We start from the raw sequence: 121896 nt of genomic DNA, 5'->3' as shown, positions 1-121896 counted from the left end.
AAGCTTTCTTTTCCTCCTTTCTCTTCTTCAGTTTTCAAACTCAGGGCTTTGTTGCTAAGAAAATGTCCTACCACTTAGTAACTACTCACCGTGCGTGCGTTGTGTGTGTGCGTGTGTGTGTGTGTGTGTGTTGCTTAGAGAGCCAGAGATGTCAGATCCCTCCAGAGCTGGAGTTACACATGATTGTGAGCCACCCAGCATGTGTACCAAACTTGGGTCTCCTGGAAGAGCCTCCTTCAGTCTGCACTACTGAACCATCTCTCCGGCCCTGGAGGCGGGTGGGGCGGGGTTTTGCTCTGGTTTTGCTCTGGTTTTGTAGTCCAGGCTGGCTTAGAGCTCTCTGTCTTCTCGCCTCAGTCCCCCGAGTGTTATCTGGTGTCGTCGTCGTCGTCGTTTTGAGCGTGCTCTAGAGCCAGCGTGTCTGGGCTGGAATCACGACTGTGTACAGACGCACACAGGTTTTAACCTTTCCAATGTTCCATCTCTCCGCGCCCTGTCAAACCCGGGTAACAGGGTCACCCACATGAAGAGGTTGTATAGAGGATTAGCTGAGTATACACAACACCCCCCCACACACCCACACACACACGGCTGAGGTAGTAGTGCTGCTGTATGGTAAAAGGTGAGCTCTTGTGTAAGCTCTCTGAAGCTAGAGCTCACCTCACTGACCCTCCATTCGCCACCGCAGTTTCCTCATGAGCAATGCTTCCCTTGGATCAAGTCCACAGTCTTCCTTTTCTAGACCTGAAACCAGGGTGTGCACCTGCTATACTTTCTCACAAAAACCTTGACTTCCCCAAAGCCTGGTGTCAGAGACGCCTAGCTTCCGTCTTCCACTGGCTCCAGCCCCCTGAAGATGGGATGGAAGTATTCCCAAATCTCCATCTTTGGTGGCCCCTCCACATCTCCTACCTGCAAGGTATGAAATCAAAGGCTTAAAGTGTCCGCTGGGCAAACTATAAACATGGCTGCCCGTGTCGTGACTTGTGACGGCTCGCATGGCCCACACGCTAGTCCGCATCTTCCTCGGTCTGCTGTTCCTGAGCTGCTGTTGCCTAGTGCTCAGGTCGCGCTCAGGTCGCGCTCCGGTCCTTTATCATCTTGACTCTCAGTGACTAACCTCTGCTCTGAAGTGGGCTTGTATCCTGAGGCCCACTCTGCTGTCCCGAGGCTTTCCCTCCTTCCTGCTGGGTTCCCCCTCATTCCTCACGCAGATGCTGTTCTCTAAACTCCCTGAGCACTGGGTCTCAAGTCCCTGGGCTGCACCACCCACTAGGCATCCCTTCCCACTCATCTACTTCCTTGAATTTCTTATGGTTTTTTTTAATGGTTTTTTAAAAGATTTATTATATGTATATGAATACACTGTTGCTCTCTTCAGAAACCCCAGAAGAGGGCATCGAATCCTGTTACAGGTGGTTGCAAGCCACCATGTGGTTGCTGGGAATTGAACTCAGGACCTCTGGAAGAGCAGTTGCTGCTCTCAGCCTCTGAGCCATCTATCTCTCCAGCCAGGATTTTTTTTTTCTTTTTTTCTTTTCCTTTGGGGAGAGGGTATGAGGGTGGACGGTAGATGTGGAAGGACTGGGACATGAGTGAGACTGGGGCATGATGTAAAATCACAAAGAATCAGTAAAAATTATGAAAAGATATGTCACTATTACACTCATTAGTATAGAAGCCAGAGATAATTTGCAGGAGTCAGTCTCCTGCTCCCGTATGGGTCCCAGGGACTGAACTCAGGTCACCGGGCTTGGTGGCTCTTGCCTTTGCTCATGAGCTGCGGCCTTGACGGCTGGCTGTCTACACTGGTCTAGCTACGTTGCTCACGAGCTGCGGCCTTGACGGCTGGCTGTCTACACTGGTCTAGCTATGTTGCCCATGAGCTGCGGCCTTGACGGCTGGCTGTCTACACTGGTCTAGCTACGTTGCTCGTGAGCTGCGGCCTTGACGGCTGGCTGTCTACACTGGTCTAGCTAAGTTACTTAGGCTGGCTTCAGACCCCTAGGCTCAAGTGATCTTCCTGCTTTAGCCTCCCAGCCGGCTAAGACAGCAGGTGTGTGCCCAAGAGCCAGGCCTGGGGGAGTTCTGTTCAGTATTAACTCCTGGGTTTGATGGGTTATCACCAAAGTCCTTGTAGGAAGGAAACACTGTAGCATTTGAGGTGGCAGAGTAACAAGATGGTATCACACTGGAAACATTGATACAAACCATCCCTTCAGAAACACAACTTATTAGTGATAACACACCTGTGAGCCTCACACTGGTGAGGCAGAAGCAGGAGGATCGCAAGTCTGAGTCAGGCCAGAGCTACAGAGCAGGCCTGTGTCTCAGAAACTAATAATCATCCACGTTAAAGCCTTAAAAACACTAAGAGAACATTTCTTTCTTTTCTCTTTTGAGACAGGGTCTCACCATGTAGCCCTGACTGTTCTGGAACTTGCATTGTACCAGACTGGACCAGGCTGGCTTTGAACTCAAGAGATTCGCCTGCTTCTGCATCCTAGGTGCTGGGATTAAAGGTGTAGACCACCACTGCCCAGTTTTTAAACAAATATTTATATATATTTCTTATAAATGTATTATATTTCCTTTTTATGTAAATATTTATTTAATGTATATGAGTACACTGTAGCTGTCTTCAGATACACCAGAAGAGGGCATCAGATCCCATTATAGATGGTTGTGAGCCACCATGTGGCTGACAATTGAACTCAGGACTTCTGGAAGAGCAGTCAGTGCTCTTAACCACTGAGCCATCCATCTCTCCAGTCCCATATATTTTCATAAAATATATATACTTTTATATTTTATTTTTATTAACTATATTTCTGTGTGAATAAGCATGTAGCAAAGAAGTCCCAGGACAACCGATAGGAGTCTGTTCTCTCCTTCCACCAAGTGAACTCAGGTGGTCAGGCTTGGTGGCAAGGGCCTTTACTCTTGAGTCACAGGGGTCACAGGGTTTTTAAAACAGGGTCTTCTGTAGCTGAGGCTATACTCTGTAGCTCAGGAAGGCCCCTCCCTCCCAGGTGCTGAGGTCACAGGTGTTGACACCTCACACCTGGCTTCCCAAAGACTCCTCCCCCCCCCTTTTTTTTTTGGTTTCTTTTAAACAGGGTTTCTCTGTGTAGGTCTGGATGTCCTAGAACTCACTCTGTAGACCAGGCTGGCCTCAAACTCAGAGATCCACCTGTCTCTGCCTCCCAAGTGCTGGGATCAAGAGTGTGACCCACCACACTGGGCCTTGCTTTCTTATTAAGACAGTCGATTATTGAACCTACAACTTACCATGTGGCTTGACTGGCTACTTACTAGGCCCTGGTATCCACCTGGTTTTGCCTCCCCTCCCCCTCCCCAAGTACTGAGGTCACAGATACACACCTTCAAGTCTGGCTTTTATGTAGGTGCTAGCTATTTGAAACTAGGGTTCATGTTCTCACAGCAAGAACGGTACTCTGAAACTGGTCAGATGGTTGTGAACCAGCCTAAATTTGTAGGTCTTTAATAATTAAAACCTTTTTAAAAATCTCATCCCCTACCCTAAAATCACAGACAACCCCAAAAGTACTTACCATGAACTTGTGGCTTTAAGAGATTTATTTATGCACTTGAATTACCTCAGAGAATAAGGGTGGAGATCTAGAGTTTGCTGCAGAGCATGTTTTCTTTTTTTAAACCTTTTTTTTAAAAAAAGGAAACAAAACATACTATTTGTAGAAAAGAGGGAGGGGGAAGTAGAAAAAAGGAAAGAAAAGGAAAGAAAATAAAACCCTGGCAGCCTAGAGAGGCTAGTTTCTTTTTTTCTTTTCTTTCTTTCTTTCTTTGTGTGTATGTGTGCGCGCACAGGGGGTAGGGGTGGGGTGTCCTGCAAAAGGAGAGATGCCAGTGCGGAGCCGCCTCTTTCCTGCCTTTTGGCTTTGGCCTTTGGTGGGGAGGGCAGCTGTCTGGCAGTCTGAACTTCCTGTGTTTGGGAAACCCAGCTGAGGTCTTACATGAACATTTGTCCATTGTTCTTGAGGAGAGTGAGATCACATAACTTTACAAGCAGCTGCTGCAAACGGAGACACCAAGTGCTCTGCCCAAGCCGGGGGCAAGGGGGTGTGCAGAGAGCTTCCCTAGACCACCGAGAAACTGGGTGGGGGCAGGGAGGCTTGCAGAGACCTTCCCTTGACCACCAAGAAACTGGGTTCGGAGCACCAAACTCACTCACATGCTCCCTACTCCAAATCCTGCCAGTTGGAACCCAGTCCTGTGTGTGTGTGTGTGTGTGTGTGTGGGAGGGGGGACATTGTCACGTGGGCTACGGCTGACTGGGAGCAGGCAGGAGAACCAATGGCGGACAGGGCTGCCTCCAGGGTCCATTATGGCTTGTGCAGCCTATCCTGCCCTGGGACAATTCTCCAGTCAACTCATAGTGACCCAGGGACCGAGGTGGCACCTGGTATTTTCAAATTCCCAGCATCCTGAGCAGATCCTGGTGAGAACATGGATGCACCCTTTGGTCTTAGCTTTGAAGGGAAGGAGATGAAAGTCAGGCCCGTCAGGCCAAACTCCTCTCCAGGAAGAGAGGGAGGGATCCAGAAGGCCAAAGCAGTTCTAACAGGAAATGACGTAATGCATTAGGCTTAAGCCAATAATTGGGTAAGGAACCAGTGGAGGATGCAGGCTTCCTTTAGCCCACACAGGAAGAGCTGGGGACAAGAAGGCTGAGACCTTACACAAAACTGCACCGCCAGACCCTATGAGGTCACCTAAGGGAAGAAGGCAGATGTGGGACGGAGCACAGAGCACGGAGGAGAAGGCCTAGGGCCACCTGGTGGTTTCTTCACTCAGATGAAGAAAACCGAGGTTTGCAGCGATACAGTTTTTTTTGGAATGTCAGCTCTGGTGATAAATATCCTTGGCTTCTAGTGTCCCCCCCAAGCCATGCAGAGATGGCTTATAAGACTTGAGGACGCGGGGAAGGCTGCATGGCGTGCCCTGTGAGGGTGTTCCTACTGGGTTCCACCCCTCTCCGCCTGGGTAGTCACGGATTGCTCCATGTCTCCACCAAAGTCAGTGAGCCTACTCTGAACTGGCCTGTCCCCGACCGGCAACACGGAGGGGCTTGAGTGCATGACCACAGGCCTCTTCCCCATCTTTCTCTCCGAGAGGCCATCCGGCCTGTGCCCCACCCGGCCAGGGACACCCTCCCAGCCTCGATCTAAGCAGGTCCCTGCAGGTCATGTCCTAGGGGACTCTTGCCAGCTCCCCCAGGAGAAGGGCACACAGCCTCCTGAGAACACCTGAAGTTCCCTGGACCTGCCCGCCTGTCCGCCTGAAGGGTTACAGAGAAGCCAGCACAGAGGGGCGTGCTGCCAAACAACAGTCTCGGTGGGGAGAGGCCGCCATGTTTTATTAGGGATATCGCAGGAGCAGAGGCCGCAAGCAGGGCAGCTGCTTTTCAACAACAGATAAATTAACCGCAGTGCGGGCTGGGTGTGGGGACTGGGCCGGGCGCTTTTATATATATATATAAAAACAAAGATGAAGACAGACAAACAGACCCCACGGTGTGGGGGAGGGAGGCAGCACCATTCAGACAGCAGGGAGGACCAGGGCAGAGAGAGAAGGCAACTTGTCCCCCTCACCCCCAAAATCCATAAGCCTGGGGCTTCCGAAATCAGCCCCATGGGGGCTTTGGGTCAGGGTTGCAGCCAGGTTGGGCAGAGGTGGCACAGCTGGCGGGCAGGAAGCCCAGCACCGCAGGATGGCTCAGCCTGAAGTGGCAGCAGGGACAGAGCAGCCTGGAGCCCCCGGTCCCTTAGAGCAGAGCCTTACTCTGGGGAGTCAAGGGACTAGGAGTGAGGTCTCTCCCTGAGCTGAGCATGGTTGTCCCATCCACAGCAGTGGTGGCCAGGGACCCCTGTCGCCACCTTATCCACCTTCTCCTTGGTCCCTTCAGATCAAGACTCACTGGCCCCAAGACGTGGAGCATGGAGCACGGAAGCAGGTGGTCTGGGGTCCCTAGCTCCAGAGGAACTGTGGTGGGTACAGTCCCTCAACCCTGACTCCCACAGGAGGACAGCGAGTCATAGAGGGAGTCACTTAGGGATTCTGAGGTCTCCAGCCCAGGAGCGCCCCCACTGGCCACTCTGCCTTCCTCGCCCATGTCGGAGGTGCTGGGGGTTCGACTGCCTCCAAAGGCCTGGCCCTGAGGTGTAGATGTGCGGCTGGGATCCAGGCTCTGTTTTCGGTCCACAGGCAGGGCCTAGAGAAGAGGCACTGCTCAGAGGGGAATCGAACCCACCTGGACTGCTAAGGGGGCGCACAGAGGCAGGGTTTTGAGGAGTGAGGGAAGCCTTCTCCCACAATGGCATGGGTGGGCGAGCTTGTCCTCATCTCCTCTGGAGGTGTCGGTTGTATGCATCTCACAGAGACAGCCATCTCCCAGTCTCTCCCTCCAGGCACCCAGGCCTTTCTCCTCCCTTCTGTAGCCTTACCATAGGGGTCCCAGGCAGTCCCTCCAGTTGTCGGGGTGGGCACAGGAAGGGGTCGCTGGCGCTGCCAGCTGTCCTGGTGCTGGGGAAGGTCCAGTTCTTGGCCAGCTGGACAGGCGGGGGAGGGCCTGGGTCTTCACAGGGATCTGTGTAGGAAGAAGGGGAAAGTGGACTTGTCTGTTTAGCTCCAAGGATCCTCTGAAGGTCGTCCTACCACCTGCTGGGAAACTCACCATCAGGACAGGTCTGATGGCTTCGGCGGCCTGGAGGCGCAGTGAGCAGTCCAGGGAAGGCTGGCATGCTGGGGTGCCGCCCACTCACCAGCAGCTCCTCTATGCCCGGCACCTCCCGCTCTAGCGTGTGGGCACGGCGAGGGACTTTGGTGAGGCCTGGAGGCCGAGCCGGGGGTGCCCCTGGCGGGGGATCCAGACGCAGTGACTTAGTCTTGGGGAGATTCTTGCTGGGGGTTCCACTGCTGCTGTGATCTGGGGGTGGGAAGGTCCCGATGCCACTGTCCAGGGTTCGAGTCAAGGAACCGCAGGCTGTGGAGGAGAGGGTACACAGAGTATGAGGCCCAGGCCCGCTGTTCCCTCTTCCAGTTTCGGGCCATCCCCCTCAGGGTTTCCCTGGCCCAAAAGTCTGCTCCTGCAGAACCTGCCCCACCCCTGCGACTCCCCCTCAGCTCCGCACAGGTGCCCCTTGGGGCAGGGAGAATCATTCCTTTGCCACCACTGAGATCCACCTCCCCCACAGTCAGGGCTGAGTGCCGAGATGCCACCCAGGACTTGGCACTGCAGCAGCGACAGGGAGTGAGGTGAGAAGGGACCCTGCTGACCTGTGAAGTGTGCGGAGGACACTGGCTCCGATAGGGTGTCTTCTGAGGGCATCTCTTCCCGCCTGCCTGGCTCACTGCTGGGCTGCATGGGTACAGATCTGAGTGTCTGTTCCGGTGCCTCCCCAAGGCCCCCACCTCGCCTCCGGGGGTATGGGAGGCCAAGCGCAGGGACAGTGTAGACTAACAGCTTCCTGGTGCCCTAGGAAGACTAGAGCCAGGCCCTCAGTGCAGGCCCTGATCAAGAACTTACCTTCCCGGGTTTTTCGCAGGCCTGAAGTGGGCCTACCAGGCCATTTCGAGGCCCGCAGGCAGGCCAGGGGCTCTTGGGGTCGGTGGACACCGGCTGGAAATCCCCGTACTGAGGCTTGGGCTCCCGCCAACTCTTGGGGGGCAGCTCCTTGCCATCCACCCTAGGACGAGAGTGCAGCGGATGTTGGCGAGTTGGTGCTGAGCTAAGGTGCAGGCTCAGCTGGAGTGTCTGTCAAGGCTCTGGGTGTGGTAATGTACACCTAGTGAGGCATTGGGATGGAAATGCTGTGGGCAGCACCAGGCAGAGGCAGGTGGGGCTCTGAATTTGAGGCCAGCCTGGTCTATGCAGAGTGTTCCAGGCTAGCCTACATATTTAGATCCTGTCTCAAACAAACACAGAAGATGGAAATGCTTTCAGAGGTAGAGCCTCTCAGGAAGCAACCAGGCTTGGTCATGGTCATGAGGGAGGCCGTAGACCCCTGTGACGGGTGGCAAGCACCACACTCTGTGCCTCATCTGGTGACACTCGGGGTTGCCACAGGACTCTGGAAGCAGAAGGTAATCTCCAGATGTGCCCTTAGCTCTCTAGAACCATGGGCCACAGTGACCCTCTATTTATGTAGTTTGTCTTAGAAACACATTAATTAGTGATACAAACCAGACTACCACACCAGGCACAAACCCTCCCGCACTGCTGGCCCCAGAGGTGGGCACTGCTGTCCATCCTGGGGAGAGGGACTTACAGATGCTCTCTTCAACACCTCCTGAAGCTTTCAACAGGCAGGGTGGGTGGAGGGGCAGAGAGACAGGAGGGGTAGGAAAGAACACGGGAGCCCACCTTCAACGCTTCCCAGGGTCACTGTGCCTAGCATACTGACAGACCAGTTCACACCCAGGACTACGTACAACAGCCCTGGCCTGGTGCCCTGGGACTTCTGAGAACACGGTAGGCCAAAATCAATGCCTATCTCAGGGCCTGAGTCCATTAGCCTTTTTTACCCAGTTGGCCGAGACGCAGTAGACATCATTGTAAATGGTGGCCTTCCCTAAACCGCGGCTCTGTAGTGGCAGGAGTCAAAGGGGAGCTTTCTTGCCCCTTCTCCAAGGTGGACTGTCATTGGACTGGCTAGGAAGCAGCATTTGCTTTCTTAGTGCATACAGGTACCTGAGGGGCCGCAGGGGCAAGGATCTGGGAAAGGTAATACAGCAGATGAGAGCTAGTTCACCGACACCAGCCAGCCAGTGAAGAGGATGGGTGTGTGTGTGTGTGACCCATTTTCTGAGCCCTAACTTCCATCTTGGCCAGGTCATCAGCTCATAGGTGTCTCGCTGGCACTTTATTCCCCTTGACCCCGGGGAAGCTCAAACTCCCAGGGTGGCCCCAGCCCACTGAGTATCTGACCCCTGGTCCCAGGCTCTCACCGGTTCAGTAACTGCTGCATGAAGGTGTCCGCACCCTGATACATGCCGGCCAGCTGGCCCTGTGCCTGCCCCAGACCGGGGCTGGGCACTGTGGCTGGGCCCCCGGGCCGTGGGCGGGCCCTACTCAGATAGGCCTTCTCTTCCTCTAGGGCTCGGCGCAGGTCTTCCGCCTTGGCCATGAGCTTGGAGATGTTGAGGCTCTCAGTCTCCAGCTTCGGGGCTTCTGTCTTGACTTCTTTCCGGAGCGGGGAGCCCCCGCCAGCCCCTTCCTTGTTTTTGGTAGCCTCTGTGCGGCGGTTCAGGGCTGGCAGCTTGCTCTTTTTAAGGCCAAACCAGCTGGCAATGCTGCTGGTGTTGCGGTGCTTGGCTTCAGAGCCTGGAGCCCGGTCCTGACCTTGAAGGCGCAGCACGTTCTCCTCAATGCCCTTCATCACCTTCTCCTCGATGGCTGAGTGCGGGGCCGGCCCTTCCGAGCCCTGGCTTGGATGGGCGGGGCCAGGTACTGGAGATGTAGGCTGGCTGCAGTCTGCCCAGGGCGGGCCCTTCACTTTGTCAGGCTTGGGGGCCTCCTTGGTGCCTAAGGGTGCCACAGGACGGGGCACCACCTTGGTGGGGGACTTGGAGGGGAGCTTTGTCGGGCTGCTGTGAGGGCTTTTGGGTTTGCCCAGGCTAGGGGCTGAGGTTGGCACTTTTGCAGGTGTGCGGGGCACCTGGGGACACAGAGCCCCTGCTAGCCGGCTCTTGGCCAGCTCCACTTTGGTGAGGCAGCTCCGTGGTGAGATAGGCTCCAGGTCCACTCGCGCTCCCATCGAGTGGGAGGAGTAGACTCTGGCGCTGGGATCTGCAAGTCCAGGTTCCTGCTGCTTCAGGCTGCTTGTGCCCAAGGCCACTGCTCCCCGAAAGATACCCTTAGCTTCTGGCTGTTCGAGAGGTCTGGTGCCAGGAGGCATGTCTCCAGCACACTCACCTGACCTCACTAGTGCCCTGGTCTTCTCAGTGCTAGACCTGGCTGGCACTCCGTTCTTTTCTGGACCCAGAGGCCCCTCAGGGCCCGTCTTCAGTTTTCCAAGTGCTGCCAATCTGTCTCGCAGGGGTGTGTGGCTAGGATCGCCAGGTCGTCGCCCTGATCCCTGGCCAGGCTTCTTGGATGAGCCTCCCGGGGTCCTGCGGCTGGCATGGGGAGACTCAGAGCCTGCCCTGTCCCTGCTCTTCTCCTGGGGGCTGCTGTAGGGGCAGGATTCTGGGAGGCCAGGGCTGGGGGCCCCGGGGCTCCTGAGGACCTCGGAGGTCTGGGGCACCTCCAGAGTCAGTTGTGGGTAGGTGGGCACCTGCAGCGGGGATGGAGGTGGTTCTGGGGAAGAACCCCTAAAGGCGCTCCGCGAAAGGTCCAGGATGTTCTCAAAGCAGGGAGATACTACTGGTCCTGGGGACAGTGTAGTAGACAGAACCGACTGGGAAGGTCTGAGCTGCACAGAGTCTGGCATTGCGGAGCAGGGTAAAGGGCTGCTGGGCAGGCCCTGTGCCCCCTCTGGGGACAGCTCTCCTCCACCCAGACCCCTTCGAGCCAGCAGCGGGGAGGGGCTACCATCTGAGCCACTGTTGCGGCAAGGGATTCGAGAACTCCGGGGAAGCTGAGGACTGAGTTGGGGGCCTCCTGGGCTGGGGACCTTCTCTGAGGCTGGAGGCAGCTTGAGAAACTTGAGACCCCTGGCTGGAGAGGGCAGAAGGGGTCCCTGGGCATCCCCGGGGGAAGGAGGCCCAAGCTGGAGCCTGCTTTTCACCTGAGATGAGGAATGGGGATGGCCAGGCCGGGAGCCCGGCGGGGCGTCCCCTGCACCCACGAACATGCTGAGGAAGGGAAGGGGCCCCTGGCCCTCTGAGGTAGCACCAAAGCCCAGCCTGGTGGCCTCTGGGGTACTTCCACCCCAAGCTGACTTTGGGAGGCCTTTGGACTTGGACACCTGTGCGGGTCCTGGATCTGGTGAGGATGGCTTCCCAGCACCCGGGTGGTCGCTATTGAGGGGGCCTGTAGCTCCAGCCAGAAAAGCTTGGAGGTAAGTCTCTGTGTCTCCGAGGAGTTGGCCCAGATTTAACTGCTTGCGGGCCAGGGCACCGAGAAGGGTGTCGGGGCTGGGGGCCTCATTGGGGTCTCCTGCTTCATCGGAGGAGGACGAGGAGCTGCTTCCCGGAGCACAGTGTGGGCCGGAGCTGGGGCCCTGGGCTGGCGGCGGGGCCCTGCTAGAAGCCCAGGGTTGCCGGCTGCCTTCTTCCCCAGGGCCCCCTAGGACACGCTCCCAGTGCAGCAGTGCCCCAAGGCTCCCAGGACCGAGCAGCAGGTAGGGTGCCCAGGGTGAGGCGTCAGGCTGCGGTGGGCCACAGAGCTCACCGTTGATGGGCTCTGGGGAGCCGGGGCCTTGGCCTGTGGGTCTCCAGGGCGTGGCAGGCGAGCACAGAAGCAAAGGGTCAGTCTCCTCCAAGGCTCGCAGCACCTCTAAAATCTGAGCTTTCTTCCGAAGAAATGGAGACAGGGCATCGAGCGCTGGGGGTGGAGTGGCCGGGGGCCCCGGGCCGCCTGGCCGCAACTGCTGCTCCCAGCACACCTGGGAGGAGACAAGGCGTGAGGAGGAGGAGACTGTGTGGCCGGTACCTGAGGCCCAGGCCTGGAGATAAACATTTCATAAGCGTATTCTAGAAACAAGCCATCATGTCTGCGTCTGTCCCACAAACAAATCCACAGCTTTTGGGATGTGATGCCCTGGCTTCCTCAAGGATCACTGCGCTCTGCCTAGCCGGGCTGCTGTCCCTCACACTTGGGGTACACTGGGTACCCCATGGCCAGTCTTCTAGTCCCACTAGGCTTTTTACATTGCCAGTCTGACCAGTTACAGTGCTGGCCTGTGCTTGTTTAGGATGGAGGGAGGCCTGCCTGTGCTCTGTTCCAGACTCTACAGAGATTCAGGAAGAGGGTGTGTCATAGCTAAGACCTCAGTCACATGGCAGGCAAGCCTGGGCCCTGCCCAGTCAGAGAGCAGACGGGCAGGAGTGCCAGCAGGCCTGGGACTGCCCCATGCAAACCTCTGTTACCCAGCCCTGTTCTGCCCAGTGCTTAACTACATGTGCACTGGAGTCAGTATATCAAGCCCAGTTAACATCGATCACATGACCTCCAGCAAGTCGTTTGACCTTTAAGTGTCACTGTGTCAGCTGTGAAATGAGAAGGTGATTGTTTAGCCCCATAAAGTAGGAGCCCGGAGGTGTCCTGCACAGTCGGTGCCCAGCATGGGATGAGTCTGCATGGGTGTGCTGAGACTCCTGCTGCCTGACTTCATACGTCTGCTTGCAGGCCGTGACGGGGGAAGGGGCAGGCTTGCTTTTGTTGGCTGCTGAGGGCTCACAGGAGTCCGCCTAGGAAGCAGCGTTTCCTGAGACTTGTTACGAACCTGCAGTGGAGCCTCCAGCTAGTAAGACACAAACCGCAGTGCCCTCTGCTCCTACCTCTCTTTGCCCAGCACACTGTCCTAAAGGCAGTGAGGTGGCTGGTCCCTCAGCGGCGTTTGGGGACGGGGAGGCTGGTCGTTCTGACAGCGGCTGGAGTGGGGTGAGTGGAATCTGCAGAGAGAACACAGTGTCAGTGGCTCCTCAAAATGGACACTACCATGAAAGTCCCTTGTTCTGACCACCTAGGATCTAAGAGAATGGAGCCATGCCAGGCGGTAGTGGCACTTGGAAGGCAGAGGCTGGTGGATCTCTGTGAGTTCAAGGTTAGCCTGGTCTACAGCACAAATTCCAGGATAGCCAGGGCCACACAGAGAAAACCTATCTCGAAAAAACTAACACCCCCCCCCCCCAAAAAAAAGCCAGGCACAGTGGCACACACAGTTCACTCCAGCTTGTGGCTAGCACGAAGTCGGCAACGGGCGCGCTTCCTTTCCTGTGTCTCTCCAGGACAAGGTGAACAGCATCTGAAGGATGTCACACCAAGGCTGACCTCTGTCGTGCATGCTCTCACATGCTCTCTCTCTCTCTCTCTCTCTCTCTCTCACACACACACACACACACACACACACACACACACACACACACGGCAGAGAACTGTCATTCAGTGTCGCCCGGTCTCATGGGAGATCTCTACTGTCCAGATTGTACAAGGAGCGTATAACCCAGGCTTCCTATTTTGCTGACTCTCTTGGTCCTCGAGAGTTCTTGTTGGATGGGGATGAATCAGCTTTCAGTCTTCACTCACCTCGTCGTCCTCCACAGCCTGGCCCTCCTGTAGCATCTAGGCCTTGCCTTTGCAGCCCAGAGCTGCACTTCAGGCCTGACGGTGCTTGGTACTCCAATCTCCTTGACCTCATTCAGTGACTTTTAGTCTTGCACGAGGAAGCTGACACGACCTTTTCCTAAAGTGCCTCTGCTGGGAACACAGCCTCTGTCCCTGGCCTACAGCTGGCTGCTGTTTGTCCTCTCCCCCCGGCTGTGGACCCTTCAAGCAGCAATCACTCTCCTCCTCACTTCCTCTCACACATCCTTCATCTACCGAGCCGAAAGCGTGCCACCCTCTGGGTGTTCCTTCCATGGGGAATTCCTCCTCCGCTGCCATCTACAGACTCTTTGTCAGGCTCTGTTCTACCTGGCACACAGGTCCAATGCCATTTCCTTACAGGAACTTTCTTAAGTCTGTGTGTATGGTGTGTATGGTGTGCATGCATGTGCATGCGTGCACACATGCATGCACACACGCTTGCTTGCTTGAGGGCGCTATTCCTTAGGAGTCACTTGACTTGTTTCTTAGAAATAGGGCTCATCACTGGGACCTGGGGCTCAGAGCAGGCTCAGCTGGCTGGCCAGTGGACCATTGGGATCCTCCTGTCTCCACCTCAGAGCCTGGATTGTAAGCGCATAGTATCACATCCAGCCTTTTACACAGGGCGCTGGGGATTACACATGAGCTCTAATGTTTGCACGACAAGTCCCTTACCACTGAGCACACCCCCCACCTCCCAGGCCTTGTAGTCCTCCAAGGGCTAGCTACTCCTGTCGCGTACCCTGGGGCAAGTAGAGGTGCCACACTTGACTCTGTAGCACGACTGTCCATAGACTGCCTCTTAGCAGTCCCAGCTGTCCTGGGACACACTCACCCTGCACAGGATGTGACACCCAGGCCTTCGGATCAGTTCAGTTCCTCGGGCCTAGGTAAAGGCACGGCTCCCAAGGACAGCTCAGGTAGTGTCTGCTCGATGGAGCTTTCAACCCAGGGGAGCACACCCGGGAGTCACGCTGACATTACTAAACTGCTACCATTTACCGGCTTCCTGTGAACTAAGCACTATGTATTACCTCATCTAATCCTTGCAAGGATGTGTAATGGGAGTGGTTTTGTGTCATTTGTTAGGGAAAAAAACTATAGTTTATATAGTTTGATATTTTGTCCAAGGTCACACTTAGCTAAAAAGCAGTTTGGTTAGAAATCCAACACCAGTTTATTTGAGGCCAACATTTAACACTTCTAATTTTCCATTGCATCATGGTAACTTGGGCTAGAGTCCTGCTGGGCTGACCCTTAGTGATCCCAGAGTTCATTCAGGTTTTTTAAAAAGTGACTTTAGGTTGTTCTGTGTTTGGTTAGCAGTTACTGGAATGGGGGATGCCTGGTGACAGTAGGCCTCAGGGGTTCTTGCAGAGACCCAACAGTGGCAGGGGCAACTTCTGACTGTCCTCTGCTGCCTGGGATCCAGTTCACAGGGAATCAGATACCAGGTGGGATCCTTTGGACAGACAAGGCTCATCTCCGCCCTGACAAAGAGCTGCTTTCCTTGTCAAAATGGGGGCAGGGGCTGTCTGTCCCTGGCAGCGACCTGCTTTTCTCACTGACTTCCAGACCGCCCTTCTCTCTGCGTCTTATTCCATGGTTGGGGCTCCTGAGAGAGTGACATCTGTGACAACTGATCCCAGGACTCATTCCTAGAGCCAGCCCCACCCCCCATGGATCCCAGGGTGGGCAGGGTCCAGGCTGCGTGTGAGCGCAAGCCAGTATGTGCAGCCGCCCACATCCAGTTAATGGGTGAAGTGCTGCTCTTGTCCTCTCTGTGACACGCAGCCCTGGGCTCCTTATGCTCAGCCCTGCCCTGGCCCTGGCCAGGAAGAAGCCACGTCAGTGGCCACAGCGCCTCTAGGGAGTCGGAAATAACTGCATTTGCAGCCTCCACCCAGCTCCCCACACAGGGCAGGAGCAAAACCAAACTTTCTCTGTTATAAGAAGGGACATACTACGAGTGAGGGCCATGATTCTCAATGTAGTACTTGGGTAGCTGAGACAGGAGGATTGTCTGAGTGTGAGTCCAGCTAGGGATGCAGAGTGAGACCCTATCCTTCCCCTCTTCCTCCTCCTCCAACAACAACAACTAAAGATACTGTCTGGCTGGGTAGGGAGAACCTGGGAACAGGGCGACACATGAGTCTGTAGGGACTCAGGAAGCTTTCCTTCAGCTAAAATGCAAGTCTGCCAGTCCGAGTCTGCCTCCCTGCAAGGCCTCGGGCCCTGTGCTGGGGACAGCTGACACCTTGCTCCTATGAGGTGAACAGAAGAGCCACTGGGCCCACATGAGAAGCGTTCTTCCCACCTGCGGGAGCGAGCTGGCCGTGAGCTGGAGCTTCTGCTGCAGCAGTGCACTCAGCATCTGGTTCTGCCGCTCCAGGTCAAACACCCTCTTCTTCAGCTTGATACACTCCTCCCGCAGGTCCTGTCCGCCCAGGAAGGACAGGAAGCACAGGTGAGGAGGCAGAAGAGGAGCAGCGACTTCCCGCCCCAGCCAGCTGTCCTCACAGCTACAGCCTCGGGGATGCACTCGTCCTCTAGGTCTCCCATCCTAACAGATGGGAGAGGCCAGCCTCTGCCATTTCCACCACTTCTGCAGCTAGCTTCCTCCCTCCTAGAAGCCATGTCGAAAGGGAGGGGCATCTAAGACATGGAAGACCCTGAAGTCAAAGTGGCCCGTGGCCCACGTCACAGCGATCTGAAGAAAACACTTCAAGGTCGCTGAGGCTCACAGTGTCAGCAGTGTTTTGAAGGTGATAGAGAAATCAGCGGGGTTCTGGGTAATGGAGGTACTCTAGTCCAAATCAAAGTTCCCATGGTCCAGAGACCTGACCTTACCAAGCCATTCTGTTTCCTGGTAGAGAATAATGGGGCAATCAGAGGCTGTGGCACAGGCCAAGTGGGCAACAGGGAGCTCCTCCTAGGCCACTCTGGTGGTGGTGGTGGTGTGGCAGTAGAGGCTTGGCTGAGAAGGTCTCTGGAGTCCCAGGGCAGGACCTCCTGACTATACCCTGGGTCTATCCTGCAGCAGTTGGGTGGGGGTGGGAAATTCCTGAATCCACTCACCTTCTGGTTCAGCAGTGCCTGCACCACGTGGTTGGCAACCTGGGGATACAAAGCCCGGGAGCTGAGCTGGCATGCCCACCCACTCGGTCCCCAGCCCTGTCCGTCGGCAAACCCCACAGACCTCATCCAGACAGCGTTCGTAAGTCTCCCGTTGGTTCTCGTTGGCCTGCGCAAGCGCCGAGTTCTCTGCCTACAGGGGCGAGGTGGAAAAGGGAAACGCCGAGGCTCATTTGCACCTTGGGAGTGAGGGAGGTAGAGTGGACAAGCTTTGCTCTGTCCATCAGACTCCTGGACCAGGGTTATCTGACGGTTTACCCAACAGCCTCCGTGCCCACCACTGTCCTTGGAGCCACAGGGCCATAAAGGTGGGGGTGGGGGGACATACCCTTTGCCGCCCTCTGAGCTGGACAGTGAAAAGGAACCAGGGGCTTCCTAGGGGAGCTCTAGTAAAGACACGTCCAGCCTCTCCCGCCCTGGCCAGCCTTCCCCCCCGCCGAGCTCAGAGTGGGCAGCCCCGACTCCCTGCACCCCGACCCTGTCTTCGACCACATACCTCCAGCTCCCGGAGTCGGTGCAGAAGCTCCTGGCAGGTGCCGAGCTCCATGCCGCTGTCTTCACCAGCCGCCGGCCTCGGGTTTCCAGTGCCTCCGGCCGGCTGGTCCATGGCCTTGGGAGTCAGGTTCTGCGAACAAGGCCTGGCAGGCTACTCCAGGCAAGAGGAGAAATAGTCAAGAAGAGAAGGCAGGAGGAGGATGGCAAAGCTCTCCAGTGACCTCTGCTACACTTGTGATAACGCAACAGCTCAAGGTCAGGCTGGGTGACTCTTGTTGACTTCCCGTCCAAGACAGAGGCTGTGCCTATAGAAACCCCAGTTCCCACACACCCCACACAGGGCCCAGACCCCGAATTCTCTGCGGGTGAATCAGCTGCCCTGCCACACAATGTCCCTGTTTAGAAAGTAACACCAACTGCAACTAATGTAACTCACTGTTGACATATAAAACTTAAGTCTGCCAAGGGATTTTATCTATCTATCTATCTATCTATCTATCTATCTATCTATCTATCTATCTATCTTTTTATTTGGTTTTACGAGACCGAGACGGGGTTCCTCTGTGTAATGAGGCCTGGCTGTCCTGGACTCACTCTGTAGATCAGTCTGGCCTTGAACTCAGAGATCCATCTACCTCCGTCTTCTGAGGACTAAAGGTATGCACCACCACGCCCAGCACCAAGGGGATTTGAAAAGTAAAGATGTGCTGAGTCTCAGCTCAGCAGCTGAGTGGGCTGCCTGCTCTTCCTGAGGACCCGGGTTCAATTCGCGTCACCCACGCCGCTGCAGCTACGCTTTCTCCTCTTGAACACACCACGAAGCATCCTTGAGCCTCTGACAGCTCCTCTTCTGGCTCCGAATGATCCAGGCTCCGAGAGAGCTTAAAACACTGCCTTGGAGGCCCACTGGCAGCTTTGCACACGCTGACCTCTCTGCGGCAGCTCTTGACGCCACCTGCCTCGCAGCCTGGCCGGGTCTGTCTATTGTTCCTCAGGCTCCCAAGTTCCATTTGTGCTTGATGCAGTTCTCAGCGGTTCTATGCTGGTCCCCCTGACCAAGGCTGTTAGCAACTGAACACAGGGCACAGAACTCGCTTCCCTGACCAGACGCACTCTTCCTGTGTAATCCGGCATGCAGGACACAGACTGAGGACCAGAGACTAGCTGGTCTACCCTAGCCGCACACGAGCACAGCGCTGTGTCTTTCCCATCGACAAGGCTCTTGCCATGCTGTTAGCTTGAGATGACAAGCCTTCATTTTTCATCTGAGACCCTTTGTGTTACAGATGTCATAGCTGGAATCTGAAAAGTTCCCCACAGGCTCATCTTGAACCCAAGCTCCCTGAGCAGCGATCCTTAGGACTTCGGGGAATATAGATTGGTCTCTAAGCTCCCGGCTCTCAGCTTCCTGGCCAGTAGTTGTGAACAGTTTTTTACCTCAGACTTTTGCCACCATAGACAAAGCTACTTTACACTGTCTTCCTTGCCAAGAGCCTCCCCTCCCCCCACAAAAAAGTCTGGCTGTTTATGGGCACAGCAACATAAGAACAATGACCACATCGCAACGTGGAACCTTGGTGCTGAGGGATGTGTACCCCATGGCTCCACTGCTTTGCCCTCACCCGGTTAAAGGCCCCACCAAAGAGAATTGTGGGTCAGAGAAAAGAAAGTCTCTCAGCACCTAACCCTCACTCCCCTCCACTGTGAGGCACTGTGTGGCCTCTCTCGCCCCAGCTCCTTCCCCAGTCCCAGCATGCACAGGCCCCTGGCCCCTCACCAGTCTCTGTCCCTCACCAGGCTGGCACGTTTACTCCGGCGTCAGATGTGTCACCTCACCTGTGAAGGAACCGAGGATCAGTGTAGCCTGGCCTTCTCTCAGTGCCAGTGGGTCTGGAGTGGGCTGGGAGCCCTGCCTTTTCGCTTTCTTTGTTTTCTTTTTTTTTTTTTTTTTTTTTTTTTTTTTGGTTTTGGTTTTTTTGAGACAGGGTTTCTCTGTGTAGCCCTGGCTGTCCTAGAACTCACTCTGTAGACCAGGCTGGCCTTGAACTCAGAAATCCGCCTGCCTCTGCCTCCCAAGTGCTGGGATTACAGGCGTGCACCACCACCACCCGGCTGCCTTTTTGCTTTCAAGGCTTATTGAACAAGGGAGACAACATCAGGGAGACAGACTGAGCTCTGACGACAGGCAGAGGCCCGCACAGGGTCTAGATGAAGCCCCTGATGGGAAAGCAATCAGGGCAACGGGACAGTGCCAACCTTTTAAGTCGGCCCAACCTTCCGGGTTTTTGTCTGGTGACATGGGTCTACTTGTCCCACAACGGTCCCCAGATTCCAGCCAGAAGTCATTTGCCTCCCAGGTGAGACTTCAGTGCCCTTCCAAAACCACGCTGCCTCTAATCTTTCCCATCACAGGAGGAGATAAATGCTATAATCAATGCTTGTATTTAGAGCCAATTAAGGAGCAGTAACTCTAGCACACATGGAATCTACCCTGTGTGCCTTTAGTGTCAGAAGGCTTTTCTGTGCCCCTGCATTAACGTCTTAAACAACGCTGCCTGGGGTGACCAGCGTTCTCAGGGTAAAGGATCTTGTTGCGATCCAACAGCTGATTCACACAGCACACTGGACAGGCATGGATGCCCCCTGCTCTGTGGTCTCAGCTCTACACATCCAAGCCTTACCATCAGCTACATTGAATAACTTACACACAAGCTCTGCCTACCCCTCAGGCCATGGTAGGCAGGGCTTGCTGTATGGAACCCCAGAGAGTTCCTCTCCTGGCTTAGGAAATGGGTAAGATTACTCAGAGCAAAGGGCAGACGAAGGACACACTGAGGTAATGGTGCTCACCCTGAGCTCACTGGACATTCTGATTAGTACAAAGCCTGCGGTGGTCTTGGGCTCATAGTGATCTTGAGTTCCAACTCCCCCTCCCCCATGCTGGAGTCTTAGGTGCAGGGCATCTACAAGTCTTAGGCAAGGCCTAGCCTGGCCCGCTCTGTCTTCTGAGGCCCTCCCCTTCCAAGCCTCTACCCTGTCAGCACAGCGCAAGTCCAGTCTTCTCAGGTCTCTGCCTCAAACACTCAAAAGGAGTCAGCCACAAATTCTGAGGCCAGGGATAACAGGCAGAGGAGAGAAACCTTTCTGGTGTGTGTGTGTGTGTGTGTGTGTGTGTGTGTGTGTGTCAGGGCCCTTATGGCTTGCCAGGCCAACATTCTGCCATTGAGATCTTCCATCTTAGTGTATATATGCATTCCATATTGTGTACAGGCCTCTAAAAGCAGAAAAGGAAGAACTATGTATATATATATATATCCCCCAGACAGGGTTTCTCTGTGTAGCCCTGGCTGTTCTGGAACTCACTCTGTAGACCAGGCTGGCCTCAAAGATAAACCTGCCTCTGCCTCCCAAGTATTAGAACTAAGGGCATGTGCTACCACTGCCTGGCTTAATATTAATTTTTAACACTCCACAAAAATGTATAGTCCTGGCAGTTGGAGAGATGGCTCACTTTCTGCTCCTGTAGAAGACTGGGGTTCAGTTCCCAGCACCCACATGGCAGCTCACAAGCACCTGTAACTCCAGTTCCAGGGGTTCATCACCTTCTCCTGACCTCCAAGGGCACTCTAAAGACATGATGCATTTACACAGTGCAGGCAAAACACCCACACACATACTATAATAAATCTTTTCTAAGTTAAAGACCTTTGTTATTTTAACATTGTAAAATGAGCTCAGTATAACTTGATTTGCTCCCGACATCATCTCATTTGATATATTTAGAAATGGGGGCCTGGGAAAAATGAAAACAATTTTAAGAAGTTGTTTCCTTTCCCACACGCAACGTAAAGGCCTCAGGTTACATTCACCAATCAACAGCTCTGCTCTCACTCCAACACTGAGTCTTCCTATCATCCCCCAGCCTCAACACTGTGTCCGCCTATCATCCCTGAGCTCTGGTCTGCAGCTCCTGATGACCAGGGACCATCAGCTTCCCACTCAACCCTACACTCTGTCCCCACCTCAGCCCCCCACCCCCAGCGACCCCCAGAGAAGAGCAGTTGGCTCAGATGCAATCGTCTGTGCCCTGGGAAGGTGATGGGATACACAAGGCCCAGCACCTGGGAATGACAAAGCTGGAGCCAGGGGAAACTTAACAGCTCACGCTCTTCACAGAGGACAAAACCCAAAGAGAGCACAAAGGTCATTAACAGGATGTCTCTTCACAAAACCATTAAAAAGCATGCCAGGCAGGAGTGAGGGCCAGAACTTGAAGTCACCATAGTGAAGTATGTGGAGACAACACACCCCAAAGATGACCACTATCCCTCTCCAAATGTGACCCCCGCAGAGGCAGAGGCAGGGGGCGGAATCCCGAGGGGATGCACTGGAGACCCTACCAGCCTAACCGATGAGAGAGTAAACGGTTCCTGCAGTGCTCTCTGCAAGGGTTGCCTTGAGGATAACTGTGAGTCACTCCCACTGTGGGAGATGCTGCTGTGCCCTGCCCCAGAGGCCTTGGCCAGCCCAGGGCGGAGTCTGCAGGCTGCCACCAGCAGAGAGCAGGAAGCTGTCAGCTCCACAGGGCAGGGGTCCCGGGAGAAGCCCGAGCTTGTGGTTGAGGGTGGGGTGGGGTGGGGGAGTCAGCTCTGTGGGTGCCGTGCAGCAGTCGGTTCTCTCCTACCGCATGGGCCTGGGCTGGCAGGCATGTCGGGAAGCAACTTCACATCCTAGGAGGCTGAAGATGGATTAAAGGAGGTAGATGTGGTGTCACAAGCCTGGAACACTTAGGAGCTTAGGTTTAAGTGTCAGGAGTTCAAAGCCAGCCTGGGACACACAGTGACAATTATTTAGTCTTGAAAAAATTTAAAGATTTTTCAAAAAACCTTTGGCCCTCTAGAGAACACTAGAGGCACAGTGACAGGATCGCCTGGACCTCCTGACAACAGGCCGCAGTAAGCATAGTCTGCATAAGTCTTCTCCCCAGAGGCTGACCCTGTGGGATGTCACCGAGCCTCCGCCAAGCACTCTCCTCCCTTGGGGCTTAGTCGGACCAACTGCTGGGGGAAACCCAGGCTTGGATCCCAGGATGGCCCTGGTTTCAGACATTCCTTTGTGTGGTTCTGCAGCGCATCAGAAAAGTTGGATCAGAGAACCCCTTGCCAGACTGGGTAGTGGGGAGGAGGTGGGGTTTGTAAACTCTTAACTTGACTGGAAGCTTCTGTTAGAATTGCAAGAAAGAGGCCCCTCCCCTCATGAGGGGCCAGATTCACAGGGAAGCGACTTCAGTGGGAGGGGAGAAGGGCAGCAGGGAGGCAGCAAGGGAAAACTGCTGAGAAGTGTCTAGCTCACACCTGGGTCTTGATGCTGAAGCAGGAGGGCTGCTGGGGGTTATGTTGTGAGATATGACACACACCAGCTTAGATTACAGCAAGACCCTGTCTCTAAAAAATAAGAGAGAAGGGTAAGGAACATGTTCCCCTTAAGTAACCTAAGAAATAGGCCTTCAGAGCATGCCTTTAATCCTAACACTTGGGAGTTCGAGGCCAGCCTGGTAAACAGAGAGTTCCAGGACAGCTACACAGAGAAACCCTGTCTTGAAAATCTTAAAAAAAGAAAGAGAGAGAGAGAGAGAGAGAGAGAGAGAGAGAGAGAGAGAGAGAATAAAAGGAAAAAGAGAGAAAGAAAAAGAAAACTTCAAATAAATAGAGTAAAAATGTAAAACTTTGGGGCTGGAGAAATGGCTCAGTGGTTAAGAGCACTGTCTGCTCGTCCAGAGGTCCTGAGTTCAATTCCCAGCAACCACATGGTGGCTTACAACCATTGTTAATGGGATCTGATGCCCTCTTTTGGTGTGTCTGAAGACAGCGACGATGTATTCATATACACAAAATAAATAAATAAATCTTAAAAAAAAACCAAACAAGTAAATATTTAAACTCCAGAGTTAAAGTCCGATAGTTCATGGCCATAATCCAGGGCTTGGGAGAGGAGGCAGGAGGACCGGGCCAGTCTGGCTACAGTAGACCCTGGCACAAGCCAACAAAGACAAGCCTTTATCTCCTCAACCAAGGACTTGTACATGCAAAACACTGAGCCCTCAGCAAGGCACCCCCTTTAAATCTAGAAGGTTAGGACGAACAGAAGTTTCTGTACCTCAAACACAGATCTCGCCATACTGGCTTTTAGTTAGCCGAAGAGAGCAGAGGGTCTGTGCCCCCAGCCCCTCCTCGCCAGTGTGTGTGTGTGTGTGTGTGAAGCACGCTCGCCTGCTCTCTCTCTCTCTTCTCACCTGGGCCATCAGCCAAGGCCTCTGGCTCTGAGGAGCCAGCCCCTCACTTCCCAGCTGTTCCCTGAGCAGAGGAGTCCTCCTGGGAGAGAAGCCAGGGGCGGGGGTGTGGGGGTGGGCAGCTGCAGGGAGGAAGAGATGGGGACTTAAATTAAAGAATCGTCTGTGACACCAGCCAGTTCAGCTTCCAGGCCAGCTGCTCTCTGGAATCCCAGCCTGTCACACCCAGGGGTCCACTTATAAACAGCAACCTTTGCACCCACAGCAGGCGCGGAGCAAGCTAAGAGTAGCCCTGGGTGGCAGAGGGTGCGAGCAGTGACGGCGAGTCCTGAGAGTCCACTTAGTCTCTAGCTCGAAGTACTTAAGAATTCCAACTGGACTCACTACTTCCACAGGGAAAGAAGCCAAGAAAGAGAGGCCGTCCCCCAGCTGGTGCGGAGACACAATGGCCCTCCTGCAGTAATGCCTACTGGATCCTCCTTCCAACTCAGCTCGGGTACTCTAAGAACCTGCTACAGCCCTGCAGGTTCTTCCAAACCCAACTAAGAGCAGGACCAGGCTTATCCCCCTAGGCAGTGTGGGGTGTTGTTATCCCTCTAAGACTTCTGAATTACAACCTTCCTCATCTCAGTGCTCGGAGGTCTGTTCCCTGTCCAAGGCATAACCCAACAACAAAAATAGCAGCTGCTGGAGGTGGGGAGAGGAAAGGGGTTTCCACACAATGGGTTTGTTTGTAGGACTACACACCAGGGGGCTCAGCAGCCAAGCAGCCGTGGCCCCACTCCCAGAAGGCCAGCCAAGCGCTAAGCCAGCTCAGCTAAAGGAGATGGAAAATAATATCAGACCAGAAGACGGAGGTAAGGCCTGGCCCACTCCACAACTGGGTTGCTGTGTGACTTCAGGCAAGTCAGTCTCTCAGGGAGAGGCTCCTCCCCACTATGTGGAGATTGTTCTGGAATGGTAACTCTCACAGAGTGGCCTGGGGACCCCACAAGGTCACAACCATTATTTTCATAGTAACGACACTCTTTATCCACATTACTCCCCACCATCTCCAAGGGCACTTAGAAAAGACTGTGTCGCCTGTGACCACAGCAGAAGTCCATGACACAAAAGCAGATATGAGGATCTCACTGCCTTCCACAACGTCAGATACCAGAGTTACAAACGGTAAGAGCATGGACATTCTCCACTTTTTGTTTCAGAATGTATAATTATTTTCATAAAATATATTGTCACGTTTATTATCTCTAACATTTTGCCTTATTATTTTTTGTTTATTTGATTTGAGACTGGGCCTCAATATATAGCCTTGGCTGGTTTAGAACTTGCTTTGTAGACCAGGCTGGCCTTGAACTCAGAGAGCTACCAGCTTCTTGAGTACTGGAATTAAGGGCACAACTAGGTGGTATTATTACTATTACTATTATTACAATTACTATTATGTATATGTATGTATATATATGTATATACACACACACACACATACATATACATATATGTATGTGTGTGCAAGTGCCCTCATTGGTGCATGTATGAAGGTCAGAACTGACTACCAAAAGCTGTTTCTCTCCTTTCTGGTCCTGCCTGTCAAACGCAGGCCATCGGCTTTGGTGGATTAGTGTTTATCTACTGAACCATCTCAATGTACCTGTTTTTACACCTGTCCGACTGACTGACTGTCTGTGCATGCACATGAAGGTGCATGTGGGGAAGTCAGAGGACAGTTTTTGGGAGTCAGTTCTCTCCTTCACCATAAGGTCTCTGGAGATCAAATTCCAGATGTTGTCAGGCTCAGTGTCAAATGCCTTTACCAGGATAAGCCGTCTCATTGGTGAAGAAGTAAACATTTAAAACTCTCAGTTCTAACATGGTAGGAAGGGTACCAAGAGGGCAGAGAGGGCTCTTCCCTGTGGCTCGTGGCGACCACATTTCTATCTTGCCACAGGCCTAAAGCCATGGTTTGAAGCCTATCAAACTACAGAGTACATAAAGCTTGCCTTAAGAAGAAGGCACAGAGTTCACACATCAAAAGGCTTGAGAACCATGTTTGGTTGGTTTTTAGTTTTGTTTTTGCGGTGCTGGGGATCAAACCAGGGGAAGAGCATTCTATCAGCCAGGCTATTGCATAGCCCCTAAGGATCACCTGAACAGAACCAGGAGGGAAAGTTCAGTTTATCACTGTCACCACTACCTACAGGTGGGCAAGATGGCCAATCCAACTGAAAAGTTACACTCTACCTGTCTATCAATCCATCTCTATCATCTATCAATCACCTATCATCTATCTATCTATCTATCTATCTATCTATCTATCTATCTACCATCTGTCTATTTATCTAATCCATCTAGCTATGTATCTATCTATAATCGATCTATTATCAATCAATCAATCATCTATCTTTGCCATTTATTAATCACCTGTCATTCATCTATCTATCTATCTATTATCTATCAATCAATCATGCTTATCATCTATCTATCTATCTATCTATCTATCTATCTAATTCATCTAGCTATGTATCCATCTATAATCTATCTATAATCAATCTATCATCTATTTTTACCATCCATCATTTCATCATTTATCAATCACTATCATTCATCCACATATCTATCTACCTAATATCTATCTATCTATCTATCTATCTATCTATCTATCTATATCTATCCATCCATCTACCATCTCCATCTGTCCATCTATCCATCCATCACATGGAGACTGTTATGCTAGCTTAGGAAAAATTAATTAAGAAGAGTTAAAATGACTCTTCTCCTTATTGTGCTCAGCTGACTCAACCATAGACTGGTCTAGAAATAATTCCAATATTGAAGATTCCAATTTTGAAGATGGCTAACAATCTTCAGCCAGCTGTGTTAATTTAACATATAGTCTCCACTTTTCCTGAGAAGTAACAGCTTAATTCTTGATTCACAAGGCTACCTCTCCCACCTCAGAGGCCAAGCTTTGGATCCTTAAAGCTTTGATCAGTGAACATTGACTTAGCCGTACTTTCTTTTCGCCGCTCTTCCCTATGACCCCAAAATTCTCTCAACAGGTAACCCAGTTTACATGTAGCTGCTGGCGGCTACATCCATCCATCTATCCATCTATCCATCTATCCATCTAGTGTCATGAGTAGCTGAGGCTGGCCTGAACTCTGGGTCCTGTTTTCCCACTTCCTTAGCTGTGGGATTCCAGGGAAGCACAAGCCAAGCCAGACTGAATCCAGTTTTGAAGAGTCACCATAGCTGGTGGCTGGAGACCCCCAGGTCCTCTGGCATATCCTTTCTGCAGGGACCAGGAGACAGAAAGGCAAAGGACAGACATTCCCTCCTGTCCCCAGCTTTCGTTTTACTAACTTTCCTCACTTTGTGCCACCCACGGGGTCCCCTGTGCTGTGGGTCCTGCCAGCTCTCCATCAAGGCCTCCAGCTGGAACTACCTCAGTCTCGAAACCATGATTCCTTCTCTGCTCTCCTCAAACTTCTGTCAGCTACCTACCCTGTTTCCCCAGGGGGAATCCCCTCTTAATCTTCTGGACAACATTTTTGTAGCCCTTGGTGGCACACATCTTTAATCTCAGCACTCAGCACAGAGGCAGAGGCAGGTGGATCTCTACGAGCTCAAGGCCAGCCTAGTCTGCATACTGAGTTCCAGGCCAGCCAGGGCTACATGTGAGACCCTGTCTCAAAACAAACCACAACACGAATCGCCCCTCCCTACTCATCACCCATTAGAGCAGAGAGCTGTCTCTTCCCTGCCAAGGCCAGTCCATCGTGACTGACACACCCGTCTGGTTTTGGTATCTACCTTCCGAAGGCCTTTTTCCATTCACTTTTTTACATGCTAGGAATTTACTCTCAGAGCCTGGAACATGCTAAGCATCAGCTCGAAAATGCCTCATGCAGCTCTAAGATTATTTTTTACTTTATGTAAATGAGTGTTTTAGCTGCAGTATGTGTGTGTACCAGGTACACGCCTGGTGTCCACATGGTCAGGAGGACATCAGATTCCCTGAAAATGGGGTTACATATGGGTGTGAGCCGTCATGTGGGCTCTAGGAATTGAATCCAGGTCCTCTGGAAGAGCAGCCAGTGCTCCACCACCATTCTCAGTTTTTCAATACCTTCCTTCAAAGCCAAGGGTTGTGGTACAGTTTCCTGTGAGGCTGAAACATTCCATCCTACAGGGAAATTCCTTAAACAGGAAGGTGAGCAACTCAAAATAGCTTCAGGAAGTCCCCGAAACTGACCAGATTCACTAGGCTCCTTCCCAGCAGAGTGTGAAATAAAAGCTGAGGATTCCTCTCAGACCAAGAAAACTGAGCTGTCATGAAGACTCTCAGAGGAGAAAAGCTACAGAGGACTCCTGAGGCCAGGCGAGCTGCTCAGCGAGGTTCAAAGCTCCAGAGCACCTGGGAAGACAGGACATTCTGCAGCCTACTGAGCAGAGCTCCGGGTTCCCAGTAGTGTCAGCTGTCATCCACGCTGGAGTCTCCTTGGTGACACAGCCATCTTTCACTCACCTGTGCTCCTGTAACTCTAACTCCAATAAAACTGGTCAGTTCACCAAGTTGGACTCTGGTGGTATCCGTACTTCAGTCTGTTCTAGGTCCCCTATCTAGAGTGAATAAATGTGGGTGTTGTGTTTCCCCAGAAAAAGTTTTGTCACACAGCACCAAGTTTTTCAAAAAGGAAGAAAAACAAAACAAACAAAAAACAATACAAAATTAAAAACAAAACAAAGGAGCCACCCTCAGGCTTGAGAGCTGGCCCTAGAGGCTCAGGTGCAGGAGAGCTGGTGGGCAGACCAACTCACTTCCAACTCGGCCCAGAACCAGGGTTTTGAGTTGAGCACCTCAACATCCAGCCCCCATCTATGAACTGCTGGAGTGTGTGAAGGGGCCGGTCCTACAGGTCCAACGCTGCAGGGTCTCCATGGCAACACCAGAATAACTGCGGGGAGTCCCGGTGAGGATCCAGTATTGCTGTAGCAGAAGCCAGAGGCCTCGAACCACACCAGTGACTAGCTGCAGTGCACATTTGCAAGTAAAGCTGTCTGGGAAAAGGGTGTATACAGTGTGACGCACTGTGACACACGGTAACTCCCACTGAGACAGGTTTTATTGTCTTTCTTTGTTGTTTTTGTTTTTGTTTTCTTTGGTTGGGGGGAGGCTCCAAGGGTGGAGGATGTATATGAATGAATGGGGAGATGAGTGGGATTGGGGTATAAGAGGTGAAATTCACAAAGAATTCATAAAAAAACAATCCCAAAGAACCAAACCTAACTGGACAGAGGCTGCGGTCTCACCCCTCTCCTTACTCCTGTCCTAAGCGGCAGGTCACTGCCACAGCCGTCAATCCAAGCCACACTCTGCAGTCTTCGCTGCCTTCTCCCATCTCCAGGAATGTCTTCTACTTGCACGTGCTTTACCAAGCTTCGCAGCAGAATCCTCACCCACACCACCCACCCGATTAAAGTGTGCATGCTGGGTGTGGTGTCACCAACTCACATGCTCAGGTGCAGCTGAGAGGCTCTCACGCTGAAGGCCAGCCTGAGGTACCTGGGACCTGGCCTCAAAGCCGTCTACAAATCACAGAGGAACACGGACAATGCAGTGGATTTCACTATTCGGATAAACCACCAGTCGCATCAGTGGTAGACCGTTTATTTACTCCTGCCTTTTTCCTAAGCAGCTTCCATCGGAGAGCCCAAAGGAACGCCTGTGTAGCTTCTGTCTTCATATGTTTCTTTATTCTGGACATTTTGTTTGAATGGAATCACACAGTAAGTGGTCTCCCGTGACTGGCTCCTTTCACCCCGTTACAGTCTGTTCAGAGTTCACCATGCTGTAAGCTTTATTGCTTGTCATTCTTCACGGCTAAGTGTGCACAGCCTGTGTTCTGTTTATCCACTCCCTGAAGGTGTACGCTGGGGCTGTCTGCACCTTTGGGCTATTATAGTAATATAATCTACGGGCATGTTTGTGTATGGCTGCATGTTTTCAAGTCTCGTAGGGATCTATGAGTCAACTGACGGATCCTGTGACCTACTTCTAGTTGTTCAAGGAAGTACCAGTCCGCCTTCCAAAGCTGATGCAGTGTTACCATTTCACCAACACAGTCTGAGGGTCCTTGCTGCTTGACTCCAGCTTTTCTGATCCTAGGCACTCTTTACTGTGTGAGGTAGTACTCACCGTGGCCTGGTTTTGAGAGTCTCACTATACAGCTCTGGCTGGCCTGGAACTTGCTATGTTTACACAAGAACCTACCCTTGAGTTTACAAAGATCCTTCTGCCTTTGGTCTTCTGAGTGCTAGGATTAAATATGCATACCACCATACCAGTTTATGTGATTTCGGTTTATAATTCCCAGATGATTTACAATGTTAGTGCTTCCCTACTGTCCTGGGATTTAATTTCTTTTTATTTTATGTACATGGAGTGTTTTTTCTGGCATGTTAAGTCTGTATGTTGTATGTGTGCAATGCCCAGGGAGGTCAGAAGGAGCAGTTAAATCCTCTGGGACTACAGGTACAGATGGTTGTGAGCCCCTATCTGTAGTGGATGCTGGGAACCGAACCCAGGTCCTTTGGAAGATCAGCCAGTGCTCTGAACAGCCACCTCTCCAGCACCCCAATTTTAAAGTTTTACTTAGAGAAATGTTTATTTGATTCTCTGCCCACTTTCAAATTGGGTTTTCTAGATAGACATCAGTATTCTTTACATGTTCTGGAGAGAGACCTCTTAGTCTCTATATTGCAAATATTTTGCTCCATTCTGTGGGAGGACAGCTAACTTCCTTGAGGGGCTATTTTCTGGTCCTGGACTACTTTTCTCAGCTTTCCAACTTCTCTCTTCTCTCTCCTCTCTCCCATCTCCCCCCCTCTCTCTCCTGTGTGTGTGTATGTGTATGTGTGTGTACTTAAAAGATATAGTAGCCGGGCAGTGGTGGCGCACACCTTTAATCCCAGTACTTGGGAGGCAGAGGCAGGTGAATTTCTGAGTTTGAGGCCAGCCTGGTCTACAGAGTGAGTTCCAGCACAGCCAGAGCTACAGAGAGAAACCCTGTCTTGAAAAGAAAAAAGAAAAAAGACAGAGCCTGAAATGACTTTTCTCAAAATATGTACAAATAGCCAGTAAATGTATAAATATTATTCGTCACCACTAACCATCAGGGAGACAGAAATCTAAACCACAATAAGCTATCACCACCTACCTACAGTAACAGCTTTACAAGGGTGAAAGTGGGCAAGTGCTGGCAACACGGAAGAGGGGGTACAGCTGGCAGGGATGGAGACAGTGTCGCGCTTACCAGAGGCAGTTCAGAGCTCTTCAAAGTATTAAAGTAGAAATAACTCATGACCAAGCAATCCCATTCCGAGCATGCAGCCAAAGGACAAGAAATCAGTAGACCAAAGACCCCCTGTGCCCGTGTTAACTACACACTATACACGACAGCCAGGAGAAGGAGTCAGGGTAACTAAACAGGTGAATGGTAAGCCCAACGAGACAAACAAGCACATCAGAACACCGTTCAGTCCTAGGAACGAAGGAAACCTTGTCATTTGCTACAATGCAATAAGTCTAGGGGACATTACGTTCCATGAAACAAGTCAGGTGCGCAAAGGTAATTACTATACACTCTCCTTCATGTGTGACATTGGAAAAGGTGGACCACATAGAGCTCAGAACAAAATGGCAGTTTCCAGGGTCTAGGGTTTCCTGGTGGGACCACACTGGTTGAGGTAAACAAGATGTCAGTTACAGCCAGGTGGTGGTGGCGCATGCCTTTAGTCCCAGCACTTGGGAGTCAGAGGCAGGTGGATTTAGGCCAGCCTGGTCTACAGAGTGAGTTCCAGGACAGCCAGGGCTATACAGAGAAACCCTGTCTCAAAAACAAAACAAAACAAAATGTTACATGGGAGGCGATGCATATGCCAGTCAGCTTGACTTAGCAAATCTGAAAACATAGCAAACCATCCTGTTAGCCCGGGCCTGCTGGCACAGTCTGTAATTTCAACTATTTAGGAGGTTAAGGCAGGAGGATTTGAAGTTCAAAGCTATTCTGATGTGTAGACAGAGTTTATGGCCTCCCTGGGTAACTTGGTAAGGCCCTAGATTTAATCCCTATTACAACAACAATAAAAAAAAATTCAAACGGCAACAAATACATTGTAAACCAGGAAGTGGTGGCATATGCCTATAATCCTAGCACTTGGGAGGCAAAGACTGGTGAATCTCTGAGTTTAAAACCAGCTCAGCCTACAGAGCAAGTTCGAGGGCAGCCAGGGCTACACACAAAAACTCTTGTCCCAAAAGAACCAAAAACTAAAACAAACAAACCCAAAACAAGAAACCAAGCAAGCAAGCAAACGGCATTGTGACTTACACCTGATTAGTTCCCAGGGACAGAAGAGATGCACATACAGAGGAGCAAATACAGAGGAACACATACAGAGGCGCACATACAGAAGAGCACATACAGAAGAGGAAATACAGTGGAGCACATACAGAGGAGTACATACAGAGGAGCACATACAGAGGTACACATACAGAAAATCACATACAGAGGAGCACATAGAGAGGAACACATACAGAGGAGCACATACTGAAGAGGACATACAGGGGTACACATACAGAAGAGCACACACAGAGGAGCTCATACAGAGGAGCACATACAGAGGAGCACATACAGAGGAGCATATACAGAGGAGCATATACAGACGATCACATACAGAGGCGCACATACAGAAGATCACATGCAGAGGAGCACATACAGAAGAGCACATACAGTAAAGCACATACAGAGGAGCACATACAGAGGAGCACATACAGAGGAGCACATACAGAGGAGCACATACAGAAGAGCACATACACAGGAGTACATACAGAGGAGCACATACAGTGGAGCACATACAGAGGAGCAAATACAGAGGTGCACATACAGAAGATCACATACAGAAGAGCACATACAGAGGAGCACATACAGAGAAGCACATACAGAGGTGCACATACAAAGGAGCACATACAGAGGTGCACATACAGAGGAGCACATACAGAGGAGCACATACAGAGCAGCATATACAGAGGTGCACATACAGAGGAGCACATACAGAGGAGCACATACAGAGCAGTACATACAGAGGTGCACATACAGAGGAGCACATACAGAGGAGCACATACAGAGGAGCACATACAGAGGTGCACATACAGAGGAGCACATACAGAGGAGCACATACAGAGGAGCACATACAGAGGAGCACATACAGAGGTGCACATACAGAGGAGCACATACAGAGGAGCACATACAGAGCAGCACATACAGAGGAGCACATACAGAAGAGCACATACAGAGGAGCACATACAGAGAAGCACATACAAAGGAGCACATACAGAGGTGCACATACAGAGGAGCACATACAGAGGAGCACATACAGAGCAGCACATAGAGGTGCACATACAGAGGAGCACATACAGAGGAGCACATACAGAGTAGCACATACAAAGGAGCACATACAGAGGTGCACATACGGAGGAGCACATACAGAAGAGCACATACAGAGGAGCACATACAAAGCAGCACATACAGAGGAGCACATACAGAGGTGCACATACAGAGGAGCACATACAGAGGTGCACATACAGAGGAGCACATACAGAGGAGCACATACAGAGGTGCACATACAGAGGAGCACATACAGAGGAGCACAGAGGAGCACAGAAGAGCACATACAGAGGAGCACATACAAAGGAGCACAGACAGAGGTGCGCATACAGAGGAACACATACAAAGGAGCACATACAGAGGTGCGCATACAGAGGAGCACATACAGATGAGCACATACAGAGGTGCGCATACAGAGGAGCACATACAGGGGAGCACATACAGGGGAGCACAGAGGAGCACATACAAACGAGCACATACAGAGGTGCACATACAGAGGAGCACATACAGAAGAGCAAATACAGAGGAGCACATACAATGGAGCACATACAGAGGAGCACATACAGAGGAACACATACAGAAGAGCACATACAGAGAAGCACATACATAAGAGCACATACACAGGAGTACATACAGAGGAGCACATACAGTGGAGCACATACAGAGGAGCAAATACAGAGGTGCACATACAGAAGATCACATACAGAAGAGCACATACAGAGGAGCACATACAGAGAAGCACATACAAAGGTGCACATACAGTGGAGCACATAGAGATGAGCACATACAGAGGAGCACATACAGGGGAGCACATACAGTCAAGCACATACAGAGGAGCACATACAGAGGTGCACATACAGAGGAGCACATACAGAGGAACACATACAGAGGAGCACAGACAGAGAAGCACATACAGAGGTGCACATACAGAGGAGCACATACAGGGGAGCACATACAGTCAAGCACATACACAGGAGCACATACAGAGGTGCAACTACAGAGGAGCACATACAGAGGAACACATACAGAGGAGCACAGACAGAGAAGCACAGACAGTAGAGCACATACAGAGGTGCACATACAGAGGTGCACATACAGAGGAACACATACAGAGGAGCACAGACAGTAGAGCACATACAGAGGTGCACATACAGAGGTGCACATACAGAGGAGCACATATAGAGGAGTACATACAGATGAGCACATACAGTGAAGCACATACAGAGGAGCACATACAGAAGATCACATACAGAGGAGCACAGAGGAGTACATACAGAGGAGGACATACAGAGGAGCACATACAGAGGTGCACATACAAAGGAGCACATACAGAGGAACACATACAAAGGCGCACATACAGAGGCGCACATACATAAGAGCACATACAGAGGAGCACATACATAAGAGCACATACAGAGGAGCACATACAGAGGTGCACATACAGAGGAGCATATACACAGGAGCGCATACAGAGGTGCACATACAGAGGAGCACATACAGAAGATCACATACAGTGGAGCACATACAGAGGAGCACATACAGAGGAGCACATACAGAGGTGCACATACAGAGGAGCACAGAGAAGCACATACAGAGGAGCACAGAGGAGCATATACAGAAGATCACATACAGTGGAGCACATACAGAGGAGCACATACAGAGGTGCACATACAGAGGAGCACATACAGAGGAGCACAGACAGAGGAGCACAGACAGAGGAGCACAGACAGTAGAGCACATACAGAGGAACACATACAGAGGAGTACATACAGAGGTGCACATACAGAGGTGCACATACAGAGGAGCACATACAGGGGAGCACATACAGTCAAGCACATACACAGGAGCACATACAGAGGTGCACATATGTACAGAGCCATATTGGGGCAGTCTTGCACTTGGTCAGAGTTTGACTTTGGTCAAGGTTAACTTTTCCCAGATAGCCAGGATCCTGCTCCACCTAGGGCCGAGTGCTCGAAGTAAAGGTTAAGTTCATTGTTCCTCCAGGTCTAGGAATTCCTGAATTAAACAGGTGACCCACCCAGTTGCCGGAGCAGTCAAGGCGAGGACCTCCAAGAGAAGCTAGACAACTTCCACCGGAACTCAGCCTGGAGTCTGGGGGGAAGGGTTTGCCCAAACTGTTAAAAGGTCTGGGGCCATTAAAGTTTCGGGCTTTGATCAGTGAATATTGTCTTAGCCATACTTCTTTTCGCCCCTCTTCCCTATTTATTCCTCAGCTTCTGTTCCAGAAACCCACTTCGTAATAGCTGCAGGCAGTTATGGAACCCTACACACATACAGAGGAGCACATACAGAGGAACACATACAGAGGAGCACAGACAGAGAAGCACAGACAGTAGAGCACATACAGAGGTGCACATACAGAGGAGCACATACAGATGAGCACATACAGAGGAGCACAGACAGTAGAGCACATACAGAGGTGCACATACAGAGGTGCGCATACAGAGGAGCACATACAGATGAGCACATACAGAGGAGCACAGACAGTAGAGCACATACAGAGGAGCACATACAGAGGTGCACATACAGAGGAACACATACAGATGAGCACATACAGAGGAGCACAGACAGTAGAGCACATACAGAGGTGCACATACAGAGGAGCACATACAGAGGATACATACAGATGAGCACATACAGTGAAGCACATACAGAGGAGCACATACAGAGGATCACATACAGAGGAGCAAATACATAAGAGCACATACAGAGGAGCACATACAGTGGAGCACATATAGAGGAGCACATATAGAGGAGCACATACAGAGGTGCACATACAGAGGTGCACATACAGAGAAGCACATACACAGGAGTGCATACAGAGGTGCACATACAGAGGAGCACATACAGAAGATCACATACAGTGGAGCACATACAGAGGTGCACATACAGAGGAGCACATACAGAGGTGCACATACAGAGGAGCACAGAGAAGCACATACAGAGGAGCACATACAGAGGAACACATACAGAAGATCACATACAATGGAGCACATACAGTGGAGCACATACAGAGGAGCACATACAGAGGAGCACATACAGAGGAACATATACAGAGGAGTACATACAAAGGAGCACATACAGAGGTACACATACAGAGGAGCACCTACAGAGGAGCACATACAGAGGAGCACATACAGAGGTGCATATACAGAGGAGCACATACAGAGGAGCATATACAGAGGTGCACATACAGAGGAGCACAGAGGAGTACATACAGAGGAGCACATAGAGAAGAAAGGAGGCAGGTAACTGGGTTCATGTACAAACGGAACGATTCAGCACAGCTAGACCCATGGGCACCCAAAGGTGAGTATTTTTTATGTTCTGATCCAAGGTGGATACTATCTGTGTTCATATTCCCAAGACACATATAAACCCAGGCATGGCCACCTCTGCTTGTGACCCCAGCAGTGGGAAATCAGAGAAAGGCAGATCCCAGGGGTTCACTGCCCAGTCAGACTAGCCAGAACCAGTGAGCTTCAGGTTTAGTGAGAGAATATGTCTCAAGGAATGAAGGCAGAGTGATAGGCAGATCACTTGCACACATACACACACACACACACACACACACCAAACATATAAAGGGGTTGGGGGAGATTCTGGTGTATTCAGACCTGCTGGGGCTTTCAGGAAAGTTGGAGGCCCTAGAGGTCATACACAGCAGAGCTAACTGGTGGAACACAGGGTTACTGCTTAGATGGTGGCAGAAGCCAGGATGGCCACTCCAGGGCTGGTCCAGGCTCACCCACAGTCTCAGGGAAGCAGCCAGATTCTCTTCCTGCTCCCCATCCTTGTCCCCAGGGCCACTGTTCCAAGCTTTGCACCCAGATCTCTTCTAACAGGAGCAGGCTCTGATCATCCCTCTGTACCCAGGCAGCTCAGCAGTGCAAGCCCAGATGCTCCTCCTGAGGGGCCAGCTCAGACCCGGAGGAGACAGTAGGCCTTTCACTGGCTTTCTACTCTTAAGCTTTTCCCTTCAGCTTACAAATGGAAGTGTGATTTCTAGATTGTAATTCTGGCTAGAGTCTGACCTGAGGAGAGATTAAGAAAGTCTGTGAACTCCTCTGAGCCTCGATTTTATTTTCTGTAAAATGGGATTAAGCCTGCTTTGGCATCTCTGCCAGCAGGGCACAGAAGGAAAGGGTATCATGGAACGGTCCATGACTGGTTGGAGCCTCCCAGCTGCAGAGGGTGGTGGTGTGGTTTGTGCGGCACTCATGGTGCCTTTGGGAACTCGCAGTCTCCTTTGATGTTGCTGTTCTCAAGGCCTGAAGGCTTTCCAGGAAAGTCGTGGGGGAGGAGAGGAAGGGACAGCAGGGCCAAGAGTGTTAGCCTTCTTCTGGGGAGGGGGCACAGGAAGTGAGGTGCTGTCTACACAGGAAATGAGAAGCAAACACCCCCAAACTTCCCTCCAGACGCAGGGAGGGGAAGCAGGTTTCAGCTTTGGGAGAACAGTGGGCCCAGGGTTGGGGAAACAGCCCGGGACGGGAAGAAGCGAGGAGACACCTTCAGCACATCTGGCCGAGAAGGCGGAGTCTCTCCCTCGGACACAAGGGCCTAGGATGTCCCCACTCTTGGGAATCAGTGAGAACAGAACGACGAAGCCAGGCTGTGGAAGCCAGCACTCTAGCTCACGGGGTGCATATCTTCAGCCTTGGCCAGCCGCCCTCTTCCAGCAGTGTCCAGCACACAGCTCGGCACACGCCTCCGCTCACTCGCTGGCTCGCTCGAGTGAATGCACACCAAGCTGGGGCAGGCCGAGTGCTCACTCCTCGAGTACCTGGGTTTTCTTTAAAGCTGACATGGATTTGTAATGATTTATGGGTACAGTATCATAATTCAGTACAGGGAGTGACAATCACATCAGGGCTGCCTTGGCCTCTCTGCAGTCCTTATCGCTCGCGGATGCGCTTGCCGCTTGCCACTGTTCAGTTGCTAGATAAATGCAGACTTTCTGGATAGGAAGTTCCAAAATATCTGCTTGCTTCACGAGTGGCCTTGCAAGGCTTTACAACTCCTCAGCAGCTGGCTGGGCGGGGCATGAGTTCTGGCATCTGCGTGGGGATCAGCACTTGGACAATGAGTTCTGACAGGGCTTTGCTCTCTAGGGGAACCTGAGATGGACACTGTGGCTGAAATATCTGTAAATCGTCCCCATGAAATGCTCACGTTCAAGGTGATAGTAAAGAAGTCGGGGTCACAGAATGGTGAAGTCCTTTGGGATGAAATAAGTGCCCTTATAAAAGAGGCCATAAGTCCTGGGTCTGGAGTGACAGCTCAGTAGTTAACAGCACCAACTGCAGTTTCAGAGGTCCTGAGTTCAATTCTCAGCAATCACATGGTGGCTCACAATCATCTGCAATGAGATCTAACGCCCTCTTCTGGTGTGTCTGAAGATAGCTACAGTGTACTCATATAAATAAATAAATACTTAAAAAAAAAAAAAAGCAGCCCACAAGCTGGTTATAGTGGCTCATGCCTACAATCTTAATGTTCAGGAGAGAGAGAGAGAGAGAGAGAGAGAGAGAGAGAGAGAGAGAGCCTGGCTCCTCAGCTCTCTCCTCTTTCATCGGCGTGACTCCTAGAGAAACCTCTAGACACTTTCTAGCACTGGACAGTACACTGAGTGGGATTTGTCTTTGATCCTGAAATCTGTCCATCCCTCACAAGACAATGAGTGTGGAGTCGGGCGGTGGTGGTGCACGTCTGTAATCCCAGCACTTGGGAGGCAGAGGCAAGCGGATTTCTGAGTTCGAGACCAGCCTGGTCTACAGAGTGAGTTCCAGGACAGCCAGGGCTACACAGAGAAACCCTGTCTCGGGGAAAAAAAAAAAAAAAAAAAGACAATGAGTGTGTCACAGGCTTCATCTGGGACTCCCTGGCTTCTGAAGCTGTCAGCCGTTCCTGTCTGTGACTGGTAACACGGGAAGGCCATGGGCCGTTGCTAAAGCAGCCTGAAGCCGGGCAGTGGTGGCACACGCCTGTGATCCCAGCACTTGGGAGGCAGAGGCAGGCGGATTTCTGAGTTGAGACCAGCCTGGTCTACAGAGTGAGTTCCAGGACAGCCAGGGATACACAGAGAAACCCTGTCTCGAAAACAAACAAACAAAACAAAACAAAACAAAACAAAAAAAAACAAAAAAAGCAGCCTGAAGCCTGAGGCTCAGGGAATCCCTCCAACACTCAGGTTGCCACAGGTGAGATAACAGACGGACAGTACAGGTGACATTGTTTTTTGGAAAGAGGGGGAAAGAGGGGGAAAGAGGATTTGTATAAAGGAACTCCAGGGGCAAGCACAGAGACACATGGCTGTCACGCTAATGCCTGGACAGCTGAGGCAGGGCAGTTCTGTTTCCACATGGGGTAGGCTGGCTCCACAGTGTGGTCCTTCTTCAAAAAAGAAAAAAGAAGGGGAAGAGGAGAAGGGAGAGGAGAAGAGGAGAGGAGGAGGGGAGAGGAGAAGGGGAGAGGAGGAGGGGAGAGGAGAAGGGGAGAGGAGGAGGGGAGAGGAGGAGGGAGAGGAGTAGGGAAAGAAGAGGAAGAAGGAGAAGGAGGAGGAAAAAGAGGAGGAGGAGAAGAAAGAGGAGGAGGAGGAAGAGGAGGAGGAGGAGGAAGAAGAGGAGGAGGAGGAGGAGGAAATAAAAAACTCTAAACTGCAAGAATAACATACCCCTCTCATGCTCTAACTCCAGTACAGAGCCGGGTCTCACTACGCAGCCCCCATTATTGGCCTCTTAAAGATGTGTCACCATGTCTGGCTAATATGTTAGAAGGAGTCTGAGGTTGGGCATATGCCTTTAATCCCAGCATTTGGGAGGCAGAGGCAGACAGATCTCTTGAGTTTGAGGACAGCACAGCCTAAAGAGTTACAGGGCCAGGGGCTACACGGAGGGACCCTGTCTCAAGGATTCTCTGGATGGGGCTCTAGAGTGCACACCTTGTCTGGGATATGCCCTTAAGGCCCTGGGTGCAGTCACCAGTGCATGATGTAAGGAGAGCAGCTTACACATGTACCCCCACTGCTTCGGAGGCTGAAGAAGAATTATGAAGTTGAAGCCATCCTGGGTTACACAGTCAGTTCCGGGAGGCCAGTCTGGACTACAGAGTGAACCCTTGTTTAATTAAAAACAAACAACACAAAACAAAAAAAAAATCCCAAAACTCAACCCAAAATAAACAAATGCAATTGAAAAACCAAACTACTTGACCAAGTATCGATTTGAGACAGTCTTGCTGGAATCACAGGCCTGTACCATCACAATGGGCTAACTAAGGCTTCTAAGGCTTCTCCCAGAGATTCACGCCTACAGTCCTGTGAGAACAAGTAGAGAAAACATCCCAGGGGCAGGCGAGGCGGCACGTGAGGGGACTTGGACCATGGACACCTATGCCTTGCTTCCTTTCTTCCCCAGGGTGAGGGGAGACTTTTACATCCCCAGGCTGGTGTGGGCACAACAGCACCACCTCCCAGAAACCGGCCAGAGCTAGTCCTACTTTAGTAAGTGCTGTGTTCATGTGGAACAGTGGTTTTAACCTTCCTAAGGCTGCGACCCTTTAACACAGCTCCTCATGCTCTGGTGACACCCCAACCATAAAATCATTTTTGTTGCTACTTCCTAACTGTAACTTTGCTACTGTTATAAGTCTTGAGCCACCACAAGGTTGCCGGGAATTGAACTCAGGTCCTCTGAAAGAGCAGCCAGTGCTGAACTATTCTTTCCTGTCCTTACAAAGGGTAACGTAAATATCTGTGTTTTCGGAATGTGTCGTTGGATCCACAGGTTGAGAGCCACTGGTGTAGACCCTTGGAAAGGCAGCAGGGTCTAGTCAACAGTGGGAAAAGCAGACCACCCCCAGGCTGCACACAACTTGGGAGCTAAGAGATGAGAAGTGAGTACAGGGGAGACTTTTGAGTCAGGTGGGGATAAGATAGACAACAGAGCTGGAAACACCTGGAGTTGCTGTAGGCAGGTTCTTGGGGTGTCCCAACAGAACTCTGCACACAAGGACCGTTACAGCCTCTATACCAGCCCAGTTGGTGTGGAGTGAAACAGCCTTTGGAAATGTAGCCCCTGAGAGCCCAGAGCAGCACCCCAAGGGTTCAGAGTCCTTCACCGCTCGTCCCTGGGGGGTCAGAAGCAATTTAGGGCTGCCATGCCAGAGAAGCAGGGTCCAGCGGGATCTACTGCTCAGGCCTGCAGGCCACAATACAAACAGCAGCACAGATCCGGATTCCTTCCAAAAGAGCCTTCTGTTTTGTTTGTTTTGTTTTAAGTGTGTTTGAGATGGAACCCAGGGCTTTTCAGGCTCATGACTACTGGTTTGCATCTCTGGCCCTGTAATTTTTCCTTTTTAAATAGAAAAGGCTCAGTTGTGTGCTGCCAAACTCTTGCAGCTCAAGGACCAGCAGCAGTCCAAGGCTCGGGGTGCTGCGCCTAACTGGGCTCTTGTAAGCACCTCCTGGGTTTTTAGAAATCAGTAATGACAGCGATGATAATTCACCTTAATAACAGCCTGGCCCTCCTCAGACTTCTTTCATCTGCACAACTCCCAGAGCTGAGAAAAATGGTAATTATGGAGCAGGTACCACACCCCAATGATGATGTGTTATTAATTCCCGAGGACTGGCTGGGAAACTGAGGCCCAGGGAGAAGGATCTTGTTCCTGTGGAGGCAAGGTCCTGGTGCTGAGAGTAGTTGGGCAGTCGGGAACTGGAGGTATCAGTTCCGCTCCTGCAGCTTTGGGAAGAGGTGAAAGGCAGGTGCGTTCACTCCAAATGTGGGCTGGGAAGAAAGCAAAGACAGCCCCCGATGTGCGTCCCAAGCTACCCCACAAGGCCACTGCAGGGCCAGGGGACAGCCCTGGCAGGCAACTAGGGCCTTTGTCTTTGAGTTCCTGCTCCACTGTCCTGGAGTACAGGGCCAACAGCTGCCCGAGCCATCCCTAGAGTGCACTCAGAGACCACAAGGTAAGATAATTCCACATCACAAGCACAGTATAAGAGGCTGCACCGGAGTATCAGGGAGTGGGCAGCTTGCAGCTGGGGGCCAGGATCTAAGCAAGGGCATGTCAAAGTGGGGAGACTAGGAACTACATAGCTCGGGGCCTGGCATTTGTTCAATCCCCAGCACAGGAAAGAATATGTCACTGAAGACCGTTTCTAGGGATCAAGCTTATTGTAGCATCTATTCACTGTCCTCTCTCCACACAGCCTCAGGCTGGCCCGCCTCAGAGCCATTCCTCAAGATGGGATTGTCATTTCTGCCTAGCAACAGCTGCAGCCTTCGCTCTCACAGGACTCCACCAATAACTGCTTTCAAATAATGAGATCCTTCCCACAGCAGGGCCCGTCTGGTCACTACTGTGGGATGTCACAGAGGATGCCCAGATAGCATGATGTTCCAGTGGGCAGGCAGAGACCCACAGTGGGTCTTTCCCATTTCTAACCAAGGAGAGAAGCAGCAAAAACTCAAACTAGAGATGCAGATAATGCTGAGCAGTGGTGGCGCACGCCTTTAATCCCAGCACTTGGTAGACAGAGGCAGGAGAATTTCTGAGTTCGAAGCCAGCCTGGTCTACAGAGTAAGTTCCAGGACAGCCAGGGCTACACAGAGAAACCCTGTCTCAAAGGAAAAAAAAAAAAAGGAACGCAGATAACAAAATCCTGCAGGTACAGCCCTACTGTGTGCCTGGCACTGTGTTGATGCTGGGAACAAGTCTGCATCTCCCGGGAAACTGTCTTCTCCTCTGGAGCTCTAGCACAGGGTCTAGGGCATTAGAGGTTCCCTCAGCACTGAGAAAGCTCACCAGAGAGAGCACTTGGAGAAGCCACGCCCAACACACCATATCTACCTAGGCTAACTGGCTTTCTCTGCTTTGAACACAACCAGGTCTCTTGTGAATGAGAAACTAAGGCAGTAAGCGGCCGGCCATGTGACGGCAGTGACCAGAGGCTGGACTCCCACCCTGGCCCCTCACCACCACCTGAATCACATTCTACCTGATGGCCAGTTTCCTCATGTGTGTGTGTGTGGGGGGGGAGGGTTGTCAAGACAGAGTCTCACTATGTAGCTCTGGCTGGCTATGTAGACCAGGCTGGCCTCATACACACAGAGATCCTCCTGCCTCTGCCTCCTAAACACTGGGATTAAGGGCACAGGCCACTATGCCAAGCTCGGTTTTCCCTTTCTTTCTTTCTTTCTTTCTTTCTTTCTTTCTTTCTTTCTTTCTTTCTTTCTTTCTTTCTTTCTTTCTTTCCCTTCCTTCCTTTCTTCCTTCCTTCCTTCCTTCCTTCCTTCCTTCCTTCCTTCCTTCCTTCCTTCCTTCCTTCCTTCCTTCCTGTTTTACAAGACAGGGTTTCTCTATGTAGCCTTGGCTGTCCTGAAATTCACTCTGTAGACCAGGTTGGCCTCGAATTTGGAGATCTGCCTGCCTCTCCCTCCAGAGTGCTGTGGTTAACGGCGTGTGTGCACCACCACTGCCTGGCCAGTTTCCCCATTTTGGCTTGAAGGTGGACCTTGGACTGGATTTTCTCTCAGATTCCTTCCAGCCAGTGGAAGCTCTGTGTTGTTTTGATGTGGTGGCAGATCTCAGATTGATTTACATAAATTTGCATGTTCAATCCAAAAAAAAAAAAAACCAAAACAAAACCAAAAAAAAACAAAAAACCCAAACTACAAGTAAATCCAATCAATTCATTAGTGCAGCTAGACTGGCTGCAGGAGCTTGCTGTCCGGCGAGGGACTGTCAAGGCAGACAGTGGTAGCAGGGGTACTTGGGGGAGGGGCTGGGATGCAGGAGTGAAGAGAACTTGTTCTGAGGGATAGATACAGCTCTGGTGACTCTGGTCTTGCACACGGGGCCCCTCACCCTTCACTTAGGCTGTCCTTTCTCCTGCACAGTGCCTCGGGCTGCCAGCCTCAGAGCCATTCCTCAAGATGGGATTTCTGTTTCTGCCTAGCAACAGCTGCACCCTTTGCTCTCACAGGAACTCCATGATAACTGCTTTCTGGGAAACCGACTTCCCTGGGAGTTTCCATTCTCCATTTCAAGGGCTTCCCAACAGTGAGGGAGGTTTCTTAGAATTTCACCTACAAGCCTTCACTCACACAGGCTGGCAGGGCTGGGGCTAGAGGGCTCCCTGGACCTAGGAACGCTGACAGAGAGAAGGACAACACAGGAGAATGTGCCTCACTCACATGCCACGACCTCTTCAAGTGCCACCATCCCCTACGGTCCCCTTCACCTGGGAACCCAAGGTCGAAAACAAATGAGAGCATGAAGCTGTTTGCTTCTCGGGCTGGGAAGCAAGTCCTAACCTGGAGCTCCAGAGTCCTGAGAAAACACTACCTCAGAGAGGTAAGGGGGCTGGGCAAAGCAGGGCCCGGGCGGGTGGCTTTCCCTTGCGGCTCACTTGGGAGCTGGGGCGAGTATAGAGGTGCAGTGTGTGGAGCCGGCAGGTAGGATGGGCAGCAGCAGTGGGGGCCCTCCTTACCCTCTTCCCACAAGAGGGTGGATGAATGCGCTGGCCTCCCTGGCGCAGGTCCTAAAACAAGTCCCAACAGCCAAGATGCAAACTGTCTGCTGGGAATCTGCCTGCCCCGTTGGCCCTTGGCTGCCTCCTCCTCTCTCAAACCCTCCCCAAAGACCCAACTCAAAGACTGGCCCAGTCACGAAGTCCCACCTTGATGGGTGGGCCAAACCCGAGCCAGCAGGAGTTCATACCCCAAGGCACCCAGGTGAGCAGAAAAGGCCTATTCATAGGCAGAACAAAGTTCTGTTTCTCTCAATCCAAAATTCTAATCCTAATAAACTGTGGCCCAGCATTTTAGCTCTCTTAATGAAGCCAGCCCGATGGAGGACCCTTCTCCACCTCCGTGTGTGTGTGTGTGTGTGTGTGTGTGTGTGTGTGTGTATGTGTGGTGGGGAGGATTAGATCTTTCTGGTCCGACTGCTGAGACCTGAAGATGAAGGAAATTGTGCTCAATAGAAGCAAACTCTCTTGCTCAAGGTCATAGCGCAGGCTGCAAGGGTCCATAGCTTCTGGCTCTGGCCATCCTGACGGCAACTCAGTGCACATACACAAATATTCTCCGCCTTATGATGAAATGCGTCCCTTCTCAGAAACCCAACTCTCTCTCAAAGGCTAGAGCTGGAGAATGCTGTAGAGCCAAAGACACCTTAGGTAGACTACAGGCGCTGGAAACAAAACCAAACAGTCTATGTGGGAATGCATCTCGACAAGGAACTCTGCTCACACACTAGGGATTAAAAATCTGAGAGCCAGGCTTTCAGACCAGATGGGGAGGGGGTCCTGGAAGATAGAAGAAGGTCTACAACAAAGCAATTGTGCAAGGCTCACTTCCCCCCTCAGAGGCCTGAGCACGCACACAATAGTGAGAGATTCTTTCCCCAAGGTTCCTCAGACCAGTCCTGGTTGCCGGCCTCTGTCTCCAACCACTTCCTCTGGCTAACAATTGTGTTAAGCAGAAGGACCCACTGGAGAAGGGAGAGTTCGCGGAGAGGGAAATCAGAGATTGCCTCTAAACCTAAGGAAGCCCTCAAGCCTGAGACCTCTGGCTCCTGAGGAAGGCGGTCTTTAAAAAGCAGCTGCTGGACAGGCTGGGTGGGTTCATCTGAGCTCTCTGGAAAACCAGACTTGGGAGATGAAGGCCTTCTGTGCCCTTGGGACAGCGCCAAGGCTAGAGAGACAAGAGGTGCCTTCTGCCCAGGACATAAACAGAGGGAGTTGGGGTCCCAACAGCCGCTTTCCTGGGCTTGCTAAACCAAGGGAATGTTAGGTACAAATAAATTCTCTGCATTCTTTTAGCACCCTAGCCCAAACCCAGAAACCTTTTCAGTCGGAACTGCCCAGTCCCTTACTCCAGCCCAACCCATCTCCTTCGCTCAGCATCTATTCAGCATGCAGGTTGTCGGGTTCCCTTCTTCCCACAGCCCCTCAGAGCCTCAGCAGGGTGGTTCCCAAGACCCGGTCACTCCGCCTTTCCCCGCCTCCCCCACGCCCTACAGCCCCGGGCCACGGGGACTGGAAGGAGTGCGATGGGGTGCCCCGGGCTGCAGTCTGCGCCTGCGCCTTGGGGAGAGCCCCCTCCCTCCGCAACCCAGCACCGCTAAACGGTACCGGGACCGTGGGATACGGGGAGGGTGGGATGCGCAGTGGGGGCAAGGTCAGTGCTTTCAAAGAGGGAGGGACACCCGCCACCGGAACATCCCCCACTCCCAAAAGTTTCCCTTCCGGGGCCACCGAGTGTGCGCGAGGATGGCGCAGGGGGCGGGAGGGGGTGGGGTGGGGGGTGGACAAAGTCACAACAGGACCCCTCCTGGGAGACTGCGGCGCAAGGGGCTGGCAGGCGTCGAGGTGTGGGCCGGAAGCCTCACTGCCCGTTCCAGCCAAAGCTGCCACGAGAGCCTTTCACTCCACACTCCGCGGCCCCCGCCCGGGGCGTGAGTCCCCCCCACCTCCCGCCTCACAGCCCGTTAAATGCCAAACAGGCCTGAACTTACCGAAATCAGGTGCTGAGCTCGGCTGGCTTGGTCCACAAGGTCCATGGCCGCATCTCGGGGGCGGGCGGGCCTGGGGGGGGGCAGAAAAAGGGGGGTACCGGAGCCGCCTCTTGATGTCAAGGCTTTAAAGGGGCCAATGAGCCCCGCCCCTCGCCTAGACCACGCCTTTCTCCTCCAGCTCAGCCAATCCAATCTCAGCCTGGGCGCGCGCCCCTCCCAGCTCTGTCCAGATGTTCCCAGGACGAGAGCTAAGTCTGCCCGGCCGGCGCGCGCCGCTTCCGCCCGGGTGGGCAGGGCCTCCCCTCCCCCGCTGCGGAGAAACACTCTTCCTCAGGCGGGAGCCGACCTGCAAAGCCTACCCAGTGCTGAGGGTCGGGGTGCCAGGCCGGGCCGAGCAGGACTGGAGCCGGGGCATTTAGAACAGAGAAAACTAAGTAGGTTTGCGCGGGCCCTCGGGCATGCGCGTCTGCTTCCGTGGGTCTGGGCGTGCACGTGTATGTGGTTGAGAGCGTGTTTGTAATTTGCTGCATACGTGTTAGGTGCAAATCTACAGGATAAGGTCTGAGTGTCTCCTTGGCCTTAAATGCACCCGCCTCTCTTCCATCTCTAGGTCGGGGACCTCCCAGAAATCTGGAAACTGGAAGCAAGGAACAGGCACCCGTGTAGAAAGCAAGGGGTTTAAGAGGCAAGGCAGACCCAGGCGTGGTTGCTCATGAGAAATCCTCGCACTTGTGAGGCAGAGGCAGGCAGATTTGTAGTGCAGAAAAAAAAGAGACTGTGGTTGGTTTTTAACTATTTTCTATCGGGGAAGAGGGAAGTGCAATTCAATCACTGGCATGGAGAAAACATACTAATTAACTTATGCAGGCAGGCCCTTGCAACTTAAGAACTCAGTCCCGTTATCATTGATCTGTGTGTTGTTACTGTATTGCTGCGACAGGGTCTCTAACCCTGGCTGTCCACATAAACTCATGATATAAGTCTGGCTGACCTTGAACTTGCCATGATCCTTCTGTCTTCGTTTTGATCCTTAAGCATTTATTTGCCCTTCTGTAGACACCTTATAATCCTTAACTATCTGCACTGCTGTACTGACTGGCCTGGATGTGCACGTTTTCTGAGTTCCACACAAGGGAATTCAAAGGTATCTTTGGACACAATGTTTATTTTATTAATATTGTTTCTGTCATAGTAGGTGTTAGGACTGCAGGTGTGCCACCAGGCCTAGAGCTTTACACACACCAGACACTCTGTTGTGGAGCCAAATCTACAGCCTTCCTTCCACTCCCTCCTCATCTTGTTTCTTGTTGTTCGATTAGGCGCCTTTGGATACTACAGAACTGATTAATCCCTGGCTGGTCATCCAGTATTTACTAAATAGGGATTAGTGGGCTGACCCTGGGAGTGTAACAATAATCAGACACATTTTCCGCTCAAAGGGCTTTGACGTCCAACTCAAATGATGTATCTGCTGTTGTTGTGCCTTGGGATGGAAGTCTTAAGTCTGTCAGGCATTTCTAACTTTTTTTTTTCTTAAGACAGGGTTTCTTTGTGTAGCCCTGACTGTCCTGGAACTCACTCTATAGACTAGGCTGGTCTCGAACTCAGAAATCCGCCTGCCTCTGCCTCTGTCTCTGCCTCCCAAGTGCTGGGATTAAAGGCGTCCGTCACCACCGCCTGGCTCTAACTATTTTGAATGTTTGCAAGTAAATGCATTTTTGGAAGCAAATGACATCTAGATTGGGTTTTTTTTGTTTGTTTGTTTGGTTGGCTTATTGAGACTGGGTTTACTGGAATTCTCTCTAGACCAGGCTGGCCTCGAACTAAGAGAGCCATCTGCCTTTGCATCCTGAGTGCTGGGATTGAAGACATGTACCACTGCCCAGTTTAGAGTGTTTTATTTTGTTTGTTTTTTTAAGATTTATTTATTGTTATATGTAAGTACACTGTAGCTGTCTTCAGACACTCCAGAAGAGGGCATCAAATCTCATTACGGATGGTTGTGAACCACCATGTCGTTGCTGGGATTTGAACTCAGTACCTCTGGAAGAGCAGTCAGTGCTCTTAAGCGCTGAGTCATCTCTCCAGCCCGGATTTTTTTTTTTTTTTTTTTTTTTTAGATTTATTTTTTGCACATGGGTGTGTTGCCTGCATGTAAGTCTGTGCACCACTTGAGTGCTTCGTGCCCACACAGGTCATATGAGGACATCAGATCTACGGGAACTGAATTATGGATGATTGTGAGCCACCTTGTTAGTGCTGACACTTAACCCTGGTCCTTTGCAAGAGCAACACATACTTGTAAGTTCTGAGCTGGCTTCTCACATTCTCTGCTTTGATACTGTGTAGTTAACCATTCATTCAGAGCTGGGTATCTTCCCTCTTCAGAGACTGACATTTAGTCACCTTACTGTTGTACTGGTTAAGAAGATGGCCTGAGTTTAGAACTCCTGGCATTAAGAGGTTGTTGGGTTGCTGCCTAGCTTCTCAGAATACCCGAACCTATTTTTCAGGTTGGATCAACTCCAGGACACAATCTAGATGCCACTACTGCCACTAAGGAGGAGAAAGGAGTGGACTAGTGTTTAGTTAATTTTCTCAGCAGGAGTAAGCCATCACCAATATACTTTGAAATCTCTCACCTGTAAGATATAATGGACCCGCCCACATCCTTGAATTTATTTTTTTTTCTTTTTTTTTTAAAAAAGATTTATTTATTTATTATATGTTGGTACACTATAGCTGTCTTCTAACTCCATAAGAGGGTGTCAGATCTCATTACGGATGGTTGTGTGCCTCCATGTGGTTGCTGGGATTTGAACTCAGGATCTTGGCTCTCCATCTCTCCATCTCTTTCTTCTCTCTGTCTCTCTTTCTCTCTCTCTCTCTCTCTCTCTCTCTTTTTTTTTTTTTTTTTTTTTTTTTTTTGAGACAGGGTTTCTCTGTATAGCCCTGGCTGTCCTGGAACTCACTCTGTAGACCAGGCTGGCCTCGAACTCAGAAATCCACCTGCCTCTGCCTCCCAAGTACTTCTCCTCTCCTCTCCTCTCCCCTCCTCTCCCTTTCTTTCTTTCTTTCTTTCTTTCTTTCTTTCTTTCTTTCTTTCTTTCTTTCTTTCTTTCTTTCTTTCTTTTCTTTTCTTTTCTTTTCTTTTCTTTCTTTCTGAGTTGGACCTGGTGGTCCAGGCTTAAAGACCCTGCTACTCAGGAAGATCACAAATGCAAGGCCTGCCTGGGTTACAGAGTTAGTTCAAAGGTCAGTTTAGGTAACTAAATCACACCCTATCTCAAAATAAAAAGTAAATCAAGGGTCGGGATATTGCTGGTGGGTGAGCACTTGTCTAGGATGTGTGAGGTCCTGGGCTCAGTCCCCATCAGTTTTTACTGAGCCTTCATTCTAAGCCGGCATTGGCATTGTGCATAGAGTATCAGGCTGAGTAGCAGGGATGGCTTGGAGGTATAATCAATGTGAGAAGTGTGCTTTATTCTAAAAACGAAGCAGATCCTTCCTCGCTTGGCTTTAGGTAAGGGTTTGGGTAGAGCCAGTGGGATGTATGCTGAGAATTACATTGTGTGTGTGTGTGTGTGTGTGTGTGTGTGTGTTTTGAGATAGGGTCTAATTGTGTAACCCTGGCTGGCCTGGAATTCCCAGTGACAGTGATTTGAAACCTTCCTGATGTTGTGACCCCTTTAGTACAGTTCTTCATGTTGTAGTGACCTCCAACTGTAAGATTATTTTTGTTGTTACTTCATAACTGTAATTGTGCTGCTGTTATGGATTGTGATGTAAATATCTGTAGGGTATTTGATTTGTGACTCTTGTGAAAAGGTCATTTACTGGGCGGTGGCGGCGCACACCTGTAATCCCAGCACTCTGAGAGGCAGAGGCAGGCTGATTTCTGAGTTCGAGGCCAGTCTGGTCTACAAAGTGAGTTTCAGGACGGCCAGGGCTACACAGAGAAACCCTGTCTTGAAAAAAAACAAATCAAAAAACAAAACAAAACAAAAAGAAAGGGTCATTTAACCCCCAAAGGGGTCTTGACCCATGGGTTGAGAACAACTCCTATATAAAAACTGGCTGTCCTTGAACTCAGAGATCTGCCTGCCTCTGCCTCCCAATGCTGGTATTGAAGGTGTGCACCACTAAACTTGGCTTCAGGTCTATATTTTGGAAGGATCACTGTTGTCACGGTGCAGACAGAGATTAGACTGAAGTCAGGGCCACCAGACAGAAAACTTTATAACAATTGGGGAGAAGAAGGAAACTCTATATGGTGTGGCCGGGACGGTGGTAGATGTGATGGGCATTAGAAACAGAGAGACAGGAAGGCAGGGACGGTGCTGCATGGCTTTATCCCGCCTCTGGAAGGATCTCTGAGCGCTCAAGACCAGCCGGGTCTACATACTGAGTTTCAGGACAGCCAGAGCAACATAATAGAGATACCATGTCTCAATAAACCAAACACCAACACCAAACAAAGAAAATGGCACACATAGCCATAGGTGGAGGGAAGCCGAGAGGAGGCCAAGACCTTTAACAACATACTTTGCAGCCAGTAGAGCTGCTCCCCAACATAAAGATGCTGGAATAGAAGAGGTTTAGATGGTGTGCTTACTTCTAAACAGGTGGACACTGAAATGCCCAGAAGGTACCTGACTGGAAATGCCTGCCCACGGTGAGCAGTGCTCCCTCCCCAGTGCTTCCTTCCCTCAGTGCCTCCTCCCTAGTGCTCCCTTCCCAATGCTCCCTCCCCAGTGTCTGCTTCCCAGTGTTCCCTTCCCAGCTGCTGCTGTTCCACAGGAGAGGCTAAAAATATACTGCACATTAACCTCAATCCTTAGGACAATGCAAGTTCCCCTGGACAATGCTGCCCACACTGTATTGTATCATCCGGCATAGAGAATCCCACCATTTCCTCTGCATTCCATGATGTGGAAAGGTTAGGATGCTGAGATGCATTTCTTTACATGAGGTGAAAGCGGAAGAGAGACCGGGAAGAGGACACTAGCAGGAATAGAGGAAGGGGTGGTGTGGAAGGATGAACACCGTCAAGATGCATGTCTTTATGATACATGGCATTATGGGTAGTGAATATATAGCAGCCCTCCCCCCCAATAAAGGTTGGGGTGGGGCAGGATAGATGGTTCAGAGGTTGAGAGCACTGGGTGCTTTTCTAGAAGACCCAGGTTCGATTCCCAGCACTCATGTGGACGTTCACTATGACCTGTGACTCGAGGTACGGGGGACCTGACACCCTCTTCTGGCCATGCAAGTGCCAGGCAGGCATGTAGAACACAGACACACGTGAAGACAAAATGCCCAAACCCATAAAAAAATTTTTTTAAAAGGTTGGAAGTAGTAATGTAGGCTTTTGGATAAATAATTTTGAGGTTCAGGAGAGGATTTGGGGGCTGGAGAGATGACTCAGTGGTTAAGAGCACTGACTGCTCTTCCAGAGGTCCTGAGTTCAAATCCCAGCAACCACACGGTGGCTCACAACCATCTGTAAAGGGATCTGATGCCCTCCTCAGGTGTGTCTGGAAACAGCTACAGTGTACTCATATACATGAAATAAATCTTTTAAAACAAAGAGAGAGGATTTGGAATCTATGAGTCATTAAAACGGGGGGGGGGGGGGGGGGGCAACTGAGCCAGGGTGGAGGAAGTCATGCAGGAGGAGAACGGGGTGCCGGAATAGGACCCTGTGCACCACCAGCACTCGACGGGAGGACCGCCATCACCAGCATCCAAGCCGGATGTCCAAAGACCAACTGGTTTCCAGTGAGCCAGAAGTTGGGTCAGGACAATCACTCTTGTTGACTTTAGCCACACATCATGGGAGACCGGCAGAACCAGATCTCGAACAGTTGAGAAAGACGTACCCAGTAAGTAATGGAGACACGAAGCAGTTATATCTTCCAAGAATCTTGGCTGTGTGGTTAGAGGAAAGACTAGGCAGATAGAGATAGATGCACAAGGCGATTGGATATCCACGAGAGCCATTTTAGTCAGCTACGGAAAGGCATGGCTTAATTTAGAAAATTGTTTAAATTTAATCTTTCAGAAGTACGCGCACACAGGGCCAGGGAGATGGTTCAGTCAGTAAACTGCACACAAGGTTAAGATCTTCAGCACGGACTGGAGAGATGGCTCAGAGGTTAAGAGCACTGACTGTTCTTCCGAAGGTCCTCAGTTCAAATCCCAGCAACCACATGGTGGCTCACAACCATCTGTAATGAGACCCGATGCTCTCTTCTGGTGTGTCTGAAGACAGCTACAGTGTACTTACATATAATAATAAATAAATCTTTAAAAACAAAGATCATTAGCACTCTTGTAAAGAAAAGCATGGTGTGGTGGCGCAATCTGTAACACCAGCAGTGTGCAGGGAGGGGCCCTTGGAGTTCACTGACCAGATAGCCTAGTTAGCCAATGTGCTCCAGGTTTGATGACAGACTGTGTCTGAAAGGAGCGGTAGAGAAAGACACTTGATGTCCATCTCTGGCCACAATAAGCACTCCCCTCCTCGCTCACCCTCCCCCCTGCCCCCCGCATGCACACACACGTACGCACACGCACACTGTATTTGCACACTGTATTTGCGTATACCCCATATGAACTCATACTTACACCATGTATACACAGTGCGCATAGGGGTGGGGATTCCTCTCAGTCAGTACAAGTGTGAGGACCTGAGTTTGGGTCCCTGGTACCCACATAAAAAGTTGGCCGTGTGAGGCAGCTTGTGCCTGGAACCCTAGTTCTGGGGAGGCAGAGGCAGGGACAGGCACAGAAGGACCCCTGGGGCTTGCTGGTCAGCTAGTCTAGCTAATCAGTGGGCCCCAGGCTCAGTGAGAAACCCTTTCTAAAAAAAGAAAAAAAAAATGATGGCGTAGCAGGTAAATGCTACTGCCACACAGGCCGGATGACCTGAGTTTGATACCAGGGACCACAGTGGAGGGAGAGTGACACCTGGGGGTTGTCTTTCTATATGGTGCATATGCATCTGCATTCACACACACACACTGCACTCACAAACACACTGCACTCACACACACTGCACTCACATTGCACTCACGAACTGCAGTCAGAGTACTCACATATACACTGCAGTCATTCACACTGCAGTCATACACACTGCACTCACACACACTACATTCATACACTGCATTCATATGCACACTGTACCCACCCACAAACACTGCACCCCCCACTGCACTCACACACTCACTGCATTCATACACTGCACTCACTGCACTCATACACACATTGCATTCATGTGCACACAATGCACTCACACTGCATTCACACACATCCCATGCAATTATAATAATATAAATAAATAATGAAAACGTAAAAACAGTTGCTTTTGTTCTGACGCCTGCCTGTGGGGAGCTCATTCCGTGTGCCCTGGCCACACGGTCCCTTTCTCCAGGCTTCTTGCCTGTCATTCCACATCCTCTCAGCAGCTTCTCACCTCTCTGCTGACTGCACCCCAGGACGCAGGCTTCCCTTTCTGAAGCTCTGTGATCCCCTTAGCCGTTAGCTGGCATCTGCTTTTGGATACAGGGCCTGGAGCTCTGAGGAATAGTCCATACCGTCCCCAGACTCAGCCTCCCAAGTGCGGAGGTTACACCCAGCTGGTGATTTTGTAAATGTTAACGTATGTCCAGGCTCGTTCCTATGTCCACGCCCTCGGTGCCGGGGCCTTAGTTACGCTGTTTGACATAAGGATGACATTCTCAAGGTCTCTGTGGCTCTGAGGGGATCGAGCAGTCATTGTCTGCTTGGTTCCGGGGCCTCATTTTTATGAGCACCAATTACACGTTTTCTTCTGACTGCCACATGGGCTGTAATGAAGTGGTGTGAACGGTTCCTACCCAACTACTCGGTAGCACGCCACTAGCAAAAGGCTTTCATGGCTGCCTGTCCTCAACTGCACACACAGAGGTGAAGCCTCTGCATATCCTTTGGTCACTCGGCCCATTTTCTGCCATGGGGTTGTTTGGGATCCCATGTGCTCTGGAGGCAGAGGCAGTGCAGTGGATCTCTGTGGGTTGGGAGGCCAGCCTGGTCTAAAGAGTGAGTTCCAGGAAAGCCAGGGCTACAGACACAACACAAAAACCTAAACAGTTGCTTGGACCAGGCTCCATTTGAGGCCTTTGAGCCAGTCCTGCAGTAAGAAGCTCGTGTTAGGATTGCTTTCTTGCTGTGACGTGTCACAAGCTTAGTGGCCTGAAACAACATAACGCTTATTTTTAGAATCCTAGCAGCCAGAAATTGAGAATTACGGTATCGGCGCTGCATGCCTTCTACAGACTCACGGGAGGGTTGTTTCCTTGCCTGCATTTCTCGGTTTACAGTCCTTCCTTGTTACCACCCAAACTTCTGTTATTACAACTACTGTGGCAAGGGATCCCAGCCACCCTCCCTGTCTCAACATCCTTAATCACATCGGTAAAGCGCCTTCTGCTATAACCTTCCCGGGCGCCCAGGATGGTATGTGGACATCTTGGGAGTCGGTTATGCAGTCTGTTATGGTGCTAAATATAGCCTCTGCACAACCTTGGTGACGGGCCTTCACCCGGCTCTCTTCACACTCTCTTCAGAGCCACAAGGTTATGAGGTGCAGAGAGCATGGGGACTTAGCTCCATCTTCCACTGTGATCGATCTGAGGCCATCCAGATCTGGTCTCTTTTCTCTTCCGGAAATTCCCACTGTCCTCTACATCTAAAATGTTCGGTGGCCCTCGATCAGAGTTTGTGGAGACACTTCCTTATCCTGAAAAAAACAACAAATGATGAGATACAGTAAGATTTGCAGTCTCTGCCGTTCCCCCTTCTGTCTTATGCACGTACTTGTGGCCTGTGGCCTGTTAGCAGAGTGCTGTCACCAAGTCACAGCGCCTTATTCTTGGTTCCTCCACAAAGTTCCTCCTCACCCCACAGTTCATCTGGGCTTAGGAAGTGGAGGGCACTGTCTCAGCTGTAAAACTATGGCTGAAGGCAGACGGGACCCAGATCGGAAGGCAGTGCCGGCGGCCACACAGATGCAGTGAACGGGATTTCCACGCTGCTGGAGGATTTGCTGGGCTTTGCACCTCTTTCAACATGGGGAGTAGAAAGGAGCCAATTGAAGTTCCTAGGGTGTGCAATAAATAAATACCACAGTGGGCCAAGGGTAGGTTTGGAAGTGGGGTTGGTTTGCTTTTGGGATATGTAGTGATATAATTGAGGTGCCTAATAATTACTTTAGAGAGATTATGAGTACAAAACAGGAAAATATTAGTCTGGAACCCTGGGGGGTGGGCTACCAGTATATTTCAGAGCCAGTAGGGTGTGGGTACGTTAAATGATCAGAAGGCCTTTCTCTGGGAGGCTAGACAGAATCCTAAGCTGTCAAAAGTATTGTCTTATCCACTTGTGTCAGAATCAAGGTGTCTGCTAAAAACAGAACCTTCACTGTGAATGTACTCAATGCTATGGAACTGTATATTTAAAAATGGCCAGCATGAGGCTGGAGAGATGGCTCAGTGGCCAATAGCATTGGCTGCTCTTGCAGACTCAGGAGTCCAAGGACACCTGGGAGTGGCTCACTGCCATCAGTTAACTTGTCCCGGGGGATCTGATGCCCTCTTCTGGTCTCTTTGGGAACTGCATGCAGATGGTGCATACTTAGGCAGACAAAACAAAATACACAGAAAATATCTAAACTAAGACAGTTAAGGCTACATAGATACCTTATCTTAAAAAAAACAAAAGTCTGGCAGGCGGCAGGTGGTAGTGGCGCATGCCTGTAATCCCAGCACTCTGGGAGGCAGAGGCAGGCAGATTTCTGAGTTCGAGGTCAGCCTGGTCTACAGAGTGAGTTCCAGGACAGCCAGGGCTACACAGAGAAACCTTGTCTCAAAAAAAAAAAAAAACCAACAAAAAAACAAATCCAAAAAGCCAAAACCAAAACCAAACCAAACAAACAAACAAACAAAAAAGTAAAAACACAACAGAACCAGGCCGGGGGGGGGGGGGGAGGGGGGGAATCAAGTGTCTGCAAGCTCCTGGGGTGGGGGGACTGAGGAGTGAGGGGTGGGGGATGGGGTGGTGGCAGGTGGTGGTGGTAAGGAAAATGAGATTACTGAGCTGTATTGCAGATCCAAATTGCTATCTACCTCAGGGTTCATAATTTAAACTTTATTTTTATTGTGGGGATCAAACTTTGTAAGAGTTTGGTAAACTCTGATTAAGCTTCACCTAGAGCCATAAATTTCTGTTGTCATTAGCTTGCTTTCTTTCTTTCTTTCTTTCTTTCTTTCTTTCTTTCTTTCTTTCTTTCTTTCTTCTTTCTTTCTTTCTTTCTATAAAAAAAGGACAGGGGCTCATATAGCCCAGGCTGGCCTCAAACTATATAGCCAAAGCTGTCCTTGAACTCCTGATCCTCCTGCCCCGGCCCGCCAAGTGCCTGAATGACAGGCATCCACCACTACACGCAGCGTCTAAGTGGGTTTTACATGCCACTTGGCACATCTTTCTAGTATCTGCAAGTACTGTGCCAAGGCTCCTCCGGCTCTAGGTATCCTCCGACTGGCCACTTCCTGTAGCCGGGCCAGCATCTCGTCGTCACGCACATTCGTTGTGAGGCTCTGCCACAAGGCAGGTCCAGTATGTCCAGAAAATGCCTGAAGAAACCAGATCAGATTTTAAGGAGCTCAAAGAAACGACACAGTCTTTTTTTTCTTTCTTTCTTTTTTAATACATAACCCTCAGAACTGGAGGTAAGGTTCGGTGATAGGCGTGCTGCTGAACACACCTAAAGATCCTCAGCAAACAAAACAACTTTCAAAAAAGAAGTTTCACTCTTCGGGAACACGATCTCCATCCAGCTGCCTCGCTCACTGCTCTTTGAACTCATTCCCAGCGGGGACTATTCCAAACGACCGACCGGGAACACAGACACAGTGTCTTTCAGCTGCTTGCTTCAGACACTTTACCAAAAGCTCCTGCCAGGTCTCAAGGCTGCCCGATGTCTCCAGGATGCAAACATGATTCTCAGTGTAAAAGCTCCACGGTATCCCCTTACTGGTCTGTCCCATTGTCTTCAGAATCTTAAATTTGTCCGTGTCTCTTTTGTCGACGATTCGGGGATTGCCTGAGTCTCGTGGGTGTGCTTTGCTCTGAAGAGTAGAAGACTTCGGTCCCAACTGGTGTTGCCAAAACAGCAGGCTAACTCCATCCCGTGGTCCTGCGTCAAGATGCGCACGATCTGGCTGGCCATATCACCTCGGATGGCCAGGGAGCGGAAGTGATCAAAATTGTGGAGTCCCAGCTTGCGTAGGCGTCTTGCAGCTGCCCGGTAACACTTCCAGGGCTGTGGCTCGACGAGGAGGTAGCTGCAGAGAGAGGAGACGTGGGCCAGGAACTCGTGCAAACCACGGTCCCCATGGTTCAGATGAATCCACATGGTTACTGACATGCAGAAGACGATGTCAAAAATGGAACGCTCAAACTGGCTTAAGAAAGAACTCAAGGGAAGCTTCCTGTTCTCTCGATCCATGATGTCCAGGGTGATAAAGGTCAAAGCATCAGGAAAGGGACAGTCTTTCTCAGCCCGCTCCACAAGGACTGGATCTATATCACAGCAGAGGAGGCGGAGTTCTCTGGAAGCGCCGGATGTCTCCCCATCGTGTGGGGAAAGGAAATGTTTGTACAAAGCCACACTCAGATCCTAGAGGAATCCAAAAGAGCCTTGTCATTGCAGCTCTCTAACAGCGAGTGGAAAAGAAACCTCTCATCCTTTGAGACTGCCACTAACCTCTGCCTGTACTGGAAGTGAGGCTCTTTAATAATCTATAGAGGATACATTTTTCAGGAGCAGACTCTTAGTGCCCCCTAGGGGTTGCATGCTATAATGCACTCACCCTGTACCCTACATTCAGTTTTAACTTTTCTTTTTCTTCCTTTTTTTTTTTGTTTTTTTGAGACAGGGTTTCTCTGTGTATCCCTGGCTGTCCTGGAACTCACTTTGTAGCCGAGGCTGGCCCCGAACGCAGAAATCCGCCTGCCTCTGCCTCCCAAGTGCTGGGAATAAAGGCATGCGCCACCACTGCTCAGCTTCCTTCCTTTCTTTTTAAATCAGTCTTAAGTGACTCAACTCAAACTCACTCTATAGCTGAGGACAGCCCTGAACTGCCGATTTCACTACCCGTGCCTGGCTACTCATACCCTGACAACAGATTGAGTTGTACTGTTGGAAGTTATAGACCAAATGATGTGACAAAGGCAGCAGAGCCCAGGGCAGTGTCCCCAGTTTAAATGATATATTGGCAAATTCATTATCCTTTTCTGGGTATCTCATATCCAAAGGAAAGTACTCCGGAAGTGTGAGTGCTGCCCCTTTTCAGGAAGGTGTCAAATAGAGTAGCATCTTGTAAAAACCTGTTTCTCGGATGGTGGGAGTTGGCAGGGTCTGGGCTCTAGGAAGCTCTCATCTGGCCTTCACCTCTACAGTGTGAGCTTGCGTCACCTCCTGAAAACACCTCCACCTCTGAAGCCACTGTTCTTAAAAGTCTCTGCGAGTGTTTCTAGCCAGAGTGTAATGATCTGACCTCAGCACCCATCTTAGCAGGCCTCTGACTCTCAAGAGAGATACCACCTCTTCCCCCTGACTGTAACTAATTCAAACTCGTGGTTTGCGTGTAGTCTCTTGCACGGCATTTCCCTGCCACCTCTGCCACTTCTCATGCAGGTGAAGAACACATGTGGTGGGAACCGCTCAGCCGTTCATTAGCAGCAGCCCTGGCAAGTGTGACTGTGGCGGGGTTATTAGTGGTACAGGAAAGCGGAGGAGCTCGGCTCGATGGCGCCTGAGGGGAACGCTTTCAAAGACATACTGCTGAAGAGAAAACCAAGTCACGGTGAAAACAGATGATGTATGGCAAGTCTCTCTCTCTCTCTCTCTCTCTCTCTCTCTCTCTCTCTCTCTCTCTCTCTCTCTCTCTCTTTTAAAGTAAGTCTCACTGTGTAGACCAGGCTGGTCTCTTAGCAGTTCAGTCTCCCAGACGCTGGCATGACAGGAATGTGCTGCCATGCAAGTTTTCCTTTACACAAAATCCCTAAGTGGGAAAATTAAAATATATTGTTTAGGGTTAGAAAATGAGTAAGTGGTGGTGGTGCAAGCCTTTAATCCCAGCACTTGGGAAGCAGAGGCAGGCGGATTTCTGAGTTCAAGGCCAGCCTGGTCTACAGAGTGAGTTCCAGGACAGCCAGGGCTACACAGAGAAACCCTGTCTTGAAAAAGAAAATGGGTAAGATAAAAAAATAAGAAATGTAAATAAAGAATATATCAAATAAAAAATAAAATAAAAAGAAAATGAGTAATATTAATATATAAACAAAAGCAAGACAATGATACGCTAATTGTTACCGGGGTCCAGGGGGCTTTTAAGATAGAACACAGCATATAAGGTCTCTGGCGACTGACAAGGCTTCATTTTTTTTGCTCTGACAGCGGCCATAACAGTGTCTGCCTTCTAATTTATAAAGTACAGACTTAGGTTTTATGTACTTTTATGAAAGTATAGAATAATTCGCATTAAACTCCACATTTTAAAAATTATGGATAGTGGTTATTTACTTAGCTATAGTCACATGGCCACTAATAATAATAAGACATCGGCTACATTAAGTTCCTTTTTTTCCACACCAGGCTTTTCTAACTATTTCTAAAATTACCTTTTGTATGTGCATGTATGTGTCCTAGTGCTCACATATGCTATATGTGTACAGGTGCCCAGAGGGGCCAGAAGAGGATTTCTGATCTGCTGGAACTGGAGTTCCAGGTGGTTGTGAAGTGTCCTACAAAGATGCTGGGAACAGAACTCAGGTCCTCTGGAAGAGCAGCACTCTGAAGAATGGAGCTGAATCCCTAGCGCCCTTTCTAACTTACCGGCATAGGGGGCCATCTTAAAGTACTGATGCTGACTTAGTCGATGGGGGGAAAGGCTGAGGTTCTGTGTCTCTAATAAACTGCAAAGTCACGCTAATTAACAATGTTATTCAAAGTCACAGTTGAAGGCACATGGACCCACACCACGCCACTAAATTTCCTCCTACCCTGAGTGCTTCCCTCCTATCTGACCCTGTTTTTTTGAGGCCAGCACGGTCTCCATATTGAGGGCAGTATGGCTATGCAGCGAGATCTGTGTAAAACAAAAACGAATGGATAAATGCATAAATAAATAAATGTTCAAAAATAAACTTAAGAACAACTGCCTTAGTCAATTGCAACTGTGTCCTTTCTACTGCGCTTCTATGTACACTGCAATTTTTTTTTTTTTTTTTTTTTTTTTTTTTGGTTTTTCGAGACAGGGTGTCTTTGTATAGCCCTGGCTGTCCTGGAACTCACTCTGTAGACCAGGGCAATTTTAAAATCTTTTTTAAAAAATGTTTTCATTATCTGTTTTCCTTTATTATGGCGACCTTTACAAGGATACACACCCAGCTGCTTATTCCAGTCTATATCCAAAAGCTCTCCTCAGCTGAGTCCCTCAAGGTCTTCACTACCCACCAATGTCTCTTTTTTGTAGGTTTTGGAAACACGGTCTCAGTAGCCGAGGCTAGCCTCAGACTTGTAGGAATGCCCGTACTTGTCTCCTGAGAGCTAGAATTACACGTGGGCGAAAGACCATCATCGTCAAGGTCTCTCTATCCCCAGACCATGTGGTGATGGGAACGAGGAGCGGATGGTGGAGGGTCCTAACCATTTGCCATCTCGGGGTAAAACTGCCTGCTTCACTGACACATCCACTAACTAGCTACAAATAGGCGAGATTGGCATTTCCTTATTTTTCTGTGGTTTGATTTTAATCATTACATGTCTGAAAACACTTTGCGGTGGGAAGGTGGTTAAGGCCTTCCTCCTCTAGCAGAATGATCTATTTTCTTTCTTGATCCCTCTCTACTGTTCACCGTTGTACTCTGTTAGCACAAGTTTAAGTAAATAAGGACCTGGCTCCAGGTCTGTCCTGCACGGTAGATATAAAGCCTCGAGTTTCAGACAGGATTCTGTCACCCTGGCTCTTCTCTTTTAGGAGCCAGGATTCCCAGATGTGGGTCCCGTTCCCCAGCCAAGAAGACCAGCAAATCAGAAAAGGAGGCACACGCCGGAAGTCCAGATCGGACGGTCCTCCTCCCCAGCGGTCTGGCGGGAATTTTTGGAATGAATTGTGGATTGCTCAAGATTCCTCACTCAGTGGTGGGGCCCCAGAGGGAGGGCTGGGACCCCAGAGGGAGGGCTGGGACGTGAACGTGTCTGTCACGCTATTCTAGAAAAGCCCACTCTGGGCTTTGAGTTTTGATGCCACGCCCAGGCCAGCGCCACGGAGGCTGACCACCACTGGGCTCCCGGCGCTCCGATCCCTCCCGCGTCACTCACCCCGGAGTTACACCCCACGTCGAGCCCCAGGATCGGCCTCCTCTCGGGACCCTCGGGAGGGAAGAGCTGTCGCAGAAGCTCCGGGGGCAGAAGGCGGAGCCTTTGCTCTGGAGGGTGGAAGCGGGAATAATGAGGGAAATTTCCGAAAGGGGCGGCCCCGGGCTGCAGAGCCCCCGGATCCTCTTCCTCCACGGCTTCTTCAACGCCCCCTTTTGACAATTTCTCGGCTGCCGCCATCACCCGCGGTCCCAGGGTCGGGGCGGAACCGGAAGTCTGGAACCCACGGCGGGAGAGGGCGAGCACAGCGCCAGCGCGCGTGCGCTGATCTGATCGGAAACATGGTGAACCTAGGTTGGTGAGAAGACTCCAATGCCTAGTCCGGGCTGTTTGTGTCCCACTGGAGGGCGCGGTCGCCCCCCAACGGACTTGCCCAAGTTGAGGTTGAACCTTGTGCCACTGACCAAAGCAAGGAGTTTGTGGGGAGTCTTGAAAGTGAAGTTAGTCCAAGTTCCTTTCTTTTCAGATGCACAGAGCGAGCAACAAAGGAGAGGAATTCCTTGTCTGGGGAGTGTGTGTGGCCTAAGACCGGGCCACACAATGATACATTGATACAGGATCTTGAGCCTGGTTTAGTAAAATGTAGCTGGAAACTCTAATCCCTTGAGGTGCCACAGGGAGACAGACAGACCTAGTCACTATAGACTTCACTCCAGAGGATGGAGCGGCAACATTGATACTTTTCAGCTGTGAATCTCCTATATTTATCATAAATCCTGGCACACAGTTGTTCAGTTAATACTTGTTGAATAAAAGCGGTGCAAGTTGCAAGTAAGTAATAAGCCGTGTCTGTTTAGGGGGAAAAAATAAAATGGAAGGGAGAACTGAGTTAAATCGAAAGAGATGTTTTGAGATAAACTTAGACCAAAAGTGGGCTGAGGGCTGTAAAAATGGTTTAGTCAGGACATACTTGCTGGATAAGCATGTGCCTGAGTTCGGATCCCAAACACCCACATAAAAAGCGGGGTGTAATGGTGTATGCCTGAAATCCCAGAGCCGGGGAAGCAGAAGCTAGCGGATCTCAGGAGTTTGCTGGCTAGCCAGCCTAGCTGCGCTGGTGATCTGCAGGCTCACTGAGAGATTCTGTCTCAAAAGATAAGGTGGAAAATAATTGAAGAAGATGCCTTGCCAACTGGACTCCACACATGTGGACACACACTAAGAAATAGTAATACTTAAAAAGTTTTAAATATGGTCTAGGGGTGGGGGAAGCTGGTGAGGAGAGAGACTGAGGAGTCAGTCTGCCTTAGTCTCTGTTCCATTGCTGTAAAGAGACAGGTAACTATGGCAACTCTTATTTAAAAAAAATTAATTGGAGGCTTGCGACAGTTTCAGAGGTTTCGTCCATTATGATCTTGGAGGGAAGCCATAGCACAGAGCTAGATCCTGATCCACAGGGAAAGGGAGACTCTGGGCTTAGCCTGGGCTTTGGAAACCTCAAAACCTTCCTCAGTGACACACTTCCTCCAACTAGGCCACACGTCCTAATCCTTCTAATCCTTTCAAAGAGAGCCACTCCCTGGTGACTAAGCCTTCAGATATAAGAGCCTGGGGGCCGTTCTTATCCAAGCCACACAGCCTATGCAGTAAGAGGTGAGGAGCGTCCAGCCTATTAGAGTCAACCAGTGGCATTGTGTTCTGACCAGCCTATATTATGGAGACCTCCCAGCTAATGATTTGCTAAATTTTGTAAGCGACTGAAGCATCCATACAGGGACCAACGGGTCCAAACAGGGTTCTAGGACCCCCTTCACCCTCTGGACGCGTGAGTTTTGGCTTTTTGTTTGTTTGTTTTTTTTGAGACAGGGTTCTCTGTAGTCCTGGCTACTATTCTGGAACTCACTCTGTAGACCAGGCTGCCCTCAAACTCACAAGAGATCCGCCTGCCTCTGCCTCCCAAGTGCTGGGATTAACGGTGTGTGCCATCACTGCCCAGCTTTGCCTATTTCCCTGCACTAGTTCTGAACCGTGGGCAGAATTCCCCAAGTGGCTCCAACAAAATCTGTATCCTCTTCTATCTTTAAACAGTTAAACCAAACTTTAGTAAAAGGGTTGGGGGTATAGCTCAGTGGTGAGCCTAGCTCACCAATTATAAGACCCTGGGTGTTCAGTACATACATGCAGTTGCACACACACACACACACACACACACACACACACAGTGCTGTTATAATTATGTGTGCTGTATTGTCAATAGGATAAACTTGTTTTCATTGCTGTCAGTATGCAAGGAAACTCTCTGTTAATAATTTTCTGTGGCTGGTGATTGGAAATTTTTCTTCAGACCAGATTCTGGCTTTGTGTGTGCTAAAACCTTCGCTCTTCTCCACTCCCACAGACTTCCAGTCCTAGGTGCTGTTGGACACGTTCAATGCCCTAATCTGACCTAGATGTGTACATGCAGGCCACAGCCCTGGGTGATTCACATGGTGGGTGGATACCAGTACACAGGAAAGTGTTTCTACACACATGCACTGAGTAGTGACTGAGCCTGTGACTAGACTTTGTGTTAACAACCCTAGGGAGGACATTTCTAATCTGGTTTACCTTCCTTGGATGCCAGAAATGCTCATGGTTACTGCTGTGGCATACAACAGTGGGAGACACATGAGTGAGGGGTAAAAGCTACAGTAATCCAATGCAACAAAGTAGCGCTTTCTGAAATCTTAACAAAACCCAGTGAGTTTCCAAGCATTGCTAGACTCCTGGGAAGTTCTCAAAAGATACAGACCTAGAAGCTTGAGCTTAATAGCTACACAGGAACCCTGTTTTGGCCCTTCACAGCAAACACACTGAGTACTGGTTAAATGAGGCGGCACCTCTGACATTACTGGTGGGAGTGTGAGGTAGCACCACCATAAAGAAGAACGGTGTGGAGCCGCTCAAGACGTGAAAGACGCGGCCAGCAAGAGGTTCCAGGAGGATTGAGGTGCTTGCCTCCAAGCCTGATGAACTCTGATCCCCAAGACCAACATGATGTGAGAAGACAGAGCTAATTACACAAGTTGTTCTCTGACTTTCACACACAGGCTGTGGCACATACATGTATACGTACACACACACACACATGCACACACATGTACATTTTAAAAAAGTCATTTTTAAAAGTTAAAAATAGAATTCTCAGTTTGGTGTGGTGGTGCACACCTTTTAATCCCAGCACTAGAGAGTCAGAGGCAGGAGGATATCTGTGAGTTTGAGGTCAGCCTGGTCTACAGACTGAGTTCTAGTCTAGCCAGGACTACATAGTGAGATACTGTCTCAAAATAAATAATAATAGAATTCTCAGCCGGGTGAGGTGCTACGTAATCCCCACATGCAGAGTGCAGAGGCAAAGTGGTTGCTGTGAGTGGGAGGCCAGCCTGGGTGAGAAAGCAAGACCTGTCACAAACAGGAAGTAGAACCACCACGTCACATATGTGTATGTGTATATCTACATATACCCATTAGATATATGGAAATCAGAATGTTAAAGAGACTCTGCACTTTTTTTTTTCAAGACAGGGTTTCTCTGTGTAACCCTGGCTGTCCTGGAACTCACTCTGTAGACCAGGCTGGCCTAGAACTCAGAAATTCGCCTGCCTCTGCCTCCCAAGTGCTGAGACAACAGGAGTGCGCCACCACTACCCGGCGACTCTGCACTTTCTTTACTGCAGCAGTGTTCAATATAGTGAAATAAATATAGTGAAATATATACATATGTGTGCATATACATATACAAATATAAATACACATATATATATATATACACACATCACATATATACATCATATATACATCACACCTATACATCATATATACATCACACATATATATCATATATACATCACACATATACATCATATATACATCACACATATATATCATATATACATCACACATATACATCATATATACATCACACATATACATCACACATATACATCACACATATACATCACATATACATCACATAATACATCACACATATACATCACATATATACATCATATATATACATCACATATATACATCACATTTAAGAGTCTTTCTAGCCAGAGTGTAATGATCTGACCTCAGCACCCATCTTAGCAGGCCTCTGACTCTCAAGAGAGATACCACCTCTTCCCCCTGACTGTAACTAATTCAAACTCGTGGTTTGCGTGTAGTCTCTTGCACGGCATTTCCCTGCCACCTCTGCCACTTCTCATGCAGGTGAAGAACACATGTGGTGGGAACCGCTCAGCCGTTCATTAGCAGCATCCCTGGAAAGTGTGATTGTGGCGGGGTTATTAGCAATACAGGAAAGCGGCGGAGCTCGCCCGAGGGGAACGCCACATATATATACACACCACATATTTATAGCAGACACCTAAGTTAATTCCATATCTATTCCTTCCACATATACCCCATTAACTTCTCCCAAGTACTGGGATTAAGGATGTGTGCTGCCAGCCGGGCGGTGGTGGCACATGCCTGTAATCTCTGTAAACTCTGGGAGGCAGAGGCAGGCAGATTTCTGAGTTCGAGGCCAGCCTGGTCTACAGAGTGAGTTCCAGGACAGCCAGGGCTATACAGAGAAACCCTGTCTCGAAAAAAAAAAAAAAAAGAAAGAAAGAAAAGAAAAGAAAAAAGAAAAAAAACACCCCCCCCCCAAAAAAACCCCAAAACAAAAAAAAAAAAAATCAAATCCAAAAAACCAAAAAAAAAAAAGTGAGGCTTATGTGCACGTGGGACTATTATTCGGCCCAAGAAGATCACAGCATGTCATTTGTTCCAGCACCAGTTACACTGAAGGATAAAGAGTTGATCTTAGAAGCAGAGAACAGAGTAGTAGCCGACAGAAGCTAGACATTGTACCAGTGAGGAGGGTGTGGGGAGGGGACGGCTAACGAGTGCAGCTGCAGTCGGATGTTCTCGTGTCCCTTAGAAAGTAGGATGGCCGTGGCTAGCAGCACTTGGTTGTGCACTTCTCAGTAGCTCCAAGAACGTTTGGAATATTTTCAACACAAAGCATCATCCTATGCATATAGTAAGATAGGACTGCACCTCACAAGCATGTATAAATATTATAGATTGCCATGTTTAGGTGATTAAAGGTTCACTCACAGGTGGAAGGCTAGGAAGTAAACAAAGACGGTACCCTACCCAGCTGACCAAGAGGGCAGCTGTTGAAGACATCTAAGACATCAAAATGAAGACCAAGCAACACAGTTTACACTACAGAATACCCTCAGGTTTGGGGGATTTGTGGAAACAGCCATCTTGGCATGTAGGGAATAGATGTGTCTTAAAAACAGAAGAATTATTTCTGTCTTAGTCACTGTTCTGTTGCTGTGAATCGACACCATGACCAAACTCACAGTTTCAGAGGATTTCTCCATTATCTTCACGGTGGGGAGTGTGGTAGCAGGCGGGCAGGCACAGTGCTCCAGGAGTAGCCAAGAGCATCACATCTTGATTCACAGGCATTAGGCAGACAGAGACAGAGAGACACACACACACACACACACACACACACACACACACACACAGAGAGACAGGGCCTGATGTAGGACTTTTAAACCTCACAGCCCACCCCCAGCAACACATCTTTTCCAACAAGGCTGCAACACACTTCCTAATCCTTCCCAAACAGTACATCAGTTGGGGCCAAGCATTCACACACTCCTGGAGTGCTCGGGGTGGGGGTGGGGTGGAGGGATGGTGGAGTGGGGAGCCATTTTCAAATCTTTTCAATAAAGGGCACTTGAGACGCCAGAAGAGGAAGAATGTGAAGGAGGAAGAGAGGACAAGAGGAATTCACACCAAATCTCCCAACACTTAAAACTATATTGAAATTAAGTATGATTTATATGCTTGACATGCCAGCCCTGGGGAGGCAGAGACAGAAGGTTCCCTGGGCGGGCCGGCCAGCTAGTCCAGCCAAATCGGAGATCTGGATGTTCCAGGGTGAGACCCTGCTTCAAACCTGAAAATGATGCTAGGTGTGCTGGTTTGTGTCTTTAATCCCAGGACTGGGGAGGCAGGTGGAGCAGGAGGATCTTTGTGAGTTCCAGGCCAGCAAGGGCCCTGAGAAACAACACCTGAAGTTGACCTCTGACCTCCACACACATGGTCACATATTCATGTCCACCCACACATACACATGGCCCACACATATACAAACTGGTGACTTGGATCAAGAACACAAGTAAGGGCGTGTGCCTTTGGTCCTAGCACTCAGGAGGCAGAGTCAAGGCAGATGAATCTCTGAGTTCAAAGCCAGCCTGGTCTACGGAGTGAGTTCCAGGATAGCCAAGTGTACATAAAGAAACCCTGTCTTGAAAACCAAAAAAAGAAAAAGAAAGAAAGGAAGAAAGAAAGAAAGAAAAGAAAAAAGGAAGAAAGAAAGAAAGAAAAGAAAAAAGAAAGAAAGAAAAGAAAAACCCAGAAGAAGTATAATATGGAAAGCAAGCATGATTCACAAAATAAAAAAGCAGGCCAGGCGTGGTGGCCACACCTTTAATCCCAGCACGTAGGAGGCCGAGAGGGGCCATCCGAGCTCCAGGCCAGCCTGGTCTACAAAGTGAGGCCCTGACTAAAAAGAAATCAGTGAATTGGAATTCACCAAAATGAAGCAATTTAACCTTGAGAAATGTTTTTAAAAGTATGCCTAGGATGCCAAAGACCAGCTCTAACATCCAGGGGAGGGTAAACTGAGGCAGGCATGGGGGACAGTTCTGAGAGCAGCTGATGGGGGTCAGCCCAGATACCAACGGAGGCTCCTGCTTATAGCAGCCAGTGATTAGAAAAGTTACTCAGTAGACTTTTCTCCCAGGGAACAAAGCTTGATTCGCCAGGCTGGCACTCCCTGTGGCCAGAGAAAAACTCTCTGGAGTCTTAACTGTTAGAGGCTGGTGAGAAAGAAAAGGAAAGAGAGAAAATTCATATACACACATACACTTACATGCGCTCGCACGCGCACACACAAACACGCAAACACACACACACAGAGTAGACGAAGCAAAAGGCATATTCCAATAACTTCATAAATGCAAACACATGCATGCATGTACATACATACATTCACACACACACACACACACACATGCAGACTGATAGACATACACACATTCACACATTGAACGGATGGAGCAAAGCTCCAGCAAAGGCTCCAAGCACTTCACACATGCAGATGTATACATATATGCACATATGCACACACATATACACAGGTACACATATACACACATATTTGGTGGATGGAGCAAGCTCCAACAACGCCCACAAAGCATAAAACACACACATACATAACACATACATACAAACATACACACATACATACATAAACACACACACACATACATACATACATACATAAACACATACATACACACATACATACATAAACACATACATACACACATACATACATACACACATGCATACATACATATATACATACATACAAATTTGATGGATGGAACAAAGTTCCAACATATTCTCACACAAACTTTACATATAAACATATTAAATGGACGAAACAAGGTTCGAACATATATACATATATACACATATATTTGGAAGGAACAAAGTTCCGACAACTTTATTTTTTTCTCCTACAGCTTATATATCCCACCAAAATCTTTCCAGCAGTACAAGATTGCAATGTAATTACATTCCTGTTGTCTTCTGGTGAATGATTGTGGAATAACAGTGTGTTTCCCCAAACCTTCACAAAAAATATCATTATGTAGCATAGGTAAAGAAAACAAAATATTCCCAAGAAACCTACGTACATATTTAACTAAGCAACTTGTTATAGACTAACAAAGTGGGAGCAAGCAAGGTAGTTTTCTCAGCCAATTTCTCCTGCTGACAGTTGCAAAGAAAGGATTAACTGTTTTATTATTTATCTTTAAAAGTAATCTTATATGAATCTTAACGGGATCACAAATCTAAACTTTTATATAAGAATCAGTCATAATCTATTTTAAATCTTTAAAATTCACATCTTCGCATCAGAAATTCTTATTAAATCCTATCAGGAAGATGAGGGCAAAAATGAGTCTAAGAAATCAATCAGCAGCGCAGCCTCAGTGGGAGTCACACCAGCCAGTGCTGCGATTGTTCTTGCTCCCTGGCCACGAAAGGTCCCTCGCTTAACTAACAAGAGTGTGCCTTTCTCAACTTCACACTGTTCCCTAAGATTCTCTACACTGGGAGCTGGAGAGATGGCTCAGCGGTTAGGAGACAGTGTCTCACATACATGAAATAAATAAAATCTTAAAAAAAAAAAAAAGAAAGATTTTCTACATCAGAAGCAGTAGCAAAAACATCTTGACCTAGTTTCACAAATATTTTATTTTTCTAAATGCTTGTTTAAAAGAATATTTATTATCTGTAAGTACATTGTAGCTGTCTTCAGACACTCCAGAAGAGGGAGTCAGATCTCATTATGGATGGTTGTGAGCCACCATGTGGTTGCTGGGATTTGAACTCAAGACCTTTGGAAGAACAGTCAGTGCTCTTAAGTGCTGAGCCATCTCTCCAAGTCCTCTAAATGCTTTCTAAGGATGGTGGCATTGCTGACAATCTACATCTCTAAACTCTCCCCCAGGGTGGTGACTGAGTCATTCATCTGCTCCAGCAACAATGCCTGAAAGAGAGCAAGCACAATTTATATTGTGAGTGCCGGAGACACTGCCCACTGAGGGACTGGAAGCCCCTTAGAGTTTTCATACAGTTCTTAGATTAAGAGGGGTGCGAGGGCAGCAGCAAGGAGAACAGAATTCCTTAACAGCGTGAAGTCCTCAAGGCACGAGGTCCTGGGGCGGGGCGGGACGGGGGTGGGGGGGTGGGGGGGTCCTTCTGCACCAAGGCACACCCATCGTGACTGTGTTACTAGGTCGGCCACGTTCCAGGAGTCCTAAAGCCGTATGACGTTCCTCCTGCACGGCCCTCAGAGGATAAAAAGATAAGCTACAGGTGGGAAGAAGGCACTTGCAAGCCACATCTCTCAAAAGAATTTCCATCTAAAATAAATTTTAAAAAATTCTTGAAACTCTACAGTAAAAATTCCAAGAAAATTAACTAAAATATTGCAAAAGATTGGGAGACAGCTCATTAAAGAGGGTACATCAAGTCATAAGCACATGGAAAGGGTTTAGACATGTTATTTGGTGTGTGTGGGGGTACAAAAACAAATTAAGACCACCTTGAAATAATCCTACCCATCAGTTAAGACAGGGAACATGAAGAAAACATCAACAGTAACAGCCTGAGTGGTTTGATGGCGAGACAATATACTTCGATGGTGAAAATGTCATGGCACAGGCACGCTGAGAAATATTTTGACAGATTCTCTTTTGTTTGTTTTTACGAGACAGGGCCTTGTTTTTTAGCCCTGACTGGCCGCAGACTTGCTTGTCTAATGTGTGTGTGCATTTTGTACACATGGTGTATGTGCTTTGTGTGTGCCTGAAGGGCAGCAAAGAGGGCATCAGACTGTCTCAGACTAATTACAGGTCCTTGTGAGCCACTGTGTGGGTGCTGGGACTTGAACCCGTGTCCTCTGGAAGAGCAGCCAGTGCTCTTAACTGTCCGGCCATTCTCCATACCCCCATTTTTCATCTTTTGAACCCAAGGGATTGGTTGCTCTTCAGTAACTGTGTAAAGTGTATTCAGGAAATGGATGAAGCAAAGTCTATGAATGGAAGTAGCCTGGCAGAGCACTAGAGTGTGGAGGCCAGAGGCTGATAGAGGGGCACTGATGGAGAAACGGGGAGGACTAGAGTCTGGATGTCAGAGGGTGATAGAGGGACACTGATAGAGAAACGGGGAGGACTAGAGTGTGGAGGCCAGAGGGTGATAGAGGGGCACTGATGTAGCAACGGGGAGGACTAGAGTCTGGAGGCCAGAGAGAAGAACCACCTGCCTGGACACTAAGGGAAGACGACAGAGCAAACTGTCATGCCCTCAGAGGTTCTGTGGTACATCCAGAGCAAAACCCAAGTTGGTTTTTTTTTTTTTTTTTTTAAGATTTATTTTTATTTTATATGAGAACACTGCCGCTGTCTTCAGACACACCAGAAGAGGGCATTGGATCTCACTATGGATGGTTGTGAGCCACCATATAGTTGCTGGGAATTGAACTCAGGACCTCTAGAAGAGCAGTCAGTGCTCTTAACTGCTGAGTCATCTCTTCAGCCCAAAGCCCAAGTTCTTAAACTAGACTTTGAACTGGAATGTGCAGGTGAGTCAGCGGACTTCTGTGCTGTTGATCCAGGAGGCCAGGACTTCTGCATTTCCGGAGAGCTCGCCCCACACACGCTTGTATGTAAAGAAAGCTCAGATGAGTCCTGTGTTTTCCTTCATCTACCCACACATGATACATAGTTTTTGTTTTTGTTGTTGTTGTTGTTGTTGTTGTTTTGTTTTGTTTTTTCCGAGACAGGGTTTCTCTGTGTAGCCCTGGTTGTTCTGGAACTCGCTCTGTAGACCAGGCTGGCCTCGAACTCAGAAATCTGTCTGCCTCTGCCTCCCAAGTGCTGGGAATATAGGCGTGTGGGATTAACCGCCCGGCTAAGATTTGTTTTATATGTAGGAATGTTTTGGCTGTATGTGTGTCTATGCACCATATGTATACCTGGTGTACTGGCTGGATTTGTGTGTCAACTTGACACAGGCTGGAGTTATCACAGAGAAAGGAGCCTCAGTTGAGGAAATGCTCCCATGAGATCCAGCCGTGGGACATTTTCTCAATTAGTGATAATGGGAGGGCCCATTGTAGGTGGTGCCATCCCTGGGCTGGTAGTCCTGGGTTCTATAAGAGAGCAGGCTGAGCAAGCCAGGGGAAGCAAGCCAGTAGGGAACATCCTCCCATGGCCTCTGAATCAGCTCCTGCCTCCAAGTTCCTACCCTATGTGAGTTCCTTTCCTGGCTTCCCTTGGTGATGAACAGCAATGTGGAAGTGTAAGCTGAATAAACCCTTTCCTCCCCAACTTGCTTCTTGGTCATGATGTTTTGTGTAGGAATAGAAATCCTGTCTGAGACAGCACGTGTGGTAGCTTCTTGTCACTGACAGATACGTAACTTGAGCACATGAAAGGGGAAAGACTTATTTTGACTTCAGAGGTTTCTGTCCATTTCAGGAGGCAATGCAGAGACCAGTTCACATGACCAGGAAGCGTCCAGAGAGCTGAATATCACACTGGCTTCTTCCCCCACCCCTTACCTCATCCAGGTCCCCAGACTATGGGATGGTTCCACCCACATTCAGTGTGGGTTTCCTGAGTGTAGTTAATCTCTTCTGGAAACACCTTCCCAGGCCCCTATAGCTGTGTCTTTACTAATCTCCTGGGTACTTCTCTATCTAAACAAACAGTCAATTAAAACTAACCATTATAAGTCTACCCCTTGTCCATTTGATACCAAAATGTATCTCTTTAAGCAATAGCGTCCCAGTCCTGGCCTCAAAAGGGCTCCTGTCTGTCAAATAACACAAAGTGCTTGGCTCTTCTCCAAGGATCCTCATAGCCCCGACAGCTGCATCACTGGGATCCAAGGTTCAAGCCTCTGAGTCTTAAGGCAAACTCTCCTGGCTGTAAATCACTGCGAAAACAAAAAGAAAATTATATATATTCAAAATCCTATTGCACAGTGCAAATGCTTTCATTTGAAAAAGGATGAGCCGGGCAGTGGTGGCGCACGCCTGTAATCCCAGCACTCTGGGGGGCAGAGGCAGGCGGATTTCTGAGTTCAAGGCCAGCCTGGTCTACAGAGTGAGTTCCAGGACAGCCAGGGCTACACAGAGAAACCCTGTCTCAACAAAACCAAAATCCAAAAAACAAAAAAAGAAAAGAAAAGAAAGAAAAGGGATGAATAGGGAATAGCAAAGAAGGGTCAGGACAAAACAAGACAGACATCCAACAGGACAAAACAATACAGACAGACAGACATCAGAACAAAAAGACAGAGAGACATCCAACAGGACAAAATAAGACAGACAGACAGACAGACAGACATCCAACAGGACAAAACAAGGCAGATAGATATCCAACAGGACAAACATTAGTCCCTGTAGTTCCTTGTCTGGCTTCCAGGGCACACACTAGCATGATGTAAGCACCAGTGGCCTCGGACAGCCCTGCACCAACAGCATCTTAGCTGCCAGCTCTCTTGTCGTCCTCAGCAGACATCCCATGTCCCCGACATGCTCAGTTTCCTGAGATCTCCATTGCAGCTTAGGCTCCGCCCTCTCCCTGTCACCCTTTGCTTTTTCTGGGGCTAGTACAGGTTCTCTGATCCTGTCAGACACTGCATGGCCTCCTAGGACTTCCTCTGAAATATAGGTGGAGGCTCCCATCTTCCTGTACCTTTTGCCTTCTGCATTCCTGGAAAAGCAGCCCATGTGGACGACACCAACGTCTGCCACTGACATGCAGGAAACACTGGGACCCTGAGTGCCTGGGCAGCTGAGCGTGGTGGAGTGAATCCTGAGGAATAGCAGGCTAGGTGGCACCACGTGAGTAGAGGTACCTGGCAGTGCTGTCCTGTTAAATGTCTTTCAAAAGTCTTTTAAAAGGAGTTTCTTCCTTGTTTCCATCCTTGAAAAATTGGTGAGGTTTGGTCAATTCCTGCAATGCACCCAAAGTATTGTTCATATTTTCTCAATGGAAAATACTTAATTTATTTTAAATTCTTTCTTTCTTTCTTTCTTTCTTTCTTTCTTTCTTTCTTTCTTTCTTTCTTTCTCTTTCTTTCTTTCTTTTTTCTTTCTCTTTCTTTCTTTCTTTCTTTCTCTCTCTCTCTCTCTCTCTCTCTCTTTCTTTTTTTCTTTTTTCTTTCTTTCTTTCTTTCTTTCTTTCTTTCTTTCTTTCTTTCTTTCTTTCTTTCTTTCTTTCTTTCTTTCTTTCTTTCTTTCTTTCTTTCTTGCCCTGGACCTTGCTCTATAAACCAGGCTGGCCTCAAACTCACAGAGATCTGCCTGTCTCTGCCTCCCAAGTCCTGGGATTAAAGGCATGTGCCACCACTCCTCAGCCTTAGTTTCTTTTAAATGACCCCAATCTGTTCAGCCATCACACGCTTCTTTAGACCCAACTTTACACACTCTCATTTCTTTCATCAGTTTTTTATGCAAACAGTCCATCTCCATTTGCTCTCTATGAAATGATGGAGGTTCTAATAGTTTATGCAGCTTCTGTTCTGTGGTGGGTTTCTTCTCTGCTGCTGGTTTCTGGGTAGCCGCAGCCTCTTTGCTTCTTGACATCCGCAGGTACCTTTCTTTCCTTTCTTTCCTTTCCCGATCTCTCAGGCTTCTTGTCTGCAGCCCCCTTCTCTGCTCTGATTTGGTGGCTGCTGCTGCCCGACTTTCTTCATCAGAGCTTATGATTTCTGGCCTGCTGAAGAACGGCCTCCTGCTGCAGTCTTTGCAAACAGGCTCAACCTCAGTGTGATTCTCAGATTTTTTTCAGTGGCTTCTTCTTCAGGACTCCATGATGAATCTTCTTGCGTGGTGCACAGAGGGTTACTTGGATCTGTGGGCTTTTCAAGATTCTGCAAAGATCTGTTTGTTATCTTGTGATGAGAAAGTTACAGTTACACTTGATTTACTACGCCAAGGGCCAAGGACACATCTAACTTCCAGAAGCATCTAACTTCCGGAAGCACTTTCCATCCAAATACAAACCGCCTCACGTGCGCACCAGCAGTGCGTGCCAGGAGGTCCGGTTTGCTCCCATTTAGCAGAGTACTTCCAGGGGTGCTTCCAGAGGCCTTGATGAGACCTTCACCTACACTGTAGATATTTTGGGGTCTCCTGCACTGGGTTCTGTGTCCGGTTTTCCTTTTGCACTTGCCAGCCTTCGTTCACAGCTTTCTTTGAGCCTGGTTAAGCTTTACCAAATCCCTTCCACAAAATAACAGTAAAGGCTTAGGATCCGCATGGTTGTGCCATCAGAGAAATAGTCTTACTGCCACTATCGATTTTCAGTGTTAGACTTTTTGTCACTGTGGCCAAATGCCCGGCATCAAACAGCTCAAGACAGGAATATTTCACTTATTGCTTCGTGGTCAGCCTGAGTAGGGCTGAGCTCCTTAGTGAGAGCACAAGGCAGAGAAACCCACTCGTGACGGGCAGGAAGCAGAGGGGAAATGGAAGAGGCGGGGTGGGGGGTGGAGGGGTGGGGGGAGCACGCCTTAGAATTCTGTAATGGGGCTTCATGGGTGACCCAGAAGCTCAAAAGGCCAGGATGCTGATGGGGCTGTAGACAGAAAGGACTCCAGACGTGAGAAATTAGACCTCTGTGGCAATCACAGTCTGGCAATGCTCCCCTAAGCTCCTACTTTCTGCATCTAGACCTGACCTCAAAGCCTCGGGCACCACCCCACCACCCCTAAATTTATCACCACCACCCAGGAAGCAGGTTTTCAACACAAGAACTCTGGATGATAATTCATATTCAAACCATAAAACTCTGTGTAAATGTTTATCCATTTTGTCACCTTTTGTGGCTACTAAATATTTAATAGAATGCACACCACGATTTGTTAAACAGTCCTTCATTATTTAATATTTACTTTCCTCAACTTTTACTCCTATGAACAATATTTTTGTGAACAACCCTGTTCCTTTTTGGAAATTATTTATTTAGAATAAACACCTAGAAATGTGATTTCTAGCCAGAGAGTAAATTTTCTCTTAGAGTTGTTTCCCAAACACAGATCTGGCTTCATTACTCTTCTGCTTAAGAGCCCTTGGTGTGTCTCCTGTGTGCAGGACTCTGCTGTTTAACAGCCCTTGGTGTGCCGTCTTCGTGCAGGATTGAGTCCCCTTCCTCAACGGGCATGGTAGGTTCTTCATAACAGCCTGCCTTTCTGTAGGTCTAGGTCTCCACCCCTTCCATAGCCAGAGTGCTCCAACTACATGAGGCAGCTAGGCATCCCCTAGAGTTTGTGTGTGTGTGTATGAGTGTGTGTGTGTGTGTATGTATGTATGTGTGTGTGTATGTATGAGAAAATGCGTGGGGTATGTATATGTGGGTATACTGTGTGTGTCTAAGTGTATGTGAGTGTGATATGTATAAGTGTGATATGTATATGTGGGTATACTGTATGTATGTGAATGTTTGTATGTGTGAGTGTATATAAGTGTGAGTGTGTGAATGTGTGTGAAAAAGTGTGTGAATGTGTGTGGTGTGTGTATGTGAGTATGGTGTATGTACATCTGTGTGTGTGTGTGTGTGTGTGTGTGTGTGTGATGTATGGTGCATGCACATGGGTATGCAGATGTCTGCACATGTGTGGACCTAAGCAGGACATTGGATTATCACCCTCTAGGGCAGGAGTTCTCAACCTTCCTATCGATGTGACTTTTTAACACAGTTCCTCATGCTGTGCTGAACCCCCAACCACAAAATTATTTCATTCTTACTTCACAACTGTAGTTTTGCTATTATAAACCATAATGCATAAAAATAAATAAAAATTTTAAAAATCATAATGCAAACAAACATCTGAGACACAGGGCATCTGATATCTGACCTCCAAAGGGGTCGTGACCTGTGGGCTGAGAGCCCTGCTCTGTGTCTTTCTGCTTTATCCCCTTTCCATGGCTGCTAGGCTGGCAGCCAGAGGCTCCCGGATCCACCAATCTCCACGCCCAGTTCTGCTCTATCAGGCCTGCACAGGTGCTTCTAGCTTCCCTGAGCAGTTTTTGGGAGTCCCTCAGGCAGTTTCCCTTCCCTGTGCCTTTGTTTGTTTGTTTGTTTGTTTGTTTTCTGATGATGAAGATTCATCACTTCCATTCTGTTTGCCTGGCAGAAGACTTCAGACTTAGTGCCACAAAACCATGCCACTTAATAGTGCTTGTAGGAGCCATGGAGTAGGAATGTGGACAGGACTCAGACTTGTCCACGTGCCATGGTGGCTTGGATGTCAACCTGGAGGTCTCAAATGCCTGGAGCCAGGAGATGCTGAATTTAGAGTGGCCACTTGCAAGGTGGCTTCCTCCCTCATATGGCTGCCACCTTGGTGGGCATGGCAGGAAGACTGAGTCCCGGACACTATACCCACCCATGGTCTCTCCAGCATGTGGGCCCAGGGCATGTGGACTTCTTATATAATGGTCCAAGAAATAGAGGAAGTTCCAGGCAGTGGTGGCACACACTTTTAATCCCAGCACTTGGGAGGCAGAGGCAGGCAGATTTCTGAATTTGAGGCCAGCCTGGTCTACAGAGTGAGTTCCAGGACAGCCAGGGCTGCACAGAGAAACCCTGTCTCGAAAAACCAAAAAAAAAAAAAAAAAAAAAAAAAAGAGGAGGAAGGCCCTAAAGGGCCTATAGGAAGGGACAGGAGAGGCTGCCTTCTTTCGGCAGGGTTTTGCCCAAGCAAAGAGAAGACTGGAGAGAGCTGGGGCTGTGTGTTGGGAAGAGAGTGTATTAGCCATCTGTGGGGTGTGGAAGGGCATAGTCCCGGAGCTGGGAGTAGACACACCCTTGAATAGAGATGGATGGTTATATGAGAGTTGGGTCAGGTTGTACAATTCGTCCAGCCTCAGTGGGGACCTAGCATTGGAAATAAAGGTTCTCCCAGTGGTGTGGGGAGGGTTGTGTGGAATCAGCAGCTGCTTCCAGAGGGAGCAGCTCATGGAGTCGGCTGGACAGTGAGCCACTTGGATATGTCCAAGTCCTAAGCCCTCATACCTGTACATAGAGACTGAATCTTTCACCAGAATAAGGATCTGGGAATAAGCCCATCCTCCCGGGTGTGCTGCAGGCTAGAGGGCCAGACAGTCTGCTCTGTGAAGGAAGGAGGAGGAGAGGCAGGGAAGGATGCAGGTGCTGAAGCAGGCAGGGGCTGGAAGGTTCCACAGGACGCTGAAGAGAACCAGCAGTCGTCACAGCCTCCCAAGGGAGCAAGTACAGCTCCGGCCTCAGCAACCGTGGCGGAATAGATGGTTTCTGTTGTTTTCAGCTGCTCTGCCCAGGACATCTGTTACTGCAGCCCCAGGAAACCAATGAAACTCAGCTGTCTAGGGATGAGTTGGGAGGCTGTAGGGCTCGTCCTGGCTTAAGGAAGCCTGAGAGTCCAGCGTTCCCTTTCCCCAACTTAGAGTCTCCATTGATTTCTGCTCTGCCAGAGGTCTCCTGGTGCCCAGTACCATAGCTCAGCACTGCCTCCATCTCAGGTTCCATTAACGAATCAAGCAGGGTGGTACGCACATATAATCTCAGCTCGAGGCAAGGCTGTGAGTTTGACGCCAGCCTGGGCTATGTGGTGAGACTGTCTCAAACAAAACAAATAAGCAAAAGAAAAAGGAAAAAGAAAACAACAACAAAAACCAGGAAAAAAGAAGAGAGGGTGGAGTATCTACTTGGGCCCTGAAGCTAAACGTTCTGAGCTGCTGCTTGCTTCTGCGTCTTCACGCTGTAGCATGCACTGTATGCACAGGGAGTTTTAGCTATAATAATAATAAATAATAATAATATTCCCCCTTCCAGTGTGATCATGTCCCTCCCCACACACCAGGGCTCCCATGTGTCTTAGGGTTACTACAGCTATGATAAAACACCACGATCAAGTTGGGGAGGAAAGGGTTTATTTGGCTTACACTTCCATATTGCTGTTGATCATGGAAGAAAGTCAGGACAGGAACTCACACAAAGCAGGAACTTGGAGGCAGGAGCTGATGCAGAGGCCATGGAGGGGTGCTGCTTACCAACTTGCTCCCCATGGCTAGTTCAGCGTGCTCTCTTATAGAACAGAGGACCACCAGCCCAGAGGTGACTCCGCCCACAATGGGCTGGGCCCTAAGTGCCCTACAGGCTTGCCTACAGCTTGATCTTCTAGAGGCATTTTCTTTTTTCTTTTTTCTTTCTTTCTTTTTCTTTTTTGGATTTGGTTTTTTCTTTTTCTTTCTTTTTTTGGTTTCTTTTTTCTTTTCTTTTTCTTTCTTTCTTTCTTTCTTTCTTTCTTTTCTTTTTTTTTTTTTTTTTTGGATTTGGTTTTTTCGAGACAGGGTTTCTCTGTGTAGCCCTGGCTGTCCTGGAACTTACTCTGTAGACCAGGCTGGCCTTGAACTCAGAAATCCGCCTGCCTCTGTCTCCCAAGTGCTGGGATTACAGGCGTGTGCCACCACTGCCTGGCTTGGAGGCATTTTCTTAACCTCTCAGATGACTCTAGTTTGTGTCAAATTGACATAAAACTATCCAGTGCACCATAATCTGCTGACATAATCATTAGCTGATTTCCCCCTGATCCTATTCTGTCAGCAATTTATGCACAAGCTTGGACCAGTCACTGAAACTTTTGCTTCTAAGTTTCCTCTTTTTTCTTTGGGGGGGGGAGGCATTGGTTTTTTAAGACAGGGTTTCTCTGTATTGCCCAGGCTATCCTGGAACTCACTCTGTAGACCAGGCTGGCCTTGAACTCAGAAATCCGTCTGCCTCTGCCTCCCAGAGTGCTGGGATTACAGGTGTGCGCCACCACTACCTGGGCCTAAATTTCCTCTTATATAAAATAAAACAATTGGAGTAGATCCCTCCCTCCCTCTCTCCACCCCTCCCTTCCTCCCTCCTCTTAGATGATGCTTTTGCCCACGTGCTCTAAGTTCTGTGGCTCTAGGATGCACAAGAGAGAGTCCCCCGAAGCTCTTGTTGTATAGGTTCGAACCTGCTGCCTTGCGATGTGTCCAGGACATTCGTTCTAAGGAAACACTTTTGCTCAAAATAAAGACTCCTCTACTAGTAGGGCTTGGAAAAGCGCAGGTTCCCATGGACCAAGAAGATTGGGTCAGTCTGCAAAAGGCTCCCAAGAAAAGGTGTCCTGAGCAGGACCCCTTGCCCTTCCCCTTCCCCGGGAAAACAAAGATGGCGATTTCAGGTAGCTCCTGTGTGAAAGCCACCCCACGGCTCAGTGACACTTCACACACTCCACAGAGCCAGCTGAGGCCACAAGCAGAGGGTTCAAGTGTCTCAGCAATTGCTTTTATTCTTATTTCACAGATCTTATTTCACAGATTCTTAAGTCACAGATCTTGGGTAGGTGAGGCCGGAGACGGAAAAGACCGTGGGGAGCTCGAGGAGCTGATGCCAAAAGGGCAGGCCCGTCCGGGTGTGTGGCAGGTGAGTCCTTGTGCCTGGTGCTCCATCTCCATCCGCTGACACTCAGGGCAGGGGACTGAAAAGAGATGGGTTTGTGCAGCAGGCCAAACTGTGCCTTGAGAGACGTGCAAAGCCAGACTCCGCTTTTCCTCTAACAGCCAGAAGGGGGCAGCACAGTCCTTGTGTAAAATTTCCAACTTGACCTGTCCCCTCGGCCTTTTGGAATAAGGGCGCTTGAGGGATCCTGCCGGGCTCACAGAGAAGAAAGGGTATGGAATGGAAGAACCATACCACACCCAAGGAAGACTTGTAGCTTCCTCTGGCTATACAGAAACAGCTGTGCACCGACCCAGGAATTGGTGTGGGGAATGAGGGACTTAATGTCCCTACTTTGTCCCATCTTGAGCCTCGGAGGAGACCTTCTGGTCTCTCACGGATCCTCAGAGGGCTTTGGGCCTCACATCAGATATTCCTGGCTCCCTCAAGCCTTACGAAATCCAATCTACCCCGTCACAGGTCCGGCACCACCCAAGGTAAAAATGCAAGGGGCCTGGAGTCCTTCTTCCTCCTTCCCAATTTGACGCACCTGCCCAGCTTGGGTTTCTCATAATCCCGCATTCCTCATAATCCTGCATTCTTGTTTCCCCGCCCTTCCTCCTGCCAAGACCCACCCGGGTGTTCCTGGGATTCCTTACTGCCCCACCAGGGGTCGACATCAAGGCTTTCTCTGGCCCTGGAGCCAGTTTAGCCTCGGGCTGGGCAGCGGACAGAAGAAAACCCTGGCCGGGCCTCCCCACCTTCCTTCACCAGCCATCTTTGAGATCACTGTGAGTTGTGCCCCGGTCACATTATTTATGGCTGAGGGCTTGCCCCTCCCCCCCAAGTTTTTGGAACTCAGCCTTGGAAAAATTTCTCAACCCTCAGTCTCTGCATAAATTGTCTCCGAAGAGGACTTGGACAAGTGGATTCTGGGAAACTGGCCAGCGTGAGGGCGACATGTCGGTGGGGGAGGGGCTTGAGACCTTTCTAGAACTGAAGCTAGAGATTAGGAGAGGCACTCGAAGGGGGGCAGGCTAGCAGATTAGGATGTTAGGGAAGGGTCTGGGTGCCTCTCCCTGCCCACATGCTACCAGTTGGGGACTTCCATCTTGCAGATAGGAAAACAGCCACAGACTGTAGTTAGTCTGTTGGCAGTGAGGTCAGAACCAGAAGCCAGGAATCCTGCCTCCCAGCTGACTTCCAGGGAGGGAAAACCTAAGAGTTTGGCATCTCCGGATGCCAGGCTGGGTGATAGGAGCAGGTGGGGTATCACAAGTCACAAGTCCCCAGAGACGCCAGTGCTTGTCCACCACACATGTATGGGCTGAATCCAGCCCAGACGCAGTAGCTGTGGACTGACCCTCAGGTTTACTAGATGACAGTCGGTTTATCCAAGCCTTTCTGAGCCGCCTGGCTTGATCTCTGCAATAGGGATGTGCTGATAACCCTGCAGGACCAGTCTGGACTGCAGCAGTGGGCTCATTCGACCAGCACCCACCCCAACCACCCCTCCACACCACCTTCCCTCCTCAAATATCCAAGATAAAACAAAATTTCAAATGCTTCTGTAATATTTCTCGAAAGCTAGAGCAGGCAGGGTGGGGAGGGGCAGGGATGCACAGGCTACCTAGTTCCCTTTCCTGGGGTAAACAGGGTCCCCTATACCCACTCAGGGCCTTGTAGTTCACCCAGTAACTTTCCACTGGCCTAGTGCTGGCCGTGTGCATGTATTGCCTGCATGCTGCCCCAGGTGTGGGCCCCTGGTCCCCACTCCAGCAGGCACGAAGCCAGGGCAGGGTGACTGACGCACGCTCTGCCTGAGATCCCAGCAGCCTGGAAGTTGATAAGGAATTCTGGCTTCATCACAGGGGACAGGCTCAAGGGACTGGCTCTGGCTGTGACCATTAACTGGACAGCTTCCAAATTACAGAGATGTGGAGATAAGGGGGCAAGGGCCCAGGAACTCTGGGCTGAGTGGCCAGGGAAGCTGGGGGAGGGAAATGGTGCTTCTAGCCTCAGGAGGCCTGGCTGGAGATAAGATTGGATGTAGCAGAAGACAGGGGAAGACCTAGGATATAGGCGTGGAAGGGACTGAAGGACAGCCCCAGTAAGGGCTAGTCCAGCAGACAGAACCACTTCCATCAGACCTCCCACCCCACTCCCCTTATGTCTGTGGGAACGACAGAGTGGAAAAAAAGAGAGATGGGGTCCTAGTCCTGCAGTCATACGTGCCTTTCCAGTGGATGTTTTTGACTGACAGCCAACTGGTTCAGCCCTCCCAGCTTCCCCTGGCTTTCCCCTGCCTGGGAGCTCAGGACGGACTTAGCACACCCTCCTGTTCTATGACCCAGATGACCCAGGAGGGTAAACTGAGGCAAGTAATGAAAGCAGTGGCTTCCCACTTCTTATGTTGCCCGGGTCCCTAGAACAAGCAACTGGCTTGCAGCTGATAGAGAGGCAGCTGGGGATAGCTTACCCCACGCCACAGAGCCCTGACCTCATGTTCCAGACATGTCCCCTCAGCTATTTTTTTCTTACAAAGCATGGTTGCTTGACCCGAAAGAGAAAATGGAGCCAGAGAAGACTTGGTGGGGGTCACAGTCTCAGCCATGGTTTTCCAGGGATCTTCTTCCCACCTCTGAGGTCCTGCTGGGCTCCTTCCACTCATTCTTTGGGTCTGAAAACCCAGAGGTGCCCTCAGCCTTGACTGTGCCATTTGGAAGATGCGATCGGGTGCCGGGGCACCACGGGGGACGGTGTGGCCTCAGATCTGCAGGGCCCCAAGCATGGCGGATGTACAAGCCGGCAGCGCAGCGTGAGGGCTGGCTACAGGAGCGAGCGGCTGCTCACAGGCTGGCTGCAGCAAGTTTATGTCTGGTCTCGCAGGAGCACAGAGAGGGTCACAGGATGGGGAGGGGACATTCTCTGGAGGAAGGTGGGGGCGGGGAGGGCTCCTTATTCCCGGTTGGTGCCGAAAAGCTGCAGGAAGAAGGTGAAGATATAGATAATGTCTAAGTAGATGTTGAGGGCTCCAAAAATATACTCCTCGGGGCTCAGCGAGTGTCGACGGTTACCCATCAGCAACTGCGTATCAAATGCCAGGAACTGGAAGAGAAGGAAAAACAAGGGGTCAGGTATTCAGTCTGTGACCCTCAGGGGCTTAGCTGCGGGTTTATTACCTGGCTGACCAGTGACCCTGCTGCAGCAGCCAGGACTCTCCCAATACCTTCCTCCCTGTTGCGTCCACCCTACCCCCACCCTATTTACCGAGCACTTATTTTGTTCTAGGTAGAAATGCAGCAGAGAAGCAGGCTCTCTGCCTCTGGGGGGAGGTGGGGTGCGGAAAGAGGTGTTAGTGAAAGGAGAGGAACCCCAGAGTATTACAAAGTACCCCCCATCCCCGAAGTGCTGAGGGCTAAACTCTGTGTGGGCATGGCTGCAGTTAGGGAGGGCTTCCTCAGGCTGGGAGCTTTCTAGATGAAGCAGTCTTTGTGCTGTTGTTCTAGCCCCCACCCCCACCTCCCGCTGCGTTTTTTTTGTTTGTTTGTTTTGTTTTGTTTTGGAGGGGAAATGCACGATTCAGGTAACGGCGTGGGGGGTCGGGGGGAGGGTTGTTATACACTTTACACAAGCTCCTTGGAATAGAACTGTCATCACTAGAGGAAACTGAGGCCAGTGATGTTAAACATTTATCTAAGTTTACCCACATGGGGAAATGGCAAATCCAGGCTTTGAGCAGGCTAGCCAGCCGCAGCATAGCATCCTCACTGTCACCCTCTGGAGCACCCAGGATCAGTCTTCTGCTGTCCCAGGGGAACCTTCTGGGCCTAACAGATTAGCCACAGCTCCTCTCTGTCCCCAGCCACCCCTGTCAGCCCTTCCCTCGGCCACAGACACCCCACCCCTCCCCCACAGCTTTCCTCTGGGTTCTGTCTTGGCTGCAGAAACCCCTTGCGTGCCACACATGAAATCAGGCAGGCAGGGACATCTTTCAGAGGACTGAGGTCTCAGAGTCTCCCAGGGTCTAAAAGGGGAAGCAACATTAGCCCGCACAAGTGAGATTTCCTCAGATTCACCCCCACCCTGTTCTATGCCTAGCTGCTCCACCACACGTATGCGGAAGGCCTGTGTCTCTGGGCTCCTCACACGCTGTCACACATGTGCTGCGTGCCAGGGACTGAGTCGGAACCGATAAAGGACACAAGTCTGTGTGCTCAGCTGGGCCCACTACCTGACGGGGGCGGGGAGGACTTTCAGCCGATTAGGAGAAAGCTGGGTCTATGCTATAATTAGGGCTGCAAGTGGGAACTCTGGGTCGTTCAAGGGGAAGGTTTCCTAGGAGGGGTGACATTTTTCCTGGGGTCTGAAGGAGGGAAGCATGGGCCTTGGTTAGGCAGGGCAGCTGTTTGGAAGCCCTGGGGACCGCTGGACCATTGTGAATAGTGAAGAATGAAGTGTGTGGGAGGAAGGGGGCATTGTGGGAAGGGAAGTGATGACAGGGCTTGTGCAACCTTGAAGCTTGCGTTTGGCTGGATCAAGGCTGAAGGATGTCCCAATACTTTCTCTTACCCCCTCCTTGGAGTTGTGTTAGATGTAGCCCACAGAGAACCCCTCTGTGCTAACATGACAAAACACAGGGACCAGAGACCCCAACAAGGAGGAGTCCAGCATACGCTGTATGCAGAGGGTGACTCTGAGCTCACTCTGATGCCACCTCACTTGGAGACTCTGTCCTGCCACCCAGGCAGCTGGGAGAATGAGCAAGACTCGGGCTTTCTTCTTGGACTGTGACTCCCTGCCTGGCACGCAGCTGACACCCTAATAAATGATGGCTGTTCCTGGGGTTTTACTGAGGCATCTGTGGGAGCTGTATCCCCCCAGGAATAGGCAGACGCTGCTAATGAGACTCAGGTGGCTCCCACATCATGTGGGGAGGCAGAGAGATTCTGAGGGGAATCTGCATGGCCTTAACAGAAGGAAAATGGTTTTACTGAGGCATCTGTGGGAGCTGTATCCCCCCCAGGAATAGGCAGACTCTGCTAATGAGACTCAGGTGGCTCCCACATCATGTGGGGAGGCAGAGAGATTCTGAGGGGAATCTGCATGGCCTTAACAGAAGGAAAATGGCGAGCTGTGGTAAGGGTTGAGGGGAGCCTTGTATGCGTGGATTGGGCCTCTGGGCTCAGCAGCATTAAGGGCTGGACCCCCTGGAACACAGACTGTGTCCGGAAGGCTGAAGGTCGAGTCGACTTAATCATGTGACCTCAGAGCCCTCACTTCACAGAGCAGGAGAGCAACAGCCGCCTGCACTATCCCGGCTCTCATTATTAGAAACTATCATTTTACTCTGTCGCACTCAGCAAAGAGATCTGGCTTTCTAAGTGAAATTTCCCCTGCAAAGAGAACAGGCAGGCAGAAGGGCCAGCTCGACGGACGCTGCGGGCTGTTTAACAGGCACAGCTGCCAAGCCTAAGTTAATAAATCGCTGAGCTGGCGTATCAATCAGCAGCGCTTGGTTGCTTTCCCAGAGCCTGGTCACCCCTGGGTGAGCTCATGAAACCGAATCTTTCAACCTAGAAGGCTTGGACCTGATCAGGTCCAGGGGTGCCGCTCCAAGGAGCACCCACCCGGTGGCCTCCCAGGACAGCTAGCTGGCTGCAAACAAGAGTGGATGCACTGCGGCCAGCCCAGCCCGTGCCCTTGGGTCTGGGCCCTGAATTCTCCTCCGCATGGCTCCAGCTGGGGAGGCCCACCCCAACTACCACCAACTACTGCAGCCTTGTTCCTGAGAGCCAGGTGGGAGTTTTCTACTTATTTGCACGCACTCATATTTAATGAGCACCTACTGTGTTCCAGGGAACTTGCCCTCAAAGAATTGAGCACCTACTGTGAACTGACAGTTTAACAAGAGCCACAAACACCATCAGAATTCCATTAGAAGGTCCAGCGGGATGGCTCGGCAGATAAGGGTGCTTGCTACCAAGCCTGAGGGCCTGAATTTGGTCCCCAGAACCTGCTCAGAGGAGACAACTGACTTCTAGAAGCTGCCCTCTAATCTCTGTTCACAGGTACACACACACACACACACACACACACACACACACACTGTGGCATGCATACATACAAGCACACCACAGTTAAATGTCAAATAATTTTTTAAAAGCCCACCCTAAGCACACATTGCAAGGGAAAGGTAACTGGCTAGCATCCCCCTACACAACAGAAAGCACTGTCAACATCCCGAGCTGACAGCAGATGATCTTGTTTATACTTAACGCACTAGTTGTACACTAAAGATCAGCTGTTGACACCTGGAAGGGTGACCCTTGGCTGAGTTAGAGGCCAGCTGGATGCAGGCTCTGCCTGAGTGTGTGGGATGGCGTCAGAGGCAGCAAGGGACCAGAACAGGAGTAATGTATGCTGAACGTACAAACAGTCCTTGTGTGTGCTAACCTGTTATCTCCGCTTACTGTCCCTGTGTGCCCTGGCAAGTTGGCATGTCACTGTTTAGCCTGTAAGGTCAGGGGTCTTAAGGGAGGAAAGTGGCTTGCTGATGATCTCTTGTCTAGTGCTGGAACCTGACCCTTGCCCCTTATCTTTTGGAAGAGGAGCAGAGGAGGCTTGCAGGGGACCTGCACAGGGCAGAGGAGCTGAGGGTGTCTGTTCTAGTCCACCGCACAGTAGGGCTGCACCTACACCATTGGCTCTCAACCTTCCAAATGCTGCGACTCTTTAACACAGTTCCTCATGTCATGGTGACCCTAACCATAGAAATTATTTTGTTGTTACTTCATATCTGTAATTTTGCTACTGTTATACATCACAATGTAAACATCTGGTATATAGGATATCTCATGTGTGACCCCTGTGAAGGGGTCATCTGACCTCCCACTGTCCCCACAAACAGATTACCACCCACAGGTTGAGAACTGGTGATCTACATAAACTCTGGCCACATAGCTGGCCTGGCCCTGCTACACTGGGAACCAGTGTATGTTGTCTGTCCCTCCCTCAAACATGGCCTCAGAAACGAAGCTGAGGCACTGTGGGAGAGAGACACTCTGGAGAGGCCATCGGCAGACAAGGATTGAATATAAAAACTACAGGGGCTGCAGTGTGTGAGGCAGCACGGAAGGGCGCTCCTGGGCTGAGTCTGTCCTACAGAAGTGGCAGGGCAGCACAGGGCGGGAGCCGCCAGGCCTGGGCTGCTCTCACAGGGCAGGTTCTAACAGAGCTTTACCGGAAACCACTCTGTCTGTCAACAGGGGCCACTTAGCTAAACTGCTGCAGAACTGATTCAGAAAGCTCCCTGATATCAGCTACCATGAGAAGAGAGAGACCTGCGGAAACAACCTTATCACACAACTGCACAAAAGTCCGTTTGTGACTCAGGAGCCTATAGATAAGCATCTCCATGGATGAGTCTAGGAAAACAGCAGCTGCCCGCCATGGTCACCATGGGGAAGTCAAGGAGTGTACTCAAGATGTTTGCTTCATCCACATTTAAGATTTTTAAAAGCTGAGACCCAGGAATAGACGTATTCCTATATTACCAAGTAAGACTTATAAACACAAGGATTAAAATAACACCCAGCAGAGTCTTGTGACTGTTTTTAAATAGCCACTTAAGTCTCTGTGACAAATGTCACATGACTGTCCCCATCACTTGTTGGCGTCACTGAGGCACAGACGGTATAACCGACTTGCCCTCATCACACATCCAAGAGGACAGCTGTCCCCAGATGCCAAGAAAAGCAGGGTGGCGTGCATGCATGATGGTGTGTGTGTGTGTGTGTGTGCGTACATGCGTGCGTGTGTGCTATAAGGGGTGCTATAAGGTGAGTTAAGAAGAGATGCAAACATAGCCCTTAGCTTAGAAAAACACAGACTTCCAAGTTGGATGGTGCCCAGAACTGGGCCCATCCGGTGCCCTGTTCCCTCTTGTACAGCTAGAGAGTGACTTTGGCCTTTGGCCTTCTCCCACTTAGCCTTCTGTCTGTTAGCAACACAATGGGACCCTTTCTCTGCACTACAGTCAGACAAAACAAGGACTGCCCAGGTCGGGCGGTGGTGGCGCACACCTGTAATCCCAGCACTCTGGGAGGCAGAGGCAGGCGGATTTCTGAGTTCGAGGCCAGCCTGGTCTACAGAGTGAGTTCCAGGACAGCCAGGGCTACACAGAGAAACCCTGTCTTGAAAAAAACAAAACAAACAAACAAAACAAAACAAAACAAAAACCAAGGACTGCCCTATCAACGATGTCTGAGGAAGGGAAACAGAAAAGTCGGATGAAGCCCCGCACCCTCTGCAGCACAGTCCCTATTCTCACGAGCCTGGGCTTTAGAGACGCTGAGAAGAAGGCCCAGAGCCTCTGACCTAGAACCTTCAGCTCAGACCCAAGAGCTTCTTCCATCTTTCAGGGTAGGGACACCAGTCATGGAAGCCCTTTTGGGGTGCTGGTCCAGCCTTGAGAAGCAGCCCCCTCCTATGTCTGTCTCTGCCATACTCAGCCTTGGCGCACTGTGGGGAAGCCTTGAGTTTGCCGCTTGCCCCTACCCCTCGCTGGATGCTAGGACTGAAATGCCGGTTGAAGTGGGTGAGTCAGCTCAGAGGTGTTGGCCTCAAGTGGCTCTTCCATCCTCCCCACTAGTGCTTTCTCCTTGGGTGCTTTCTCGAGAGGTAAACTCATGGGCCAGGCTGTAGGGCTGGGTAGAAACTGCAGGGTGGGACCAAGGGCTAGTCTACCTCTAGCCAGGCCTGAGGCTTCAGGGTTCTGTGCCTGGGAACGCTGCTTTAACCTTGCTGGGCCTTCTTCCGGGTAGCTTAAGACACAGGGCTCTTACATGCATCCTGGCACACAAGGGCCGGCTTCCAATCTCTCTGCAGAAGGGCCCACCCATGGGCTCTCCCAAATACCCTTTATGCAACTGTCAAGAGGATCCCAACCAAGGCTTTTTGGTGCACTAATTGAATGAGACATCATGGGGGTCACTGGGCCCAAAGTGCTTCCTCCTCCCCATGATTCACAGGAGACAGTGGGGACAGTGCACATTCAGGCATGCGACTGGCCATTCTAGCACCTCAGATGCCTGCCCTGACTCACTCCTGGGGCATCCATTCACCCCACACACACCCGGGGTATGTCTACTGTGTACTAAATTGTACATGGATGCACAAATCAGAGTAGTTGTGAGCCTCACCCTCAAGGTGTTCACATTCCCCTTGAGTCAGAACACCAAACAGATCAGAAAAAACAGAGGAGGAAGAGGTAGGGTCTCCAGAGCTAGGGCTCCGGGAGGAGGGAACAGAACTTGAGTGTGGAGGCTGCTCACCGGTCACGGAAGGAGAAGGAAGGCTGGGAGGGTCTCAGATTGCTGTGGGACCCTGGGTGTGGAAGGAGCTGCTCTGCCCAGGCAGCAAGGCACACAGCAGAGTTGGAGAGAGGAGCTCAAAGGCGGACTGTGGGGGCAACCACCTGCTGGACGTGATGGATTCCCAGCCCTGCCTGCTGTCTGGACTGGAGACAGTGGGCGCAGCAGGGGAAGCCGTAGGGGGTATCATGAGCCTGGTGGCTGGGGGGAGCAGGACCCAAAATTTGGCTAAGTGCTTAGGCGCTAGAACAGAGGGAGAGCAGTGAGACCTGCCACCCTCTGGGTCTGACGTGTAGGAAGGGAGAGCTGCCGAGGAATTTGTCAAGTGGGCACTGAGAGAGGGCATGGGGAGAACATGAAGGCAGAGGGATCCAGGCAAAAGAAGTTGCTTGCGTGTTAGTTAAGGTAAAGGGTCAGTGTGTGTGTGTGTGTGTGTGTGAGTGTGTGTGTGTGTAATTGTTTTGTTTTTCAAAACAGGGTTTCTCTGTATAGCCCTGGCTGTCCTGGAACTCTCTCTGTAGACCAGACTGGCCTCGAACTCAGAAATCCACCTGCCTCTGCCTCCCAAGTGCTGGGATTAAAGGCGTGCAGCACCACAATGGGCACACTGACTTATGCAACCAGCCATTCTTGTCTGGAACTCAGACACTAGGACTGGAGATGTAAACCCATAGTCATCAGCATGCAAAGCATCAGGCCTGCCTGGGGTTCCAAGGGAAGGGGATGGAAAGACTGAGGACCCAGGCGGCCATGATGGGGCAGCCTAACCAAAAACCCGGAGCCGGAGGCCTGGAGGATGCTCCCGCTGAGTTAGGCCAAGGCGCCTGAGGTGGGCTGAGGAGGGCTGAGGTGGGCTGAGGCGGGCTGCTGGGTTTGTACCTGTGGAGGAAACTGGATAATACCACATTCTGCAGAGTGCTCAGTGGACTGGGGCTGAGGCTCTGTGGGAGAGCTCACACTCAGCATGCACAACGCCCCGACTTCATGGAAAAGGCACACAAGAGAGTATGGGGGCAGACAAGTGAGGGGAGGGGGGACAGGGTGGGGTGGGGCACTGTGGGAGAAGAACAGAGATTCCTAAAGGGTTTTGTGCTATACCTGGGCAAGAGCTTTAGGGACATGAGGGTTAAGAGTATTTTGTGGGCTTTATGTTCCTTTAGATGAGAGAAATCACAGTATGTTTCCGTGCTGACACGAGAGAAGTCAACACATAATATACATGATGGTGATGAAGGTGGTGATGGTGATGATGGTGGTGATGGTGATGATGGTGGTGATGGTGATGAAGGTGGTGGTGATGAAGGTGGTGATGGTGATGAAGGTGGTGATGGTAATGAAGGTGATGATGGTGATGATGGTGGTGATGGTGATGATGGTGGTGGTGATGAAGGTGGTGATGGTGATGATGGTGGTGGTGATGATGGTGGTGGTGATGATGGTGGTGGTGATGAAGGTGGTGATGGTGATGAAGGTGGTGATGGTGATGATGGTGGTGGTGATGGTGATGAAGGTGGTGATGGTGATGATGGTGGTGATGGTGATGAAGGTGGTGATGGTGATGATGGTGGTGATGGTGATGAAGGTGGTGATGGTGATGATGGTGGTGGTGATGATGGTGGTGGTGATGAAGGTGGTGATGGTGATGAAGGTGGTGATGGTGATGATGGTGGTGGTGATGGTGATGAAGGTGGTGATGGTGATGATGGTGGTGATGGTGATGAAGGTGGTGATGGTGATGAAGGTGGTGATGGTGATGATGGTGGTGGTGATGAAGGTGGTGATGGTGATGAAGGTGGTGATGGTGATGAAGGTGGTGATGGTGATGATGGTGGTGATGGTGATGATGGTGGTGGTGATGATGGTGGTGATGGTGATGAAGGTGGTGATGGTGATGAAGGTGGTGATGGTGATGAAGGTGGTGATGGTGATGATGGTGGTGGTGATGAAGGTGGTGATGGTGATGAAGGTGGTGATGGTGATGAAGGTGGTGATGGTGATGATGGTGGTGATGGTGATGATGGTGGTGGTGATGATGGTGGTGATGGTGATGAAGGTGGTGATGGTGATGATGGTGGTGATGGTGATGAAGGTGGTGATGGTGATGAAGGTGGTGATGGTGATGATGGTGGTGGTGATGAAGAGGACAGGAGAGGTAGGGCCTCTCCACAGCTGACCACAGAGGCACTGGACACCAGTTTCAGCACACCTTGGTCCTGGGACACCTATGCCCAGACCCGACCTTTACTGGCTGTGAGATTTTACCAGCCTCACAACTTAACACCCAGGGCCTCCAGTGTGCAAGGCAGTTCTTAGAACAATGTCAGCCTTGCTTCCTTCCCTGGGTTGTGGGAAGACACAGTGAAGCAATAAGCGTGAAAGTGCCCTACAGAAGGCCAGGGGTGGGACAGACGGCCGGGATCATTCTTATTATTCTAATACACGAGGGATTATCGAGCAGATTTAAAGGCTTACCGTGCACCCAGCCCTACCTGCCTGCACAGCCTCATCCTACAGCCTCCACAGTTGCTGCAACCTGGCCCTCGGGAAGCGAAGTGCATGCCCCAGCCTTCCACAGGCTGCCTTCCAACTCCTCCAGCCTCCCCTGCGGGCCTGACTCTTCTCTGCTCCCAGCCATGACTGCTCTCTGGGGCCTCCTGCTGCTGCTGCCCGGGTTGGTGGCCCTGATTTTTGCTCTCCTCCTTTCTCCCATCCCGATCCCTCCCTCGGGATTCTCTGAGATTGCTCTTTGCTTGAGAAACTATGACCTGGAAGGAGGAACACTGCTCTAGGAGCCAGGAGAAGTGGGGTAGGTTAGGTATCCTGAGGTAACCAACCATCTCACTTTATTTAGGATTTAGGGTTCCCAAGAAGTGTGATTCCCCACTGACACAAGGAATTTGGTAGATAGACGGAGGTAAATTGGTAACCCAGTTGTACTGGCTAGTTTTGTGTGTCATCTTGACACAGGCTGGAGTTATCACAAAGAGAGGAGTTTCAGGTGAGGAAATGCCTCCATGAGATCCAGCTGTGGGGCATTTTCTCAATTAGTGATCAAGGGTGACAGTGCTCATTGTGGGTGCTGCCATCCCTGGGCTGGTGGTCTTGGGTTCTATAAGAGAGCAGGCTGAGCAAGCCAGGGGAAGCAAGCCAGTAAGGAACATCCCTCCATGGCCTCTGCCTCAGCTCCTGCTTCCTGACCTGCTTGAGTTCCAGTCCTGACTTCCTTTGGTGTTGAACAGCAGTGTGGAAGTGTAAGCGGAATAAACCCTTTCCTCCCCAACTTGCTTCTTGGTCATGATGTTTGTGCAGCAATAAAAACCCTGGCTAAGGGTTTGAGTTTAAGTCTTGACCCATACTTAGTTGACTTGCCAGGAAAACTTACACCAGTGGTTCTCAGCCTCACGAATGCTGCAGCCCTTTATTATGGTTCCTTGTGTGATCGTGACCCCCAAACACAAAATTATTTTCATTGTTACTCATTTAACTGTGACCTTGGTACTGTTTTGAATCATAATGTGTCTGATACGCGGGAAATCTGATAGTTGACCTTTGTTTCATTAAAAGGTCATTCAAAATCATTTGAAATGTAAATAAAAAATATATCAGAAAAAAAATGAAAAAAAAAAGGTCATTTAGCCCCCAAAGGGGCCGTGACCCACAGGTTGAGAACCACGGTCTTAGACTATTTGCCTGATCTATCTAGATGTTGGTTTTCACATCTGTAAGAGAAGGGCTTGATGTGTCCAGCTCTTCTGGTCCCCCTGTTCCTAGACTAGGTGGCCTTGGACCATTTCACAATATTCACCCAGTGCTTCTGGTAATCATGGAGAGACCCACAGGGAGTTCCCACAGACCTGACATATTCACCCAAACACTGCTCTTCCTTCCGACCAAGACTTCTGGGCAGGTAGCACAGCACTGCACACATAGTAGATGCTCAATAAAGACCCACAAAAAGGATGAGCTGTAAGCCCAGCACAGCTCTACCCTGCCTTGACCTTTGACTGACCTCACTGTTCTGACCTGTCATGTTCCTTTGGATACAAGACAGAGAGAATGGCTGGAGGGCTCTGTCCAAGTCCCAACCAGGAGTTCCTTCTCTTTTAGGGACCTCAGGGACTGGGAACAGCACTAAATAGGCACAGTGCAACTGGGCTTGGTCCCAGATCTGACCATTACTGTAGCAAAACTGACAACTCCTTAACCCCAGGGCTTCTGATGCTGAAAGTGCTAGCATCCTTCGAGACAGGGTCTCATGTGGCCAAGGCTGGTCTCACACTCTCTAAGTAGACAAGGATGACTTTGAACTTCTAATCCTCCTGCCTCCACTTCCCAAATGCTAGAATCATGGGTGTGTAGCCTCATGATGGACGAGGCGATTCTTACATGAGCGCTGTCTACCTCACAGGGATGTGTTGGCCAATTTGTGACAAACCTGGGACTCTAGCCACTTAGGGTAGGTAGATGAGTGAACCAGAGAAAAAGAGAGAGAGAGAGGAGAGAGAGAGAGAGAGAGAGAGAGAGAGAGAGAGAGAGAGAGAGAGAAAGAGAGAGAGAGAGAGAGATCCAGCCATTGATTCTCTGGCAAGAGATATCTCTTTGCATGGCTTCCCATGATGTCATGGACACCTGGCTTGTCTCTTGGGTGATCCTGGGGCACATATCCAGGTACTTGGGGATCCACCTGACTCTAGGCTATGTCGGGCTGCCTTGGGCACGTACCGGTCCATCTTTGGCCTTGTTGCCTGGGCATCTGCCTCTAGGCACTTTCCACGGACCTCTAGAATCAGATACCCAAGTTCCCAGCTTGGCCCCACCATGTCCTAGTATGACCTCAACATGTGATCTGACATGTCTGAACTTCCTCTTCACTGTGATCTCAGAAGAGTGGGACCTATCTGCTAGGTGTGGTGTGTGAATCAAGAACAAAAGAGAGCGGGCTGGAGAGGGGGAGTGAGTGCTGGATAAATATTAGCTGAGCCCCAGGTGTGGCACATGCCTATAATACCAGACTCTAGAGACTGAGGTAGGAGGATCGCAAGTTCAAGGCCAGTTTGTTTTTAAAAGTCAAGTAACTATATATACATATGTAAAGAAATGAGTTAGCTATCCCTGTTAGCAGAATTTGGTGAGAACAGCAAAGGTGTTCCCTCTGGTAGAGCCTTTCGCCTGCTATGAGAATCTTCCCAGACTGCTCTAGGACTTAATAATTTGGCCCACACAGCTGGATATCCCTGTGCTCTGCCTGAAGGAAGGAACAACCCCTCTTCTTAGTCCTGGTCACCTAGTCCCCTCTATCCCTGTGCTCTGCCTGAAGGAAGGAACAACCCCTCTTCTTAGTCCTGGTCACCTAGTCCCCTCTGGCCACCAGCTTCTACCCTGATACTCTCACATTGCTGTGCCCTGCTCAGAGAGTTTGTCTCGGACACAAGACAGAATTCCCTGCATGTGGCACTGCACCAGCCCTACCTACCCTCAGATGCTGCTAAAAGGTTCCATAGAGACTATAAGGAAGACACAGGGTGGAGGGGCCTGGAGAGAGAGAGAGAGAGAGAGAAAGAGAGAGAGAGAGTCACAAAACTGAGAAGGTGGCCCCAGGGGCAGGGCCAAACTCACCAAGGTGAACACACCCGCTCCTAGCACAGCATAGACGGCATGGAGCCAGGGGACCTGTGGGAGAGGAAAGATTGGCTTAGCCTGTCAGAAGGACGGCTGGCAGAGGTGCCAGAAATTTGGGGGAAGGCTCAGTCCAGAGGATGGAAGAATTGGGGTAACTCCTCTCTGGGAAGCCCCAGTCTGGGAGAGGCTGGTGATTCTCAGGGTGCTCGCAGTGGCTGGGTGGAGAGACCCTCAGGGGGTTCCCACAGACCTGACATGTCTTCCCTTGAAGCACAGCCCCAGGCTTAGGCTGGCCAAGGGCGATTCATCTTATTTACCAGTCACTCTGCCAGCCTGGGTTTGGCCTCAGGCTCCTGCTGCTGTCCCCAACTCAGGCCTGCTCTATCCGGGGTCTGTCTGCTCCTCCACAGAGAGCTCTCTGTCTCTGCCTTGGAAATGAGGGCTCAGGTGGAAAAAGTCAGTCAGGGTGGGGATGGTAGTGGAGGCAGCTTCAGTCTCTGCCAGAGGGGCATGATGAGCGGCCTCTGGAGGCCTCTGGAGGCCAGAGCAGTTCCCTTTCCAGCCTGTGCTCACCCGGACTGGGAACACAAATATCTTAGCTACAAGGTGCCAGGTTAGCATTACCCTTTGTGGGTCCCTTCCAGAAAACGTTCTAGAAGGTTCCTGGAAACAAAGCCACCCCATCAGCTCAACATGGGTCAATAAAGGGTTCTTTGAAGTTCTGGGGCTCCTTCCTGTAGCCCCCTCCCCTTCCTAGATACACAGAGGCCCACAGGCCAGCTCTGGCCCCTCCCTTTGTCAACAGGATCCTGGGAAGAGCCAAGGAAGTGCCAGAATCAATCTTGACGCCCTAGACTGGGTGCCAACTGCCCAGAGGCTGGGGCCAGGCAGTATGGAAGTGTGTTAGAGTGGAGAAGGAATACCACCCAAGCCTGGCAGACCAGAGGCCCTGGGGGACCAGGTACCGGATATGGCTGGCCGGAGAGAATGTTGTTGAGTCCCTAATAGATCCAACCCGTTCTTTTCTGGGTTCTTAGGATTCAAAACATCTGTTCTCCAGCATTGGCGGCTTCACCTCCTACGCGGTAGGCACTCTTGGGCAGGCAGGAGGCCAATCGGAGTCCTGGGAAGAGCCCTCCAGTGGGTGGGCATTTGTGAGATGGGGTAGGGGATCTGCTCCTGCTCCTCGCTAGTTCCTGTCTTGCATGGCTAGGCAGATTCTGCCTCTTTGGACTTAGCTGGTCCCCCAGGAGGGCCCTGAGTCTGCTGGGCCCTGGAGCCCCAGTGCATCTTCCTCAGCTACAGGTCCCTCCCCTCCCTCCACCCACTGGGAAGGTGAAGCCGGATGTGGCTCAGGGAGCCGGGCAGGTGCCCAAGGCTGCCAAGAAAAGCCTCCTTGTTTGCTGGCGTATGCTGCCAACACACCTGGGGGCCAGTGCCAGGAAGGCTGGACAGGGTGGCAGGCCAAGAGCCTTTGTGCCCGGGTTGCCCTGCAGGGCTGGGAGAGCATGCACCCCGAGCACCGGGCTCTCTTCACCTCCCTCACCACGGACCGTAGGCTGAGACTCACGTATTGGAAGGGCAGGAGGATGGAGAGGAGGAGTCCACTGAAGAAGAGAGTCATGAGCAGCACAAACAGCACACCCTGACAGGAGGTGAAGTCAAACTGCGGGACACAGGGGGCCGTCAGTCCCCGGCCTCAGCAGCCCCCATGTAGCCAGAGACTGAGACCCACAAATTCTGCACTCACCCCCATAACCCAGTGTATCCCCTCTTCCAGGTAGCACCCCCAGACCCAACTCAGGCCTCTGCCTCTCCTCAGCCCCACACAGACCCCTGACCGATGTGCCCTCCCCTGACCACAGGCTCCAGGGCTGACCTTGGTCTGGAAACTGAAGATGGTGACGGAGAGGCAGACGAGAGCCGTGATTCCCAGGCACAGCAGCACTGACGTGGTGTTGTAGTAACTGAGGATGGGTGTGCGTGCGTTCGGTCAGTGGCGTTCCCCGCTCCCCATCCCTCCTCTCACAGGACCGCTGGCCCTTCCTGCCAGAAGCTGACCCCGTGACCTACATTCCCAGGGCTCACAGCGTTCGAGGCTTCTCTGTTGCTCACTAGTGGGGTGAAGCTCTCGAATAGGCAGAGCGGGGTGAGCTTATGTTGGTGTCTGAGGGCAGCTTATGCCACCAGGAGCGTGGGGCTTTAAAGCCACTTCGTGGGTGACATCATCTTCCTCAACACCATCCCTCATCCCAACCCCACCAGCCCGCTTGGGTCCTGCAGCCGCTGGCCATGTAGTTAGTGCCCAAGGAGACATTGAGGCCAAAGCAATGTGTCTGCTTGGGTCTCTCCCCCATCCAAGAGCTCCCTGGGAAGATGGCGGTATGCGGAGAGCTTCCCTCAGATGTGGCCAGTGCCTGGCTACATGCCTATCTAGGCCACTCCTGTCCCATTTACCTGGACAACATCCCAGTGAGGTAGGCCATGGACAGGGTCTGCAGGGAGATCAGGAGGAAGGGATGTTACCTCATGTGGACTTGGGGGGCCCAGGCACCCTCAAGTTCTAGCCAGGGCCCGCCTCCCATGCATATAATCCTTGTGCAGAGCCTGCTTTCCTCCATACAGGTTTCAAGGCCCAAGGCCCAGCTAAACGGTGTCTCCCTGGCCAGCCTGCAGGCTCCTCAGGCTAGCTCTCCCTTTATCTCCTCTGCAGCTGCGTTCTCCCAGTGAGAGCCTTCTCTTCATTACCCGGCTTCTGGCTGGAATTCCCACACAATCTCCCAAGGACAAGAGACTGGGAGCACGGGGCAGGGGGTTTCATCCCACTGAGAGAAGGAGGATGGGATGCTTGGTAGAAGACAGGTTCAACACCTCTTCTCCACAGGGACCCTCACAGTGGATGTCCCCTGTTTAGACTTTAGGTCTTCAAAAGCTGTGCTGCCTCTGTCCTGCCTCCTTCCCTACTCAGCCTCTGCCACCCAGGTCACTTACAAAGATGGTCAGCAGAATCAGGTTCCAAGGGAAGTGTCTCCTGAAAGGCAAGCCCAGGCTTCAGAGGGGAGACAGTCTGCACTCCGCAGAGCTCTTCCCTCATGGAAAACCTTATGCTCCCGTCGGCCCATCCGCCTCAGCGGTGCAAAGTGAAGGGCAGAAAGGCTGACCCATTGGTCTCCAGATCAGAGAGGCATGAGGCCCTCCCAGGGCTGCACAGCACCCTGGTGGAAGGCAGGGCTCAGAGCAGATTTTTAAGATCCTGCTAAAAGTCCCACGGGCAGGCCCCTCCCCGCCAAGTCACGATCTTACCTGGGTCCAGAGCAGCAAGCCAGAGTCAGGTAAGTTGCAAAGAACACGGCGCTGTGAGAGAGACGGGTGGGCGAGTCAGAGGGTCTCTCCTGAGCCCGGCTACCTAGCAGTTGGTCCTACACTGCCACCCCTACCCAAACTGCACCAGGCAGGATGGCAGTAGGCAAGATGGTGGTCCAACTCCAAAAAGGAAAGGTGGGGTTGGGTGCGGCAGGCCCACCCTGACAATATTAAATCTGAGGAGCTACGGCCTCCTGATCTTACCACTCAACCCAAGCGGCCTCAGAGACCTGCCGTTAGTGTGGTTCCGGAAGCACAGTCCCATTATGTAGCCCAGGCTAGCCTTGAACTCTCAGTGAGGCCCCTGCTTTCGCCTCCCGTGTCCCGAGACTGCAGATTTCACCATCCCACTCGGCTAAGAGACCTTAGTTAAAAAGCTCAGCCATAGGGACTGGAGAGATGGCTCAGCAGTTAAGATTGCCGACGGCTCTTCCAGAGGTTCTGAGTTCAATTCCCAGCAACCACATGGTGGCTCACAACCATCTGTAACGGGATCTGATGCCCTCTTCTGGGGTGTCTGAAGACAGCTACAGTGTACTTACATAGAATAAATAAATAAATCTTTAAAAAGCTCAGTCACACCCGGAGACTGGGGACGTCGTAACTCAGAGTGAGAAGCGTGGGACCTGTGAGCACGAGGGACCTGCCTTCAGTCCCCAGAACCCAGGTGGAAAGCTGGGCATGGCCCGCTCTTGGAGACCCAGCTCTCAGAGTCAAGGCCGGAAGGGGGCTTTCGGGGCTCAGCCTGTGCCCAGCCAGCCTCCCCGGGGAGCTCCAGGCCACGGAGGCACAGTTTCCTGAGGATGACACCCAAGACTGGCTTCTGGCCTCTGTATGCACACGCACACATGTGCACACCCACATGGATACACACGCACACATGTGCACACCCATACACATGCATTACAAAAAAAATGTTCATGCTGGGCACCATGGTGGGTTGACACACTCTGGCACACAGGAAGTACAGGTCAGAGAACCAGGAATCCAGGGCCATTTTGATCTACTTATGGAGTCTGAGGCTAGCCTACTATGTGGGAGACCCTGCCTCAGAAATAATAGATTAACTAAAAAGCAAATTAAAACTTACTATAAAATATATTTGGTGTGCTTGGTAGCTATTTACTTGTTTATTTATATAGTTTCTGAGGCAAGTCCTCATCATGTGCCTCTGGCTAGCCTGGAACTATCTACACGGACCAGGGAAACTGGGTTGGTGTTTGTTTTGGATTGTGTTTAATAAATATTGATACAATCCTCCCTTCTTCCTGGGCCGTGCTCTCCTTCCCAGATGAGGTCAGGTGACTTGTCCACCGTCTCGAAGCTATCCCGTTGCGGAAGGCCTGAGATCAAGGCGTGCCAGTCTGGGAGCTGCCTTCCAACCACCGCCACACGCTGCCTCTCTCATCCCTACCTATAGCCAGCTCCTCAGCTGCTTTTATTACCGTTCTCCCTACCAGGCTGAGGGCTCAGCCCTGACCAGCCTGCTGCACAGAGCCGAACAGGAAGTGGAAGCAATTCGTGGGTCAGGGAGCCATGTCCGGTGGGAAGTGGGCTAGCTGGTGGTTGACTGCTAAGAGTTTTTTGGAAAGCGAGGGTCAAAGATGAGGTGATGGAAGACATGGGGGTGGGGGTGGGTGAACTCCCAAGACAGCTAGACTACCGACACATGGGCTCCACCCTCAGCAGCTCCCCCGCCCCCAGCATGGCTTTGCAGTCCTTTTCCCATCTCCTCAGAATCTCACCTGCCCTCCATGCAACTCCAAGCAGCCTCCTCCTTCCCTAGATCTCCCAGGCTGCCTCTCTCTCTGCTGTGTTCCAGAAAGATCTGAGATAATAAGGGAGGATCCTGTGGTTCCTGACCATCACCTGCCAACCTCACAGAGCAGCGCTACCAGGCTTCCTGTCCCTTAGCCGTGTCCCCCGCTTACTCTAATGGTTCTGGGGTCCCCTGGTCTCCCCGGCCAACCTCCTTGGCTTCTCCCCATCTCCACTCAGCGCTCCCCGTTCTAGCTCCAGCAGGGATCTGCCTCTCAGCTCTCCTGAGAATCTACTCAGTGCCTCCTCATCTCTCCAACCTGCCCAACAACCTGGCCTCAGCCCCATGAGAGCTGACTTTGTCACACCAGGGTGACCCTGTTGAGTGCGGTTGCCACTTGTCCTTACATTGCCTGAGCTCGATGTCTGGTCACTCCTATTGTTTCCCCAGTTCCACAATGACACACTTTTGGGTTCCCTCCTCCCTTCTGGCCACTCCTTCTCAGTCTCCTATAAGGAGACTCTAAAGAGCTGGGTTCCTCAAGGCAGACTGGCCCTCACCCCTGACCCGCTCTCCCTAGCCCCTAGCTAGCCTCGCTCACTCCGACGGATGAATCCATACTTTAGATCTCCATTTTTCCCTCTCAGTACCAGACTGGAGCATCTATTTGGCTGCCCAGGGAACAGCAGCTTTTCAGAAACGTATCAGATGAGGCGGTGGGGTAGAGCTGAGTTCTGCATTCCCTCTGCCCCTGCACCCACCCCACTCCACCCCCACTGCCAAGGATGCCATGCAACCATCCAGCCACCCAGCCACCCAGCCAGAGGCCTCAGCATCAGCCTTGGCACTTGCTCGCCCCGCCACACCCAATTAATCACCTGCATCTGCTCAGCCTCCCACTCAGACCTCACTCTCCCCTCCATCTCTGCCACCTCCCTTTGAAGTTGGGCCACCTCTTTCTCTTCTCCGCTCTGGCTGGGATGATAGCCCTCCCTCAGCCCAGCCTTCTGCCCTCCATACTACAGGCCGAGCAGACCACACGGTTCCCCTGGAAGACGTGGCGATGCCTACAGCACAGGCTGGCTCCTCACCTCTTGTCACCCTACCTCATCCACCTTCCCACTTCTCATCACAACCTGTTCTGCATCCTCCAAATGTGCCCATCGCTCCCCTGGCCAGATGGAGTCTCCCTCTTCTAATGGAAGGTAAAGACAGCTCTGGCTGTAGCCTCAGTCAGCTCAGACCACACGGCCTCTGTAGCACCCGGAGGCCAGCTTGGGACTTACAACTTCTTCCTGCCATCTAACCTGGAGCCTGACACCAGTAAGCGCTCTTCAAATTATTTCTGCACGAAATGAAAAAGCCAAACCAAAACACTAACAAGGCAGGTGGCGTTGGAATGCAAAGCTGATGACCCCAGAGGCTCTGCTGCAATTGGATGCCAGGTGCTGCCAGAGCTGCAGCCGCCCTGTACATGGGGGCAGCGGATCCCACCTGTCCCTAGCAGAAGTACTCTGGCACCTGCTCCATAGGGTCTCAGTCACTTCGACAACTACGACAATAACACCTGTGTGTTTCTTGTCACTCTGGACAGCCCCAGAAGCTTCCTGGGACCAAGGGCCTCATGTCCTTTTCTCTTCACTCTCTTAGATCCTCAATCCTTAAGATAGGCATCAGGGGGGCTGGAGAGATGGCTCAGAGATGGCTCAGTGGTTAAGAGCACTGACTGTTCTTCCAAAGGTCCTGAGTTCAAATCCCAGCAATCACATGGTGGCTCACAACCATCTGTAATGAGATCTGATGTAATGAGATCTTCTGGGGTGTCTGAAGACAGCTACAGTGTACTTATAATAATAAATAAATCTTTAAGAAAAAAAGAAAAAAAAAGATGGGCATCAGAAGGGAGGCCAGAGAGACTCAGGATTCCAAAGACCACGGTACAGCTTTGGAGCCTGGTGCCAGAAGTCCTGTCCCAGGCCTGCCACAAGAGTCTCTGGCCACGGACAAAGATTTAACAGCCAGTCCTGTCGTCCCCTGTCCTGCAGAACAGGAAGGCTGTCTGCCAGCTCTGGGAGGCCTGGTGGGAGGTGCAGCCTAAGCACTTAGCACAGGCCTGGTGCTGTGCTGGGCGTGTGGATGGGAGCTGCTTGCTGTCTTTAGAAGCTGGCTGACTGGCAGCTTTCTTCAGCCACCCCCACCCCAGCCCTCACCTCAGGTTTCTCCTCCTCTGCCTGCTCTTCTCTGGCCCCTCTGCTCTGCCGCAGACACCGTGCGTGCGCAGTGGGAGCAATCAGACAATTAGGAGAGAACCCAGCGGAGAGAGATGACTGGGACCTTGAGAAAGCCAGGGCTGTTGGGTCCCAAAGGGAGGGGTTGTGTGTGAGCAAGGACAGTTGGTTTCCTGTGGAAGCCTCGGCCCCAGGCCTGAGATGGTCGCTTAGCGTCAGGATGGGGACTGAGACTCAGGTGAAGACTGAACCCATTAGCCTTCCCCAGCTAACTTGCCCTCGTGGCCCGGGCTACAGCCAGCAGTGCACGGTGGGCAGGCGTGTGGCTGGCCTTAGCTTCTGGCTTTCTACCCTGGCTCTGTCGCTCAGGGACTTCTCTCTGCCTCAGTTTCCTCACCTGTAAAATGGAGATTGTAGCAGCACCTGCTTGGCAGAGTTGCTAAAGCTATATGCGGAAACACTTGGCACACCTGGCCCATTAAAAAGAGGTGTTTTATTCTCATTGTTATGAATGCTGTCCCAACAGGAAGAGACAACGAGGGAGCCCTCAGGGAGCGTTTGATTCGGGAGGTGAGGAGGCGAGACTCAGAGGCAGGATGGGGAGACTAAAGGGGTGTGGAGCGCAGGGTAGACCCTCAGGTAGGCCTTCTGCAGGAAGAGGTGGCAGACTGGGGGAGTAACTTTGTGGTGTCCCAGGAGAGCACAGGCCACGCCCATTTCCCACCTCTCTCCACCATCACTCCTTTCTCATCTCTCTGCTTTCTCCTTGAAGGACACCGTTCCAAGGCCAGATGCTCCCTCCCGGTCCCTACCTCTCTGGCACAGTCCGACGGACTCTGCCCACCTCCCCAAGCTGTCATCGGGAACTCAGGACAGAAGCCCACAGACCGTGTCACAGAAGAGAGGCTAGGACACCATTTCCAAGGTCTCAGGAGTCGGGGGAGGGCTACGCCTGCCAGACGGTGCTGACGCGCTAGGAGCCATGCCAACCTGTTGCGTGGGCTGGCCAAGGTGACCGTCCCCGGGGCCTCATTAGATGTGCGCACAGTGCCTCCCAACTCCCCAGGACTCAGCCCTCCCTCTTGGGCTTCTGACTGTCTCTCTGTCCTGGGCCTTAGGAAAGACTCTGTGTACTTGATGTCTTCACTCCTGGAATCCTGGGAAGAGTTTCCTCCCCGTTAGTCTCTGGCCCACTTGTGCTAACGATGAGCCTCCTCTGGGCTCTGGTGGCTCCCGGGGCTTTGGGCTGAGCCCAGCTCCACACCGGATCCCTATTCAAGAACAGGCTGGGTCAGTCAGTGTGTCAGCTCCTCTGCTGTGCTATGTCTTCATGCTTAGCCCCCAAGGGCCCTGCTGTTCTCTGGGATGTCCGTCCTTCTGCTCATCCGTCAGTCTAGCCCCTTGCAGTGATGCTCCCAGTCCTGTTCACCCTGCATCATCCATCCCTGACAACTGTGCACGCGCCTTGCATAGACACCGCCCACTCCCTCCTCCTATAGGCAGAGGCCTCCTGCCCAGTCGCCCCAGTGCAGGGCTGGCTTCTGCTGGAGCCAATGGAGAGAAGAGTTTTCTGAGTCTAGCATGGTTCTGGCCTGGAAATACCCCAAATTATTCCTTAGTTACCAGGAATGAGAGGCCGAGTCACCTACAATCTCAAGATTCTTCTTGCAAATGGCCTGCCACGTTCCTTAAAGAGAACAGGACTACTGTCAGCCGAGTGGCTGGCGGGCAGGAGAGACTGCCAGGCAGAGGGATTAAGAGCACAAGTCTTAACTTGAACCCAACTCCGCCACCGACTAGCTGTGTGAACTTGGGCAAGTTACCCAACCTCTCTGAGTCTTAAGGTCTTCTGAGGTAATCGCACCTAGTAGATTTGAGGATCAAATGCAATACTGTACACGGAGCACACAAAACAATGCCTAGCCCTTAATTAGGTGCTCGTTAAGTGGCAGCTCTTATGATTAATAATTTCATAAGCGTTAATAACAATGTTAATAGGAGTAGCAACATTATCATTAGAGAAGGTCAAAATACTCCAGCCCCTTCCCTCCTAGGGTCAAGGTACCAGCTCTCTCTCCATCCCAGGGCCATAGCCCCACCCCTGGCCTGACTGCCGCCTGTCCCCAACCTCCAGCTGTCAGATCCACAAGTTGCTTCTGGCCATGCTAGGGGTCTTTGAGGTCCTCCCCCCTCAGATGTGGGAATATGGTGATTTGGATCTTTCAACGGAACGTGGTGGGCATCTCAAGGAAGGAACCTGGGGTGGGGAATACTCACTAGGAAGCCCAGTACCAGCCTGGGTTGGCCTGGACATAGTCCTTAACGACGTCACTGTGGAAAAAGACGGGGCAGAGTCAGAGATACTGCAGGTCTGTTTCTGCTCAATGTCTGTGCCTGCCCCACATGGACTCAGAGAAAGGAGGCGGGACTGGGCTCTAGATGGGCAGGCTGGGACCTAGGGGAGCCTGGAGGGGTGACTGGGCCAAATGAAGTACCACAGACAGCAGCAGGGCCACCCCACACTGCTTGGGGAACTTCTTACACGATGCACACCCAACATTCTTCCGCAGCGCGAGGCTATCCACAGCCCCTCATCTCTCCAAGTGGACATTCCAGGAGGGGTCTGATGGAGTCCCCCTGCCCCAGGCCTCGCCATGCCCTTCCTGGAAGGCATCAGTGCGCATTGCTAACTCACCAGAAAGTAAAGAGAGCCACCACAGCCAAGGTCACCAGCAGCTGGACCAACAGGATGGTGTAGACCTGAAAGAAAGAAGAATGATCAGTTTGGGGAGACTTGGGGATGCCCAGCAAGTCTCTGAGAAGACCCCAGCTCCCAGGGACACTTTTGAATCCAGTCCTCCCTATTGGATACTTCCGCCCTCCTTCACAGGGCAACTGGGCAGATTCAGACAAGTGGAGGGACAGGAAGGGTGCCAGACCCTCAGGCTGAGCGGCCTACAGAGCCCAGAGGACAAGGTGAGACCTCCCAGGCACATGCCAGGAGGCACCATGAGAGGGAAAGCCCTCTCTCTGCAGGCAGAGGCTGGGCCTACACCTTCCAGGGCCCCTCCCCCACCAGGCTCCCAAACCCCTCACTGCCCTCACTCTAGCCCAGAACATGGGAGAAGTGGTCACCTTTCTGATGAAGAGCCGGCGAACTTTCTGGTCATCCCAGCTGAAGGTGGTGAAAAGCTCATGGTGTCCTGTGGGGAAACCACCTTCGTAGCTGGAGCCGCTGCCTGGGTAGGTGGGTAGAGGCTCTGAGAGTTTGCTAGCAGCACAGCCTTCATGCCAATGCCACGACGTGACAGTGGCAATGTCAAAGGCTCCCCAGGCTGTCTCCCCAGCCCCACTGTCCAAATACCCCTGACCACACCTGCCCACCGCACATCTTCTTCTTGCTCTCTCCGATTCCAGGAATGAGCTCTCTCCCATGCTCTCCCTCCACAATGGTTGGGGCTCTGACAACCAAGCTCTGTAATACAAATGTCCCTTCCCGCTTGTGTCCCCATCTCCCTCCCTGGACATTCTAGCTGCTTCAAATCAGCAAGGAGCAGACAGTGTGTCCTAGGACCAACTATCCTACCTGACTGCGGCGGGACAGAAGGCTGGGTGGAAGAGTGGGCCTGACGATGCTCGACTGTAAACCAGGGGGCTGCGGGGAGAGGGGGTCCTGAAAGAGGCAGAGCGTAGTGGGTGGCTCCAGGCCTGGTCCCAAAGCTCTGACTTTTGCAGAAGTAAAGACCCTATAGCCAAAAGGACCCATGCGCACGTGCGTGCACGCGTGGATCTACCAACCTGTGTGACAGGCTGTGTGGCAGGCTGTGTGACAGGCTGTGGGGCAGGCTGTGGGGCAGGCTGTGTGACAGGCTGTGTGGCAGGCTGTGTGACAGGCTGTGGGACAGGCTGTGGGACAGGCTGTGTGACAGGCTGTGTGACAGGCTGTGTGACAGGCTGTGGGACAGGCTGTGTGACAGGCTGTGTGGCAGGCTGTGTGACAGGCTGTGTGACAGGCTGTGTGACAGGCTGTGGGACAGGCTGTGTGACAGGCTGTGGGGCAGGCTGTGGGACAGGCTGTGGGACAGGCTGTGTGACAGGCTGTGGGGCAGGCTGTGTGACAGGCTGTGGGACAGGCTGTGTGACAGGCTGTGGGGCAGGCTGTGTGACAGGCTGTGGGGCAGGCTGTGTGACAGGCTGTGGGACAGGCTGTGTGACAGGCTGTGGGACAGGCTGTGTGACAGGCTGTGGGACAGGCTGTGTGACAGGCCTGAGCTTTCTGGGGCTCCTCTGGTTTGGGCACTGGGTCCACTTCACAGAGACCAAGTTAAGATAAAACAGAAATTCTGCATGTTCTGTGCCTAGCTGAGGCTACACCGTCTTTACCCTTGTGACCCTCCTCAGGGGCATTCTCAAGCCCTGAACGAGTCTACTCTGGTCCCCCCTACTATGCCCATCAGCTCTGGCTAATCTTTCCCTCTTCCCCAGCAACAGCCAGCCTCTCTTCCGCCTTAGTTCCTCAGAGATGACCATGGCACTGCCCAGTTGGAACTCTTCGATAGGTCCTCTCCTGCTTGTCACTCAAGCTCAAGTTCTTTGTTTTGTTTTCTGTGACCTGGTCTCAAGCAGACCAGGCCGGTCTTGAGCTCACTATGTGGCTGGAGATGACTTTGAATTTCTAATTCTCATGTTTCCATCCCCTGGGTGCTGGGTAGAGACATATGCTACCACGCCAGACAAGTTTAAGTTCCTTTAAGGACAGCAGGGTGAGTGGAGTCTTCCAGCCTCCCCTTTTCCTGAGCAGTCTTCCATCCCATGTTCTCAGCCCGACTACATCTGTTCAAGTACCTGCCTTCTTATCCTTCCCTGGACCTGGCCCACCAGGTGCTTTCTGAGGGACATTCACTCACTGTCTTCTCCTCACATGCTAACTCGAGACACACTTCAGAGCTCTACACCGAGACAGGAAATCTTCCCTGACTGGCTGGCCAGACCTAAGTCACCAACATCTTAGTGATAGTTCCGAGCTGTGGCACCTTGGCTGAGCAGCCCGCTGGCTGTGAGAAGAGACCCTTAAGTCCTCAGCCGCAGGCTGGCGAGATGGCTCAGCAGAGAGGACTGGGTGTCCCTTACTGATTCTTGGTCACAGGAGCTGGAGTGTCCAGAGAAGGGAACGGGAAAGAGGGAAGGGACATTTATACGGCAGAGCTTGGTCCTTGGAGCCCTAACCATTATGGAGAGGATGGGAGATAGTTCATTCTGGAACCAGAGCGGGAAGAACAGTAAGAGACCGGGAGGTCAGACGTGGGGTGGCAGGGGTGCTGGAGAGAAAGACTTCAGAAGCACAGAGAGCCCGATAGGTAGGTCAGGGAGCTCCCCAGCTCTCTGTCACCACACCTGAGTCACTGAGGTAGACGTGCATGGCAGTCAGCTCAGGAGAGCAGAGCCACAGACAGGACTCTGCATCCCCAGGAATGAGCTCAGACACTTCCTACGAGCGAGTGTTTGTCACCTGCTGACTGCAAGGATCAGCCCCCCTCCCACCATAAGGGCTTAGAGGGTAGTCCCTAAATAAAGCATCCATCCCAGCAACCAGCCCAGGAGAGTGGAGAGGGCGAAGACCTCCCCCACCTGCATTGGCCTTCCTGTGTGCCCAAGTGGAGTAAGGCACCTGAGCTCTGGACTGAGGGGTATTTTTGGAAAAGACACGACCATGGTGGTCACTCACTCCTTATGAGCAGGGCCTCTGTGAGCACAGGCTTTGAGAGGGGTATTGTCCTCAGATCCCTTCTAGAATTTTATTATGGGCTGTGAGAGACTTGTGGTGGGGGAGGGGCAGTGGAGGAACAGCAGAGAAAGCCCTTGATAGGTCTGAAAATTTAAGTTAAAAAAAAAAAAGTTGGGGCTGGAGAGATGGCTCAGCAGGTAAGAGCACTGACTGCTCTTCCGGAAGTCCTGAGTTTAAATCCCAACAATTACTTAGTGGCTCACAACCATCTGTAATGAGATCTGACGCCCTCTTCTGGTGTGTCTGAAGACAGCTACAGTGTACTTACATAATAATAAATAAATCTTTGGGCTAGAGCGAGCAGAGGTCCTGAGTTCAATTCTCAGCAACCGTATGATGGCTGACAACCATCTGTACAGCTACAGTGGACTCATTCATATACATAAAATAAATCAATAAATCTTTTTAAAAAGTTATGCTATTATATGCCAGTACATGTGTGCATGTGTTTACAATTTGCATGCATGCATGCATGCATGCATGCTATGAAGCACATGTGGAGGTCAGAGGCTAATTTTCTGGGGTCAGTTCTCTTCTTCCACTGACTGCCCTGGAACCTGGGGATAGATCTGTGGTCATGAGGCTTTTGTGGCAAAGCGTGTTTACCTGTTGAGCCATCTCACCAGCCTGAGGCTGAGGACTTAAGGGTCCCTCCTCACGGCAAGTGGCAATGATCTGGCAGGCTGCTCAGCCAGACAACTGGGGTGCCACTGCTGGGATCCTGGAATGTCACCATTGATAAAGATGTTGGTGACTTACGTCTGGCCAGCCATGTAGCTAGCTCCCACAGCTACCCCACACTGTGCCTGCCTGCCCCTGCAAGACCCAGAGGAAGGATGAGAAATGATGAGAGAAACTGGGAGGGGACCCCAGTCCCTTACTCTCTGACAACCCTACATCCCTCCTTGTGGCCCGGATCCCACAAGGTTTCAGACCAGTTACTATATAAATGCTGTACCCTACCCAGAGGGCACCTGCACAGTCAAGATCATAGCTGCATAGACTTTCACTAACCCTTCCGGACCGCTCTGATCTCTTCCAACCCCTGTTTTCTATCTCTTCCTTCTATGAGGACCTTATTTATTTATTTATTTATATGGGGTTTCTCCGTGTAACCCTGGCTGTCCTAGACTCACTTCATAGACCAGGCTGGCCTCAAACTCACAGAGGTTTGCCTGCCTCTGATTCCCAAGTGCTGGGATTAAAGGGGTGTGCCACCACCACCCGGCTCTGTGAGGGCCTATGGCCTTCCCTTATCTCCCCCTCCAGTTGGCTTAGCTCAGTGATTTGTAGAGTCCCCTCTTCTCTTGCTGAGAGCACCCCACAGTGTATCTCTCCTCTTCCCTTTTAGCATCCTCATCCTCAGAACAACCCTCCAAAGCCACTATCTACTGTTCTGTGCGACCATACCACCACGTCTGTGGTGTCTGCAACCTCCTCCTGCAGGCTTTCACCTGCCCCGCCCCCACCTCCTCTACCCCTCCAACCTTTTGGTCACTGAGAGACTTACTGGGGTCCACATAGGCCCAGCTTGGATGGAGTGGTACAGCCGTGGGGCCCTGGGGGAAGGCCCCTGCCTTCAGCCCCTCTCCAGAGGTGGCCTCCTCGTAGGAGGGTGGCGCCGAGGGCACTGCCGGAGCATCCTTCTTCTCTCCATTTGCCTGCTGCTGCTGCCCCTCAGTCCCGGGGGCCTTGTTAGCCACAGAGAGCTGTAGGGTAGAGGTAGAGAGAGAGACAGTTGCCAGGGGCAGTCCTCCCTGCCAGCCCCTTGATTCCTGGAATCTGCTTAGGTGCTCTTCCAACCTGGACTAGGGAGTGGGACAGACAAGACTCTGGGTTCTGAGCTCAGAGGGGTGGGGCCAGCCAAGGAAAAGATAGGTAACACAGTCTGCAGAAATATACCAGAGTGGTTATGGAGGCCATGGGGCCACCTGGAGAAGGGACTGGCCTCTGTGGTCCTGCAGTTGCTTGACCCATAGGAGACCCTATTACTGAGCCAAAGGTTCTCCCGTCTCATTGCCTTTCCAACTTGCTCACTGTATCCAGACAATTTTATTTTGCATTATCTTTATTTTTTGGTTATTTGTTTGTTGTTTTTGAGGCAGAGTCTCCCTATACAGCCCTGACTGTCCTGGAACTTGCTCTATAGACCAGGCTGGCCTCAAATTCACAGAGATCCTCCTGTCTCAGCCTTCCAAATGCCGGGCTTAAAGCTGTGTGCCACCATGCCCGGCTGTTCTACCAACTTAAAAATGAGGAAACTCAGAATCAGACAGAATGACGTCTAAAGTCCCAGGGCTGCATGTGGCGCCCAGGGCCGCAGCAGGGCTCAGGCTCAGTCCCTGGGGACTGGCTGCTTTCTGTTGGGTTGGGAATGCAGGAGGGGCGTGGCATGGAACCGTAAGACAGGAAGGAAAATGAGGAGCCTGTGGGGCAAAGGGAGAGCACTCCCGCAGAGACAGCTTTCCTCCGCCAGAACAGAACAATAGACCGTCATTGCTGGAGGAGCTGGAGGAGACATCTAGTTTAGACCCTTCCTTCCCGTGAGACAAGGAACGGAGACCCAGGGGGAACTGTGCAGGGCAGGCTAAGAGCTCCAGTCCACTTACACTAATCTACGCCTCCTCGGTGGGCACAGTGGGCATAGCAGCTTAGTGAGAGAGACAGTGACGTCTGTGAGCATCAGGGAAGGAAACAGAGAGTATGGAACAGGGAGTATGAAGACAAGAGAAACCAAAGAAAGGCCTGGCCTCAGAAAGGGCAACTTCAGTCTGGCTTTAGGCCTCCTGCTGACACTTAGAGGTTGCTGAGGAGGGCGGGTGAGTGGGTAGACAATCAAGGAGCCGCGGACTTCACGCCCTCTACGTACAGCCCAGAGATGATTGGACCTCAGGAGTCTTATAGCACCCCACCCCCTAAAAAAACACACAGGGAAGGTGGCAACTTACCACCAGAAGAGAAAGGAGAGCTAGCTCCTAACTGGTTGAATGGGGTGGGCGTGGAAGGGGAGGCTCCACTTCCCCAGGCCCAGCTCAGTGTCTCCTGCCTCCTGGAAACAGACCCTGAGCCCAAGCTCCCTGGCACCCTTCATTACATAGACTGAGGGGGGCAGAGCCCCCCTTTCCACTCACCCCACCCCCGAACCTCTGGGACCCCACCACCCCTCACAGAAGGCGTCCCCAAGTGGCCAATGTCAGGAAGTAGTGTCACCCAATGACATCATTTTGAGGCCTCTGAGAGCTTGAGGGTCTGAGAAGCGATACCATTAGTTCTGAGGCTGGTATCAAAGAAAGAAGCAGGATGTAGGGAGGGCTTTCTTCTGTTTTCCCTGCTGAATCCTTAACACCCCTAAACAGAGGGCTAGAGGACCCTCCCCCTTCGCCCTAGGCTCTGGTGGTTGTATAATTCCACAGGCTGTTGATGTTACATAAGCCATCTGCACCACCCAAGTCTGCCCAGGCCCTTCCCTGAGATCCAGACCTAAAATTGGTGTATTGATGTGGGGAGGCAGGAGAATATGTTTTTATTCCAGCCAGTCCCCAGGTCTGGCCAAAACAGAAATCAAAGCATCCTTCTGCAGGGTTGCCATAGTAACTGCCAACCATAGGAAACATATACTGGTATCCAGAGCGGAATAATGAAGGGAGTCGGGAGGGGGTGTCTGGAGGGAGTGAAAGATCACCTTAAGCTGGATGGGTCCCTTGCTAAAGACACACCCACAGGCACTGCCCCTCAAGGCTCACCCTGGCCCCCAAGAAGGTCTCTCTCTCTCTCTCTCTCTCTCTCTCTCTCTCTCTCTCTCCCTTTCACCTTCCTTCTTTCACCCAGTCTGGCTCCTAACAGGGCCCAAGGTGCTGAGTTCTGTGATGCCACAGCAAAGGGTGGGAGACAGAAGAGGGGAAGAAGAGAGCCTTGGGGTTGGGAAAAGTCCTAAGCCTATTCCTTGAAACGGGCTGTTTGGTCCTCTTGACATCAGCAAAAGGCCACAAGGACCTTAGCACCAGGACCAGGAGAGGATGCTTAAATTCAGAAAGGATGGCAGGCAAGTAGGGGTCCAGAGAGGGGAGGGTGGTGCAGGCGGCGGGGACACGCCCCTACCTTTCCCTGGGTCATGATGTCGTCGTCTCTCCAGGAAGGGGTCCCTGAAGCGGGGGTGGCCGCTTGGGTCACCACAAACTGCCTGCGTCTCTTCTTTCCTCCGCGTGGATTCTAGCAACATCCACTGCTACCCGGCCAGGCTTACCGGAGCGTACCATCCGCACACGGGGGAGGGGGAGGGCCTGGGAGGAGGATGCTGCTGCGGACGCAGGATGCTGCGGACCTGAGAGCGGGCAAGACATGCGCTTTGGCCTCGTCTGCTTCTCCCACACACTTCAGCCACCCCAGGGGACCGGGGAGCATCGCGCTGTGGAGCAGCAGGTGGATGGGTCCGCGGGGGTGGGGGGAGGCACCAGGACTCCCTGACACCCGACCAGCTGATTCTGTCTGCCAGTGTACAGAGCTTGTGAAAGGGCCTCATCTCAGCGCGAGCAGCCACCAGCCTCGGCCTTGTTCCCCCTCCCTGTTCGGATGGCCTCAATTTGTCTCCATCTCCACAGCCCTCTCATTGTTTCATCGTTCACCATAGAATGAGAAAGTTCTGGATGGCTTGTCTATTCTGCCTCCCACCAGGGCTCCGGGGACTTTAGTCAGCCTCCAGCCATCTCTCCCCTGGCTCTGGTTTTCTCACTTGTAAAATGGAAGCAATAGCGCCCCCCTCCCACACCCCGGCTCATAGCATGTCTGAGAGAATGCAGCGTCTGTCTCTTTCAACCTTGTTGAGACAGGTACTTCTGGAGACGCGGCTAGCTCTGTCTCAAAGCTCCGCCTTGCTCTCCTCTGTCTGTGCCTTCTCAGTCCCCATCATTTTAATTCTGCCTTCTCTCCATTCCACACCCATCTACCCCCTTCTTTAGCCTTGTCCTAGGGGCTCAGTCAGCACCAATTCCCATTTTCTGCAGTTCCCACAGTGCCCCTATTGAAATTCAACTCTCAAGAGCTGGCTCAAGCCCCAATTTAGTCAGCTACTGGCTGTGTGACCTTGGCAAGGCTTTTACCCTCTCTGAGCTGCAGCATCTCTCTGTGAGAAGGAGGCGACGAGCAGGACTGTGTTTGCCATTGGTTGCAAAGCCCTGTGGGAAATGGTGGCAAGAGCACACGGAACACAAGTTCTGCCAGGGTGGGAGTTGTGGAAGCTGAGGAAGCCCACTGTAGTGTCTCCGGGAGGGTCAAATCTTCCTAGCAGAAGGTGGGAAATAATTCCCGATGAGAAAGAGTGTCCAAGAGCTTTCTGCCCCTCGGTCATGTAGTCCCCAGCCCCTGCATGCCAAGCCCGCCTCTGCCAGGTTGTCCTTGGCTCCCAGCGCTGCTGCTCACACTGAGCCAGTGCCCTCCCTCTCTACGCTTGCATCCTTCCCTCAGGAAGCCTCCGCGCCAGCTTTACTGCTCTTGTTACATAGTTTCTGATCGTCCCGACGCAGCACTCCCTCTGTGGGAGTCTTTGTCTCAGCATTGATCTAACTGTAGCAGGTTTTCTCGGCTGCAGGTGTGTGAAAAGCACTCAAATGGATTGTCACTTGTAACATTTCCCAGACCGCTGTCCCGGCCCGGAGCCTGATGTCAGCCCTGCAGGCTGTGCTCTTCCTGGATGAGAGCAAACAGACTCAGCTCGGGGCTTCTTACCTTGATGCCTCGCCTGCTTCGTGGCTGCTGAGATTTGGTCTTAGAAGGGAGCTCTCCCCATCCCTTAGTCACAGGCGCGTTGGACCTTCCTTTTACTTCTGATACTAATACAGTTTCCAGTGGCAACTGCTACCTCAGATTCACATTGGTTTTGTTTAGTTCTCTCTTCCCCCATCTCCACCCACTAGGATATCAGTGGAGTAATTTGGGGGTGTTTTAGTTGCTATGTTCCTGCAGGTTAAAAAAGCATATGGTACAGATATAGTACGTGAACATTTGGGGGACTAAACACAAGTGACCTGAGAATGCTCAAGTGAGGGAGGAAAGTTACAAGCATCCTCATGTTTTGAGGTGTTGGCATCACCAGTACAAGCAGCACTGCCGTTGTGTGGATCCTGGTATCTGAAGGCAGTTAGATGGGTCAGAGCATAAGCCGGAGCAGATCCTGCACTCTACCCCCGTTTTTGCCAGCTGACAAATGCGGTCCCTGCCCAGAGTCTCCGTTTCCTCAGTACTTAAAAATGGGCACAGTTTTAGAGTTGATCTCAGTGGCCTACAGAGAGATTCCCTGACTGTGCACAGAAAGTGTTTAACACATGGTTCCCTCTGGGGGTGTCAAATGACCTTTTCATAGGGTTGCCTAAGACCACTGGAAAACACAGATATTTACATTCATAACAGTAGCAATATTACAGTTATGAAAATAAGTTTATGGTTGGGGGTCAGCACCATAGGAGGAAATGTATTAAAGGGTTTCAGCATTAGGCAGGTTGAGAACCACTGGTTTAACCAAAACAACATCCAGGATGCTCTCAGCCTTTAGTGTTCGCTAACTGGTGTTCCTTAAGGCTTCCGTCGTGGTGGTTCGTGAGATTGCTGGTTCCCACCCCCAGGCAGCTCAGCTGCACCTTATGCACCAGACACTCGTTCCTCAAAGTTCTGCCCTTTTCATGGTGAACCACTCTAGGAGGGTCCCCATCTGCCTTTCTGTCAGGAGCCTTCTGCCAGGAGCCTTCCACTGCATTCAGGTGTCTACCCTCCCAGTACAAGCAGGACAGGACAGCTAAGAGGAACCTGTGCTGGAAAGAGCAGGGACCAGCAAGGGGATCCCCAGCAGCGGAGGTCCTGGTCCCATCCTTGGATTCCCCAACCCGGCCAACATTGTTCTCACATTTGTTGGAGGTGGAAAGGTAGGAGGAGTTGTGAGTTTCTTGAGCGAGGTAATGACATGTTCAAAGACAGCTTTCACAAAGATGAAACTGGTATAGCGGTTTGGGTGTTAGAGCGTAGTCTTCTGGAAGGACCGGGTGGGGTAGGTTTGGTCTGAAGGTATATGGTAGGAGTAAGAAGACACAGGGTCAGACTTGGAGACATTGTAGCGGAATGAGGGCAGACATTGTAACAGAATGAGGGCAGACATTGTAGCGGAATTATGGCAGGGTCAGAGCCTCCGCATTGGAATAGCTTTCTGGGGCCCCAGCGCTGGCCCCTGGACAAGACACACTTGCTTGATCTTTGTTTCCTCTTCTGTGCATGGAAGGTTGTGAGCACCCAGCTGGCTCCAATTGGTAAAACACTTCAGACAGCGCCAAGTATCTCACACATCTTTGTAAGGTCTGGGAACTGGAAATCAAGTTTTCTAAGACTAGAAAGAGCCTGAGCAGGGTTGTCAGGACTTGGCTGGAGACCAGGTACACAATAAAGGAAGATGGGACATCAGAGGGACGGGGAACCGGAGGCTGGGCACTGGACCACCATTAACAGAGAGCCTCACATAAGTGGGAGAGCGGGTCCTGGCAGGTCCTCTTCCTGTGCAGCCTGGGAGATACCATCCTCTGTGTGGAAGCCACCTGCTCCCTGCTCTAAAGCCCAGACACGGGGCTCAGAAGAAGCTTCGGGCAGGAAGACTAGGGTGGAACTAAGGTTCTAGACTCTGGCTAAATGGTGTGTGCATGGTAGCCAAATCTCAGAATACATGAGGACATGCTAGGCGAGGGTAAGCAGGCAGAGGCAGCGGCTGAGGCAGGAGAGTTCCCCTCCCCCATATCTACAGCAGGCTAACTGGGTGAGAGTGGGCAGGTGTGTTCTGGCTCCACTGGGGCAGGAGGTGTGAGCTCAGCCACTTCCTCTCTCCTCCTTTCAGCGCCACACCGTGACAGACGGCCCATCCCCATTCACTCATTCGCTCGTTCACTCGCCCTGCTTTCTGCTCTGGTTGCCAGCCAGGTCGTTTGAGGCCAGTGCCAGGGAGGGCAGGGGGATGAAGGTGTGGACAGAAGCCGCTTCTCATTTTACAGAGAAGTTCCAGGTCAAGAGTTTGAGTGACTAACCCAAAATAACATGACTTGCTGGGGGCCAAGCCAGGGTGAGGAGAGTTCTCAGTCCCGTGACCCTTAACCCAAGGCAGTGGCAGGAGGACACCCAGGTAGTCAGGGGCAGGTAGAGAGGAGTAGGAAGGTTTCAGATATTTTGGGAGGCATAGCTACCGAGCACCACACCCACCTCCTGCTCCCCTCACCATCCCTGTGGGGGAGAGAGAACTTGGCGGCGTTCTCTTTCTTCCTCTCCTCCTCTTTCTCTTCCTTCCTTCCTTTGTTTTGTTTTTTGAGGCTGGGTCTCTACAAACCCCACTCCCACCCAGGCTTTTGAGGCCAGTGATGGGTAACCAGGATCAGAACAGAACAGGCCGCAGCCTGGGGCAGTCCAGCAGTTCAGGCAGGGTGTTGTGCTGACAGCCCCCCGCCCCCCCCCCCCATACTCGTGGCTGCTCCCCTAAGTCTGATAGTCTTTGTAGCTTCTGCTTAACATGGGGACCTCACCCCAGCAGCCCTAATGAAAACAGACACTCCGTGCAGTCTGCCAGCCAGAGTTTCTCTTTGGAGCGCAGAGCTCAGTGGTAAAGCCTGTGACTACACAGCCCCTCTTTGCTAGGGTGTCTGTCGCTGTCCTCCCAGCCCTCATCTCAAGACATGTATTCCAGATACAGTCTGTAAAACATGGGGTATGGAAAGCCTGGGCCTTAGCAAGCAGCGACACCCTCAATCCACTGCAGGAGTACCTGCAGGACATGGGTCCACACCTCTGTCTATGCTGTTGTTATTTGAGACAGGGTTTCTTATGTAGCCCTGATTGTCCTGGAACTCACTCTGTAGACCAGGTTGGCCTCGAACTCACAGAGATCTGCCTGCCTCTGCCACCCAAGGGCTGGGATTAAAGGCATGTACCACTACCCAGTGGCCCTGCCCTTCTTTCTGCCCCCCTGCCTAGGCTCTACTGGGATCTAGGCAGGGGGAGGTCAGCCAGCAGGTGAGACTGGATCATGTTCTTTCTGAGGCAGAAGTAGGGCTCTGCCGACCTAGCTGGGTGCCCATCCTCCAGTTCCTGGAATGGGCATGAGTTCCCTTCCCATCATGCATCCTGCTCTGTGTACCTTTCTGCTTATCCACCAGATGGAATGTGCCTTAAAGGTACAGGCTGTGAATCTCGATCCTCCCATCTTTGCTCTGTCTCTGACACCCGATGGAGCTCAGTAATGAATATAGGTATTGGAATCAGATCAACATGGGTGTGAATTCTTGTTCCTCACTAACCCAACGAATGACCTGGGTGACTGTCGTGCCTCTCTGAGCTTGCTTCCTCCTCTGTAAAGTAGACATATATCAAGAAGCATGCCACTCCAATGACTTTTTAAAGTGAGGAAAAATTTGGCAACTTAGGCGGCTAAGCTCAAATTCAAGGCAATCCTCCTGCCTCAGCCTCCCAAGAGCTGAAATTAAAAGTAGGTACCACCACACCCAGCTTTCAGTAACTATTTTTAAAAAGATTTATTTGTTTGATTTATGTATATGAGTACATTGTCGCTGTCTTCAGACACACCAGAAGAGGGCATCAGATCTCATTACAGAGCCACCATGTGGTGCTGGGAATTGAACTCGACCTCTGGAAGAGCAACCAGTGCTCTTAACCGCTGAGCCATCTCTCCCTCCCAGCTTTCAGTAACTATTAATGGAGGTCCACTGCATGTCAAGAACTGATGTATATGCAGAGGTCCCAGCTTATAAGTAAGACTCTGAGTGCCTGTCACGGGCATTGATTATGAGGACTGTGAAAGTCTATAGATAAGGCATGGTACAGTGCTTGCAACATAGTAAGCCCAGCAAGCACTGATTCACAACCATCCATCAAGGACCTACAAAGCTCTGGCACATTCCATGTGCTGAGGAGACAGAGGTGTGTAGCACACCTATTCACATCTTCAAAGGACCCACAGTCAAATGTCCCCATTATATGTCAAGGAACCTTCATCAGTGTTCAGAAGTTTAGACCCAACACCAACTAGCACTTCATGCTACAAATAACCACAAAACTCTAGAGTGTCCGGTCTAGCAGAGATCTGTTTGTGCATGATTGGCACCTGTCAGCACTGTGATGGCAGGTGATTCAGAAGGAAGAGCTGTTGTGACTGGTGGGAAGATCAGAAAGATCCGTAGATCATTACAAGATGATAAAACATTATTACTAAAGATACAACACACTTTGCTGGGCGATGGGCATGCCTTTAATCCCAGTACTTGGGAGGCAGAGGCAGGCAGATCTCTGTGAGTTCAAGGCCAGCCTGGTCTACAGAATGAATTCTAAGACAGCCAGGGCTACACAGAGAAACCTTGTCTCAAAAAGTCAAAATAAAAAGAAAACAGAGCTACACAGAGAAACTTTGTCTCGAAAAACCAAAAGAAAAGGAAAAGAAAAAAAAAAAGAAAAAGACACAGCTGCTTTGGTTGAAGAACAGGAGAAATCGATCTGCAGTTGAGCTGAAAACTGAACAGGGGATGCTATGCAGGCTGCTGTGGGCAAAGGCCATCAATAGCATCATACAGCAGTGGCCCTTGCATGACCCAGTACTAACCTGCCTGGCAAGATGCACCCTCTGGTGTGCAGGCTACTGGGGCAACCCTCTCCTTTCTGCGTGGACTTGAGGTCTGCTCCTCAGGAGAGAATGTATACCCACTACAGCACACCTAGTTAAAGCCCATAGCTCAGGAGGTCATAGGACCCGAGAGATTTTGGGTCTACTCTTGTTTGATAAATGGGCACATTGTCAAACTACCTTTTTAGTATTTCTGGTTATACCCGTAGGTTGGAGATGCTCTCAGCCTCTGTCATGGAAGCTCCTTTCTGCAGTGGGCAGCAGCTGGCCCGGAGACTCTAACTGGTCACGGCTTTGAGGCCAAGTGACTGATAAGAGTGCTCAGTGATAAATGGGACATCTGCATCCACCCCTGCCACCAAGGCTAGGGGACAGAAGGGAAGAGGGGATGAGAGGACCTAAGAACTGAAGAGTGAGGGGTCAGAGGGAGCGTTGTGAAAGGCGTGTGGACATGACATGGCTGCTGTGCCACGAATTCACTGCAGATATGGTCACCTGCACAAAACCTAACCAACAGCATCAGCCAACATTGCAGTGGGCAGCACTAATTGTACTCAGTAAGTTCAGAGAGAGAGAGAGAGAGAGAGAGAGAGAGAGAGAGAGAGAGGAAGAAGAAGAAGAAGAAGGAGGAGGAGGAGGAGGAGGAGGAGGAGGAGGAGGAGAGGAGGAGAAGAGGGAAGAAGAGGAGGAAGAAGAGGAGGAAGAAGAGGAAGAAGGCTTCCTCTGTGGGTGAACACTGTTCACCAACATCAGCCACTCAGTGTGGTGAGTGAAGATGTAGCTCAGTCAGCAGACTCAGCCACCTGCACCAGAGGCTGGAATGGAATCTATCATGCTTAATTCTGCTGTCACTATAAAGTAGGCCAGCACTGAAGAAGGAAATAGAAATGAACTGGGTCTCTGCTTTATGCTCTGCACACATAGAGCTTACTGTACTTCCATCCTTAATAGAGGAAAATTTACCATGTACTCCTTAGATACCTTAAGGAACTGAGGTCACAGGACAAAGTGTCACATTTAAATATGAAGGAGGAGGAGGAGGAGGAGGAGGAGGAGGAGGAGGAGGAGGAGGAGGAAGGCTTTCCATGACACACAAATCACAAATAACGATGGGGGGAAGGAAAACATGAGGCACCAACTTTGTGCTGCATTCCTAAAGGAAGAAGATGTCTCTTCCTGCTCGGGTGAGACAGGAGGCTAACCCAGCTAACCCAGCAGTTATGTTCACAGGCACAAAGACACCTATCTAAGAGGTGGGATTTGAGGACCTACGGCAGCCTCTGCTCTACCAGGCTCAAAACCCTACCACTACAATTTATTTCCTGGGCTAACAAGATGGCTCAGCAGGGAAAGATAGTTGCCATGCGTGCCTGATGGTCTGAGGTAGATCCCCAGAATTCACTATTGGAGAACCAAGTCTCAAAAACAAGTTGCCCTCTGGCCGCTGTAGCTGGGCCGTTCTCACCCAAGAGAAGGAGACCAGGATGAGCTCGTTGAGAATTAGATGTTTTTATTAAGCCACACAGACCTGACCTAGGGCACACACTCCTGTGACAAGTCTAGAGGCTCTGAGCCGACTGAGCGGCAGGATAAAACCATAAGTTTGGTGATGGCTTCTAGCAAGCATGAAAGGAACTTTAATAAGAATAGGGCACAACTGTGTTACCAAGGTGTTTCTGTTTCATTGTGGAGAGAAAGCTTTGTGGTTACTGAAGCGACACAGGTTGGCAAAAGTTTCACAAGTACCATACATGAGGTCAGGCTGACCTTAGTTTTAGCCTGAGGTCAGGTCAGAATTGTGCAAATATGTTTTTCTCACTCTGTGACCTCCTCAGCCTATACACACACACACACACACACACACACACACACACACCACATGAATAAGAATAAGAAATTAATTTCCTTGGGTAAGCATTTAGACTCCAAGAGGCACCCACCCAGTAAGAAGAAAAACCACCTGCAGAGGAATAGGTGGGGTGTTGGTTCTGATTCCAGAAGGCAATGGCTGGGAAGAACAAAAATCCAGGCTAGGCCAGAAAGACCAAGGCCTCTCCCCTGCCAGATCTTGTGCATGACCTAGACAGAAGAGCACCTACAGCTGGTGGAGTGGCTTGGCCAAGAGGCTGGCCTGGTCTCTGGGAAGAGATAGATAGGTGCTGGTGTGGTCTTTATGACTGCCTCCCTTTCAGCAAGCTCTTCTGTTCTTCCCGCTGTTCTCCTAAAATGTGGGAGATGTTGGGGCCGCTAGGCAAGGCCATTTCTCAGCATCACTTGGCCTAGCAGCATTGTGGGTTGCCTGGGAACTTGCCTAACTCATTCGACT

At 51.0% G+C, this 121896-nt stretch overlaps 3 protein-coding genes across 6 annotated transcripts; all 3 read right to left on the bottom strand.

Moving 5' to 3' along the window:
* Nucleotides 1–5377: 5377 nt before the first annotated feature.
* On the bottom strand, nt 5378–46343 carry Nckap5l (NCK associated protein 5 like). 3 transcript variants are annotated; one of them, XM_052160995.1, is made up of 13 exons: nt 46211–46287; nt 18699–18757; nt 16923–17072; nt 16491–16559; nt 16370–16408; nt 15609–15728; nt 12484–12597; nt 8989–11588; nt 7568–7727; nt 7318–7399; nt 6716–7024; nt 6486–6628; nt 5378–6253 (listed from the first exon to the last, which is right to left on the bottom strand). In XM_052160995.1, the coding sequence occupies exons 3-13, from the start codon at nt 17031–17033 to the stop codon at nt 6044–6046; spliced, it is 3957 nt and encodes a 1318-aa protein (XP_052016955.1). In that variant the 5' UTR covers nt 17034–17072; nt 18699–18757; nt 46211–46287; the 3' UTR covers nt 5378–6043. The 3 variants fall into 3 exon arrangements, with proteins under 3 accessions (XP_052016955.1, XP_052016956.1, XP_052016954.1); XM_052160996.1 differs by having other exon boundaries at nt 18716–18757; XM_052160994.1 differs by lacking the exon at nt 18699–18757 and having other exon boundaries at nt 46211–46343.
* Nucleotides 46344–56565: 10222 nt separating this feature from the next.
* On the bottom strand, nt 56566–61929 carry Bcdin3d (BCDIN3 domain containing RNA methyltransferase). The gene is made up of 2 exons (XM_052161011.1): nt 61638–61929; nt 56566–57929 (listed from the first exon to the last, which is right to left on the bottom strand). The coding sequence occupies exons 1-2, from the start codon at nt 61872–61874 to the stop codon at nt 57303–57305; spliced, it is 864 nt and encodes a 287-aa protein (XP_052016971.1). The 5' UTR covers nt 61875–61929; the 3' UTR covers nt 56566–57302.
* Nucleotides 61930–82380: 20451 nt separating this feature from the next.
* Nucleotides 82381–113035, bottom strand: Faim2 (Fas apoptotic inhibitory molecule 2). 2 transcript variants are annotated; one of them, XM_052160185.1, is made up of 12 exons: nt 113021–113035; nt 110433–110631; nt 106273–106376; nt 105833–105897; nt 105415–105468; nt 99091–99141; nt 98779–98818; nt 98245–98282; nt 97667–97754; nt 97358–97453; nt 95785–95838; nt 82381–83902 (listed from the first exon to the last, which is right to left on the bottom strand). In XM_052160185.1, exons 1-12 carry the CDS (start codon nt 113033–113035, stop codon nt 83753–83755), a joined length of 954 nt encoding a protein of 317 aa, XP_052016145.1. In that variant the 3' UTR covers nt 82381–83752. The 2 variants fall into 2 exon arrangements, with proteins under 2 accessions (XP_052016145.1, XP_052016146.1); XM_052160186.1 differs by having other exon boundaries at nt 106273–106340.
* Nucleotides 113036–121896: the final 8861 nt, after the last annotated feature.

This window comes from Apodemus sylvaticus, chromosome 17 (genome assembly GCF_947179515.1).
Source record: "Apodemus sylvaticus chromosome 17, mApoSyl1.1, whole genome shotgun sequence".
Classification (NCBI taxonomy): Eukaryota; Metazoa; Chordata; class Mammalia; order Rodentia; family Muridae; genus Apodemus; species Apodemus sylvaticus.
This window is presented reverse-complemented; position numbering and strand designations above follow the sequence as displayed.

Excerpts from the sequence above, each read along its gene's own strand:
- Nckap5l (XM_052160994.1), bottom strand. The coding sequence starts at position 46,255 with ATGGACCTTGTGGACCAAGCCAGCCGAGCTCAGCACCTGATTTCG. Across the intron at positions 7,728-8,988 it reads ATGCAGCAGTTACTGAACCG|GGTGGATGGCAAGGAGCTGC; the intron begins GTGAGAGCCTGG and ends CTCTCGTCCTAG. Across the intron at positions 7,025-7,317 it reads GTCCTCCGCACACTTCACAG|CCTGCGGTTCCTTGACTCGA; the intron begins GTCAGCAGGGTC and ends TCTCCTCCACAG.
- Bcdin3d (XM_052161011.1), bottom strand. The coding sequence starts at position 61,874 with ATGGCGGCAGCCGAGAAATTGTCAAAAGGGGGCGTTGAAGAAGCCGTG. Across the intron at positions 57,930-61,637 it reads ACGTGGGGTGTAACTCCGGG|GATCTGAGTGTGGCTTTGTA; the intron begins GTGAGTGACGCG and ends GGATTCCTCTAG.
- Faim2 (XM_052160185.1), bottom strand. Across the intron at positions 106,377-110,432 it reads CTGGGCCTATGTGGACCCCA|GCAGCGGCTCCAGCTACGAA; the intron begins GTAAGTCTCTCA and ends CCACCTACCCAG. Across the intron at positions 105,469-105,832 it reads GTGGCTCTCTTTACTTTCTG|TGACGTCGTTAAGGACTATG; the intron begins GTGAGTTAGCAA and ends CTTTTTCCACAG.